Source organism: Amblyraja radiata, chromosome 24 (genome assembly GCF_010909765.2).
Source record: "Amblyraja radiata isolate CabotCenter1 chromosome 24, sAmbRad1.1.pri, whole genome shotgun sequence".
NCBI classification, from domain to species: Eukaryota; Metazoa; Chordata; class Chondrichthyes; order Rajiformes; family Rajidae; genus Amblyraja; species Amblyraja radiata.
The window spans coordinates 9208775-9351664 of NC_045979.1; the positions used below are offsets into that span (position 1 = coordinate 9208775).

The window sequence follows — 142890 nt, forward strand, 5'->3', positions numbered from 1 at the left end:
TGGTGTTGAGGGCCAGGTTATTGCGCTGGCACCATATGGACAGTTGCTCGATCTCTCTTCTGTACTCTGACTCATCCCCATCAGTGATACGCCCCACAATAGTGGTGTCGTCAGCGAACTTGATGATGGAGTTCGCACTGTGGTTCGCTACGCAGTCATGGGTATAGAGTGAGTACAGCAGGGGGCTGAGCACGCAGCCTTGAGGTGCTCCCGTGCTGATTGTTATTGAGGCTGACACATTTCCACCAATACGAACAGACTGTGGTCTGTGGACGAGGAAGTCAAGGATCCAGTTGCAGAGGGATGCGCAGAGACCCAGTTCTGCGAGTTTGGTAACCAGTTTGGAGGGGATGATTGTGTTAAATGCCGAGCTGTAATCAATGAATAACAGCCTGACATATGAGTTTTTGTTGTCCAAGTGGTCCAGTGCGGAGTGGAGGGCCAGCGAGATCGCATCCACCGTTGATCTGTTGTGGCGGTACGCGAACTGCAGTGGGTCCAGGTTTTTGTCGATGTAGGAGTTGATTTGCTCCATGATCAACCTCTCAAAGCACTTCATCACCACCGGCGTTAGTGCTACTGGTCGATAGTCATTGAGGCACGTCACCTTACTCTTCTTGGGCACCGGTATAATTGATGCCCTTTTAAAGCAGGTGGGGACCTCAGACCTCAGAAGTGAGAGGTTGAAAATGTCCGTAAAAACTCCCGCCAGTTGGTCCGCACAGGTTTTTAGAACACGGCCGGGTATACCATCAGGTCCAGGTGCTTTTCGGGGGTTCACCCCTCTGAAGGATTTCCTGACATCGACATTTGGAATCAAAACGGTAAGACCGTTATACTTGCTGTACAAAATTTAGATTTTGAATCATTTTAATATTGGATTTAGTTTATAATAACATTGTTTATACATTTGCACAAGAATCCTGCATTTGCAATTCCTTACATCTACCTTCTGCCGAATTGTTTGCTTCAAGTAAAATGCAAGAATGACTCTGGCTGAGTCTGACTTCCATATTCATACCATATAACCATATAACCATATAACAATTACAGCACGGAAACAGGCCATCTCGACCCCTCTAGTCCGTGCCGAACACATAATCTCCCCTAGTCCCATATACCTGCGCTCAGACCATAACCCTCCATTCCTTTCCCATCCATATAACTATCCAATTTATTTTTAAATGATAAAAACGAACCTGCCTCCACCACCTTCACTGGAAGCTCATTCCACACAGCTACCACTCTCTGAGTAAAGAAGTTCCCCCTCATGTTACCCCTAAACTTCAGTCCCTTAATTCTCAAGTCATGTCCCCTTGTTTGAATCTTCCCTACTCTCAGTGGGAAAAGCTTTTCCACGTCAACTCTGTCTATCCCTCTCATCATTTAAAAACCTCTATCAAGCCCCCCCTTATACTGGGAGATAAATCAGCACTCTCCTGGGACCAAGCCCATACCTCGAACATTGTCAGGGATGTCATGGGGAAGAGGCAGGAGAATGGGGTTGAGAGGGAAAGATAGCTCAGCCATGATTGTATGGCGGAGTAGACTTGATGGGCCAAATGGCCTCATTTTGCTCCTATAACTTATGAACTCATGAACCTTTGAAGACTATGCAAGACTCACTATGTCAACCACATGAGCAAAGATAATGGAACTCTCTTTTGATTAAATTAAACATATGTCCTGTTTCAGGTGAAAGAAAATACTTATACCAAATGAATGAAAAATGGTGATGTACTGTTACAGTTGCGTTGAGTAGCAGATGTAATGGGTTACTAGACTAACCACCTACCAGAAAGGTAGTAAAACCTGTTATTTCTAAGCAATTGTATTTGACTTTCTAGACGGTGTTTTCTTGAAAACTTCCTTGTGTTATGTGCACCTGTGTTTGTTTGTGACCTGGCTGACTTTCTACACAAAAGGACAATCTATTCACTGTGGACTAGAACACGAAGCTAACAGCTAAAATCAGCTCAAGCATAGCAAGTGCACCACTGATGCAATTGCACAGGTCAAATGGTTTCAAGACAGCTCTTAATAATGGGTTTGATCATGCTCGGCTGTGCCGTACCTCAACTTGCTCACACGCGTGTTCTCATGGATGCACTTACCTTTTGCAGTCACGGTTCACATTGACGTTGGCTGCCCTGGGAAACAATATACTTCATGAGTGTCAGCTAGGCCTCTGGTAGTGGAGACTCAAGATTCTGCAGATGCTGGTATCTTGAGCAGAGACAGTGTTGGAGGAACTCAGCGGGACAGGCAATTCCTGTAGATGGAATGGACAGATGAAACTTTGGGTTGGGATCCTTCTTCAGACATTAGAGTAAGGGAGAGAAAGCTGGATGAAAGAGGTGGGTCCAGACCCGCAATGTCTTGTCCATTCCCTCCACAGATGCTGCTGGACCTACTCAGTCCCTCCAGCACTTTGGGGTTTTTCCCGCAGAGATTGCACTAACTCTCCAATATCTGACTGCAACTAACTTGAATTGGGGGTAAGTCTGTCAGCATCTGGCACAACACCCCCTATAAACATTAGCGCTATTTAACACCTGTGGGAAACATTGCAGTCTTCTACAAATCTTGCGTCCACCAGTGGAAATCTGCAAATAATGGATGGTCATTTTAATGGCGTTGGGGGAAGGACATAAATACATCTGAATACCTGCTCAGCTGATGAAATAAGTAGAGGGATATTTGATGCCATATTCTCCTGCTCCAAATGATTCTCGTGGGTATTAGCTGAGCTGTTCTTTTGGAAACTATCACTGTCGCTCAAAAGCCAGTTTTGCTTTGCATGTTTTTCATCCATTATAATGGTTATTATTGACGCAAATCCACCAAATCCATCATATTTCAGCTATTATCATCACATTGGAGCGACCTACAACAAAGCTGGTTTACAACAAAGATAAACACAAAATGCTGGAGAAACTCAGCCGGACAGGCAGTATCTCTGTATAGAAATGGGCGACGATTCAGGTCAAGACCCTTCTTCAGACTGAGTCAGGGGAAAGGGAGGCAGAGATAAGGAAGGGTAAGGTGTGAAAACGAGAGAACAAAGGGACGAGGATAAAGGAAAACGTTGACTAGATCATTGTTAGCTATGGGAAGGAGACAACGAGAAATACAAAGATAAAATGTAATCAGGAGGTCCGAACTAACAATGATCTATTCTACATTTTTATTGAACGTCGTCCCCTTGGTTCTCTCGTTTTCACACCTTACTCTGCCATATCTCTGTGTCTCCCTCTTCCCTGACTCAGTCTGAAGAAGGGTCCCGACCCGTAACATCACCCATTCCTTCTATCCAGAGATGCTGCCTGTCCCACTGAGTTAAGGGCCTGTCCCACGAGCATGCGGCTCCATGCGGCAAGTGCGACCTAACGTGGTCGCTTGAGCCGTACGGCCTCGTGGGGCCGGTCCCACTTCGATCGCCGGAGCCGTATGGAGTTGTGCGGAGCTGGTCCCGACATCGCGCGGGGCACCGAAAAACTGACCGTGTTCAAAAATTCAGCGCGGCAACGGCCTGCCGGCCCACAGCCGCCTCGACGCCGTACGCACCGCAGACTTCGCTCGAACTTCACGTCACTCACTCGACCTCCTCGCGGCCCCCGCTTCTGGTTTGGTCGCGCTTGCCGCATGCAGGTCGCATGCTCATGGGACAGCCCTTTACTCCAACATTTTGTGTCTATCTTCTATACTATCATTGTATATTTGAGGTAAAAGACACAGGGTTTACATTTACTGTATATTGCATCTTAAATGAGCTCGGTACATTCCATGGGCAATTTAGAGGCAATCACATACTTCAGGAGCCAGTTTCCATGCAGAATGATCTCATTAGCAATGTGATGATGGACAACTATTACTGATTGAGGAAACAATTATTGGCCGGACACTCGGCAGAATCTCGCGTTTGAGCCGCAGGACAGGTTTTAACATCGCCCGGGGGGTATCGCCTCAGCGCAGAAGGAGAAGAGGAGGGAAGAGACTGCAGCCCTAAGACTTTTGCCTCCATCACAGTGAGGAGATGTTGGGTGGACTCACTGTGGTGGATGTTAATATGTGTTTATTGTTGTTTTTTATTGTATTGTATTATATGTAATGACTGCTTAAATTTCGTTCAGACTTCGGTCTGGATGACAAATAAAAGGCAATTCAATTCAATTCGATACATGCTTTGTGACAGGAGATATTTTACATCCATTTCATGTCCATCTCAGAAGGTAGAAGGGCACGTTCATTTAAAAGTGGAGCACTTATTCAGGCAATACATGAACACGGAAATAGATTTAGTGCAGCAAACTTGGCATTTAAACCAGCAATAACCTCCTGCGGGGGTAAGAGTACTGCTACCAAACAGTATAGGTTTTCCTCAATTTACAGTATGTTCATTCAATTTGCAAATGTTGGCGATAACACCATTGATTCTTTAGGGTAAATGCCTTACACCTACATTTTTGTTTCCATTGTAATGAATAGTATCCCATCGTCAACTGCAGAATGACATTGTCACAAAATACCCAGCATATATATCAACTAGCCTTTTCAAAATTTTGCTTAACATAATAATATCCAGAATACATCCCTTATCAAAATCAAAGAATAAGTTGAAGATAACACTCAAGCAGAGATCAAACCGTATGTAGCACAATGTACTGGAAATATAATAGCATGCCGGTAATGTCTTTTAGGCAATACATATTTAAGGAGTTCACAAGTGAATTAGTTATATTAGTGGATAACATCTACAGTACATTTATCTGTTTGAAAAAAGGGCTAATGAAGAAAATAAATGGTTGTAAACTACACTCTTATTATCTTATACTCAGTAATAGAAATGTTTTCTATTATTGAGAGTAAGATAGAAACATTGCAATTTATATTAATTTTATTTCTTCAATTGCCCTTTTTTTCAATTATAAAGTACACTGTTTCTAACTATCTCTCAATACTAGAGACATATTCTATTATTGAGAGTAGACACAAAATGCTGGAGTAACTCAGCGGGACAGGCAGCATCTCTGGAGAGAAGGAATGGTTGACGTTTCGGGTCAAGACCCTTCTGACTATTATTCAGAGTAAGATAGGAACAGTGTCGTTTGCAATCATTTTATTTCTTCATGTGGCCTTTTTTATCAGATAAATGTAAAATGGTAATATTTGGTAGTGTAAAATCAGGCATCCATGTTATTTTAAACTTAACATAAGAACAGAAAATATAATGCTGGTTTACTTTCCATTTGCTTTGCTTTTAGAACCTGGTGTGCTCACATCTACCAAATCCCCTTTGAAACCTCATGGCACATAAATAAGAACACAAATTTTTTTTTTCACACAAAAGATGGTCTATGTGTATGGAATAAGCTGCCAGAAGAGGTAGCTGAGGTAAAATCTATCCCAAAGATTAAGAAACAATTAGACAAGTACTGTACATGGATAGGACAAGTTTGGAGGGATATGGACCAAATGCTGGCAAGTGGGACTAGTGCAGTTGGGACATGTTGGCCAGTGTGGGCAAGTTGGGCCGAAGGGTCTGTTTCCACACTGTATCACTCTATTACTCTATTTCTATAAATACAAGAAACGAGAAATAAATCTGGCAACAGATGCTTAAGTCAAACACATACAGGAAAAGTTGTAAGGTTCAGGGCTTTGACCTGTTATAAACTGATCTTGTACATTTCAGGCCACACTAGTGTGAAGAAGGGTCTCGACCCGAAATATCACCCATTCCTTCTCTCCAGAGATGCTGCCTCACCCGCTGAGTTACTCCAGCATTTTGTGTCTATCTTTGATTTTAACCAGCATCTGCATTTCTATCCTACACACTAGTCCCCACCTGTTCAATCTTCATGACATCAATCACATAGACACAGGGTTTAGATTTAATATATTTCATGTTATCTGTTGTCTTTTAGATTGTTTCTCAGTCCAAAGCTTTAAAAAATTGAAGCTTCTAGCCTGAATTACATTGGAATGGGTTACATCAATTTGTATCGGAAACTAAAAGAGACGCAGACAATATAGGTTGGATAATATGAGTTAATTTATCCCGAGGTGTGCAATAACAACATAACTAACAGTCACTCAAAAGAAAACTGCAAATGCAGGAAATCTGAAATAAAAACAGAAAACACTGGAAAAGCTCAGCAGGTCGGGCAGCATCTGTGGCAAGAGAAGCAGTCAACATCTCAAGTCTGCGACACTTCATTGCAATTGTCAGAACTGACGAAAGGTCCCAAACCAGAAACAAGGTGACCATGTATTTTTCCACAGATGCCCCCTGACAAATGTTTCCAACATTTTCTGTTTTTACCACAAACAAGAGTGCGAGGGAAGACATTTAACTGTGTTTTCTTGTATCAACAGGCTGATATGTTATAATGGACATTTTAATATAACAAATAAAGGCACTTAATTGCATTGTGAATTCCCCATTGGGTAACTAGCTCTTTAACCCCATCCTCTGCAGATTGCCACCATACCACATCTTATTGTAGCAAGAGAATGGAGTGAGTAATGTTTAAAATCAGAAATATGTCCAACCTTACATTGTGGATCAACATTGAAATAGAGTTCTCAATCCACCCTGTCAAAAGTGTGTGATGTCACGTGTGTGATCTAAGGGACTACAGTAATTACCACACAAAAAACCAAACTGCTTTCATTACCTGAGAATAGAGCATAAATTAACCACAGTGGGAACATTCAATATTTGCTCTTCTCAAATGGGTAGGTGAAGTATATTTGGAAGTGGTCCCACATCAGCTTACACTTACATTGTCATTTTAAACCAACACTGCCAAATATTTTATTAATGTAATTGCAACCAAGGATATACAGCTGGAAGACTGCATTTCACTTTCAGAAGCCTTCCTTCTTATTCAAAACCGCTGCTAACTCCACCTTAAGAGCACAGTCTTTATCATTTCTTTGAGTGAAACTTATTTTCCCTCCCTTCAATTGTTTTTCCCATGACTACCATTACATGTTACAGTTGGACAAGTTGGTGAGGTTACACTTGGAGTACGATATTCAGTCTTGATCATCCTGCTACAGGAAAGGTGCCATTCAGCTGGAAAGAGTGTAGAGAAAATGTACGAGGGTGCTGCCAGGATTCGAGAGCCTGGACTGTCGGAAGAAGCTGGGCAGGCTAGAAAATTAAAGTGGGCAAGTGGTGAAAGGGGAAACACATTGGGAACAGCGGCTGTGATTCTGTAAGGTTTAGATGCATGGATCCATAATATCTTGGTCAGTTGGATTCAGACTCCAACTCATAGAAAACAGAGGGTTGTGTTGGAGGAGTGTTATTTTGGCTAGACGTATGTAACCCATGGTGTTTCTCAGGGATCTCTGTGATATATATGTATAAACGATTAAGACATAAATGTAGACGGTTGGTTAGTAAATTTATTGATAACACCAAGACTGGAAGGCTGTCAAAGTATTCAGGAGGATATACATTAGCTACAAAAATGGATGAAGAAGTGGCAGATGGAGAGTGTAACCCAAGCAAGTGTGAGGTGCTGCATTACGTGAGGTTGAATGTAAGGGGAAACGACGTAATTAATGGCAATATCCTTAGCAGCAATGGTGTACAAATGGATCTTGGGGTCCAGGTCCATAGCTCCCTGAAAGTGGCAACGCATGCAGATAAAATGGTAAAAAATATGATGGTGTGCTTGCCTTCATCGGTCAGGGCATTAAGAATAAGAGTCAGGAAGTCATGATGCAGCTTTATAGGACTTTAGTTAGATTCCTTTGGAATATTGTGTGCAGTTCTGTTTGTCTGTTTACGTGAAGGATGTGGGTGTTTTGGAGAGAGTACAAAAGAAAATTACCAGAATGCTGCCTGGATTAGAGGTTATACGGTGGGGTTCAACAAACTTTGATTGTTTTCTCTGGAATATTGGAGTCGGAGGGGAGACCTGATCGAAGTATATAAAATTATGAGAAGTACAGGCAGGGCAGACAATAAGAACCTTTTCCCAGGGTGGAAACATCAAAGACTAGAGGGCATAGCTTTAAGGTAAGAGGGCAACATTTTTTGGACATGTGTGAGACTGTTTTTTTTACATATAGAGTGGTGCGTGCCTGAAAACCTCGGCTATGGGTGGTGGTGAAGGCAGATACAATAGTGGCACTCAAAAGGCTTTTGGATAGGCACATAGTAATGCAAGAAATGGAAAGATATGAATCACATTTGGGTAAAATAAATTAGTTTAACCTGGCATAATGTTCGGCATGGACATTGAGGGCCAAAGGATCTGTTCTTGTGTTGTAGTGTTTTATGCTCAAATGCTTGCAAATAAAATAGCAGCTAATAAACAGGAGTCTATAACATGTGTGCTAGTAAATAGTCACTGTTCCAGCATCTGCAGTTCCTTCTTAAACATAGTAAATAATCAGTCAGAATGCTCCAGTAAGGATGAAAGGCCCCAATGCCAAGATTAGGGATTCTTGGATGATAGATGATTCTACAGGTTTGATCGGGGGGGGGGGGGGGGGGGGGGGGGGGGGGGGGGGAATGTATGGCAGGTGTAGGCAGCTGGGATTAACACGGAGAATCTTGATAAACATAGGAGATGAACTTAAGAAATAAATTAAGAGGGCAAAATGGGGTGTATGAAAAGTTATTTTCAAGTAAAATGATGAAGTATATCAGGAAGAAGAGAGTAGCAAGAGAGAGTGGGTCTCCTTGGGGACCAAGGTGTAATGAAAACATAGAAAATAGTTGCAGGAGTAGCACCGCCATTCAATATGATCATGGCTGATCATCCAAAATCAGTACCCCGTTCCAGCTTTCTCCCCATATCCCTTGATTCCGTTAGCCCTAAGAACTCTAACTAACTCTCTCTTGAATACAAAGTGGAGCCAGGCGATGCGGCACGGTTCTAAATGAATACTTCTCATCCCTAGTGGTTTCACTAAGGAGAAGGACATGGTGAGGTGTTATTGGTCATAAGGCATATTAGGGTTAATAAACGACCAGGAACAGATGTGATCTATCGCAGGTTGATAAGGGAAACAAAGAAATAGCCATAGGCCTGAAAGAGACTTTTGCATTGTCATTAGCACATGTGAAGTGCCAAAAGTCCTGAGGACAGAAAATGTTCTTTTATTAAAGAATGGCAGAAGGGTCAGGGGCTAATCACAGGTAGTCAGTCTGGCTTTGTGTGTGGGGGAAATCCTGCCCCAACAATTTGGTTGAGCCTTTTGAGGAGGTAACTAAGAAGATTGCTGAAGGTAAGGTAGCAGATGTTGTCTGTATGGACCTTAGTAGGGCATTTCACGGGGCTCCAGATAGCAGGTTAGTCGAGAGGTTAAGTCGATGGCAACCAGGACAAGCTGGCCAGTCTGAAGAAGGGCCTCAACCCGAAACGTCACCTATTCCTTTTCTCCAGAGATGCTGCCTGACCCGCTGAGTTACTCCAGCATTTTGTATCTATAATTGGATCCAATTTTGACTTGGTAATAGGAGGCATGAGGTAATGATGGAAGGATGTCTTCTGATTAGAAACCAGTGGTGCTGGGACCATTGTTGTTTGTGATATATACCTGTGTGTGATGAAGGAGTAATGGTTAATAAATTCATGGATGACATGATATTTGGTGGAGTTATATTTAGCAAGAAAGGTCATCTAAAGCTCCAGCTGGATGTGGATCAGATGAAAAGTTGGACAGAGCATTGACATGTGGAATTGAATCCTGACAAGTGTGAGGAAGTATTTTGGGAGGTTCAATAAAGGTCAGACATATATAGTAAATGATAGGGTGCTAATGGAATGTCAATGAACACAGGGATCTGTGGTTCAAGTCCATGGTTCTCTGAAAGTGGTAACACGGATAGATGGGAAGGTGAAGAAGGCATATGCAACCTTGGAAAGGCAGCACCTGGAGTATCATGTGCAATTTTGGTCAGCACACTATAGGAAGGAAGTGGTCACACTTAGGAGACCACTGAGGAGATTCACCAGGAAGTTGCTTGTATTGGAGAACTTTAGTTATGGAGCTTGCTTTCCCTGGAGCAAAGGAGGCTAAGGGGTGACCTGATAGAGATAGATACAATTTTGAGAGACATAAATAAGGCACAATTAGACAAGAGGACACAAGTTTAAGTGAGAAGCAGGACAATTAATGGGGATCTGAATGGAAAGTGTTTCAAACAGAGAGTGCTAGAAAGAGGGCAGAGAGGATTTTCGAGGATGTTACCAGGACCCGAGGCCTTGAGCTAAAGGGAGAGGTTGGGCAGACGAGGACTTTGTTCCTTGGAGTGCAAGAGGATGAGGGGTGATCTTATAGAGTTGTATAAGGCCATGAGGGGAATCGATAGGTTAGATGCACAGACTCAGAGATGGGGAATCAAGAACTAGAGAATATAGGTTTAAGGTGAGAGGGGAATGATTTTATAGGATCCTGAGGGGCAACGTTTTCACACAGAGGGTGGTTGGTATATGGAGCAAGCTGACTGAGGAGGTAGTTGAGGCAGGTACTATAACATTTAAAAGACATTTGGACAGGTACACGGATAGGTAAGCTTTAGAGAGATTTGTGCCAAAATAGGCCTGTTGGTGCGGCATCTTGGTCAGCATGGGTAAGTTGGGCCAAAGGGCCTGTTTCCATTCCAGAGAGTAGTTGATGACTGGAACTCACTGCCAGAGAAGGTGAAGGAATCAGATACAATTACTGCATTTAAGAAACATTTAGACAGGCACTTAAATAGACAAGGCAGAGAAGGATTCAGGCCTAATGGGGGCGTGGAATCATTGTAGATGGGCAAAAATGTCGGCATGAATATGGTGGATTGATCGGCCTGCTTCTCTGCCGTATTACTCTCTGACTATCTGTACAAATAAACAGACTGTTAGAACTATTCAAATTTGCCAAGTTGGTAAATTTACATACAATATATAACAATTGTTAATGCAAGCTTACTGTATGACCTTTCAGAATCAAATAAATGTTAATCCTACAAGCAGCATCATATTGCATGTTTTATTTAATCTTGTGCCAGAAGCTGTGACAGCTATAGTAGACAAGTGAGAACGACAATCTATATAATTTCAGAGAATTCTGCTCTGGAACAGCTCCAAGTTCTGCTTGTGTACTTACACAACATTAAGCTCTGCTTAATCTTCTGTGGGCGGCACGGTGGTGCAGTGGTAGAGTTGCTGCCTTACAGCGGCACAGACCTGGCTTCAGTCCTGACCACGGGTGCTATCTGTACGGAGTTTGTACATTCTCCCCGTGACTGCATGGATTTTCTCCGGGTGCTCCAGTTTCTTCCCACTTTCCAAAGACGTACAGAATTGTAGGTCAATTAGCTTTGGTAAAATTGTCCCTAGTGTGTATGGGGATCGCTGGTCGGTGGGCCTGTTTCCACGCTGTCTCTAAACGAAACGGAACTAAACTGCAAACATCATGACACATTAGATCAGGCAAAATTATTAGAACGTTGTTACACATTTGTGGTGGACATAATCTAAGTAGTTTGAGTTTATAGAACTAGTTGAATGCAGCAAATGGTAAATCCTATTCAGAAAGGCAGGGAAAAGATAATACACTATTAGTGCTAGAAATCTAAAAGCATCGCAAAAAATAGTCAGCAGACCAGGCAACATCAAAGGAGTGAATATTTCAGCCTGACGATGTTTTCTCAGAACTGGAAACATTACTGAACAGAAATTGCAATGCACACTACAGCGTGTGCTGGAATGATGCAGGTGAGGTGGGACAACAATAATTGTAATCATTGTCGCACTGCATCAACATTTAGCTGTGCTCGGGGCATGATTGCAAGAGGAATGGCACCACACGTTTTCACTTTTGAAACATATCGCATAACACTCTGCTTCCAAGAGCAGGTTCAGGAAGACAGCCACAAGCCCGTTCACAGCCGTGGTGTTTTGGAGGGTGGGAGGGGGAAAGTTAGGGATGTTTTCATCAGGGACGTACTGTCATTGACAACACTTTGCACACATCAGTTCAGTTCAGTTTAGTTTATTGTCACGTGTACTGAGGTACAATGCTGACAATGGCTCAGGGTATGTGTGTCCCTATTAGAGTGAAGGGCAAGGCAGGCAAACGTAAGGAAGCTTGGCTGACGAGAGAAAATGAGGAATTGGTCAAGAATAAGAACAATACATGGGACACATATAGGCAGCTGGGATCAAGTCCATCCCTGGAGGAGTTTCGGGAACTAAGGAGCAAAGTAAAAAAGGAAATCAGAAGAGCAAAAAGGGTCAGGAGATAGCTCTGGCAGATAACATTAAGGGCAATCTCAAAAGATTTTATAAATACAAAAGGGGGATGAGGGTAACTAGAGAGAGAGTGGGCCCCTCAGGAATCAAAGCGGTCAGCTCTGTGTGGAGCCGCAGGAGATGGGCAAGGTTCTCAATGAGTATTTCTCCTGTATTTACCGAGGAGAAAGACAGGAGGATGGAGGAATGTTATGGTCGAAGAAGTACTGAGGGTACTATCATGTATGAAGGTAGACAAATCTCCAGGGCCTGATCAGATATATCTGAGGACATTGTGGGATACCAGAGAAGAAATTGGGGGAGCCTTGCATTGAAATTTACGTCATATTTAAATACAGGAGACATCTGGAAGGCTGGAGGGAGGCAAATGTTGTGGCTCTATTCAAGAAGGGCTGCAGGGAAAATGCTGGGAACTAGAGGCCAGTGAGCTTAACATCTTCAGTTTAAAAGTTACTCGGGAGTATTCTGAGGGATAGGATATACAGGTACTTAAACTGACAAGGGCTGATTAGGGATAGACAGCATGGGTTTGTACATGGGAGTTTAAAAACTTGAGTTTTTTGAAGACGTGACCAAAAAGGTTGATGAGTGCAGAGCTGTAGATGTTTGTATACATGGACTTCAGCAAAGCATTCGACAAGGTTCCACCTGGTAGGCTGCTCTGCAAAGGTAAATCGCATGGGATCCAGGGAGAGATGGCTGAATGGCTAGAACATTGGCTTCATGGAAGGAAGCAGAGGGTGAAGGTGGAAGGTTGCATCTCAGACTGGAGGCCTGTGACTAGTGGTGTGCCTCTGGGTTCGGTGCTGGGCCTGTTACCGTTTGTCATCAATATCAATGATTTGGATGAGAACATACAGGACAAGATTAGTAAGTTTGCTAATGATACAAAATTGGGTGGTTTTGCAGATAGTGAAGATGGTTGTGAAAAATTGCAGCAGGATCTGGATCGATTGGCCAGGTGCGCTGAGGAATGGTTGATGGAATTTAATACAGAGGTTGCATATGAGGTTGCATTTAAGGAAGTCTAACATGGGCAGGACCAACACTGTGAATGGTAGGGCTCTGGGGAATGTTGTAGAGCAGAGGGATCTAGGAGTGCAGGTGCATGGTACTTTGGAGGTGGAGTCGCAGATACCTAGGGTGGTCAAAAAGGCATTTGGCATTTTGCCTTTTATCAGTCCGTGTATTGAGTATAGAAGTTGAGAGGTTGTGTTGCAGTTGTCTAAAACGTTGGTTTGGCCACATTTAGAGTATTGTGTTCAGTTCTGGGCACCATGTTATAGGAAAGATGTTGTCAAGCTGGAAAGGGTACAGAGAAGATTTACAAGGATGTTGCCAGGGTTAGAGGGTCTGAGCTATAGGGAGAGGTTGTGTTGGCTGGGACTCTATTCCTTGGAGCGCAGGAGGATGAGGGTTGATCTGATTGATAAAATCATGAGAGTAATAAATCCGGTAGATGCCCAGTGTAAGTGAATCTAGGACCAGCGGACAAAGGTTTAAGGTGAAGGGGAAAAAAATTAATAGGAATCTGAGTGATAACCATTTCACACAAAGGGTGGTGGGTGTATGAAACAAGCTGCCAGAGGAGGTAGTTGAGGCTGGGACTATCCCAACATTTACGAAAAAGTTAGACGGGTAAATGGATAGAGCAGGTTTGGAGGGATATGGACCAAACGCGGGCAGGTGGGACTAGTGTAGCTGGGACATGTTGGCCAGTGTGGGCAACTTGGTGCCCGTTTCCACACTGTATCACTCTATGACTCTATAAAAAGCTTTTGCTGCAAGCTAACCAGTCAACATAAAGACAATACATGATTACAATCGAGCCATTCACAGTTAACAGATACATAAGGGAAAACGTTTAGTGCAAGATAAAGCAAGATCAGATCAAAATAATCCAAGAGTCACCAAAGAGGTAGATAGTAGTTCGGGATTGCTCTCTAATTGTGGTAGGATGGTTCAGTTGCCTGATAACAGCTGGGAAGAAACTGGCCCTGAATCTGGAGGTGTGCGTTTTCACGCTTCTGTAACTTTTGCCCGATGGGAGAAGGGTCACTAGCGTAGGGCAGAGGAGGAAAATATCAGCCTAGCACCTGCGTTTTTGGTGGGAGTTGTCACTGAGGAGATGAACATGACGTCGATGTCAGGATGTGGAAGCCATATTGTGGCAAAGGGGATAGTTCAGAGACCGGCCACTCTACAGATGGGGGAAGAGGTCATGGGTGCTGGGGAATATGTGTGCCCAAGGTGTGGGTAGATGCTTTCCTTCTCCTTCAGCTCCCTCTGTGGGCGCTGTGAGAATGTCAAGCAAATATTGACATCAAGCCAATGTGCTCCAAGTTCCCCAGCAAAGTTCTAAAAGGAACATTGAATGAGGAATGAAGTTATTGCATTTGCGCCCGATGTGGAAATCACATCAATGTTAAAAAAAAGAGAGGCATGGTCGAAACAACTAGGAAATGGTCATTATTCATGAGAAAAAAATTCCTTTATGTAATACTAAAAACAGACTTTGTAATGCAACTGAATTTTTGGGCACAGCTGTTTCTCGCTCCACAACTAGTGCCTACATTCTTGTTTTTTCTTCCCCAACATTTCTGCTGCTTCATGGATATACAAGAAATGGGGGAATATGGATCACGTGCCTGAAGATAGGATTTGTTTTTTTTGTATCATGTTTGATGTGGGCCGAAGATTCCTGTTCCTGTGCTGTACTCTGCTCCATGTTCTATGTTCTATGTCTACTATAGTCAAATAAACATCACAACAGTACACTTTGAACACAACCCATTATGGAAGTGCTAACAAGTAACATACTTGGCCTTCGCTCCATCGATGCTGCCTCACCTGCTGAGTTTCTCCAGCATTTTTGTCTACCTTCAAGTAACATACAACATTGGTTTGTAAAGCTCAGGTCATTAAAGTAATTATTATTTTGTTAACATGACTACATGCACACACAGTGGAAATAATGTGTTTCCAAAATGTTTGATAAACTCCCATGGAATAATAACAATGAAATGGTGGCATGGAGAGTCGGTGAAGAGAAATATGAAGCAGAGTACTGTGCAGGTGTAAGCAACTGTTTCTTAACTTGTTCTGGCACGGCCACTGACATACTAGGGGTTAATTTGATTCTTCTTCTTATCATAAATCATTTGGCATGTAAGGTCACTTTTAGCGTCTCAACATCAGATGATTCCTTGCTGGCAAACCGATGACCAATTCTGTAAGTACACCCCACCAGCCTCATGATCATTCATGCTGCCTGTCCCACTGAGTTACTCCAGCATTTTCTGCCTATCATTCAGAATGTATGTTGGATGCCCAGAGTTTGGATGGGTGTCAGCTGAAGCGCTTCAACATGAATCCATGATTGCATGCCGGATGGACTATTGCTACTTTTTAAAATTCAATTCCATTTGTTTCAATAAAACGAACTGCGACAAAATATAAAGCATTTTAATTCTTCAACAACTTTATCCAGCATTTCTAACCGTTACTGTGATTTCTACTGCCACTGCTATTTGAAAACCCTCTCCGTTAAATAACGATATTTAACCTTACTCTTCATTCTTTTAGATAATGTTCATTTCTGTCTCAAGCAGCTTATCAGACCAGTGGAAATATTTTTTTTATTCTTTTTCAACTTCTCCTTTATCTAAAGATAACTTATTCAATCTTTCTAAACTAAAATCTCTTATGAGAAGGGTCCCGAACCAAAGTGTGTAGGAAAGAACTGCAGCTGCTGGTTTAAATCGAAGATTGACACAAAATGCTGGAGTAACTCAGCGGGCCAGGCAGCATTTCTGGAGAGAAGGAATGGGTGACATTTTGAGTCGAGACCCTTCTTCAGACTGAAGAAGGATCTCGACCCGAAACGTCACCCATTCCTTCTCTCCAGAAATGCTGCCTGTCTCGCTGAGTTACTCCAGTATTTTGTGTCTATTCCCAACCCGAAATGTTGCCTGTCCTTTCCCTCCACAGATGCTGCCTGACAGATATTGTTCCCTCGACACTTGTGATATTATTCCAGCATCGGCAGTTTCTTATGTCTCCATTAAATTCCTCAATCCTGGTAACAAATTACTGAATCTCTTCTACAACCTCCCCATTGCTTTGACATTCTATTTAGGATTAGATCCCTTATATTATATATATCGCAACCAATGATTTGCAAGGAAAAAAACTCAGCATCCAATTCTCTTCATTTTTAAGAAGGCTCAGGTATCTTTTTTGTTAACACCTTTTGGTCTATCCTCCTATTTTAAATCTCTAGCATCTTTAATTTCACCGCTTGTGAATTAACCATAACCCATGAATTTCATCTTCTAAATATTATCCAATTCCCTGACATAAAATGCAGAAGTCAGAATTTTCCAACACAAAGTGCATAATATCGCCATTATCCAGATGAGACATGAATGGGCCTGTTCTCCTTGATATGTTTGCATGTTGTTGCTTTGTGGGATTAATATAAAGTCTGTGCCCAATTAGCTGATCTTTGAAAGTGGCTCTCTGCAGTCTCAGGGACACGGAAATAAACCAATGGAAAGCAAAACATTGCAGACACCGGCAATATAGATTAAAAAGCTGCAAATGCTGTAGATACTCTGTATCATACTCTGCATATGCTGCATGAATACGGAACATCACCAACGTTTGTCTATCTTCACAAGAGGAATTGATATGTCCCTTTTCCTGATTGTTATTTGAAATCATGCTGAACAGTCTGACTTTGGTTTGTGTCAGGCGCGAAGGAATCCGACTTTTCTGTGATTTCCCTCTGCACTGGTTGAATGATGCCATGATGCTTTAGGATTAGGAACCCAGACAGTGATCTACTCCCTGATTAAAGCCTCCAAGCACTATAAAACACATACAACTCTTCTTTGAGCATATCATCATTATCAGTAGAGAAGGGGAGGTGGAAGGAAAACAAGTGCCTTGCAAGAAGTTAAATGCATTAAATTCTGTTTGTGAATATAAGAACATGACAAGTTTAAGCTGTATGGAGAGTTCAGTCTAATATTTACATTGCACACTGTCAGAGATGAACAAATACAATGTTGTTTGTGTGGTGAAGGCAGGACTGGCAAAAACAAGCCTTCCACTTGAAAAGGGACCACACAATTGCATGCTCAAGAGAAATTAATAGGAAAATATTTTGGCTTAACAAATCAAAATAAGCATCTGTGCAGTGGATGGAATTACATATAAAAGCATTATTAACACAATACCCTTAAAGTCACGTCATGGCTGTTTCTCTAAGAGACACTTGAGTTCCAACCCAAGGAAAACAATGGAGCTCATGTAGAACAGCAGAAACATTGACTGTACTGCCTGGTCAATATGACTTTTATCTGAGGCGCAGTGCTCCAGTAATCTCTAACACAAAGCTCATGGGAAAGAACAACCAGAGCATTAAGCATCATTGGTTTAATTTTATTTGTGATAGAGCTTGCTGTGTTTGTCACCACAAACTAACCACGCAGCTAATTCTCCCTGCGCCAATTCCTAAGGACAAGTATCCAGCCTAAACTCATTGACCAGTATTGATATCACATTAAAAGAGGGAACCTGACCTTATATTGCAGCTTTCATATCATGCGTCTGTTATCACACACATGTGCCTTTCCCACCCTGTTTCTTTTAAATACATATCTGATGGTCAGTACCCCTGCTTCTCAGAACATCGATCAACGAACATAGAACGTACAGCATAGGAATAGGCCCTTCAGCCTACAATCTCCATGTCGAACACGATCCCAAGTTAAACTAATCTTCTCTGCCGACATGCGAGTCATATCTCTCCATTCCCTGTATATCCATGTGCCTTTCTAAAAGCCTTTGAAATGCCACAATCTAAATGCCTTTGAATCTGCCTCCAATGCTACCCTTAACAACAAGGCACCTACCACACTCTGTGTAAAAAAATACATGCCCCACGCACCCATTAAACTTTGCTCCTCTCACCTTAAAACTAAGCTCTCTAATCCTTGACATTTCCACCCTGGGAAAAAGGTTTTGATTGTCTACCATATCTATGCCTCTCATAATTGTATATACTATCAAGTCCTACCCCAACCTCTGACGATGCAGAGATAACTATCAAAGTTTGTGCAATCTCTGCATATTCCTAATACTCTTTAATCAATGCAGCATCGTGGTAAATCTCTTCTGCATTCTCTCTAAACCCTCCACATCCTTCCTGTGTTAGGGCGATCAAAACTGCATGCAATACTCCAAATGTTGCCGAACCAAAGCTGTTTCATGACTCTTATACTCAATGCTCCAACCAATGAAGGCAAGAATACAATACATCTTCTTTACCACTCTATCTACCTGTGTTGCCACTTTCAAGGAGCTTTGGACTTGTACCCCAAGATTCCTCTGAAAATCAATGCTCTTTAAGGGTCTTGCCATTAACTTCCCCCTTACCTCCAATCCTCTAAAGTGCAATACCTCTTGCTTGCTCCGATTAAACTTTATATTTCACAATGACCCTATCTAGCTTCATCATTCTAAACCAAACGTGCTTCTTTTTTAATTTCCCCCAAATTTACAACCTCATGTCACACGATTCCCAACCATTCCCCTGGGAGTGAGATGTTCTTCGAGGTGGGGGGGGGGCGAGTTGTGCGGCAGCAGCCACTCCACGATCCCCTCCCCCCCACTTCAAAAACGCACTTCGCGATTACACCAGCACTCTTGTGTCTTTTTATTCTGTAAACCAGCGTCTGCAGTTCCTCGGTTCCCATCTCCCACCGTAGCCGTGGTGATCATAGATCGGCTCGAGGAGGGCGGCACAGTGGTGCAGCGGTAGAGTTGCTGCCTCGCAGCACCAGAGACCCGGGTTTGATCCCGACTATGGATGCTGTCTGTACGGAGTCTTTATATTCTCCCCGTGACCGCGTGGGTTTTCTCCAAGATCTTCAGTTTCCTCCCACACTCCAAAGACGTACAGGTTTGTAGGTTAATTGGTTAGGTATAAATGTAAATTGTCCCTAGTGTGTGTAGGATTGTGTTAATGTGGGGATCGCTGTTCCTTGTGGACTTAACGGGCTGAAGGGCTTGTTTCCGTCCTGTGCCTCTAAACTAAAATAAACTAAAAGTTTAAAGCTATAACCCTGTAATACTATATCCTGCACTCGACATTGTTCTATTTACATTACCTGTTGTACATGTGTGTGGCTTGATAATACTCATGTCCAGCGTGGCAATAATAAACCAATAACAATGCTAACACCAATAAGCAAAACAATTTGCTGGAGGAACTCACCGGGTCAGTCAGCATCTGTGGAGGGAATGGATAGATTATGTTTCAACCAGGGACTCTTCTTCACTCTGAAGTAAAATGTTGCCTATCCATTCCTTCGTGGATGCTGCCTGACCCACTGAGTTTCTCCAGCAATTTGTGTTTTAGTCCAGCATCTGCAGTTCCTTGTGTGTCCAATAATTACAAGTTTTGTCGGAGAGATTCACTGAAAGAGTACTTACCGTTTCAGTGTTCCAAGTGTGAAAGCTGCAGACAGGACCAAAATTCAGGTCAGATTTAGCAGGGGATCATGCCATAGGCTCTTGCCTGGAGAGCCTATCCTCCGAGGAGCCACCTTCCTTCCTTCAGCTCTGCTCTGTGCAACATATCCAGAAGACAATCAGGCAATTTTGACAGCCTGGCTTCAGCTGGACAACATGTTTGGTCTGCTCTTCCAATAGAGATGTCACTGACCTCCTCCCTCTGCAGCTTAGGTCATGAGGCAGGAGGAAGGAATGAAACCTCAGCCGTATCTTCACAAACATGGGTGGGCAATGTAGGTGCTACCCTGCTCACATTGGACAAATCACACCGTGCTTCTATTTGGTGCTGCTCTTCCTTTGCCCTACTTTGCCAACCCATCAAACATACAATCCCAATCTCAACCCCCAAGTGCGGCCACAGCTTTAGTACAAGTGTACGAAAGGGTGGCACGGTGGCACAGAGGTAGAGTTGCTGCCTTACAGCGCTTGAAGCGCCGGAGACCCGGGTTCGATCCCGACTACGGGTGCTGTCAGTACGGACTTTGTACGTTCTCCCCAAGATCGCGTGGGTTTCCTCCAAGATCTTCAATCTCCTCCCACACTCCAAAGACATACAGATATATATAGTAGGTTAATTGGCTTAGTGTATGTGTAAAGTGTCCCTAGTGTGTGTAAGATAGTGTTAATGTGCGGGAATCGCTGGTTAGTGCGGACCCGGTGGGCCGAAGGGCCTGTTTCCATGCTGTATCTCTAAACTAAACTAAAACTACAGGTAGGTACATGATAGCCAGCATGGATCCAGTGGGCCAAAGGGCCTGTTTCAATGCTAGTTGGCTCTAATGAAAACAAAGAGCTGGAAAGAACTTTCTTTGTCAGGCAGGGAACCGGGTGAACTGTGGTGAATTACAAGGTCAACTATGTTGATGTCTTCAGATTGGGGTGTGTGAGGAACCCCACTGACCAGAAGGCTCTGATCATTTAATTTGTGCACAGATGTTACCCATAATGACGATTGAACCCAGGACACTGCCACATTATCAGCTGGGAAAATTAGAGAGTAACATGTTTTAAGATGCAGAGAAAGGGAACAGAGAAGAAATGAACAAAAGGTAAGGTCTGATAGAAAGGAGAGCAATGTGCAAGGTGAAAGGGTGTGGTAATGGAATAATACAGAGGGTGAATTTGGAGGAGATGCATGATCTGAATTCATTATCTGGAATTACTCATAAGATAATATTATGAATGGCAGATATCCAACATCAAAATATTAGGAAAACTGGTTATCAAAATTTAGTGTACTGCATTCAGTGCTCACAATGAGAGCTCCTGTAATTGGAGAAGCCAAACAATGATCTAGGTAGACAAAAATGCTGGAGAAACTCAGCAAGTGAGGCAGCATCTATGGAGCGAAGGAAATAGGTGATGTTTCGGGCCGAGACCCTTCCTCAGTCTAAAGAAGGGTCTCGACCTGAAACGTTGCCTATTCCTTCGCTCCATAGATGCTGCCTCACCCGCTGAGTTTCTCCAACATTTTTGTCTACCTTCGATTTTTCCAGCATCTGCAGTTCTTTCTTAAACAATGATCTAGTGCTGGTTTTGCATTTAATTTGCAGGAGTGAGTCCGAGCCTGTTGCCTACCATTTTAATTCACCACCCAACTTCCCCTCTGATCTTTCTTGTCTCCGGCACTGTTTTTATGAGGACTGACACAAGCTTGACGGCAATACTTTATCTTCTGTCTGGGTATCTTGTAGTCTACAGGATTCAGTAATTAATTCTCCAACTTCAGGTAACTCATTCTTTCTTTCTCTTTGTTTCAGAACTGGGCATTTTTTTGGCTGCCATTCTTATGGCCCATCTTTTTCCTTTGTATTTCTTTTTGTATATAATGTATTGCCTCCAATAACATGTCCCACAGCCATACTATTAATCACACATTACATGCAAAAAGAAACTTTCTCTGAATTTAACTGCACCTTGTCTGCCACATAAGGTCATCCAATCTCAACCTATCAAAGACATTTTCGTGGAGACACAAGGAACTGCAGATGCTGGAATCTTGAGCAAAACACAAAGTGCTTGAGTAACTCAGCAGATCAGACAGCATCTTTGGAGGGGATGGACATGTGACAGCTTTGTGTTGAGACACTTCTTTCAACTCTAATTTTCTTGTTGCACCCATTCCCCTCCTTCACTTTCCCTGCTTTCTGTTCTCATTTGTGTGTCTATTTCCCAGTATTGTTGACGTATCCCACACCTGAATCATTCATTGTTTTTCTCACTCCACAGATGCTGCCTGGCCAGCTGATTGTTTTCAGTGCTTCAGTTTCTATTTCACATTTCCTGCATCTGTGATGATTGAAGTATAAAATGCAAAGACATATCTTGGTCGTCCTGTTTAGGGGAAAGATGTTGTTAAGATGGAAAGGGTACAGAGAAGATTTCTGAGGATGTGCCAGAACTTGAGGGCCTGAGCTATAGGGCGAGGTTGAGCAGGCTAGGACTTTACTCCCTGGAGCGCAGGAGAATAAGGGGTGGTTTTATAGAGGTACATAAGATCATGAGAGGAATCGATAGGGTTAATGCACAGATTATTTTACCCAGAGTAGGGGAATCAAGAACAAGAGAACACAGATTTAAGTTGAGGGGGGAAATATTTAATAGGACCTCGAGGGGCGCCAAAGGGTGGTAGGTATATGGAACGAGTTGCGTCGGGTACTATCACAACATTTAAATAACATTTAGACAGGTACATCGATAGGAGATATTTAGAGGGATATGGGCCAAGCACAGGCAGGTGGAACTAGTGTAGATGGGGCATGTTGGTCAGGGTGGGCAAGTTGGGCCGAAGGGCCTTTATCCACACTGTATGACACTATAGCCCTATCTTGTGAAAATATGAAATGAAATTAAAAGTAGATATATAAATCACTTAATTCATGAAAAAGTATCTAAAATAAATGATTGAAGAATTATTGTGAATGCATTCCAGAAGCTGCCCTGCAGAAGAAATGACACAAGATTTTGTTGAACTGTGTCAAAAAGTGATCACCTTATCAAGCCAAGAAAAGGATACAATGCTAAACACACAAACTCCTGAAAAATGTTTAAAGGCAAAATCTGAGAGTTTAGCGATGATGTACACATGGTCAAAAAGGGAGAAACTGAATAAAGCATTGCCATGTTTTCTAACAACTCTCTATATCTCTCCATCTCTCTCCACATTCCTGCAGTGCCCACAGTTGGAATGGGAATGTGTATGTATTCATATACAATTGTGGTTATTATATAGGAGGATGCTTTAACTCAGGAATAACTCTCAGTCTCCTGGAGAATGCAGAGAATTCATGACGTCTAAAGAAGGGTCCTGACCCAAAACGCCATCTGGCCATTTCCCTCCACACATACTACCCAGCATTTTGTATTTTGTTCACGCCACCCTGACTTGGCACGGACATCAGTTTTTGATTAAGGTCTCTAGTTAATGCCACAAAGCTAAGTGGCCATTCAGCAGCAAGAAAATCACCAAAGATCAGCCACCCACCACCACCCATTGGTACTTAAAAGGATAAAATACATTTTAAGATTTGTTTATTGGATGATTTTTTTTCTGGCTCTGCAAGTGTTTGATGTTTTTCACTATAATTTCACGATGCTAAAATCTGCAGGGATTGGACTCGAGTGGCAGAGGTGAATCTTGTCATGATTTCGGGGCCTCTGCAAAAACCAATTGCTCCATCAACGCAAGTACACAAGACACAAGAGAACCAGAGGACATAGGTTTAAGGTGAGGGGGGGAAAAGATTTAATAGGAAACCGAGGTGTAACTTTTTCACACAATGGTTGGTGGGTGTATGGAACAAGCTGCTGGATGAGGTAGTTGGGCCAGGTACTATTGCTACGCTTAAGAAACATTTTGACAGGTACTTGGATAGGACAGGTTTAGAGGGTATGGGCCAAATGCAGGCAGGTGGGACCTGTGTAGAAACATAGAAACATAGAAATTAGGTGCAGGAGTAGGCCATTCGGCCCTTCGAGCCTGCACAGCCATTCAATATGATCATGGCTGATCATACAACTCGGTATCCCGTACCTGCCTTCTCTCCATACCCTCTGATCCCCTTAGCCACATCTAACTCCCTCTTAAATATAGCCAATGAACTGGCCTCGACTACCCTCTGTGGCAGAGAGTTCCAGAGATTCACCACTCTCTGTGTGAAAAAAGTTCTTCTCATCTCGGTTTTAAAGGATTTCCCCCTTATCCTTAAGCTGTGACCCCTTGTCCTGGACTTCCCCAACATCGGGAGCAATCTTCCTGCATCTAGCCTGTCCAACCCCTTAAGAATTTTATAAGTTTCTATAAGATCCCCTCTCAATCTCCTAAATTCTAGAGAGTATAAACCAAGTCTATCCAGTCTTTCTTCATAAGACAGTCCTGACATCCCAGGAATCAGTCTGGTGAACCTTCTCTGCACTCCCTCTATGGCAATAATGTCCTTCCTCAGATTTGGAGACCAAAACTGTACGCAATACTCCAGGTGTGGTCTCACCAAGACCCTGTACAACTGCAGTAGAACCTCCCTGCTCCTATACTCAAATCCTTTTGCTATGAAAGCTAACATACTATTTGCTTTCTTCACTGCCTGCTGCACCTGCATGCCTACTTTCAATGTCTGGTGTACCATGACACCCAGGTCTCGCTGCATCTCCCCTTTTCCTAGTCGGCCACCATTTAGATAATATGGTGTAGATGGAACATGTTGGCCAGATTGGGCAAGTTGGACTGAAAGCCCTGTTTCCGCACTGTATGACTCTATATTAGCAACTATAATAGTCTCCAGATCTTATCCCTGGTAATCTCAAAGGATCCAGCCTTGGATTCCTCTTACACTGTCTCGTGCACTCTTCGTCAGCAAGTTACAGTTTTGGCTACAGTTTTCCCACCATCTCCCCAAGCTCCTGCACTCTCTCTCAATTTTCCACAAATGGAAAAATACTCCAAATTAACCACTGGGAAAACTGAACCCACAGTCTTCAGCACATTCCCTCACAAAAACTTTCTTAAACATCAACTCCAGACCGCTCCTCGGTTTCCTAAGATCCTCTCACTTTAATTGGTTGTCTTCTTCTGCTGAATGCCTATTTTGCAGTATGGGATTAAGTGCGATCGAGACAATTAGCCAGTGTATTGAGCTCCAAAATTATCATTAATTATTCAGAACCTTCATTTACCCAGCCCCTAAACTCTATAACCTCCTCCATCTCACATTCATACTTTAGGACAATTCTTAAAACTACTCTAACAAATTTTTAGCCATCATTCTTAATATTTCATTCTGTGGCACTCTATCATATTTCATGCCTATAAAAGGCCACTAACGACTTTGAGGTGCTGAGAAAATGCAAGTCTTTGCTACTGTTGTTGTTGAAGTTGAGGCAGTATATACAGTGAAGCAGGGCTTTCAGCAGCGGGCAATATTGTCTAAGATGATACTGGAGCAATTATCTCAGCAAAAATTATAATGCAGCTTTATAGGACTTTGGTTAGGCCACATTTGGAGTATTACTGGCCACCCCATTACAAGAAGAATGCACTGTAAAGGGTGCAGAGGAGGTTTACCAGAATATTGCCTGGATTAGGAGTTATTAGCTACACACAGAGATTGGACAGACTTGGAATGCTTTCTCTGGAATGCCAGACATAATGGAGAGATCTAATAGAAGTATAGAATATTATGAGAGGCAGTCAGAACCCCTTTCCCAGGGTTGAAATATCAAATACTAGAGGCCATAGCATTAAGATGATAGGGGCAACGTATAGAGCTACACAGAGGATGGTGAGTAGCTGGAACACACTGCCAGAGGTGGTGGTGCAGGTGGATACAATAGAGGCCTTTAAGAGACTTTTGGATAGCCATAGGCATATGCAGGGAATGGAGGGATGAGGATTATGTAGATAAGAGTTGGTTCTTGACATCATGTTTGGCACAGACATTGTGGGCCAAATGACCTGTTCCTGGGCTGCACTGTTTTATGTTCTATCTTCAAAAAGTTTCATGAAGAATTTGCCTTTCCAATATTCATAGTAAAATAGTTATATTCGTGGAATATAAATTGAATGCTGGAAATATTCACAAGTGGGCAAGATGTATGGAGAGATAAACACAGTAAATGTTTCAGAAAAGTTATGTTCTCATCTTTACTACTCTATGCATAGCAAATAATGTTGCCGCCAATTGTACAAAACCAGAGGGATTGTGAACTCACCATCCAATTAGTCAAGTTACAGTCTTTTGGCAAGTCATCTGATCAACACAAAATCCTGAGTGCCTACCGCGACAAGTAAGCTTCTTGCTTTATTATTATTTTTGAACTTATCTTTAAAGATAACATAATTGTAGAACACATGTGGACTTTCCCAAAATAGATTCAGACTAATGAACTGCGTATCTCCTGAGAAATGTTGTCCCACTACATGAAAGGCAGTCGTAAATGGCTCAAAATTCTAACGGCCACAGCAGTTGAGTAGCAAATGCCTCCAATAGTCCAATTAATTTAACTATGTCAACATCATAAAATTATAAATATTATAGAACTGCATGTGTAACATTACCTATAAAAGACAAGAATTATTGTACCATAAATGTTGAAAAAAATTGGAGAATAACTGGCTTCTGGAAAATTAATAGAAAGTAGACAAAAATGCAGTGTGCATGGCATTGATATAATAATAGAAACCCTTTAATTTTGTTGTGTGATCTTTTGGTTGTAGATTTCACCCAGAAACTCTGATTTCAGTCAGCAGTGGATGGGACATGTGCCACACAACCACTGTTGTGATACTATTAGCTGCACAATGACCCTCATTTTCAGTGATGCCAATATGATAGGGAGCACTGAATGCCATGCACTAAATTAATTGCTGCAATGAGGTAGTTGTCATTTGAGGAGAGCTTGAGTAATATTTGCCCATTTTTATTGGAAAATCAGAAGATCAAGAGATGATTTCATTATGAGATGCAAGATCTTGACAGAAAATGTCAGACTGGATGTGGAGAGAATGTTTTACCTGGCTGACGTGTTTAGAACCAGGGATCACAGTCACAGACATCAAGGATTGATTGGAGGATAATTTTCTTCACCCAGAGTGTGGTGAACATGCAGAGTTCTCTACCACAGGTGCTGGTGAAGGCCAAGTTACTGAATATATTTAAGAATGAGGGTGATTTCTAGACACAAATACATCAGTGGGAATGGATAGATAATGTGAATACAGCATTAAAACAAAGGATAAGACCTGGTCGGGTTGAATAACGGAGCAGGCTAGCAGAATTGATTTGCCTACTCCTGCTCCTACTTGCTATGTTTCCATTTAACAAAATAGAATATACAATAGAAATAATGTTTATTAATAACAACTACTTTGCCAGAATTATAACCAAGGAATTACAGATATCAGTCTGCTTCATATCTACTCCGTCACTTTGCAATATGATTGATGGGTTCAATGGAATTGGAGAATGGTTATGAATGAACAGGACTGTTTACTGTTGTGTTGCAATATGTGTGCATATTGATAAATGCATTTCCACTTGACGTCAGTGGTAAACTTGCAGCTGCTGGTGTAATTGAGGAAATGGGCTTAGGCAAGCAGCAACCTTTATTGTCCATTAAAAATACATTCTGAGAAGATTAGATAATGTTCAAACATTTTATCATGAGATTTCATTTTGCCTTGCACAGAATCTATTGGCTGTTCATAATGACATACAGTTTGTTTTGTAGCTATGTCTGTCATAATTACAATTTGATATAGATCTTTGAAATGTTTCTCACCCAGTGTGTTCATCAAAAGCATTGCATCAGGAAACAAATCTACAGATAGACTGTGCTCCTCACTTCAAACCAAGATGGTCTGTTGAGGACACTCATTAGATTTTGCTATCTTTGAACACGAAAGACATGAAGAAAGATGAACCAGTGTTCATCTTGCTGCTTTAAGATGAAAAAGTGAGCTTAAGTGTGCAGGAAATGGTATATTAGACCAAATGAGAGACAGTGCTCTAATGCTAGAACAATTGAAACCAATTGGTAGCCAAGTCTGAAGAAGGGTTCTAACCTGAAACATTGCTGATCTATGTCCTCCAGAGATCTGCCTGGCCTGCTGAGTTTTCCAACACATTGAGTTTTACACAAGATAGTGTAGTTACTTGTGTCCCTGGTAGCCTAATTTGTTTGACTCTCATTTTCAGTTTTAGTTGCGTGGAAGATAAAGTTCATCCTCTTTTGGTGTGTTAAACCTTGCTGTCTACAGAGTTAATCACTTCTCTGACCTTCTGGAAAGATTTGGTCTAGTTTAATTTTGTTTATTATTGTCATGTGTACCGTGCCATCCAGACAACGAATTGACTATACATGAGTAAAATCAAAGATAGACACAACAAGCTGGAGTAACTCAACGGGTCAGACAGCATCTCCCTGACCCGCTGAAATACTCCAGCTTTTTGTGTCTATCTTCAGTTTAAACTAGCACCTACAATTCCTTCCTACACATACTAGTGATTACAATCAGGCCGCCCACAGTGTACAGATACAGGATAAAGGGTATAAATTGCAAAATTGGTCAAAAACACATTAAAAATAGCATCAAAGCATTTAGCATGTAGATTCATGCACCAAAACAGACCATAGTATTTCCTAAGATAGACAAAGCTGGAGTAACTCAGCGGGACAGGCAGCATCTCTGGAGAGAAGGAACGGGTGACATTTCGGGTTGACATCCTTCTTCAGACAACACAAAAACGACCATGGTAATGAGGAGTTGGTGGTATCCAGTGAACCCACATAATGAACGGGATCAATTAGCTCACATATCACTAGTGGTCCCAAGCCACTGCCAGCTGTGGCCAGTACGCACAGCATTGCGGTTCAGCATTGATGTTTGAAAAAATACATGCTCAGTCGAGGCAGATCTAATGTTTGACACAGAAAAAGAGATGCTGTGGGCATGGCATTGATATAATAATATAAATCTTTTAATTGTTGTCTTACTCCTGAGCCCTTTGTTATGTGATCTTTTGGTTGTAGATTTCACCCAGAAACTCTGATTTCAGTCAGCAGTGGATGGAACATGTGCCACGCAACCACAGTTGTGATACTATTAGCTGCACAATGACCTTCATTTTCAGTGATGCCAATGTGATAGGGAGCACTGAATGCCAACTCAATTGCCCCCAGGCTGCTAGTTGACCCAGAAATTACTGCTACCATGATTAAATATGCGTAGAACAGTTTTAGCACACAAATTGTAAAAAAAGGCATAAATGCATTAATTTGTTAGGCAAGCATCATGGATTAATAACAGGCTGAAAGAGCTTTTCAACTTTAGTTTAGTTTATTTTAGTTTAGAGATACAGCGCGGAAACCGGCCCTTCGGCCCACTGAGTCTGCACAAACCCAAACAGAAATAACAAGTTAACAAAAGAAGCCAGGATAATCACGCACCACATACACTCTGGTCATCTCTGTTCTTCCGTTCGGCAGAAGATAGAAATGTTTGAAAGCACCTGCCACCAGACTCGAGAACAGCTTCTTCACTGCTATTATTAAACTCTCTCATATGCTAAGGTTGGATTCCCAATCTTCCTATCTACCTCATTGCAGCTCTTGCAGTTTTCTTTCTTTGCACTTTGTTGCTGTAACATTCTATTCTGCAATCAGTGTTATTTTTTTAATGTACTCATGCAGGGTATGGTTTACCTGAATAGCACCTAAAATATTTTTTTTCACTTTATCTCATTACATGTGACAATAATAAACTAATACCAATAATATTTGAAGGCAAGACCTCTGCACCCTCGGCTTAAAATCCATTACAGATCACACCCAGCAATGCTGGGGTAAAAAGACATTGATGTTATCAGATGCATATACAGTGCCTGAAATGGCTCATTAAGCAAAGTGCCCAGACTACTTTCCAGTAAATAACCTGAAAACGGTCATTATCAAGTTTCATTCCAGGAAAAGTCAATTTCCAATTGCATTATGCTAAAATAGTTATGCCATTGGAAGTCTAATATTCTGCAATACAAGCATTGTCAAATTTTTGCTGGTGCCTAAAAATGGAGAGTGTAAATTAATGAAGTGTGAGATTGAATTAAATTAATAATTATGTTGTTTTTGTTCAGATAGAATTAGGGAGAGGAAGTAAATTCATTAAAAAGGATATATTGTAATAAATAAAAGTATTAGAGGAATTAAAGGGCAAAATATCAGGACCGTCTCATGTGATATATTAAATATTCCTGAGGAGAATGGGTGAACATATTTTAGGGGCCCCAACAAATGACTCATGGGGAGAGCTTGTTAATGTTGTGTGTTTGGACCTCCAGAAGGTATTTGACAAAGTGCCACAAAAAGGCACCAACAAATAATAAAGGCACAAGATGAGAGGTATGTGTGTTGAAGGAATTCGGCTGACGTGGATTTCAGTCTGATTATCACAGTCTTTGACATTCTGTAAGTTGTAACTAATGGAGTGCCCATAGGAAGAGTTCTTAGCCCTTGACAGACACAAAATGCTGGAGTAACTCAGTGGGACAGGCAGCATCTCTGGAGAGAAGGATTGGGTAACATTTTGGGTTGAGACCCTTCTTCAGATGGGTCACGACCCGAAACGTCACCCATTCCTTCTCTCCAGAGATGCTGCCTGTCCCGTGAGTTAATCCAGCATTTTGTGTCTATCTTTAGTTTAAACCAGCATCTGGAATTCCTTCCTATACATTTCTTAGCTCTTGCTCTTTTGTTATCTGGAATAATGACTTGGAGGAGGAGGCAGGCTACAAAATCGGTGGGAGGGCAGATTGCGATGAGGATACTTGAACTCACCAACAAATTATAAGTAGGTTGAATGAGCGAGGGGAAAATGTGGCTGGTGGAGTTTAATGTGGGCAAGTGCAAGGTCCTGCACATGGGTAGAGAAATCTAAAGACAGATTATTATCCAAATGGAAAGAAACCACAGAGGAGCAGATGGATCAAGGAATTGCTGTGCATGTAACACAAATAATTAGCAGATGCTGTTTTAAACCGAAGATAGACACAACATGCTGGAGTAACTCAGCGGGACAGGCAGCAGCAACAGTTTCCCGTCACCCATTCCTTCTCTCCAGAGATGCTGCCTGTCCTGCTGAGTTACTCCAGCTTTTTGTGTCTACAAACAATTAGCAGGCAGATGCAGCAATTAAATAGGAATGTAAATGCATATTGCCCCTTTGAAGTTTGGAAATGGAGAAGTATTGGTATATTACATTGACTTTGGTAAATTCACACCTAGAGTAGTTTGCAGACTTGGTCCCTTTAGTTACGAAAAGATTTAGGAGAGAGAGACCCCTGAAGAGATTTACTAGGCTACTTCCTTGGATGTAAGGCTTGTCTTTACTTTTAGACTTTAGAGATACAGTGTAGAAACCGGCCCTTCTGCCCAACGAGTTCCCGCCAACTGGCGATCACCCCATAAGCTAACACTATCCTACACAATTTACAATTTGGAGAATTTAGAATTTGGAGAAACCAATTAACCTACAAACCTGTACATCTTTGGAGTGGGAGGAAACCTGAGCACCCGGAGAAAACCCCCACAGTCACAGGGAGATTTGCTAGATCTACTTGAATAGTGTGTCAGCAGGGTGAGATACAGAGTAGCAGTGTAATGAAAGAGGAAGATGAGGTTTCGGCAAGCAAAACCAGTAGGCAGGGCAGGGAGGGGCAGGATAGTGAGTGAAGCAGGTCCAATAGGCTAACTGAATGTCACACTCGTACCATGAACATATGAAACATGGAATTTAGAAAAATTAGGGATGTTCACATTAAAACACATAAGATCCTAAGCGAACATGTGATTGGAAATGTAAAGTCTCCCCAGTGCAAAGTCTTGAACAAAGGGGCAGAGTCACGAGGGGACAGTAATTTTCAATAGAGGTGTAGAGGAATTTATTCATCACAGATAGTGGTGAATTTCTGAAATTCTGTGGGGAAGAATGCTTAATTTTAGATTAAATTTGAGAGTAATTTAGCCCAGTCTGAAAATGCGTGCAATACAAACAAATCAAACTATTTAAATGGCTACGGTTGATTGAGAAATTAAAAAAGAGTGGCTATAAAATACAATGTGTTCAGATTAGTTGAAAATGAAGGAATAAAAAATAAAAAGGAAGAGCAGTCCATCCCTTCGGAACAGGAATAACAAGGGTAACAGCACGATGGGAGCAAGAAACTATAGGCCAGGATGTTTATCATCTGTCACTGAGAAATACTTAATCCCATTATCAAGGAAAATTAGAAAATCAAACTGATAAGCTAGACCAACATTGTTTTATTAAAAGGGAAAATTTCAAACTGGTTGGATTGTTTTCGAGGATGTTACAAACAAGATAGATAAAGGGAAACAAGGTCTGGTGTGTTTTGGATTTCCAGAAAGCATTCAATAAGATGCCACAAGGAAGGTGACCACACAGATCTAAAGGTAGTTGTGTGTAATACATTGCCATCAGCAGAGGAGTGGCTAACAGAAAACAGAAGACGGACCTTAGCGTACCCCTAGTTCCTAAAACCCATTTCCATCACTGATTGCAATATATATGTAACACCACATTGCAGGTTCTACAGAGGCTCTGGGGAGAGGGTGCCTTTCTGGTCGAGCCCTTCTTCAGACAATCACAAGTACTCTCACCGACGAGAGTTCAGTTCAGTCTGAAGAAGGGTTTTCTTTCCAGAGTCGCAGTGCTGCCCGCCCTGCTGAGTTACTCCAGCTTTTGTCTATCCTCAATTTCTGAGTTAAATAAAATTTCTCATGGGGGGCTTATAGAGTCAACACCCCCACCCCCACCCCCTTCCTTCCAAACCTCAGCCTCACGGACCCTAGCGTACCCCTAGTTCCTAAAACCCATTTCCATCACTGATCTGGCATATAAATTCATGACAATGAGATTTTAAAATCATGTAATATTCTTGTGTGAATGGGATTAGTTTGTTATTTGGATACTTAGGCTATTTTTAAAAATTATCCTTTTCTTAAGAAATTGAATCTACAGGACATTCTTAATGGGAGTGGGCAGAAATGCATGTCATGCGTGGTTTGAAGAGCAAAAACTTGTAGTTTACAATGGCAAAATTGAAAAGTTGAGGATAAACAAGGTGTACAGAGTTGTTTATTGGTTACAATCTGAGGAGTATGATGATGCTACTGATTATGGTATGCCAATGTACCAACTAGCAACTGATCTTCTCCACAAAGACCTGGTCTATCGCTAGAAATTGTAACTTATTTACCTATCTGTTACGGACTTACAGCATATAATATATTAAAGTTCTGATCTTGAGAATATCGCATTTTTGAATTTTCAATGCAGTCTGGGTGTGTATTACTATTTCCGTCACAATGGTCAATTTTGTAATTAGCTACAATTAGGTAATTAACTAATTATATGCTTTAATTTCAGGTCATCCAAGTAAGATGTTTTATATTTGTTTCAGAATGCTTCAATCTATAATAACTGAAAATTTCATTCAGTTCTCTTAATTTTTAAGAAAGTTATGGGCTTTTGACTGTCCTCGATCACAGCTTTTGTGTTAAGTCAATGGAAAAGCAATAGGGAACAAGATGCTAATTTCCGAGTATGAAAATGGCCATAACTTTTTTTAATACTGGAGATATGAAAGTGAATTAGGTGTCAAATGAAACTTCTTTTTATGCTTTATCTGATGGGATAAATTGCAGACTTGATTTTTAAAATCTCAAAATTTTGTAACATTGCTAGAAAATGTACCTGCATCTTGGAGGCCGAAGGTTAGGTTGTTACCAAGAAAGATAGACTTTGTTATCCCTCAGTACAGCAACATCAAGAACGATGTTGCTGTACTGAGGGATAGCCAAGTCTATCCCTCATTGCTAGCAGCTGAAAAGTGGGAAGCGGCTGTAAAAGGACAGCGCCACTGGGGGGGGGGGGGATAGAGTTCCTTTCACAGCGTGTGGGTAGTCTGGCCAGAGATAAAGTTGCGGGGAGGGCAGGAGCATTGAGAAGGAGCGGGTTGGGGATCATGCCAGCATCCAGCTCAAGAATGGGTCAACGGGTGATGGATAAAAGGACAGCGGGCGGTGGAGCTTACTCCATATGTACTGGACACAGGAGTAAGCTCCACTGCCTGCTGTGATGTTATCCATCACCCGCTGACCCACTCCATTCTATGATCTTTGCTCTTAAGCTGGTCCCCTCACTGTTCAGACGGAGAGCACTGCCAGAGGTGAGCGGGCCGGCAGAAGGCGCTGAGATGGCAGTCGGTTCCACTGTCCGGAGGACGTCGCTCGTAGCTACGCAAGCTGCTTTCCTCCCCGGCCACAATCGGGTGGCTCCGCGCCCGGAGCGCCGCGGCAGCGGTGAGTGAGTGGGTTACTGGCATGGACCCTGACCCCCTCCTTCTCAACGCTCCTGCCCTCCCCGCAACTTTACCCCTGGCAAGACTCCCCACACGCTGTGAAAGGAACTTTCCCCCCCAATTGGTCCCTTGAATTAGTATCGTCATTCAATAAGATGACAACAGATTAAACTTGTCCCGGTGTGCTCCCGCTTTTCCCCACCATCTTTCCACCTGCCATCACCCTCCAACCCCCACCCATTCAGTAATTCAGAAAGAAGGAGATTTGGAAGCCTTGGGCAAATTGAATTGTTACTTCATTTATTTCTAATTTTTATTTTTACGGAGAGAACAATCTGCGCATGCGCGGCTTAAGATTTTTTAAAAGCCGACTGACTGTCATATTATTCACGACACGTGCCTGAATACGACTCATTTATAATTATATATTTATATTTCTATGAAAATTGTTCCCAATTGGGCCCCGCACCTCCTAAGGCTGGCGCCGGTCAAATGTTAGTATTTATAGGGACATAACATGCCTATTTACATATCACAAAGTTAACAAGAACAGCAAACAATTAAGAAAGGAGATATCTTATTCTTTATTATAAAATGATTGGGACACACATTTTACAGCAATTATATAGGATAATGGAGACACCACACCTATAATATAGTGCATAGTTTAGTCTGTTAACTTAAGGCAGGATATTCTTGACTTAGACGATGTGCAAAGGTTCATTGGACTGACTCTTCAGAGAGGAGAATTGTTCTAGCAATTGAAACTGCATTGACTAAGTCAATATTTGGATTTTGGATGAGAAACCACCTCAGTGGAAAATATGCCTAGAAATTCATTTCCCAGGCAGTAATATTAAACTATCGAACAGCATTGGTGTACGCACACTGCCTTCCAAATTCATTCTACTGAAGATATTGGATTTCTTGTCATCTTTTGCATCTTTCATTTCAGTGCTCTCCCCATCTTCATTTATTTTTCCTTCAGTTCTCCACTACTCTCATCCTACTTCTTCCTGTTTGTCTTTCACTATTCCAATTTTTTCTCTACTCTCAATTCCCACCGGTTACCCTTCCTCATCTCACTGTTCAAATCTTACCCTTATCTTCTACTCCTTTCCACCCTCAATTGACTTTTTTCTTCTTCGAGTTCTTAGACCACTATAATTTGATGTAGAACAAAATTGATACACCATGGGTTTTTTTATTCTATGCTTTATGTTCTTGAAGTGTTCTTCCAGCTTACTATACAGAAATGAGAAAGACAAGGGTGGTTGATGCCTCTTTAATCCTAAAACATTTTGCTAAGTAGATGTAGGTCCATGGTTAGGCCTGAGAGACACATTCAACCATGCTAGTGGGTTAAATGCTCTGTGCTTCCAAAGGGCAGTTGAGATTTGCCTTCTCCATTACTTGGTCTATTTTCGTTCTCCTCCTCTGGAACAGCATTAGTGCCATGAGAATAGGTCACATCCAGAATCTTTGAGCAGGGCTGGATCTATATTTGAAGAAAAGTAAATAAATTATCATTAGATTTCTTCTAGATGCAGAAAAATCTACATGAAGGAAACCTTTTGGTTTATACCTCAAACAGAAACTCCCATTGTTTCCTGCTGCCCAAAAAATACGAGTAGTCGCAAGCAGTGTGCTTTCCTAACAATTGTGTCAGAGAAATATCTGAGCATCCAAAGAGGAGGTTCAGCACATGTTTATTCCTATTCAGTTACTTTACATTAAGAAAGAAATAGGCAGTTATGTCCAAGAATTCAAAGTGAAAAAGTCAGAACAGTCTCAAAAGAAATACACAGTGCTGGAATAGCGCAGCGGGTCAGGCAGCATTTCTGGGGAACGTGGATAGGAGACTTTTCAGGTTAACTGAAACATCACCCATCCATGTTCTTCAGGGATGATGCCGAACTCACCAAGTTATTCCAGCACTTCGTGTCCTTTTTATTGTTATGAGGCAGGACAAAGCCTGGCAAGTCATAGGTGGATGATACAGGGGGGGGGGGGGGGGGCGTGTCCCAAACTCTACAGCATTTCACTTTCAATCTTTGCAAATCAATACAAATTTAAATAATTGTTAATAGTGACAGGACACTTGCAAATTCCTAAATCACTTTACAATGTCATCTTACTTGAAAAGGTGTTCGCTTTGCAATTCTGAAAAGGTACTTCCATCAGACCTAAATTTTTAGCAATATTCAGACTTTTACTGAGTGTCCTGGGCTTCTCTTTCACCTAAATATTTATGAGTTTCCCCTACAGTTCCAAAGGACTGCATAATTATACTAACAGACAAACTTATACTGACCTACCGATAAAATTGGAAATGATGATAGCAATCATGCTAAAGAAATGCAATTTACAGCAGAGAATATAAACACATCTGGGGAGGATTCCAGGAAGTTAGTATCTACACATTTGAAAGCTGCAAATGAAGAGTCAAAGGCTTTAGCCTACACAAATGGTGATGGGTGGGGAAAACACACAATGCTTCCATAACTGGAGTTGTTCCGAAAGTGATTGATGTGAAATGACCGGGAGAACCAAGCTAGCAAAGAGATTGCAACACAGGAATGGGAATCTTAGACAAGGCGCTGGAAGATTTGGAGCCAACACAGATCAACAAGAGTAAGCAGTAGATATACTTGGTTCAGGCTCGGATACAGGCAACAGTGTTTTGGATGAATTCATGGTGTGCAATAATTAGCTTATGAACTACAGGAATAGTGGAGGAGACTGGAATAATTGAGTCAGGAGGTAGCAAAGGCGTGGATTTAGTTGTAAAATATGAATTTTTACTGCACATTAGCAAATCCTGAGGTCTCCTAAATGCATTTTTATAATTACTGGTTACATAAAATAAAAGGATTTCTAGATACATTTTTCCAGAGCAGATAATGCACTCACCATCACAAACACGTTGACATTTTGCTCATAAAGCACACCAATATCTCCACTTTCTCAGAAGGCTAAGGAAATTCGGCATGTCTCAAATGACTCTTGCCAATTTCAATAGATGCACCACAGAAAGCATCCGACCAGGATAAATCAGAGTAGATAGACACAAAATGCTGGAGTAACTCAGAGGGTCAGGCAGAATCACTGGAGAAAAGGAATGGGTGACGTTTCGGGTTGAAAACCTTCATCAGCCTCCTTACACAGCTCGGTTTGGCAAGTGTTGTGCCCTGACCTGAAGAAATTGCAGAAGACATAGCCTAGTCCATCATGCACACCAGACCCTCCCCCACTGACCCCCTATTCTTCACTTTAAGCTGCCTTGGGAAAGTAGACAACATAATGAAAGACTACTCACACCCTGGTCATTCCCTCTTTTCTCCTCTATCATCAGGCAGAAGATATAACAGCTTGAAAGAATGTACCACCAGATTCAAGAACAGCTTCGTCCCTACTGCTATCAAACTGTTGAACAAACCTTCCCAGACCTAAGGGATGTATTCCCGATCCCTCAATCTCAGATCCTTTACAGACTTAATCATTTTTGCAATGAGCAATTTTACAGTAAGTGTGAATACAGTTCATGTCTAGTCCCACAATTATAAATAGGAAAAAAGATACAATAACATCAATGCTCAAAGTCATGCAATCAATAATTAAGATTTCACCTATTAGATGGTAAATAAACTTTTTTCTGCATTTGAATATACAAGGAACTGCAGATGCTGGTCTAGAAAAAAAAGACAAGGTGCTGGAGTAACTCAGTGGGTCAGGCAGCATCTCTGGAGGGCATATCTAGGTGGTATTTTGTGTTGGCACCCTTCTTCAGACTGTAGGGGGGGGGAGAGAAAACCAGAGAGCGGTGGGATGGGACAAAACCAGGCGATAGTTGGATGTAGGTGAGGTGGGGTTGATTGGCAGAAGGATGGACAAAGGCCAGAGATGAAAAGGGCTGTGAGATAAGCAGACGATGCAAGAAACGTGAAGCCAGAGGAAGGGATTCAGGTGGAAGGAATGGGGGTTAAAATACTGGGAGAAATGGGTGCGCATCCAGGAAAGAGAGCGGTGAAACCCCCTCTTTTCCCCCACTCTTCTCTATGCCCCATTTGATGCACATCAATTATCCCCTTTGTCATTCCACTTAAATCCCTTCCTCTGGCTTCACAAATCATGCGTCTTCTCTCCTTAACTCACAGCTTTTGTTTCATCTAACCTTTGCCCAGCCATCTCCCAATCAAAAACCTCCCTCACCCTCATTCACCTATCATGTGCCTGGCTTTGTCCAGCACCCCACCTCTCTTCCAGCTTTGCCCCCTCCACTACAATTAGTCTGAAGAGTCCTGACAAAACATTGCCAACCCGTGTCCTCCAGAGATGCTGCTTGACCCTCATGGTTACTTTAGCATCTTGTCTTCCGTTTTTTTCTGCAACTCCTCAGTGCTAAAAATAAATTCACGTTGTCTTTAGGTGATCAAAATAAAATGTGTTTTCAAGCTCCCCAAATATCCACCCCAATTTGATTTGGAAGCAGAATGAGAAATAAGAAAAACATGTTAGAATTGATCATTTGGCTACTGGTGCTTACTCTGACATTTAATGAGATTATTTCTAATCTTTTACTTCTATACAAGTTTCTTGTCTGTATCTTTGGATCCCCCTAACAATCAAAAACTATCAATATATTTTGAATATATCATACGTCAATTGAGCTTACACAGCCTACTTGGGGTAGTAGATTTTAAAGATTTACCCGCCTCCGAACAAAGATATTTATCTTATCCCTGTATTTATTAGTCAATCAACTGATTCTAATTATTATGCCTGGAGAAATATCAAGTCCAAACCTACCATATCATGCTCCTTAAGAATATTCCATTATATATTGTTATAGCTTAGAAAGTACAAGCCTACCACTTAGACTCTCTTCATCCTAAAGATTTTCCTTCCCAGGAATCCAACATAAGAGAAAATTGCAACCAAACCAGAAAGATATTGCAGTTCATCGACCCACTTTCTTTCTCTTCCATTAACTATTTACAATTACTGATCAGGTTTTGTGTTGGCACCACCAAAACTCAAATTGAATACAATATGGTCCCATGACAAAATGTAATTGGAAAGGTTCCAAGCACAGTAAATCAATAAGATTTGTGTATGAATTATATATCATCAATAGAAATTAATTAGATGTTAACAATCTTTGTTCAGTGCTGCATTGTTACATGTGGAACTTGGGAAGAGTTGCATTTTCAAGAAACTGTCAATGTGAGAAACTGCTAGTGATGTTTAAATAAATTGTGACTTCATTCAGTACAAAGCTTACACTAATTTAGCTATTCTTCAGTAAATGGCAAGTACATAAAAAAATGTGGGTGATGCTTTCCAATTGGAAAAGACAAAAAAGCAAGGTCAATATTTGAGGTTACATTCTGAAGTCATGACATTTTTGTTCCCAAACACATTCAGTGATGCGATTCACTTAACTCCACCTAACGAAAAATAAACATCCATAACCAGCCATGGACCATGAAAATTTGCACTCAGTACTAGTTTAGCATTGCCTCATATTGTTAGCTTGGCATTTTAAATTAGCTGTGCTGTGCCATATGTGCCTCCAAGGCAGTTTACTTCAACTCTAATAAATCAAAGATATATTGGCCACAACAGTACAATTTCTGCTAGATTCCTATTTAAAAAAAAGAAAAAATTGGTAACTACTTCTCTGTTGGTTTGTGGTGTCCAAAACTCCCAAAATGTACACAAACACCCATTAAATACACATTCAATGTACTATCGTAGAATGAATATTGAGTGGGTTTGTCGCACAGAATGGCAACATCAATTTTAGATGCTGATTTCATAACTGTGTAGTTGCTCAATAGGTGAGAACTGTCAAGGCCATCCAGGAAATTACTAGTCTTGCAGCATACCCAATACCCATTGTGAGCCTTTTGTGTGAAAGTCTTGATTAGACCATGTTTAGGGAGCTGTGCTTAGTTCTGTTCTTCATATTTCAAAAGACACAGAGGTAATAGCAATGGGTTGAAGCAAAGAATTACCAGGATATAGCCAAAACGGAGGAGTTAATTATCACCAGGGAAACCAGAGCTCTTCCTCCTGAAGAAGGTGATTTCAGAGGTTTTCAAATGTGGAGTTTGATTGTATAGATCATGACATCTCCACTTCTGAACATTCAATGGAAGCAATGAATACAACAGTCACCAATAAATCCAATCATAAATTGATGAAAATAATTTTCACTGAGAATGTGGCTGGAAAACCGAATGCTACTGCACAGGAAAGTGTAGATGAATATTAATATATTTATGGGAAAGCAAGATGATCAGACAGAAACCCAACTTCATTGTTACTCTCTCCACAGATCTTGACTGATCTGTTGAGTATGTTCAGCATTTTATTCCCATTTCAGATTTTTAGCATCTTAGTTGTTTTGCTTTATAATTCTGCTTCCAGTTAGTACCCAACTTGCCGACACCTGTCACAACTGCAATAAAGTGATAAATGCATATGTGCCAGTCCCATAAACATTTACCAACATGAAAAGAAATGTTCTGTTCCTCAAAATATTTTGAGACACAATGTAAGAGGCAGGGAAGTTTACTGCCTATGCATTTGCATCAGGCACCAATAATGTTGTGACACTAACTTACATACATGCTATATCACAGTCAAGTAAGCTGCATTCTTTGAAAGCTCTATGGCTGTAGATTGAGGGAACCGTTTCAGATTTATTCAGTATATGTAAAATGGCTTTTGTTTCTTGCCTCTTAATAGGAGAACTACTGATCGGAGTTTTGGGAAGAACAAATCTTATGAGACTTCACTTTTAGATCAGAAAGCAACAAAATCCTACAATTGTCTTACTGCTAATGTCACCTGTTACATTAAATTCCAGGGCTACTGTCAGTGAGGTTTGCCTGTTTTTTAATATCAGTTTTGTTCATCTCATATTTTAAATACAATGCTTCTTCATCGAATACTTCTTTTAAGTAATTTGCTTTATTAAATCAAAATCAAATTCCTAAAATATAGGAGTTAAGAAGTTGTGCATCTAAGTCCAATTAAAGCACATATGAGAGAGAGAATATTTGAGGAAATTATTTAAATACAAATTATTGGAAATTTAAAGTTATGCATCTGCTGTAGTGACCATATAAAACTAAAAATATTGGTCATATTATTCCAAACCAAAATAATTTACATTTAAATAAAATAGATGTCATGAACTTGTAATACTGTTCAATTGTATTTTAACTTGGCAACAAAATGTCTTATTACATTGACCAAATGTCTTGTTATTGTTGCAAATGCAATACCTTTGAATGGTGTCTCGCTTCCTAATCCCCTCACCTTCATGCAAGTTCAGTGCTCTGATGCAGGTTCCAAACATTGAAGGTGGAAAAAAACCATAAAACTTAATTCCACGGAGTTATTAGCGTCAAGAAATACAGACAAGGTTGAGTGTTGCTATAGAATGGAAAACCTGAACAGCATTTGAATTGCACATTGTCTACACTCTAGGATTTTTAACGCAGCTTGAAGAGAATGTTTGTGATTTGGGAGTGGCACAGCAGGTCTTGGTAAAGGTGATGTAGAGATGAGTAATATCCACCGAACACAAGCTCAGAAGGTAGCAGCTGTAGGTAACAAGGAGACAAATTGGCTAAAATTACAACCAAGAACCTGGATACAGATGCAAAGAGTTAGAATATTAGAGGTACACAGAACAAAGACAGGCCCCTCAGTCTAATTCATCCATGCCAACCAAGATGCCCCGTTTAATCTAACCTTACTTGTCCGGACTTGGCTCACATCCCTTGAAACCTCTCCAATCAATGTATCTGACCAGGTTTCTTTTATATGTTGTTATTGTACCTGTCTCACCTACTTCAGCTCACTCCTTATACCCACCACACTCAGCATAATAAGTTGCTCCTAGGATTTCCATTAAAACATCCCTTCTCACCTCAAACTTCTAGTTATTGATCCCCCTACCATGGGAAAATATTCTGTGCATTCTCGCACTTTATTCTCTTCATGATTTTAAACACCTCGATAAAATCATTCCTCACCTCTTGCACTCCAAGGAATAGAGTCTTATCCTGCCCAAGGCTCTCAAGACCTGGTAACATCCTTGTAAATCTTCTCTGTACCCATTCATGCTTAATATCATGTTGTCCCACCAATGTCTTGTATATCTGTAACATAACATGCCACCTGAAGTCCAATGTTCCAAAAGCTTTCTTCACCACGCTATCTTCTTTTGACACTACTTTTAGGGAACTATGAATGCACTCCAAGATCTCTCTACTCTACAAAGCTCCCCAGGGCCCTACCGTTCACAATCAAGATCCTACCCGGGTTTGACTTCCCAAAAAGCAACACTTCATATTTATCTGAATTAAATTCCAATAGCCATTCCTCAGCCCACTTGCCCAACCGATCAAGATCACAAAGTAATTCTTGATAACCATCTTAATTGTCTACACCACCTATTTTGCTGTCATCTGCAAATTTACTAATCATGTGTAGAAAGGAACTGCAGATGCTGTTTTAAACCAAAGATAGACACAAAATGCTGGAGTAACTCAACGGCGCGGGCAGCTTCTCTGGAGAGAAGGAATAGGTGACATTTCGGGTCTGAAGAGGGGACCGAAACGTCACCCATTCCTTCTCTAGAGATGCTGCCTGCCCTGCTGAGGTATTCTAGCATTTTGCGTCTATCTTCAATTTACTAATCATGCCTATTACAGTCTCGTCCAAATCATTGATATAGATAACAAAACAGCAATAGGCCCAGCACCTATCCAAGAAGCACACCACTTGTCACAGACCTCCAGACAGAAAAACAATCTTCAACCACCATTCTCTGCTTCCTACCATTAAGTCAATTATTTACTCAATTAGCTTGTTCTCTTCCTACCATTGCCAAATATATATGCAGTTGGCTAGTTCTCTGTGAATTCCATGCAAATTGATCTTCCATAGCAGCCTTCCATGTGGAACTTTAATGTCCACAAAGTCTACAACTATGATCCTGCCCGCGTCAACCTTTTTTTGGTTATTTCTTCAAAAATATTCAAATTCATGAGACACAATCACCACATCCAAAATCACGCTCTTCCAAATCCATTCCTGACTATTGAAATGCATGTATATCTTATCTTTAGAATGCTCTGCAGTAACTTTCCTATCACAGATGTTAGGTTTACAGGTCAAGTTCCCAGGCTTTTCTTTTCAGACACAATAGTTGCTACCCTTCAATCTTCCAGCACCTCACCCTTCTAACAATGACCTAAATATGACGGTCAGAACTTCTGCAATTTCTTCACGGGCTTCCCAGTGTCCTTGGATATATTTGATTAAACACGGGAAATGTATCTATCTTCATACATCTTAGAACATGCAGCACCTCATCGACAGTAATGCAGACTCTTCCCTGGACATCCATTAACTGTCCCACATTCCCTTGTCTTTGTTTCTTTCTCCGCAAGAAGAAAATATTAATGAAGGGCCTTGCCCATCTCGAGTAGCTCCACATAGATTACCACTTTGGTTACTGAGAGGCCCTAATCTCTCTCCAGTTACCCTTTCTCCCAATATTTTTTCATGAAATCTCTGGCATTCTCCTTAATCTTATCTGCCAGAGCAATTTCATGCCCCTTTTTGCCCTTTTGATTTCCCTAAGTATGCTCCTAAATTCCCCTATAATCTTCCAATGATCCATTTGATGCCAGCTGTCCACACTTGACCCATGACTTCCGTTTCCTGACCAGAGCCTTAGTTTCTCATCATCCAGCTATCCATACTCCCACCTTTCTTCACTTTCATTTTAACTGGAACATGCATACTTTGAGCTCTCTCTATGACCCTTTCAAAAGCATTCCACTTTCTAGATTTCAGGAGTTCTAGAGTTTATTGTCATGTGTCCCTGATAGGACAATGAAATTCTTGCTTTGCTTCAGCACAACAGAACATAGTAGGCATTGTCTACAAAACAGATCAGTGTGTCCATATACAATTATATATGTATATACACACATGCTAAACAAATGAACAAACCTACTCCAATCAACTTAAGCAAATTCCTGTCAAATGTCAAAGTTGGCCTTGCTCCAATTTAGAAATTAAGCAGAGTAGAGAGGCTATCATTTCCAGTTTTAAAGTGGTGGTCATCTACATTCAGATACATGGAGCCAGCCAGAATAAAGCAATTGACTGCCAGCGTCAGATGTTCCATCGCACCACAAGTAACAGTCACTCAACATATGTTTTAAAGGTGAATTATACATTGGCCTTCATTACAGGAGGATGCAAGTTTAGGAGCAAGGGGTGCCTTGTTCATAAGCTCATAAGTGATAGGAGCAGAATTAGGCCATTCAGCCCATCATGTCTACTCTGACATTCAATCATGGCTGATCTATCTCTCCCTCCTAACCCCATTCTCCTGCCTTCTCCCCATAACCCAACACCCATAATTATCAAGAATCTATCTTTGCCTTAAATATATTCATTGACTTCGCCTCCACAGACTTCTGTGGCAAAGAATTCCACAGATTCTCCACCCTCTGACTAAAGAAATTCATCCTCTCCTTCCTAAAGGAACATCCTTTAATTCTGAGGCTATGACCTCTAGTGCCAGACTCTCCCATAAGTGGCAACAACCTCTCCACATCCACTCTCCACATCAAACCCTTTCACTATTCGGTAAGTTGCAACTGTACTTGGCTGTGATGAGACTGCACCTTAAATTTTCTGTACAATTTTGATCTCCTTATTGGAGAAAGAACATTCCTGCCAGGGAGAATGTACAGAGGAGGCTCACTAAATGGATTCAGGCCTGATATGGGTGCAGATCGCATTGACGACTGTTAGAAGGAGACTTCAAAAGAAACATAAAATTCTATGACCAGATAGACTAGATCGAGAAAATGGTCCTAGGCTGGAAACAGGATTCACAGCTCTAGGAATATGCCATTTTGCATCAAGATCAGGCAACATCTCTTCATCCAGACCATAGTGAACCTGTGGAATTCCGTATCATGAAAGACAGTAAGAACCAACTCACTAAATATATTATAACAGGAAGTAAATAGGATGCTTAAGGCCAAATAGATCAAGTAATAAGGCAGAAGCAGGGTACCAAAATGGATGATCAGCCATGATCATAATGAATGGTGAAACGGGACCAAGATCCTCCCACTTTCCATGATTTTCTGATGGGTGGCACCTACACATGTCCAATGTGCAAATTTTTATAGCTGTGTAGCAGAATTATCTCGTCGCTTGATTTTCTTCACCACTGGATCAAGACCTTGCTCGGTGAAGTCTGTGTGGCAGCTGACATGCTATGGCTGCCTCATGATAAAAGGAATCAACCTCAGGCAACTTCATCCATACATCGTTTGGGAGCTGGAATAACAGGATCCAACAGCAACAGGTCTGAGAGCTATGTTGCTGTCATGGTAGAGGATTAGCCTCATTAGCAGTCTCAGAACTCACAAAAGCAGTGGAAGCAAGAATTTTCAATCACAGGGAGGGAGACAAGAGTTGTGACTCTGTAGACCTTTGCTGATTACAGTTGATGATTAAAAAGCATGTCAATATTTAAGAGTAGAATTACATAAATTAGATAAAAGTTGGCATAACTGTATGAGGAGAAATAATAGCATAGGATTAGGCGGATTTGAGCTCCAGTGAGTGCACAATGAAACAAATTAGTCTAGTCAAAACTCCTAATTCCCATGTGGTAATCTCTTTTTAATTCTGTGCCAATTTACCCAGTTATCCTCTTGGATAAGTTATTGTCTGAGAGAACCATTTCACAAAGATAAAGTCTTGGAAATTTAACAGTGAGATCAATAAGAGTGATCCTTAATTCTATGACTTTAACAAAAATACTATCTGTAAACAATGCTACAGATTGCAAACACAAGCAGTCTGCAAATTGTCTGATGGAAAGTCATAGTAACTAAACCTAAGCTCCTTAAGGGCAGTTCTTCAGAGAACTTCATCCAAATTTGCATTGAAAAATTGAAGGGAAAATCAAATCAAAATGAAAAAAAAAAAGCTTTTTTGTCACCATCTTTATTTGTCTGAATTAAGATAATGAATCTAATACAAGCTGGCCAACATTGTGCAGAAAGCAAATGGTCGGAGGAACTCAGCGGTAACAGCTGTGAAGGAAGATGGACAATGTTTCGAGCTAGGGCCCTTCTTCAGACCGATGGAGTGAAGATAGCTGAACGTGAGGGGAGGGGGTAGTGCAAGAGCTGGCAAGTTACAGGTGGACCCAGAGGTCAATTGGTAGATAAGTCAGAAGTAGAAGGGTGGAAATAGTAAAGGGGCTGCCCAGAAGAGTGTCTTCGACCTTCAAGCTCGCCTGGAAAGCCTTGAGCTGGGTCGACCGTCCGCGTTGAAACTGCGAGCTGGATCGACCGACCGCACACACACATACAAACACATCGCAAAGGCGGAGGCTAGGAAAGCAGGGGTGCATTGTCTGTAATTCACATCCGCGATGAAGAGGAAGGTAAAACGGCTGCACAGTGTACGGAGAGCGCGGAGGGAAGAAGGGGAGAGAGGGGGAATGAAGGAGAGAGAAGGGGGGGAAGAGGAGAGAATGGGGGAAGGGGAGAGAATGGGGGAAGGGGAGATAGGGGGGGAAGGGGAGAGAAGGGGGGGGGAGGGAAAGAAGGAGTGGAGACACTTTTAAGAAGTATAATAAAGTTTAGCGGGCATTTTACCTGCCGGTAGGTCTTCCTTTGTCCTGAAAACTCCAATGAACCAATCAAAATGCCCGTTCAGCGAAGATTTCCTACGGCTGCCTCGACTGCCTGTAAGTAAATAGCGACCCCACTCCACTACACTACGAGTTAAAGACCCATGCCGACCAAATTTTAATCGCGGATTTTCTGCGACCTAGCATGAAGGAGAGTTCCAGCGGCCTCATAGGACCTCCTAGGACCACATGTTAACCATGCTGCGAGTTTGAAGATCAAAGACACTCTTCTAAACTCGCAGATTAGGTCGCCCAAGTGGGACAGCCCCTTAACGAAGGCTGGAGGTGATATGCAGAAGATAACTGGGTGTAAGTGATGGAATCTGGTAAGGGAGTTGCAGTGAAATGTTGCACCAGGAAGGATGATGAATAGATGGGAACAGTGGAGGGGGCAAGACGACAAATAGGGGAAGGGTGGGCGATAAGCAGATAGAAGGGAAAAGAACTGCATGATAGGGCAGGGAGAGGGGAAACAAAGGTGTGCGTAGTGGGAGGGGGAAGAGCTGATATTTAAAGAGCTTCAAATTAGAGATTTCTATGTAGGCTCATCAAGTGGAATACAGGGTGCATTTTTTCCAGTTTGCATGTGGCAGAGTGCAAGTGTTCAGCGAAGCAGTCGCCTAGTATACGCTTGATCTCTGATGGAGTGGAGGCTGCATTGAGAGGACTGAATGCAAAAGACAAGGTTGGAGGAGGTGCATGTCAAACTTTGTCTCGCCTGGAAGGGCATTCTGGGTCCCTGAATGGACGTGAGGGAGGTGGTGTAGTGATGGGTGTTATACCTCCTGCACTGGCAGGGAAATTGTCAGTATCATGGCGGATATTGTAATGTCTGTTTTGCTCTAAAAACTAATACAAATTCATAGGCTTTATTCGATCTTTTCTGGAGGTTATAATTCCAAAAAATGTATCCAAACATTAAAAATATGGTACAAGGTCCAAAAATTGTTTTATGAAAACAAAAATATAAGCATACAAGTACAGGACATAAATATTCTGGAAATTCAAAAGATCACACATTTATGGCAGCAGCTCTAAAATGCAGTAATTGTTCAGGACTGACTTCGCATTTTCTCCACAATAACCTAAAATACAGATATTAAAACTACAAGCTACATTAAGTTTCATTATGCAATTGTTACACAATTGTAGAATCAGCTCTGAAGCAAAATATTTTTATTTTTGAGGGAAGTTTATCTGTAATTGGCCATCTTGCTATTTCAAATGTACTCAGTTTATCCGAAATGAAGTTGTTGTTTTTGTTATAATTAAGATGACATCGTTGCACATTGTACAAATCAATAAGTTATCACTTGGAAAGACAAATCGATTTCCTTGAGTCCGAATAGAAACAGATCAATAGCATTTCATACACTGTTAGGCCAACTCCATGTATCAATTCCAAGAGCCATTATAACATAAATCAAAAAGAAAAAAACGTCTTACTGTTTCATAACATAACCTTTGGAACATGTTGCTTTTCTCCTCATTCTCGTCTTCAGGTTCTGAGGACTGGTTTGGCACGATAACAATAGAACTAGCTTTCATGGCTTCATCAGTCTAACTTCGTTTGAACAGAAACAAAGTATCTTCACACGCAAGACATTAGTTTTTAAAAATCATATTGATTCAATGAATTACTTTAAATTAAAAGCATTAAATGTTACTGCTGCTAATTTGAATTGTATTAAGAGTCAACATCAATAGCTTATTTCCCTTCCTGTTGAAGAAGAAATAATATTCAATACTTTGACTACTTTTTGCCTTCCTAATATGATTTCTATAACTAACATGTGAAAGTATTACCCCAAATTAAGTAGTTACTTTGATTTTCTTTGAAAACTATAAATATCAATAAACATTGCCAGCTCTCAGCTTAATTTAATCAGGTCATTTGGAAAATACTTTGTCCTCTTAACAGGCTTTTTAATCATTATAAAAAGTTTTCTTTCTTTGAAGATGACACAGGTGACTTCCACTTAAGAAATATTCTAGTATGCTTCACAGAGAACATGGAGAGTTGGAAGACAATGAGGGAATGTGGGGATTGACTTCAGCTGAGAGCGGTAGTAGGGGAAGGGACAAGACTCAATAGGTGTGGGTATCAGAACAGAGTTTGCCTGGGGAGGCAATGGGTTTTGTGTCATGGAGACGATTTTGCAGGAAACTTTCTCCCGAAACAGACAGAGCTTGAGTTTTCTGCATCTCAGAATTGCTTTCTGTACAATATTATTGTTTAAGTTGAACGGTGTGTTTATTTCTGTGTATTCATTTCTTTCATCGTTTGAAATAACATTTTAGACCAGCTTCATATACAGTGCCCTCCATGTTTGGGAAAAAGACCCATCATTTATTTGCCTCTGTACTCTACAATTTGAGATTTGTAATAGAAAAAAAAATCACATGTGGTTAAAGTGCACTTTGTCAGATTTTAATAAAGGCCATTTTTATGCATTTTGGTTTCACAATGTAGAAATTACAGCAGTGTTTATACATAGTTCCCCCATTTCAGGGCACCATAATATTTGGGACACAGCAATGTCATGTAAATGAAAGTATTCATGTTTAGTATTTTGTTGCATATCCTTTGCATGCAATGACTGCTTGAAGTCTGCGATTCATGGACATCACCAGTTGCTGGTGATGTCCATGAATCGGGTGATTGACTTGGCCACTCAAGAATGGTTCAGATCGGGTGATTGACTTGGCCACTCAAGAATTGACCATTTTTTAGCTTTGGAAAAACTCCTTTGATGCTTCAGCAGTATGTTTGGGATCATTGTCTTGCTGTAGAATGAACCGCCGGTCAATGAGTTTAGAGACATTTGTTTGAACTTGATCAGATAGGATGTGTCTATACACTTCAGAATTCATTATGCTACTACCATCAGCAGTTGTATCATCAATGAAGATAAGTGAGCCAGTTCCTTCAGCAGCCATACATGCCCATGCCGTAACACCCCCACCACCGTGTTTCACAGATGAGGTGGTATGCTTTGGATCTTGGGCAGTTCCTTCTCTCCTCCATACTTTGCTCTTGCCATCACTCTGATATGTTAATCTTTGTCTCATTTGTCCACACGACCTTTTTCCAGAACTGTGGTTGCTCTTTTACTTTATGAGAGAATTCTTCTGTCATCAACTGTAGAGGTCTTCCTTGGCCTGCCAATCCCTTTGCAATTAGTAAGCTCACCAGTGCTTTCTTTCTTCTTAATGATGTTCCAAACAGTTGATTTTGGTATGCCTATGGCCAGGCTGATGTCTCTAACAGTTTTATTCTTGTTTCGCCCTCTCATAGGCTTCTTTGACTTTTATTGGCACAACTTTGGTCCTCATGTTGCTAAACAGCAATAAAAGTTTCCAAAGGTGATGCAAAGACTGGAGGAAAGACTAAGTGCTGAGCTATCTTATACCTGCATTAAGGAGACAACTAAAAACACACCTGAGCAATTACAAACACCTGTAAAGCCATGTGTCCCAAACATTATGGTGCCCTGAAATGGGGGGGACTATGTATAAACACAGCTGTAATTTCTACATGGCGAAACCAAAATGTATAAAAATGGCCATTAATAAAATCTGACAATGTGCACTTTAACCACATGTGATTTTTTTAATCACAAATCTCAAGTTGTGGAGTACAGAGGCAAATAAATAAATGATGGGTCTGTGTCCTAAACATTATGGAGGGCACTGAATGCCTTTGGACACTAGTTCACTTCAGAAATTTAACTTTATTACAATAATTTTGTTTTACATGTAAATCACAGTATGTTAGATTTCCGCAAAATAGCATTCTGGAAGCCAACAAAGACAGCAAAAAAAATCTTTATTGGTGGAACAAAAATTAATATGGAGGTAGCACCTGACGTTTAGGCAAAATACGCATCATAATACTGTTAAGTTGCAACACTGCACTTGGAACTGAAATATACACCTCGAGACCAAAACCTTTGAAATTGAATAAATCAGAGTAGCAGAGATACCGATTGCAATCAATCTTCTGGAGCAATGCGTCTTGATGCAAGGATTTAACCTGAAGTGTTGAATATTCTTTTCCGCCCACAGATACAGCCATCCGACCCACTGCGTCTATTCAACAGATTGCTTGATTTCCAGATTCCCGCACCTGCAGTCATTTGTATCTCCAGGTTATAATGAAATTTTACTCTATATCAGATAATGCCAAGGGGTGGAGATCGAAGCATTTATTGTTGGTACAGGGGTATGGTCTCAAATACATCTCTGGGTTAAAGATTGCCAACACTTTAGCACAGTTATAGACGACCCAGACATGGATAGTTAATGGCCTGGAAATGGAATTGTGATCGAGACCAAACTAAAGTTATTTGCTCTTCCCAATTATTTAACTAAGAATGTTTTGTTGCTGATCACGTGCTGGACGTTGAACTAGGATCGGACAAGGGGCAAGGTAAATGCTTGCGATGAATTTGGGTGTTGTCAACAATGTGGAAACTACAACTGAAAATGCAAATGAGAAGTAGGAGGGAACCTAAGAACGACTGTTGGCTTACATCAGGCATAAAGAGCAGGAATGGAAAGAGAACCATTGCAAGCAAATAGCCAGCAAAAGCAAGTAAATAGCCAGCATAACATAAGCATAAAATAAAAATAAGGAAACCAATCTATTTATATGAAAGCATATGTGAATTGATTCAAATCATAGCAATATATGTCTGACACTTATTGTTATAATTAAAATAGTAAGCAATTCAGAAAATAAACCACCCGAAATAAAACCAAATCCACTAAATTGATGTACCATGTAGAATTTGATGCCATTGCATAAAATTTGGCATTAAACAGCATATTCAATGTTGGTACAAAATATCTATTCTGCTGAAGGGTCATTGGTCCGAACTGTTGAATTTCCTTTCTTCACAGATTCCACCTAACATTCAGCATTTCTAGCAATTTTTTTCTTCAAAAACTAAATTATCAGCAAACCAGATTATTAAATTAACACATAAAAAGAGGTAGCTGGTAGAACAATGGAGTTGGCAACACAAATTCAAACATGGATTGAGATATTGTTGTTTCACGAATTAAACTGGGTACAGGAAATATGAGCCTCTCCATATCCCCACAATGCAGACAGAAGTTGAAATGAGAGAATATTAAACTTGATTGAATTGGGATTTCGAGGTTTGAGACATACCAATGTAAAATCAAAAACATCACCAAAAATCCATCAACTATAGCCATAAACATAATCATGAAAAAATGCCCTTGGTAACTTACCATAGTTTGTACAAAGGCCATTCATAAGGATTTTTTTAAACGAAATTGTAAGAAAATGTCTATAATCCAGCACAATTTAGAGATTTCTTCTGTTCCATTTTCCTGGCACTTTTGAACACTTTTAATCAGATGTTTCTACATGTCAGCCTTTTTTTTAAGTGCAATACAAGGAACATTCACTTGAATTAAGCTTGAGTCGAAAAGTTCAAGATTACTGAAGGAACTGCTGTCAGGAGAAATGTAATGAGTCAATAAAAAGTTTGATTACATAGGCCAAAAGGTATCAGAAATATTGAAGTTCTGCCCAAGTACAATTAGAAATCAGTTTTAACCCCAAATTCACACTGCAAGAGAGAGCAGAATGGACAGTGTCAATAATCCATTTTTTTCCAATCCCAACGGTATGCAACCCTCCCTTCCGAATAAGACTGGCCCAGATCCTTTCACTGACCCACAAGATAAACAATGTTAACCAGGATACCAAGTATTATAACACAGCCAAATATGAAGGCAAGTCCAGCTCTTCTATTGAAACATTTAGTCTAGAAATTGTATCAGGTGTTGCCAGGGATACGTGACCAGAGATACTATGATTATTTTAATGGAGAGAAAAAAGTGAAAAGGAGAGTAATGTCAATTTTAAAACTCATTACCAAAGAGTAACTAAAAAGTTTTCTGTGAAATAAATAAGCATAGAAGGCTTTGGCACATTTAATGGTCGGGAAAAACACCATTGAAATTTTTTTCAAAATGGCTTCTTTGTGCTTTAAATTTCTTCCGTTTTACAATCTTAGTGTGCATAAGAGCGTGTAGTTATCCAATGATGGAAAATATAATTAGTGATCTATAAAGAATTAAAATATGTCTAGAATGATCTAGAACTTCCATTTGTCTAGAATTTTCATTTTCTTGCTAACCAATATATCTGATCATGATTTTATATGAACAGTTCACATGTTTGTTTCATTGAACCATATCAAACAAGACTGTCATGTATGGTGTGGATGGGGCACATGTTGGCCGGTGTGGACAAGTTTGGCTGAAGGACCAGTTTCCACGCTCCAAGACTGTATATACTTCAATATATCGAGTCTTCGGAAATATTCTACAGGGAGAAATATCTCAGCCATTTGGTAGACAATTGTTTAAGTAGTACCATTCTTTTAGATACAGTAATGCACATGCAAGCTCTATTATTAGTTGGAAGGGAATACTGAATGTTGGAGCATTTAGATTCACAAACAGCTTGTGATCAATCATGGATAATGATTTAATACAAAAAATAACTTTTGCATTAAAAAAGTTTCTGTACAATTGTACATCAAATATTGAATGACAATGGCCTAACCGTGAACTTTGTTCAGTCCATTCAAAATTCAATTCCTTTTATAAATCAGCATTGACATTTTCAATATTAGGAAAAACAAAACAGTTTGCATCTGTAACCATCTTGAGTTCGTAAAATTATTCACACAAGTTATAAATTGACATATCTTTAATTTCAACCATTCCCAAGTGTTTGTTTGAATCAGTTCAGTGCAGCAGTTCGCCATGTACATACATACTTCCATTGTCTAATATTTTTCAAAAGTCCGGCAATACATACAAATTCAAAGATTTACACTCGTTCCTTTTGATAACAACCAAGAATTAATATCAAGCAGTTGAAAGAATGCATAGATATTAAAACTAGGCATCAACAGAAAGCACACAACCATGTATTCAAATATAAATTCCATTCCATTTTCAACATTTACTAGAGATAGTATTGTCTTTATATGTCTGTTGTTTATCTTCAGGTATGCAGCATCTTGCCAATATGGTTCAACAATAGATGAAGGGATAGGAAGACTGAATTTGCAATATATTATTCATTTCCTACATTGTTTTACAACAATATTTGGAACTCAGCTTGTCCTTCAAAATTTGCTGACTTAATTGTACAACATAAATGGTGCAATGATCAACACAGAAAGAATTCACTAATCTCTGGCTTTGGCTATTTTATACTAAACACTTATACATGGAACTGTTAAATGCTGAGCCAATTTGTGAACTTTCCTGCAAATAAAGGGACTGCATGAAAGCTGAACAACATAGGAAGATACACAAAAGCCACTGCATTTTGATAAACTGGTAAAAATATTACAATGTTACTTATTATCACTTACAAATTCATGTCAGAACCTTTTGCAAAGTCTTGAAACATGCAAAAGCAGAAACCCCCACTTGTCATCACTTTCACCTAACATCTAGCACTTGAAATCATATAGTTTTCAAAAGTATCCATCAAATCATTAATAAGTGAGTATTGTGGACATAGCTTTACCCCTAAAAGGGATAGAGATCAAATTAGCACACAAGATGTACTTGGCAACATCATCATTAAAATATGCCATCATGGGCCAAGAAACATTCACCACACAGAAATCAATTTGATAAACCTTCCCAGTATCAATTAGGAAAAAAAGACAACTTATTTAACTTGATGTTCCCCAGTACAGTGCTCATAGTGATAACTTTACAAAGTAGGAGCAAAGACCCAATTACATACATTAGCAAGAATTGAAATTAAAATATCCTCAGGAACAGTAATTAGTTCACAGCAAAAAATGTTTCACCTTTACATTTCAATTCTAACCTCTCGTTACTTAGTTTAAATGCTGTTATCTTGGCCACGATCACCCCCTGCAGCACCGGCAACTCCCCATGTTCTTTATTCCATGCAAACTCACTCAGAAGTATTCATGTTTAGCAATACTGTGCAAAAACTTGCTTAACCCCAGAAGGTAATGCAGATGGTAATGCAGATGGCAAGTATTAGGAGCTGCTTACTGTTACATACACATTTTAGAAGGCATATGAGAATTTTTGAAATCTCAAGGTTACTATAGTCATGTAAAACATTCACGATTTTTACATACATTTTCACCTCATGAACATTCTTCTTAAACCAAAGCAAGTCTGGATAGGTGACCTATTCCTGCATCTCAGTAATTTTGTAGTCAACCTGCTTCAGGCGAAAATAGTCCACGTATATAATTTTCTTAATTTTTGGAGGAAAGCCCTTAAATTCACTTGATACCTTTAATAGTCTGGAAAGGAACAGATTATGCAAAATGGGAATATCCAGGCACAAAAATACCCTGCTCCTTTTCAACATAGGAAGAACCAATTTTAAATGCTCACTTTGCAAATTCTTATGATCTATCTGCAGTAGGTGCAAACATGACTGGTTAGGTACCGATTGCAAGTGAATGTCATTGTACAGCCAATTCAGTGACATAGAAATGCTTAAAAGTCGTACACTATTGGGATCCAGTTTCAAGGTAACATTAAAAATTGTATTGCTTGTACAAGGATGGAAATATTTGAATAGCTAACTTTACAAGAAAATATATTTGAGAACATTTTTCAGGTTAAAGAATGTAGCCGACTAAATGGTAATGGACATTTAACCAGGTCAAACAAGATGAACGAGCCATCAGTTGCTTCAGCATAACAATGAGTAGCTGACATGCTTGTGGATGTTTGAGGACCCCAAATTATCTGCTTTAACAAATCATCCACACAGCCAAACCCATCAGCACACATTAATACAAATTAAATCAACTGATGCTTGGAATAAAACATTCCCAACAAGTTGGAAGTTTGTCATTTGCTGGCATCAATTGTCATTGAGAATGTAACTTCTAAAATTAGACACAAGCTTGATTAGAGACTTTTCAGTGTTAATTTAATAAACTTCATTTATACAGTATGGAAAAGTCTCCAATTGATTGTGCTGTCATAGACTGCTCCCATTCTACAGTGAGTTACACTCACCTTTTCACACAATCCTACTCCACTCATGCCCTCTCCATATGATACTCCGCAGGTTACAGAACAAACTCACTCGCACAGGAAAAATTCCAACAGTTAAGATGCTTTGAACAAACGAATACAAAATAATTTTTTTTATCTTTTGCTTAAACTACAGTCGCTCAGTAGGCAAAATAATTTGAACATGGCTTTGTGTTTAACTACATAATTATTCTGACAATGTCATCTAAAAAATCCATTGTGTTTTCTTAAACAATTACAGCACTCTTTAATTTAGCATTCACACATGCATACATTGTTTTGAAACAAACAGCCATCATTTTTCAGTGTTGTGTCAAAGGAGGGAAATGGGGCCACAGCAAAATTGCAGAGTGACACCAAGACCCCAGAGGCTGCTGGATAATGGCAATACCCGTTTTAAGACTGACCAAAAGGATAAGGGCCATGGAAACCCTGAAAAGAAGAAAAAAAAGAGTGAAAATGTTTTTCTTAGCAACAGGAACAGAACTGCATGGGGAGTAGTGTGTTAGTATCAATAACCAGTTTATAGTAGGGCTGTAACGAAGCCTCAAGTATTCGCATGATCTTTGGTTGCTTTGAAGGCAAAATATTAATCTACATTATTTTTGTGCCAATTTCCACTTCACTGATTCCACCCAAACCCCTTTTCATATTTCACCAGAATAAAACCCAAGAAACGTTAAACATTGACAACGATCCAACTAAAACAATACTGAACCGTGATTTCAGAAATTTCAGTTCTCATCCTTGGTTCAAGCAACTTCACTTATTTGTAAGGATAATTTTGATAGGTTTATTCACATGCTTGAAAGATACTGAGAATTACTCCATTGGCTGTTGAATGGCAACTCAGTCAAATAAATTAAAATAAATGAATTAATCAAAATTATTTAATTAAAATCCTATTTATCAACTCAAATGAAATGCTTAAAACTATCATAAAAAGGCTTCGTTACTGCTCTAGCCTTCGATGATTACCAAATATCCACGCACCTTCGCAAGTTATTCACCTATAGAGTCTACAAAGGTGATTCAGATAAAATAACAAAAGTCTATCATTCTTTTTCCATCATCACAACAGGAAGTTAGAACAGCCTCCTGGGCAAATGCATACCAAAATGGTTGTAGTTGAGTGCAAGCTTCTGGAAGTTCCAATGCAATGTAGACCCAAATCATTTTTCTATAAAGTGAAATTCTATTCTCAACTGTTCTATGCTCCATGAAAGATAGAGGCTAAAGTACTTTCTCCAAATGAGGCCTAAAAATGAAATCAACTTCAGGTGCTTGGTGTGCGATCTAGTAAGCAAGTAGAAATCAAGGCGAGCCACGGCCAGGAAATAGGGAAGAGACGGCAGAGGCAGGGCAGGGGATGCAGAGAAGAGGGTAAATGGTGGTGAAGAAACAGGGCATATAATTAATGATCTATTGCATATTCTATCTTAGAACACACATGCATCTGTCCTGAATTAGGAAAAAAGTATTAACTCTATACCAGCACAATGACTTGGATTATTCTGGTCCAAAGTCAACGTCACATACATATCTCTCTATATTTCTATTTGGTCTTTACAACCTAATCAGCTCAATGACCAAACAATTAACACACTAGCTAGCACTAAAAAAGGACATTTATCTGCTAAAAAAGGTACTTAAAACCATTAAGAAAATATGACTGGCAGAGATACAAGGCAGCAATTTATGAATTACTCTGAAAATGGCTGAAGCTTCACTCACTTATGATATTAGAAACCCTCCATTTGATTTCTGCCTTGTATCTTGTTGCCAGTCATCCATCACCCCACAGAACTGAGGCCATTCCAACTTCCTATTTGGATGTGGTGGCATACGTGTAATCAACATTTCTCTGTGACATTCTGTAAAGTCAAGCACACACAAAATTATGGTTCAAAGTTACAAATAAAATTAAAAATTAAAAAAAATCACCTCAAAATACACAGAAATGAGTGCTGGACTAGAACTTTCACAATATCCAGAGAGGTTTTAGTATACTTGAGCTGCAAAGGTTTCTTGACAAATTAGTTGTATTGACAGTTCCTACAGTGAATCTAACCATCATAATTAACTCCATAATATTCCCAACGTGCATCATATTTCCAATCCAAATAGAATTGGCATCCTGTTGGAGATCAGGAAGGAATTCTCTCAGCAATAGCTATTACGATTATTTTTTTCAGAAGGCATTGGTTTTTCCCAATGTTTTAAGTATGAGATGGGGAAAAACTAAAAAGTTAATCCTTGTGACATAAATGTGAAACATATAATTATCTTTATTGCCTGAAACTCTAAAAATGTTTTAAAATTTCAGACTTGACGGGTACCGGATAACACGGAGAACGTGGCTTGTGTATTACTGTGTGCTCTACTATCTTACACACCTATACTTAGTATGACTGTGCCTGATGTATAACAAGATTATCACTGAACTGTATGCAAAGAAATTTCACTGTACTCATGTACACGTGAAACTAAAATATCATTGAACCAATTAAATTTCCCACTGAAGATACACACAAAAAGCTAGAGTAACTCAGCAGGCCAGGCAGCATCTCTGGAGAAAAGAAATAGGTGATCTTTTGGGTTGAGACCCTTCTTCAGACTGAGAATTATGTGGGAGTAAAGAGGGAAGAATAGCATTGGCAAAACTTGTATACTTCTTACATAGTCTACATTTTGTCAGCTTTCTTGGAACAATTCAAAATATCAAGTGTTATGCTGCTTGTAATGCATGCAGACCATTCAAAAAACAGCTAAGTAATTAAATAGATATCATAAATTTCATCTTTATGACATCAACTCTGAAGATGTTATATTTCTTCCTGTTCCCAGCATTCAGGGAAATGAAATCCTCGCCACTTCTTAGTTGATTCTTAATCAACATCATTTAGGTACAACAACCAAACAACCCAACCACCTGAGGGATACACCATTGATTCACATCAGCTTTTAATGGAGCAATTATTCATGTATTATCTTGAAAAAAACTCATTAACATATGAAATTCCTTCAAATTAGTTGCACAAAAGTGTTCAGTTTGCAGATTATAAAATTATTTCAAAATCAGCATATTAGTTATTTTTAAAGAAAGCTCACTTTAATTTAATTGATTCAGGTTGTGTGCAACTCTGTCTACAGATGAGACAGAAAAGTAGAAGTTTGATTCCTGACGTATACAGAATGGCGATCTTAGTCTCGATGTCAACAGGATATACCAGGAGACTTTATTTGGGAAGGAGCTCCTATGTTTATATGCATTAAGATCCAATGGTCTTTATGAAATTTAGTTAAACTACAATGTCAACAGCGTGCCAACAATAACAGTCAGCGTTTATACAGAGGGATAGTCACTTCGGTAAAATATAAAGGACATAATTGGTACCACAAAATTGTACTACAATAGCAGTCAAACTTCAAAGGGATGACAAATTTGGCAGTAAGCTGAGAAAACACTTGAAAGCAATGAAGCTAAAAAAAAAAACACCACTGTGCAACAATTCGTGCTATCAAACTAGTTCAAACCATTCAGGATATCAGAAGGAGATAAGAAACGCAGAAGCTGAAGAGAGTTTAGAAGACAAAGGGAACACATTTAAATGGGGTAAACAACAGCTTCTATAGGTCAAGTCTGCAGTTAGTTTTAATTGAGATGTTTATGAATTGCTAAAACCAGCTAAAACATTGTGGACCACTGAAGTATATATTGCTAGGCGCACAGTCTAATTTTGCTAAGTATGGAGGAAGATACCATTTCTCTGTGTTCAGAGCAAATTTATAAAAAATATATGGATAGCAATAACTACTTGTTTCTTCATATCAGAACTGATTGAGCAGCATCACTGTGAGCTTATTATATCATGTAAACATTACACCAGGCTTTTGCAGCCAATGAAACATCTTTATATAATGGTTAAAAGCATTTTTTTAATTTGAATTTAAGATGAAAATGCAATAAAGCTTGGCACTGACTGGTGCATTAAACATAATCTATACACTGTGTGTGTGTGTGTGTGTATATATATATTTATATACACACACACACACACACACACATATATATATATACATATACATACACAACAATTATGGATAAATATAATAGCTTAAAACTATATATATATATATATATATATATATATATAATGGACATGCTTTCAAAGTCAGATTTTGCAACATGATGGAAAAGAAATAAGTGAAGAATTGTAGGAGTGGCAAAAGGAAATGCAGATGGCATTTTACAAATAATGTACTGAGTAACATAGCAGGTCAGGCAGCATCTCTGGAGAACATGAATAGGTGAAATTTTGGGTCAGGGACCCTTCTTCAGACTTTGTAGTCAATCCTTGCTATCAAAATGTGGGAATTTTAGTTTCTGCTCTGCTTGTGTGAAAATGCCATATAATCTTCAGTTTAAAATGTCAATGTGTTACGGTCATTGTCTGAGCTGTGCTACTGTGTTAATGGCTTCATTAAAAGCAATGCTATCTGCTTGTGTTTAAGAAGGAACTGCAGATGCTGGAAAATCGAAGGTACACAAAAATGCTGGAGAAACTCAGCGGGTGCAGCAGCATCTATGGAGCGAAGGAAATAGGCAACGTTTCAGGCCGAAACTCTTCTTCAGACTATCTGCTTCCCCATTACAATGCAGTGGATGTTACGAGGTTACCCTAATTACACAGAGTATGAAGTAACCTCAAAAGAAAATAAATACATTATTTCTAGCTGAAATATACTTAATATGGCCATCGTTAATAATTACCAGGAAATATTAGAAACAAAGGCATTGTGTGTGAATCTCACTCCTTCAAAGTTTCAAAGTTAAAATCAAAAACACAATCGTTCTCTGCTCAATCCTAATTTGCTTTCTGTCACAACTTTCTTAATTAGATTGAAACCAAATTCAACCACAACTTTCTTAATTAGATTGAAACCAAATTCAACCACTAATCCTTTGCATCATTTAAGGTGATTCTCAATCCTTTAATGTGAGGTTGAGAAATACAGAGCTGCCCATTCTGACCCCAAAGGTTCTGCTTTGCTCTCTCTACCATCAGTTCACATTTGGAGATGCAGGGGACAATGTTGATTAAGTTTAACCAATTAACCAAAAGTTGATATCTTGGATACCATGAATCAGCAGCGAGGATGAAAGAAATTAAAAAACACAATTGTTCAACAAAATTTGCATCTGGTACATCCCTTAAATTGAACAATAATTTGCATTTATTTAGTACTGCTATGTTTTAAGAGCCCGAATGAATTTTAGAGATTCATCAATAAAAACAATATCAATATTTGGAAGAATAAAATACTTGGCCAGAGTATAGTTTTTATGCAAGCATCAACAATTCCCATTTTCTGGCCTAAATGGTTAGTCAAGCAATGTCCACATGGCAGTTGTTAACACAGGAAAATGTGTCTAATCCAGGACTTTGTCAACCTAAAGATAGAGGCAGAGGCAAGAAACATGTCAGAACACTGTGTTTTTAGCAAGAACAGTTTGTGGAAAGTAACACTGTGCCTACAGATGTTACTGACAGACAGCAGGTATATCAGAAATAAAAAGGGCTTCTAAAAAAAACACTGCATTGTCTTTTCTGGCAATTTGAAAATAGATAGTGGAACCAAGTGAATGAAGTCATATTTGACAAGACAGAGGAGTAGGTTGTAGATAATCACAAATGCTGTAAAGTGGTCAAAATATGGAAGGAGAAAAAGTTTTTCAGAATCAGCTAAATTTGTGACCTTCATCTGTTCCTGTTTCAGTATTATAGTATGGTTGGAAACTTGTTAATCAAGATCCTACCCCAAAAGTACCACAATTACATGTTTTAGGACATGAGAGCCATGCAAGGGTGAAGACAACACATTCGTTTTCAAAAACAAAGGAGTTGTGGGGCTGTTTTCTTTTTAAAAAGAGAGCAATTTTACAAGTACACAAGGGCAACTATTCTTTGGGGCCAGATAGGGCAATTGAGTGCTCAGTGGCAATAAATCTGTGACCAAAAATAAACAATAGAATCAATATGTAGAGAAATATTAAAGTAAAATTGTCAGTCAGTTCAAAAAGGGAGTCAAAGCTGAGATAGAGGATGAAATAAAGGATAAAGATGTATTCAATGTTGAAGCTGAGAAGGGGAAAAAATTGAGGAATCAAGCAGGAAGTATGCAAATGAAGATGCCAGGCTAGGAGTAAATATGGTGCCAGATCATCATTGTGGCAGTTCAAGTAAATTTGTTGTAATACTTACAGGCAAATTTTGAGGGAAGGCAAAGAGAGATCAAAGAGAGCGCCCATAAATCAGTTTCCATCAATTACATGATTTCAAAACAATCATCATTCAATAAGATTTAAGACTCAAAATGCAGAAATAACTCAGAAGGGTGAAGGTTCCTGACCCGAAACATTGCCTATCCACATTTTCCAGCGAAGTCGCCTGACCAGCTATTCCAGTACTTTTTGTCTTTTTTTTGTCAACCAGCTTCTGCAGTTCCTGTTGCTTGCAATACAATTTAGATTGGCAAGAATTTTATATGCAATGAACAAATGTTTTGGAGAATAGATGTTCACAGCATGACATGGTTTAAAGAGTCAATGCCAAATACAATAGTTCAAGATAATTGTGAAGATCATATCACAGAAAAATGAATAAATTGGAGATTGTTGGGCTGAGGGAAATAGTGATAAATATCACCATTGGAGAATGCAGGGACAAATACGCTTATCCGGGTGGTATACAGCCTGGAAAAATGGACAGAGGGTAGAGGACCATAAATCATTTGGTGCAGGAATTGTGGCTGCGATAATGTCAAATTAGGTAAAATGAAATGCGGTGTTGGGATAGTTAGAGTGGGTGCAGGACAAACAGGATGAGTCCAAGAAAGGAATGGGGGTAGAAATGGAAGATGACACGATCTGCTCAGATCTGAAAAGTAGCCAAAATTCCCATGGGCACAGCAATTGGAAGCTTTTAAAGTTAGCATGATAATAGTTTCCTCAAATAAAGCGCCAATAAATTCCTTCAGTGCAGATGTCGGGATGCCCCACTTAGAGATACTGGCCTCAAGTCAATTCTTTATGGAATTATAGTCTTAAGAACTTTAGAAACTTTATTGTGATCAATTAGGCGAAGCTTTATGAATGGCTTGCTGCTCTATGATTTACCATCATCCATTCCCAAAATCTCAACTGGTTTGATGCACTCCACAATCTCTTACTATCTATTCCACCTCTCCAAACTACACCCGAAAAACATTTAATTAAAAGTGACATGCACAACTTTACCCATCATTACGCCATGGGTACAGCAAAAATAACTCAGACCATAATACCATTCACAATTATAAATCTACTCAGCAATCTATAACACACATCAGAATTACACATTCAAATCAGAACTGTGAATTATTACAATTCATTATGTACAACTTGGTTGGTATTTCACTGACCTACTTTAACAGATCCTTTTAACGGTTTGGTTCTTAAGTTTATGAAAGTCGCTCAAGACCCCAGAATTGCCATAGATAGAAACGTAGAAAATAGATGCAGGGGTAGGCCTTCGAGCGAGCACCGCCATTCAATATGATCATGGCTGATCATCCAAAATCAGTACCCCGTTCCGGCTTTTTCCCCATATCCCTTGATTCCCTTAGCCCTAAGAGCTAAATTTAACTCTCTCTTGATATGAATGCAAAAAGAAAAAAAGAGATCTAAGAAAGTTTCCACTGCAGTTACTGCCAATCTCAAGATGTTAAACTAACTCTTCTTCTCTGCCTGCAATCATTTGGAGAATCCATTTTGTTACATGCTAATGTTTGAAGACCTTCATGGAGGATTACTTATCACTCCAGATCTGCTGTTCCTGCTATCATAGAGACAAAAAATTATCATATTCTTACCAATGCAAGTTAAATCATTAAATGAAAAATAAATTGTTCAAAATACCCAAACCATGTTAATTTCACTATAGCTGATCAGTGCACTGTTTTTATAGCATCCAATGAAAATTCTACTTACAATGAGTAACAGAATCAATGACGTTGGCTGAAGATTAAAACAAACAGCTATATTCAGAATACCCTCAAACTCAGAAAAGCCTTCAATCAAGGGGACACAAGAAACCTTCAAATGGCTTCCTTCAGTGCCTTGAATCTCCATGATTCTAACTAGCAACGGGAAAAGTACAAAAAGCATTGAGACCTTTGATTCAGGAGTATGGTAATCAGGATATTTTCCAACAGGAAATGTTTAAATGCCTTAAATAAATGAAAAAAAGGATTTTACAATTAGCTGACAAAGCAAAGCAATGAAGGAATTGAAGGACACATTCTTGTGGAAAATTTAATCTTGCACTTTATTTTTGGTTTTGTTGGGTTAGAGAAGGAACATTTACATCAGAAAAGCTGGAATCCTCGAATTAACTCGCCCAAGATAAACAACCAACTAGGCATGTTAGCTTAAAAACTTTCTTGCAAAGGAATCAAAATTGACAGTCAGATACTAGGCAGACATTTAATATACTAAATAGATATATTTTAAAATTTGCATGTAATTTAAGCATTACACCAATACACACCATCATGCTATCTACAGAATGAAATCAAGAGCTACAATATTTCATCCAGTAGTGAGCAGCAAATTTAAAATAATTTCATGTTCTCTTCCTTATGTGGCAGTGGTAGTATTACTGCTCAAAAAATCTTTAGCAAAATGTTTCCAATTAAATCAAATAATATTTGGAGTTTCAGCATATACTGATTTAAATTCCATTAATCCGTTCCCAAAAGTTTTCTGTACCGTATTATTACAATATGACAGCCAGCTTTCAAATTTATCATAATATGGGCCTCTTAGAAATCGTTTTTTTAAGCCTTGTTGTGTTTCCTGACTTTGCCAAGATGTCACAGCAGATGTGTACAATAAGCTAATAAAACTAACAAATTTTAACATAGTTATAATATATCTGAAGGAAAAATCTACCCAATAATCTTGCAAAACATAAATATCAGCTGACGCTCAAGACTCATCTCGATGAAATATCCTCAATTTGCATAATCCACATGTTCTTATTCTGGATAAAATAGACAAAAAGGTTTGGCTTCCTTTTTGATTTTTTGAAAAGCTTCAAAACCAAAAGCTTCATTGAATGGTTTGCTTCTTCACCTGCCTCTCCCACAATTTATGCTGCCCTTCCCCACCACACACCTCCTTATAACAAGCTCACTTTAACTAGCAATATAAATAAAGTTGTCTTGCCTTGCCTAGCAATAATTTATAATGGATATGGCTCATGGTCATCCCATCTCCTAAATTGAATCAGTAGCTGTATTCGCACGCAACCCTATTCATCTGAAAGAACCTTGGGAGAAGAAAGGACCCCTGCTCCTGTTCACTTTCTTGCAGTAGGGCGTCTAGATAATGCTTGGAAACAGGAATTCAAAGAATTTTCTATTCTTCATTCCACCAAGAATGAAGCTAACAATCGTGCCTCCTCAACTAATATTGACACAGCTGAAGCCAAGAGCGCAGACAAGAAATTTGAGAGCCTGATTGTTTGATTTTTCTCTGCTTCCAAGCATTAAAGAATACAAGAGGGGAAAATAGCGCTTAAGTACTCTACGTAAATTTTCCGAATATTTGCTGTGACAAATAGCAAACAGTCCAAATATCAGAATTTGTGAAAGTTGCATTGAGATTTTATCATTTATATTCACCAAACTTTAGTGCAGCAAAACAAAAAGACCCACAACAATTTCATGTGGTCAACAATTGAAATTATAGCTTATGGATCACAGGCAAATTCTCTTGCGTCAGTTCTGAACCACAACATGATCTACCTTGCGTTAACGAAAAGGCCTGGCCTTGGGCGAGTTGCGTGAAAGTGAACCAGAATTAATATCAGTGGAGGAAGATTTTTTTAGAAAGCACATCCCATTCCTGGCTGACAGAAAGCTCTTGGAAAGGGGCAGCACGAGAAAGAAAATAGACAAGATATAAAACCAGAAAAAAAGACAATAAGGAATTAAAACATTGAAGCTTAAATTATAAAACAAATTTCTTTTTTTTTTAAATTTTATTCAAAGAACACTATTAACATACATTTGTGTTCTTCAACCTCTGATAAGCATTCAAACTTTCCAAAGTAATGAATGCAGAACATGGTTCACCTCTGACTATCAAGAAATCTGTACCCAAAGAATCTTGTCAAATTTCAGGTCACAAAAACATGAAATAAGTTGTCATCCAGAAGAATATGAGGGGTGTATGGAGCGGTGATGGAAAGAATTGAGAAAGTTTACTGATAACGCATCATTACAGTCCAAGAGAGGAGATTACGTTTTTTTTTACTCTCAGAAGTGGAGACAATACTCCGAATAGCTAAAATTTGTTGCAATGAGTTTACAATACAAGATGATAAAGGCAACCCAATTTGAATGAAACCCCACTAATCCAGCAATCGCTTCTGCAGTTAAGCTTTACTTTCATCATAGGTTAAGAGATAGTCAGGCTTCTGGTACAGCCAGCCTACAGAATGACTTAAAACAGGGATCTTCAATGGCTCTTTACAATATAAAAAAGGGACTCACTCCTCACACCATTTCTCAATTTCTTAAGTCACTCACACATGCATATAAAAATAGAAATGGGGCAAACAAAATAAATCAATCATTCTGTATTTACCTGACTGTAAGTCACCACTGATAAGTTGCTAGAGTGACTGTTAGGGGAGATATTTACAGAGTTCTGCGACAGTCCATTTTGCTCTTGTTCATTTTGGTCTTCAGTTGGGCCCCATGCATTTTTACTAATGACATTTGTACTTTGGCCCCCAGGGTCCTTCACACTGTTGTCTTCAGACTGCCGGTTTTTCTGTGGTGAAGCGAAAGGGTTAAAATTGCCTTCAATCTTGCGACAGGGTTGTGAAGAAAATTCTGTTTCAAATGAAGAAAGCTGCTGTGTAACTCCTAAAAGGCCTCCGATTTCAACACTCAGTATCACCCAAATCACATCTGAGAGTGGTACAAAACATGGAATTATGATTAGCATGGCAATTAATATTTTTGCTGCTGAAGTTGTCTTTGAACGAGAGTAACTTCACAGAATTAAATCACACTGTAAAAAAAATGTATTCCATTTTTTTTTTTTTAAATTTAAAGCAATATACAGCATCCAGCTTACACAAGCAAATTCTGATCAGAAGCAACAGGAGTGAATGTTAAATCACCACCCATTCATTCTTCAAATACCAAAACAATACAATTAATTGTTAATAATCAAGTTCGCCAGTGAAATAAAAAAACATATTGGTAATTTTTCAAAAATCTCAGACTTCCAGGTAGCCTCAAAATTTAGGGACCTGGTGTGCGGGGGAGAAAAAATAGTGAACATTCAACCGTAAATATTAATTTTATTGTCTCTCTTTACCTCCAAAATAAAGGCCAGTAGCTGTACACATGCGCCACTGCCCCTGGTACATTGCTGGCGTAGTTGGACTTCGCATCTGAACACTGACGTCGGTAACTTCCTGAGGCTCCAGTGACCGGACCATCACCATGTTAACATGTCCAAATTGGTCCCCTCCCACATATTTCAGGGACACGCCAGGAGGCCATTGCTCTGCGCCTAGGAAGAAAAAGATGGAGGAAATGGAGTTGCAGTTATATCAAATGTAATACAAAGGTATAGCAGGCACTGATGTTTACCAAAGATATGCACAAAATGCTGGAGTAACGCAGTGGGTCAGGCAGCATCTCTGGATAAATTGGATAAGTTTTGTTTTGGATATGAAGAAGGGTCCTGACCCGAAACGCCACTTACCCATTTTCTCCATAGATGCTGCCTGACCCGCTGAGTTACTCCAGCATTTTGTGTCTCTCTGCAGTTACAGTGCCCTCCATAATGTTTGGGACAAAGACTCATCATTTATTTATTTGCCTCCGTACTCCACGATTTGGCGAGCACATTGTCAGATTTTAATAAAGGCAATTTTTATTGCATTTTGGTTTCACCATGTAGAAATTACAGATGTTTACACATAGACCTCCATTTCAGGGCACCATGTTTGGTACACGTGGCTTCACAGGTGTTTAGAATTGCTCAGGTGTGTTTAATTGCCTCCTTTCTGCAGGTATAAGAGAGCTTTCAGCACCCAATCTTTCCGCCAGTCTTTCCATCACCTTTGGAAACATTTATTGCTGTTTATCAACATGAGGATCAAAGTTGTGCCAATGAAAGCCAAAGAAGCCTATGAGACTGCGAAACAAGAATAAAAGTGTTAGAGACATCAGCCAAACCTTTGGCTTACCAAAATCAACTGTTTGGAACATCATTAAGAAAGAGAGCACTGGTGAGCTTACTAATCGCAAAGGGACTGGTAGGCCAAGGAAGACCTCCACATCTGATGACAGAATTTTCTCCATAATAAAGAAAAATCTCCAAGCACCTGTCCGACAGATCAGAAACACTCTTCAGGAGTCAGGTGTGGATTTGTCAATGACCACTGTCTGCAGAAGACTTCATAAACAGAAATGCAGAGGCTACACTGCAAGATGCAAACCACTGGTTAGCTGCAAAAATAGGACATCCGGTGGCGTTGTTGCTAGTTGCCTCCGCCTCCGACGGTATCTTTTTTTTTTTTTTTTGTTATGTTTGAAGGGAATTTTTTGTGGTTTTTTTTTGTCTTTATGTGGTGGAAGAGGGTACGGTAAGGGGGATACCGTCCTTCAGTTGCTTCCTGGAGAGGATGCGACTGTTATTCGACCCCCCCCCAACGCGGCCTACCTACTGGATTGGCGCGGCGTTTCCTGCCGGGACCGACCAGAGCTCCGGGAGCAGTGGCGCAGCGCTGGATACATCGCGGGTCGGGCAATGCCTTACTGGTGATCGCAGTTTAGAGCTCCGGAGTGCTAGGCCTGCTGCACCGACATCGCGGAGCTGTGGTTCGTGGAGCTCCCAACGCGGGCAGCGCTGACCAACATCGCGGAGTCCTGCGACTCCGCCCGGCTCGGCCTGTGGACTTCGGGAGCAGCGGACTCTGGTGGGAGGTGGCTGATTTGGAGGTCTGGGCCGCTGAGGATGTTCTCCGTCGGGGTTCCATCGTTCCCGGTGAGAGGGCCTGAGCATCGGGCCGCCCATGGCGGCGACTGCGGGTGCTCGTGAGGCCCCGACCATGGGTGAACATCTGGGAAGATCGGCGGGGAGGCTGGCTGGACTATGGTACCTTCCTTAACTTTGGTGCCACTGTGGGGTTATGTTGTGTCGTGGACTTCTGTGTTTGTGCTTTTTTAAATTATTTTTTATTTATTATTAAAAGAGCAACCACAGTTCTGGAAAAAGGTCTTGTGGACAGATGTGACGAAGATTAACATATCCAACAACAGCAAGACAATAATCTCAAGCATACCTCTAAAGCAACAAAGGAGTTTTTCAAAGCTATAAAATTGTCAATTCTTGAATGGCCAAGTCAATCACCCGATCTTAACCTAATTGAGCATGCCTTTTATCAGGGCTGCCAACATTGGGTGAGAGTTGGGAGTGAGAAATTGCGAGAGACCAAGCCCGAGGGTGTATAGCGACCGGGGGGGGGGGGGGGGGCTGGAGGAGGGTGTCCCCCTCCCATTGGTACGATGGCACATGGGCTAAGTGTTCGGCTGGCAACCGGAAGGTAGCCGGTTCGAATCCCGCTTGGAGTGCATACTGTCGTTGTGTCCTTGGGCAAGACACTTCACCCACCTTTGCCTGTGTGTGAATGTGTGTGAATGTGTGTGAGTGATTGGTGGTGGTCGGAGGGGCCGTAGGCGCAGATTGGCAGCCACGCTTCCGTCAGTCTGCCCCAGGGCAGCTGTGGCTACAGAAGTAGCTTACCACCACCGAGTGTGACTGAGGAGTGAATGAATAATGCGATGTAAAGCGCCTTGAGTATTAGAAAGCCGCTATATAAATCCCATCCATTATTATTATTATTAACATTCGCATTTTTCAGCTTGAAATTGTGCAATATGGTGCATTCTGTAGCGAGTCTTTTAACTTACACTTGAATGCAATATATATGCTTTAAATTGGATTGGAGTGTTTTTGAAAGTGGGGAGGCTGTGCGATCACTGATCACTGGCCTTGGGGGTACCCGGTGAGGGAGTGGAGCAACCGAGTGGGGAGAGGGTGTGGAAGAAGGGTGTCCCCCCTCCCAGGTTAGGAACTTTTTGAAATTTGATGTATTAAAATCATGTTTTAGTGCACTGTGGAAGTATGATTTCAATGTTTTTTGTATGAAGTATTTTTAAGAGGTAACTTTTTAAGGGGTAACTTTATCCACACAAAGGGTGATGGGTGTATGGAACAAGCTGCCAGAGGAGGTAGTTGAGGCAGGGACCATCCCAACATTTAAGAAAAAGTTAGACTGATACATGGATAGGACAGGTTTGGAGGTATGGACCAAAAGCAGGTGGCGTAGCTGGGACATGTTGGCGGGTGTGGGCAAGTTGCACCGAAGCACCTGTTTTCACACTGTATCACTCTATGACTACATTATACCTCCACCATGCATGAATGCTTCAAAATCAAGTGATCGAGTTCTATTGCCATATACTCAAGCATAGAAACATAGAAAATAGGTGCAGGAATAGGCCATTGGCCCTTCGAGCCAGCACTGCCATTCAATATGATCATGGCTATTCATCTAAAATCAGTACCTCTTTCCTGTTTTTTCCCCATATCCCTTGATGTCATTAGCCCCAAGAACTAAATGTAACTCTCTCTTGAAAACATCCAGTGAATTGGCCTGCACTGCCTCCTGTGGCAGAGAATTCCACAGATTCACAACTCTCTGCGTGAAGAAAGTTTGTTCTCATCTCAGTCCTAACTTTATTCTTAAACTGTGACCCATGGTTCTGAGCCCCCCCAACATCGGGAACATTTTTCCTGCAGTTACAGTAAGTGAAAATCCAGCAGGCAAGCAGGATGCTTTCACCAACCACCCCCATTTGAAGTCCACTATCTTCCACCGTATCTACCCAGTGCTTGGTACTTACTTCCAGCAACCACTGGTTGTCCTCCAGGATGCACCGAGCCGCAGCCTGCTCCATGCCGGTCACCTGGGCGAATTCGGCGCAGAGACTCTCACGGCAGCGGCGCAACGCTTCGACGCCTCCGACGGCCCGGGACTCTTGCACTGAGGCTGCTCCATGGCCGGAGCTGCAGTGAGCGACTCATCAGCCCGGCAAACACTCTCCAGCCCCGCTCCCCGTCCGCATCTGTCCCCGCCGCTGCTTCCGCTTCCAACACCCGCGGCCCATGCAGTTGATATGAGTTTTGAAATTTTCGTTGATCACAGAATTTCTCACAACAGAGCGAGAGAAATTTGTGATCAGCGTGAGAATTTGGTGAAATGCGTGATTCTCACGCTCAATGCATGGGAGTTGGCAGCCCTGCCTCTCTATCCCCCTCGCTCTCCACCTCTCTTTCTCTCCCCTCTCTCTCTCCCCCTCCCACCTCACTCTCATCCCTCTCTCTCTCCCCTCTCTCTCTTCCGCTCTCTCCCCTCCCTCCTCCTCTTTCCCGTCTCACCCCTCTCACTCTCTCCCCTTCCCTCTCTCTTCTCTCTCCCCCCCCTCTATCTCCTCTCTTCCCCTCTCTCCCTCCCACCTCACTCTCCCCCTCTCGTCCCCTCTCTCTCTCTCCCCTCTTTCCCCTAACTCTCTCTCCCCCTCTCTCTCTCCTCTCTTCCCCTCTCTCTCCCCTCCCCCCTCTCTCTCCCCCCCCTCTCGCTCCCACCTCACTCTCCCCCTCTCTCCTCTCTCCCCCCCCTCCTCTCTCCCCCCCCCCTCTCTCTCTCTCCCCCATTTCTCCCTCCCACCTCACTCTCCCCCTGGCTCTCTCTCCCCTCTCTCTTTCTCCTCTGTCTCTATCTCCTCTTTCGCTTTGCCCCCCCATCTCTCTTTCCTCCTCTCCCTCTCTCTTTTACCACCCCTCTCTCCCATTCTCTCCTACCCTCTCCTTCCCCTCCTCCCTCTCCACCCCCTCTCTCTCTTCCCTCTCTCTTCCCCCCCTCTCCCTCCCCCCTCTCTCCATTCACGCCCCCTCTGTCTCTCCCCTCTCTCTCCTCTCCCCCCCCTCTCTCTCCCCCCTCTCTCTCCCCCCACTGTCTCCCTGTCTCCTTCCCCTCTCTCTCTCCACCTCCCTTTGAGAGTCTGTCCCTTCGGCACGGAGACTCTCGCGGCAGCGGCACAACGCTTCCGACGGCTCCGCGGCCCAGGACACTCGCACTGTCCGGAGTGCTCCATGGCCGGAGCTGCAGCGTCAGCCCCGCAAACACTCGACAGCGCCGCAAACACTCGCAAGTCTCGGCTCCCCGCATCTGTTCCCGCTGCTGGTTCTGCTCCCATCCCTCCCGCAGCCCCTGCTCTCCAACACCCGCGGACCATGCAGTTTATCCGAGTTTTGAAATTTTCGTTGAGCACAAAATTTCTCACCACTGAGCGTGAGAAATTTCTGATCAGCGTGAGGGCGTGAGAGTTTGCTTGAGGGCGTGAGTCTCACGCTCAAAGCGTGAGAGTTGGCACCCCTGCTTTTATATGCTGAAGCGAAAACTGAAGGGGACTAGCCCCCAAAAGAAGCATAAACTAAAGATGGGTGCAATACAGGTCTGGTAGAGCATCACCAGAGAAGACACCCAGCAACTGTTGATGTCCATGAATCGCAAACTTCAAGCAGTCATTGCATGCAAAGCATATGCAGCAAAGTACTAAACATGACTACCTTCATTTACATGACATTGCTGTGTCCCAAGCAATATGGTGCCCTGAAATGAGGGGACTAGGTATAAACACTGCTGTAATTTCTACATGGTGAAACCAAAACGTATAAAAATTACCTTTATTAAAATCTGGCAATGTGCACTTTAACCACATGTGATTTTTTTCTATTACAAATCTCAAATTGTGGAGTACAGAGGCAAATAAATAAATGACGGGTCTTTGTCCCAAACATTATGGAGGACACTATATGAAGCTGGTCAAAAAATGTTATTTCAAACGATGAAGGAAATGAATACACAGAAATAAATGCAACGTTCAAATTAAACAATAATTTTGTAAAGAAAGCAATTCTTATACTTATACGCATAGGTATAATGCAAATACTTATACAAATACTTATACGCATAAAGGCTATTAATAGATTACAACTTCATCCAGACCTGCGCATTTATTTTTAAATGCAGTTTTTTCCTCTCCCCAAAGTTTCAAAAAGAAAACGAAAGCATTAGTTACAGGTACGAGTTATTGCAAACTATCAACAATAAACTGCACTCTCACAGGTACAAAATTAGCACATGCAGTCACTGGTATACGCGAGTTCAGTATTACAACTGCGCATGCGTGAGTTTGCCCCGGTCATGGGTCATTCGGGATAAACATTCTCGCCAGCTGAGCTACTGTGTGTATACATTACGATCGATAATTGTTTTGACCTGCGTTTCATATGTATTTTCCAGTTTGGCTTTTACGAGGTAAGAAAATACTGCTTTCAAAACTATTAACTAGGTTTATTTATGGTTCATCGTACAAAACTACGATGATTTTGGTGGTTTTATCGGCTTTTCCTGGTCGCTTGCTGGCCCGCTTCGGTGAGTGAGCGAGATCGTGACGACGAATAACAACCATTTTTGATTGTTTTTGTAATGAAATGAAAGATTTCTATAACTATCAATAGATAATATGAAAAGTATTTGTGGGGTTTTCACCTCTTACTGTACTAGTCCACGGCCACGGGCTGTATGCACGTTTGTTGACTTCTGAATGAGCTCTGCATGTCCATATGTTAGTAAAGTTGTGTAGTACAAAACTTAGTCACGAGTCTCTTGACTAATCAGTTGATTTGCAACAATTAGCTTTGGGCTAGTCAAGTCGTGGAAGCATATTAGTTGAGCTAATCACACAAGACGTTTGATTAATACCTAATGACCGGTAGCTGCTGCAGCAGAGTAAATATTTAACCATGAAGGCAAGCAATCAGTAGGAGCTCACAAAGATGGAGAATGAGCTCAGCTCCCAGAGACTTAACTGCTACATAAACTTACTATTTTCTTCCGCTTTTCCACTCTCATGGGAGCCACTTAGACTAAACATAATAGTTATCCCAACATAGAGTATATTTCAGCATCGGCATGTTGGCACAGGCAAAATTTGCATTGTGGGAAACCCACCCCAATGGGCACATCAAAATGTCCTGCATATTGCTGTTTTGCCCAAGTCACAGGTAGACACAAAATGCTGGAATAACTCAGCGGGTGAGGCAGCTGAGTTACTCCAGCATTTTGTGTCTACCTTCGATTACCAGCATCTGCAGTTCTTTCTTAAACATTTCGCCCAAGTCACAGGTCTCCCCGCTTTGCCTCGATGACTTTGGACCTAGTGACTTGTGTGCGGAGATGAATAGGGTGCTGCATCCCTCCCTCGCCCCACAGAGAGCTGTTCACGTTTGCACATGGTTGCGGGGGGGTGGTGTTCGCAGCCTCTCCAGTGGGGACAGTTGCTGCCTGACTTTGGCCGCGGTGGGGTTAGTTGCTGCTGGAGCCAGGAAGTCAGGTGGTTACTCAGACACCTGCAGTGATTTGGCAGGTGATGCGGACTCGACCCGATTCCCTTCACCTGGGCCATCGTCTTGAAACCAGACCAGACCGATGGGGACAATAACAGCAGCAGTTTCTGGCGAGTGAGTGAGTGCGCAGGTCCACTTCATTGCAGGGCGTGCTAACCATGTTGAATGTTCACACCTTGCTACAATTAGCTTAGGCTAGTCAGCGGAGAATGATGTCCTGCCCTCACGCCTCCGCTGTCTAAAGGGGCCCTCTCTACAACCGTATCCTTTTTAAAATCTTTACTGAGAACTTCAATGTCACAATAAATGACTTTCACAGTCAACATTGCTATGTAATCTCCCATCTGAACCAAAAGTATATGATTTAATGCAAAGGCAGGCTCCAAGTTTATTTTACTTTATTTGAACGATGAATTTAGACTTGCAGTTGTTACAAAATACACCACGAAAATAACTTTTCCTGCTCAAAACCCACCATTTTCCATTACCAAGTTTAAGCATACCGCAGCATTTTGACATCACAACGTCACAACAAAGTGTTCACAATTTACTTAAAGCTCCTGCTCTGTTGCACAAACTAATCAGGATTGTGTTTGGGCGCCCCAAACTGCAATCCCCAAATTCACCAGTCCTTGCCCCAGGAGCAGGTGTGAACAAGGAATAAGAACATAATATGGTTCAGTACGATACCCCTCATGGCCAAAGGCTTGCTGAATATATATTCCACCTCAAGCACGAGCTATTCACACACTAAGCATCAGCTTGAGGTCAAATTATTTCAGCAGTCAGATAGACTGATAGTGAAACAATGAACGTGAATGTGACACAAGCCTGTTATCAACGTTGTGGTCAAATTCAACTTGTAGTTGGCTGATCGGGAAAGATCTTGCTGTCCCCGCAAATGCCAAGGACTCCGGCAGAATTATATTTGTGCCGGGAGGGCTTCCAAAGGCACAATGAAGAAACCCACTCATCACATCCCTTCAAAACCACTCTCAGCCAACAACATTTTGTCAAAGCTACATTTTTTTTTTTTTTAATGTCTTTTTCATTTGGAAGACATTAATAATTGCAAATATAAAACAAAACCTAAATGATGAACAAAAAAAAAAAAGAGCTTTAAATGTAGGCCTCAGGTCCATACAATGATCAGCAGATCAAACTGGCACATTCAGCATTCCAAATTTGCAAGTTCAGGACATGTGAATTTGTCTACACAAAATACAGTAAACCCTTGACATTAACGGACCACTTTATAGCAGATATTCATTATAGCGGACCGAGGCTCCCGTTGCATTACACCTCCAGCCCCCTCACATCCGGCAGTTATCCAATGCTTCCAGTTGCGGGAGCAGAGAGCAGCGTAAAGGCGGAGCGAGAACCAGACCCGTCCCTGGCGAGGGTGTGCAGGGGGCTCTGCGGCTCTCCGGCCTGTGAATTCACGCTTGTGAGAGACAGCGGCCAGGGACTGGTAGGTGAGGTCGGGATTATGGGGAGATGGTGGCAGATGGGGGTAGGGGAGGAACAGGTTTTGAGACTGGCGAGCGATAGGTGAAAACACAAGGGGATAGACTGAGCTAGGTTGTGGAAGGGTGGGGAAAGGTGCAGATAGAGGGTGGAAAATGGGGAACCGGGGGAGGGGATATGAAACGTCGACTGCGGGAGAAGAAACTTGGCTGGAGAGATATGTGGAGGATGGATAGACCGGTAATATCTATCCATATACCCCGGGGGGGGGGGGGGGGGGGGGGGGGGGGGGGGGGGAAGCAGAAAAAGAGGATGTGGTTTACCTTAATTTTTATTTTGGTCATATATTGATTTCTTTTTAAACTTCAGGTAGTCTGTTCTTTCCCAGCTTCTGCAGTTTCATCAAGATTCTCTCTCCTTTAGTTCATCTTTCCCATTTCCCCATTACCTAGATTTGTATCTTCCATCACCTGGTTCTATCTACTCATCACACGCACCTAAACACTTGGGTATTTTCTCTTTTTCCTATTCCCTGTCCAGTTCCTTCTGCCCATCATTCACTTCAACTTCTTTTTCCAGGCTCTGTTTCCACCGTCGCTTTCCCTCCAGTTGTTCCATCTGCCATTTTGTTTCCTATCTGTTTTCAGCTATCACACAGCCACTGACGCAAAACTCACCCCTCGGGCCTCATCTGCCCATCATCCCCCCCACCTCAGGTGGTTCCACACATAACCTAATAGTCCCCAACTAACCTTCCTCTCACCTCTACATTAGCTACCTTCTCTCTTCATACTCAGTCCTGATACAATGCCTCGACCCAAAATGTCAACCAACCGTTTTGTCTTCACAGGCTGGAGTTCCTCCAGCAGATTTTCGTTAAATTTAAATTAGTTTATTAAAAATAAATACTTAATTTGCAGATGGTAAAGATAGGTCAAATGGATCAGCCACAAGCACTGGATTATGGCAATCACGTACTCATCCACACATCAAACTGGATTGCAGCTCCTTTCAAGCCAGACAGCTACAAAGCAAATCAATATGACAAATTCCCAGCCCATTGGTGTACAGTGCTCTTCATTACAATGCAGTCATATACATAAATTATACATGTTCATACACTAGTACATTGCTCCTATTTATTATGTTCCTATTCATGTCAAACTTATCAAAAAACAAAATCCAAAATGTCTTAATTGAACAACTGTTTTTCGACCTTGGTGTCTCACTTCGATACTGGGTTGAGTTAAGCATTACTAAAGACTCATCTAAAACATTATTTTGCTACTGATTGCATCTAGTTACATAGTGCAAGAATAATACAGCCTATATAATTAGACATAATAATCTGAACGTGAAACTTGTAAAGCTGTTTATTTGGAGTCTAGAACTGATACTTCCACATTATGAATGTTATTCCATCAACATCAAGATACTAACATGAAGATTCTGCCTAATTACCACGTACAGATGTTAAAGGGCCTGTCCCACTTAGGCGATTATTTTGCGGACAGCCTGCGACTGCCAAGTTCGCGGCACTTGCCTGAAAACCGGGAACTGGAACGGCGACTGAAAGAGTGGAACACACACACACACACACACACACAAATACATCGCAAAGGCGGGGGCCAGGGAAAGCGGGCGAGCGCTGTCTGAAATTCACACAGTGCAAAGCCAAGGTGATAGACACACACAGCGATGAACAGGAAGGTTAAGACAGCAAGCAGTGTACAGTAAGCCCTTTTAAAGAGGGGGGAGTGAGGGGTGGGAGAAGGAGTGGAGACACTGTTAAGAAGCCAGATAACTTTTAATAAGCTGTGAAGTTTGGCGGGCATTTAACATTACCGGTCGGTTATTCTTGGTTCTGAAAACTCGTGCTTACAACTCGTTTTTTTCCCCCAATGAGCCAATGAAAATGCCCGGTCAGCAAAGGTGATTAACTAAAACTACCTACGACTACCTCGACTACCCATAACTACATGGCGACCCCACTACAACTGCACCTACGACTACAGGATTATCGATTTTCTCCGTGGCGACTCACCAGAGAACATGTGGCTATCATGAGGCGAGCGCAGTCTCCTGCACTCGCCTAAGTGGGACAGGCCCTTAAGCATCTCAAACTGCTGACAAATTCAAAATAAAAACTGAAGCCAGCCTAAAACTAACCACTGAAGCCATGCTAAGGTTGACTCCTGTCACGCAGAAGCCTTTCACCCACAATCAAACACTTTGCTGGAGAATGGGGTTCAAGACAGTTTTCATTGGGGAGCAAATTAAATGGGGGTCACGGAAAGAGACGCACATATGGAGAGAGGGGCACGGGTGGAAATCCCGGGGGGGACGGGGGAGGGGCGCGCGTCCCCCCCCATGTTTTGTCATCCAGATTTTGAAATTCGGTGAAAAAAAATGTATTAAAATCTCTGCTTTCCGTGAGACAGTGGGGGTGTCACTGTTCAGCGCTTGTTAAATGTCTCCATTAACATCGTATTAACACGATGTGTCACCAATTGTGTTTTGACCTTCTAGTATTACTGAAGGTATTCACGGAGAATTTCTTAAAGATGTCTGATGTGGGTACAATTGCCATTTGAACTAATTGGATGTATTGGTGGATGGGAAAGATTTAAACGAGTATTGGATTTAAACGGGTCAGGTCATTAGACTCCGGTCGAACGGGTTTCCTGGCTGGATTGCAGGCAAGTCCCTCATTCAGGTCACACGTTATTTAGTATGTTTTTCCCATCTCTCTCTCCCCCCCCCCCCCTCCAAGGTTGGTTCTTCTGTTTGCCTTTATTTGTTTGTTTTATTTGTTAGTGTTATTTATCACATTCTAGCTTTTGAAAGATTCAAGCGGGTATCAGACGCCTTCTAAGGGATGAATTGGCCCGTTCGAGGGGCCTTTCATCGCCCGGCGCGGCTTAAAATCAGTTGCATCGAGGCGATCGAGGCACCTGTAGATTGGTTACTTCACACTAACCAATTGTAGTGCTTTATTAGTAGAAGCTCTGCCCACTATGTAGTTTATATTATCAGAACTCAGCTCATGCTGGCAGTCGAATAGTCGCCACACTTGCTATAACAACATGCACTGTAAGTGATTAATAAATGTTGTACCATGTTGTGCGAATGACCGGGTCATTTACAGCTCCCGATGTTGAAGCCCCCACCGGCCGATTTTAAGCTGTGCCGGGCAATGAAAGGCCCCGCGAGCGGGCCAATTCAAGCCCCACGATTCGGGGCGGACGAAGCTGCTATTGCTGGAGTTCGGAGTCGGTCACCAACCAGGTCAGCTCAGCTCCAGCAGGAAGACCAAAATGCTGGAGAAACTCAGCGGGTGAGGCAGCATCTATGGAGCGAAGGAATAGGTGGCGTTTCGGGTCGAGACCCTTCTTCAGATCTGGTCTTTTGCCACTAGGATGTTAGTGGTCGTCTTAAAGCAGACGAGGACTTCACAAAGCAGTAGCTTAAAGATTGCCTGGAATAACTCTGTCAGCTGGACCGCACAGGTCCCAAGGACACAGTTGGGGACTCCATCCAGGCCAGTTGCTTTCCACGGAATCAATCCCAGGAAGGTCGATCTTATGTCTTTCACATTGACTGCTGATGCAGGCTCACCCAAGAATGATGGGGAGGTGTCAGTTCACCATGGGGAGGCAGCAATCAGAGAAAATCACCTGAAGGACTAAGTAGGTTCTTACTTATTAAATAAAATTCGGCAGTTCAACAAAACACGCTGGTCGGTGTCAGTTCACCATTTAAGGTTGGGTCCTTGACAGAGAGCGACCTTTACTGATACTTGCAGTCTCTTGTACAGGTCAGGCATTATGCCTGGTGGCTTTATTTTTTTTAATTCAGTTAATCTGATTAATTTTAAATCGTTTAACTGAATGTAATTGACACAACCTCCAAATGAGCACAAAGATAAAATATAATATTTAATTCAGTCAAGAAACTGCAGAGGAAATTTAGAATTAACTCTATTATTGAGAAGTTATTGACACAAGATCAACAGATAAATTCACATGGGTAAAACACAGTACACAAATTGCCAAGATAAAGCTATTAATCTAACCAAAGCTACTTTTTATTCTAATGAGAACATTTTCTTTTTGTCCTAAAACTTGGTAAACTAAAACCATGACACATGGCACAAGCAAAAACAGCTCCTCATGTGAAACTCCTATACTATAGCCCCACAGTATGTCTTTAACTGGTACTGCATGTGGAAAGCTCAAACCAGTGACACTGCTAGAAATTCCACAATATAATGGCACATAGCTTTCTATTTTAAATTGATGTAGTTTTATTAATTTCTAAATAATGGCAGGTCATCGGCGTCAACCTTATTCTGCATAGGGGGTGGGACGCATGTCTGTGAGCGGATGGCGGGCCACATCTATCACGTGTACACATGGATCCAGCCCGATGGCAGGAATCAAATCACGTGTTCACAAAAGGTAGACAAAAGGCATGCCTCACCTGCTGAGTGTCTCCAGCATTTTTGTCTACCTTCGATTTTTCCAGCATCTGTAGTTCTTTCTTAAACGTGTTCACAGAAAGTGCGCGGCCGTGCCGACGGCTTTGCGCAGGATGCGGTACAGCCAGCGCTCGGCCGCGTTCGGGGCACCCGGCCTCTGCTCTGGGCGCTCGGCTCCTGCTCAGGGCGTCGCTGCTCGGGGCGTTTGGCGGGCCTGATGATTACGGGGGGAAAAATCCGCTTGCGGGCCAGATGATTTCGGGTTACGGGCCTCATTTGGCCCGGGGGCCTTAGGCTGCCGGCCCCTGGTTTAGGCGAAAATCAAAAAATTCTCTTCCAGGCAAAATACTTTGGGTCTTTGATTTGCTCGTCATGATAGTTCAATTTTTGTCTCCAAATCAGAACATTGGCAAGCCATAGAGTAAGTAATACAGCGTGGAAACAGGCCCTTCAGCTCAACTTGCCAACACCGTAAACATGACCCAGCTACATTATTCACACCTGACTGTGTTTGGCCCATACCTCTCAAACCCGGTTTTATCCATGCACATGTCCAACTGCAGTCTTCAGCATTTCAAATCATTTTTGAAAACAATAAGATTTTTTGTTCCATGTCATGAAAACAAATTATTCAAAAGCACTCTAATGCTTTTAGTAATTTCATACCTGTAATTTGTAGTTTTAGGCTACAACATACCTTTCAAAATAATTTCTATGATTTTTCATCCTTTGACGCATCAAGATTTCTCACAACCCCATCTCATCCCTTCTGATTTAGCATGGCATAGCTACTGTTTTATTATAAAATCTCTTATTCGACCACCAGGTGCGCCGCCGAACAGTCTATCTGTTTTTTCGTCTTTTTTTAATTGTTAGTCTGTTAAAAGTTTGTGTAAACGTTCTCTGGTTTGTTTTATGTGGACGAGGGGGTCATGGGAAACTTTTCTTCAGTTTCTTACCTTGCTGATGATGTGATTGTTTTTCAGGTCACATCTCCGGTCGCTCAGCGGCCTAACATCTTGGAGCTGGAGGCCTCCTCGGACTGACTTTGGGCCCCACCGCGGGGCGTGGACTTAACATCGGAGCAGATCCGTTGCCTGGGATCGCGGCCTGCAGACTTACCATCAAGAGCTCGCAGTCTCAGGAGAGGCCGAGTGGGAAGTTCCAACGACGCAGAGGCTCGACCAGCCCCGACCCGGGGTCTGACCGCCCGGCGCGGGAAGCTGAAATCCGCCCGATGTAGGAGCTGATCGCCCCGATGCGGAGGGCACAAACGCCACCGGCTACGGGAGTCAAGATCGCCCCGTCAACGGAGGGCTCGAGATCCCCGACCGCGGGAGAGCATAGAAGGGAAGAGATTAACTTTTTTTCGCCTTCCATCACAGTGAGGAATGTGGAGGAGTTACTGAGGTGGATGTTTATGTTAAAATGTATTATGTGTATTCCGTTGCTTTTTATTTGTATGACTGACTTGGCAAATGAAATTCCTCGTATGTTACGAAACATACTTGGCTAATAAAGTATTATTGTGATTGTGATTATTGAGTTTTGGAGATGCAGATGCTGGTATCTGGAGCAAAAAACAAAGTAGCTTGGTTGTTTTCATTTATTCTTTTCATCTGATTACCTGCAGGCAAAACACTAAATACTTCCAGCATAGAATTCAGAATGGATCTTCAAAAGGGACATTAACTCACACTCATCTTATCAAGATTAATGCCTTTGCTCATTCACATGGAAGCTCAAAATTTGCATTCACAAACTAACTCTTGGTTCCATAAACGTGTTAGAACAAAAAAATACACAAGCCACCTAATTATATTCTAAACAAGATTTAGGTGCAGTGAAGAAAGGAAATGTCAAAAATTGACAAAAATCCATTTAAAGGAGCATATAAAGTTCAGACACATCAGCATTTTCACATTTTTCACCATGTTAGATTGTCTAATATTAATGATACTGATCACTCCCACTCAAGGACTTATCCACAAATGATCAGATTGTCACAGAGTACCTTTTACCCATGTATTGCTGTATCATGCAATTCCCCTCTCCTGGACACAGTCCCACACAAAAGGCTGATTATCAAAATTGAGAGCCATGGAGTTATAGTGTCAGCATTGAAAGAAAATGGGCTATTGACAGAATGAGACCCATAGCAAATAGTTGAATGCAGACTGGTAGTTGGTAGCAGATGTACAGTGCATTCAGAAAGTATTCCGAAAGAGTCGGTATGTCAAGGAGGACTCTTTCTAACTTCTACAGGTGCACATTAGAGAGCATGCTGACCGGTTGCATCATGGCTTGGTTTGGCACCCTGAACGCCCAGGAGCGGAAAAGACTACAAAAAGTAGTTAACACTGCCTAGTCCATCATCGGCTGACCTCCCTACCATCGAGGGGATCTATCGCAGTCGCTGCCTTAAAAAGGCTGGCAGTATCATCAAAGACCCACACCATCCTGGCCACACACTCATCTCCCTGCTACCTTCAGGTAGACGGTTCAGGAGCCTGAAGACTGCAGCGACCAGGTTCAGAAACAGCTACTTCCCCACAGCCATCAGGCTATTGAACTCAACTCAAACAAAACTCTGAACATTAATAGCTCATTATCTGTTTATTTGCACTTTATCTGTTTTATTTATTCATGTGTGTATATATTTATACAATGGTATATGGACACACTGATCTGTTCCATATTCATGCCTTCTATAATTCTGTTGTGCTGAAGCAAAGCAAGAATTTCATTGTCCTATCTGGGACACATGACAATAAACTCCCTTGAATCTTGAAGTATTCAGACCCCTTCACTTTTTCCACATTTTGTTACATTGCAGCCTTATTTTAAAATGATTTAAATTCTTGAATCCTCAATCTACACACAATACCCCACAATGAAGAAGCAACATTTTTGCAAAGTAATTAAAAGGAAATAACTGAAATATCACATTTACATAAGTATTCAGACCCTTAGCTATGACTCTCAAAACTGAGCTTAGGTTCATCCTGTTTCCATTGATTATCCTTGAGATGTTTCAACAACTTCATTGGAGTCCACCAGTGGTAAATTAAATTGATTGAACATGATTTGGAAAGGCACACAGCTGTCCATAGTTGACAGTGCATGTCAGAGCAAAAACCAAGCAATGAAGACGAAGTAAATTTTTCGTAGACCTCCGAGACAGGATTCTGTCTCGAGACACAGATCTGGGGAAGGGTATAAAACAATTTCTGCAGCATTGCAGGTCCCGAAGAGCACAGTGACCTCCGCCATCTTAAATGGAAGAACTTTGGAACCACCAGGACTCCTCATAGAGCTGGCCGACCGACCAAACTGAGCAATTGGGGGAGAAGGGCCTTGGTCAGGGAGGTGACCAAGAACCCGATGTTCATTTTGACAGAGCTCCAGAGTTCCTCTGTGGAGATAGGAGAACCTTCCAGAAGGACAACTATATCTGCAGCATTCCACCAATCAGGCCTTTATGGTAGAGTGGCCAGAAGGCAGCCACTCCTCAAAGGCACATGACTGCCCGCTTGGAGTTTGCCAAAGGGTATGAGAAACAAGATTCTCTGATCTGATTAAGCCAAGATTGAACTCTTTGGCCTGAATGCCAAGCGTCAAGTCTGGAGGAAACCAGGCATCGCTCATCACCTGGCCAATACCATACCTACGGTGAAGCATGGTGGTGGCAACATCATGCTGTGGGGATGTTTTTCAGCAGCAGGAACTGGGAGACTAGTCAGGATCACGTGAAAGATGAACGGAGCAAAGTACAGAGAGATCCTTGATGAAAACCTGCTCCAGAGCATTCTGGACCTCAGACTGGGGCAGAGGTTCATCTTCCAACAGGACAACGGCTCTAAGCACACAGCCAAGACCGCAGGAGTGGCTTCATGACAAGTCTGTGAATGTCCTTGAATGGCCCAGCCAGAACCCGGACTTGAACCTGATCAAATATCTCTGGAGAGACCTGAAAATAGCTGTGCATCGACGCTCCCCATCCAACCTGACAGAGCTTGAGAGAATCTGCAGAGAAGAATGGGAGAAATTACCCAAATACAAGTTTGCCAAGCTTGCAGCGTCATACCCAAGAAGACTTGAGGCTGTAATCGTTGCCAAAGGTGCCTCAAAGTACTGAGTAAAGGTTCTGAATACTAATGTAAATGTGATATTTCAGTTATTTCTTTTTAATTACTTTGCAAACATTTCTAACACCTGTTTTCATTTTTTTATTATGGGGTATTGTGTGTAGATTGATGATTTAAAAAAATGAATTTAATCCATTTTAGAATAAGCCTGTAATGTAACAAAATGTGGAAAAAGTGAAGGAGTCTGAATACTTTCTGAAGGCACTGTATTCTGCAGGGTTCAGGGTATTTAATGCAATGTTTATCTACGATTTGGAGATGGGTGGCAGTGTCAAGACTCGCTATCTGCATATAATACTTAATATACATAGGATAATTAGGATCATAACAAATCCCATACAACTGACAAATAAAATTTAATACAACAAAGCTTTCGCAGAAAATAACAGACTAAAAGGAAAGTTCATAAATAGAACCATATACACAAATGCAGTGAAATTGGGATGTTGAACCTTCACACAACATTGGCAAGACCACACACCAGAAAATTACTTCCAATTCTGGTCACACTTGTGGAAATACGTGAACATCCTAGAAGATGCAGAAACGATTTACTCGAATGGCTCAAAAGATGACGACTGTCATCTTCACATTAGACTCGCGAAGATGAGGTTGAAAAGAAAAGATGTGATTCGACATAAAAGATCAATATGCATTACAAAATAAAAAAAGAGAATGCTTTTATTACAACATGGCCCAAGAACCAGCAAACAAGAGATAAAGGGAGATCTGCAGATTTTAGTTTTGAAAAGAAAAGGGAACTGTGCTTTTTAACAGAAACTCTGCCCTTTGGGATAATAGAAATTAAGTCCGTTAATGCTTCCAAAAGGTTGATCAGTTAATCAAATAATTTGCAAGGTTGTGGGTAAAGACCAAGACTGGATTATTCGATGGAGACAATATTGTTATGAAATGAACAATATACATTACATAAACTGAACCATATTTATTATTGGTAGATTTTATCAAACGAAAAAACTTACTTCCCTGATAATACTTAAAATTAAAAAGTTTCCTCAACCTTAAACTGGTCTGTTTAAAAATAAGAGCTATCCTGATTTTGATTGAAATACTAAAATTCATTCCCTGTGGGAGAATATTTCAGTTATTTTTCTAATTATGAATACAGAAAAATCAAACTAAGAATTACATCATAACAATTTGTTATCTCCAAGCAAAGATTGCATTTCCAATTGCAGAGAAAGCTGTGAGAAACTAACCATTAAAGTACCCAGCAGAAAATAAGTTTGGCAATTCATGAGTATTGTTGCAGCAAACCTGAAATAAATCTTCAGCAACACAAAAATTAACAATAAGAATTTTAATTCAATAGTCCAAGAATTGGGAAATGTGAGATATCTTAAAAACCTCAATTTGTGGCTGAATTGCCTCATGTGTCCAATCAATTTCTAGTAAAATTATTTGTGCTTGTGTCAAAGCTAATTTTACTGATTTGATTAAGTTCTTCTCTGATATACTGAAATAGGTTGCAGTCAATGAACGAATTAGTGTAGCACTCTGTGCTGTGTGTCATGTTTCTTAAGTGCTATTTCAAATAGTAACCTTCTGACCCAGAAGACGAATCCTGCCAATAGTCACAACTGACATTTTCAATCCCGGGGATATACACACAAACTCTGATAATGACCCGATAAATTATAAACATATTGGATCCTTAGCCGCAACAGAAATATAAATGCAGAATGAGTGTTATATTTCTCTGGCTAAGTTCCAACCAGTGATTTGTGGAGTCTAATTTGGGGTAACACACATTTAGAAAAGAATAAGGAGGGGGTGGAGAAAGAAAGTGGAGCAGTGAGAGAGGGTCTCACAGAACGCCCGAAGAGAGGAGGAAAACTACTTCAAAGTAGGCATATCCTGAAGAGACCTCAGTGGAGCAGTCAAAACACAATAAAAAGGAACTGCAGATGCCAGTTTATACCAAAGATAGATATAAAATGCTGGAGTAACTCAGCTAGAATCTTTTGTTACTCTACGAGGGACAAATATGATTAAAGAGATGTTTTAACAGTGTGGCTTCAGGCAAGGGAACAAATTGGCATTTACTAAAAATCAGGTGAACAAAGGCACAATGGCCAATGAAATGTAAATTTTACTTTTTTGGCACAATTGCCTAGGTTACCTTTGATCTCTCATGTGCATGTACACATGCTCTCCAGGACTTTTCCAATCCAATAATATTTTCATACATTATTTTACTGAATTACAAAATAGCAGTTTTGAATAGCATAATCCCAACCAAGCACATCTCCAATCTCATATAACTTGGAGGCAGCACTGCTCTTTGGAACTGGACCCTTGATTTCCTGACCCACAGACAACAATCAGATAGGTGACAAATTATCCTCCATGATAATTCTCAACATTGCAGCCTCGCAAGGATGCGTTCTCAGCCGTCGACTATGCTGCCGATAGACCCACGAATGTGCAGCCAAATGCCAGTTCAACTGAATCTGCAGGTTTACAGATGACATGACCTTAGTGGGCTGGATATTGAACAATGACACAAAGGAGTGCAGAAAGGAGGTAGAGAACCTTGTAAGTTGGTGCCAAGACAGCAATGTCTGCCTCAAATTCAACAAGATAAAGGTACTAGTTGTTGACTTCAGGAAACAAAGCAAGTCTACATTGATGGTGCCAAAGTAGAAATAGTTGAAAGCTTCGTTTCATAGAATAAATATCACCAGCAATTTTCCTGGAGTAGCCACATCAAAGCTATGGCCAAGCAAGCACACCAACACTTCTACATCCTTAAAGGGCTTAGGAAGTTTGCATGTCCCCAACAACCTTCACCCACTCCTACAGATGCGTCGTAGAAAACGTTTTATTGGGATGCATCCACCCCCTTGTTTTGGAATTGCTCCATCCAAGACAGGAAGAAATTGCAGAGAATTGTGGATGTAGCCCAGACCATCACACAACACCAGCCTCCCTTCCATCTACACTTCACGCTGCACTGGTAAGGCTGCCCAGCATAATCAAAGACCGGTCTCACCTCGGTCACTCCCTCTTCCCATCGAGCAGGAGGTACAGATGTTTGAAAACGTACACGTCCAGATTTGGGAACACTTTCTTTCCAACTGTTATCAGGCAAATGAATGGTCCTCTCATCAGCTCAAGTGCAGTTCTGACCTCCCATCCACCTCATTGGAGACCTTTGAGGCATCTTAAATAGCTTTTTCAGACTTCAAAGTAATGTCTTGCAATAAATGTTGTTCCCTTTATCCTTTATCTGTCCACTGCGGATGGCTTGATTGTATTCATGCATAGCATTTTCTTTGACTTGATCGCACGCAAAACAAAAGTTCTTCACTACAATAATAAACTAAACTAAACCAAACTATACTCAGCATCTGAGCCTCCATGGCATCTTGCACAATTCCAATTACTCTGTGCTTAGATGACATTTCTCACCTGCCTCAAATGGCCATTGCCTTATTTTAAGTCTTTAACCCCTTATTCTATACGCCATTTCAACTCCACATCTATACTGTCATGCCTTCCCCAAAATATTGCATGTTTTATAAGGTCATAAGTGATAGGAGCAGTTAGGCCAGTCGGCCCATCAAGTCTACTCCACCAATCAATCATGGCTGATCTATCTCTCCCTCCTAACCCCATTCTCCTGCCTTCTCCCCATAACCCCTGACACCTGTACTAATCAAGAATCTATCTATCTCTACCTTAAAAATATCCATTGATGACCTCCACATCCTTCTGTGGCAAATAGTTCCACAGATTCACCACCCTCTGACTGAAGAAATTCCTCCTCATCTCCTTCCTAAAGGAACATCCTTTAATTCTGAGGCTATAACTTCAAGTCCAAGACTCTCCCACTACTGGAAACATCCTCTCCACATCCACTCTATCCAAGCCTTTCACTATACGCATCCTTGTGAGGCACCAATGTTGAGAATGATCATGGGCGATAATTTCAATGAGATTATCTCTCATTCTCCCAAATTCCAGAGTACTGACCAATTCCATTTAACCATTCCGCACATCAAAACCCAGCATCCAGAAATCAACCCCATGATCCTTTGCTACACCCCCTCTAATCACATCCACCCTTCTTTATGATGGAAACAAGAGCTTCACAACATATTCCAGATGCAATCTCATCAAATGAAGGCCATTTACCTGCCAAATTGACTTCAAAATCTACATTAATTTTCATCAATTTGTGTACAACGACACACAGGTTGCTCTAAACACCAACATCTTTCATGCTTGCACCTTCCAATGAAAACACAACCTTTTGATTATATCTACCAAAGATGAGAATCTTATAACCTTGAGTACGGGTGAACTCCCAATCTTTCAATATACCTCACTGTGGACCTTGCATTTTTTTTAGTCTGCACTTTCTCTGTGATTGTTAGGTTATCGCACTAACACTGCATTCTGGTATTTTTCTCTTTGCACCACCTGTTGCAGTTGTGTATAGTTTGTTTGTACTCATGTGTAGAATGATTTGACTACAGTACATAAAGCTTTCACTGCATCTCAGTACATATAACAAGAGACTAATACCAATCTTGTGCTATGCAGTTGCCTGGTCAATTCACCAACCAATACCTTGCTGAAGATTCAATTAATTCCCAAAATGTTTTGTATTGACAGTAAATTTGGATGTATTAGACGATCTCCTTCGCCACATCTTTAACAGAGATTGTTAACAGCAGAGGCCCCAGCATTGATCCCTGCAGCATCCCACTTGTCAAAACCTGCCACCCTGAAAATGACCTCCTTATTTCAATTTTATTTGCTGTCTATTAACCAATTTTGAATCCACATCTGTACCCATAATGTGTACTAACGAAGATGAAGGTCGAGGATCAACAAACCTGTCATCATCGACGGGAAGGTGGTGGGGTGTCTCAAAAACTTCAAATTACTGGGCGTGCACATCTCTGAAGATGTGTCCTTGACCCAGCACATTGATGCAGTCACAAAATAAAGTCCTTCTATCCTTGAGCTTTCTTGGGATTGGGATTTGGGAAGATTGGGGAGATTTGGTATGTCGACGAATACTCACGAATTTCTGCACGTGTACAGTAGAGAGCATCATGACCTGGTTCGGCACCTCGAACCCCCAGGAGCAAAGAAGACTTCTAAAAGTGGTGACCACTGCCCAGTCCATCAAGGGTACTGACTTTACCACCATCGAAGGATCAACAGAAGGTGCTGCATCATCAGAGACCTACACCATCCTAGCCATTCTCATTTCACTCCTGCCATTGTGAAGGTACAAGAGCCTGAAAAGTGTAACGTCCAGGCTCAGCAGCAGCTGAACACACTGCCAATATTTCATTTTACTGTGTTACTGTGCCACGGTTGTATTTGTGAACTCCTACCCCTAGAGAAACATTCGTGCTCACATTTTTTGAAAGTGCAATTATGAAATGTCAAATTTACATGCATACACTTTACCATTATGTATATAAAATGCAAATATTATAATGGCAATGCCCATGTAAAAAAATAAGAGCAATAAAATAGAAATTCATACAGGGCCTCGCAGCATCTGCAGAAAGAGCAACGGAATGAATGTTTCAGGTTAAATATCCTTTGAGAATTGAATGTACCCAATGTTTTGATTTTAATTCAGGTTTCCAGTACTGACTTTTCTTTTCATTCATGACAGTTTAATATTGTTGGTGGGTCCTGGTACAATCAGCATCCAACTCTGCTTTGTTTTTACTCCAACTGGTCGGAATATATTAAGTTTGGACTCTTGCCCACCCATATCCGAGGCACAAATTTCTTAACTGACTTTTCAACTTCTAAACCTAGACAGAGCCCCTATTTCACTAAACTTTAACTAATCCAATGCAGCATCTTAATCCTATTTTTACTCTGGAAGCTCATAATAAAGCGATAACTTTATCACAACTCACTTTGGCGGAACTAAAATCAGAATGATCTTTTCTTATATAAAGAGAAATTCACTTTCTTATTGAAGAGATATTGGAACAGATTATTCCACCACCATGCTTTGTTTCAATGTCTTAACTATCACATGCTATGAAACACTTGTCCCATGAGTAAAACTAAATCGTCACATCCACTGCGATCTGCTTTCTCCATTTCTTCCTTTCTTGCCGACTATCTCCACAATCTACTGCATATCTTATCTTACAAAGGCCTTCCTACTAACAATCTACATTAAATCATCTATCCTACATTACACCATCTTTGCTGACCTGCACTGACTCCCAGTATCTTATTTCAGTCCTGCAATTTGTTCACAGCACCATGTTCTGCAGACAGTGACCTTTTGCACATCCACCTGGCCTTCACCCAACCACAGCAAGATATGCCAATACTAAATTGGCCCTAACTAAAATAGAGCCATGGCTCTGGTGATATTATATCCTTTCTGTGATAAATAGGACTCGAGGGGGGAATATATTAAACCTAAAAGTGTGCAGCTAGGGCTGAAGCATTTTAGTTATGAAGAAAGGTTTTCATGTTATTGTTTCATTTGTAACAGAATTAGGAGAGATTTTATTGAGTTGTGTAAAATAATGTGGAGGAAATTTCCATATGGTAGAAGGTGAATAATAAAAAATAAATAATAATAATAATAACAATATGGCAAAGATTTAACCCATATGGTAGAAGGATCTGAGGGATTTATTCCCCTATCCAGAGAATGGTGAAGATCTGGAAATCTGTCTAAACGTTTTGTCTGGAATGAATCATAGAAACAATTTTTTTTAAAATGAATAAGCATCATCGACAAGACTGCAAGTCAAGAAGTGGGAACAGGAGCAATGTGCCTTGAAGACAATGACCAAGGAGTCATGGACCTGTCCCACGATGCGAGTTCATTCCAAGAGCTCTCCCGAGTTTAAAAAAAATCAAACTCGAGGTAAGCTCGGAGAATGAACGTATTGGGTACGTCGGAGCTCGGGGACGTCTCTTAGCAGCTCATAACGCTAACGGCAGGTACTCGGGAAGACTCGCTAACGGCAGGTAAGTTCGGGAAGACTCGTGAAGATTTTACAACATGTTGAAAAATGTCCACGAGAGCCCCGAGTACCGATGAGCGACCATTACCGAGTTCGAATCAGGGCAAACTCGGGAGAGCTCTTGGAATGAACTCATACCGTGGGACAGGGCCATCATAATCAACAACTTTTTGATAGGTGAATTAATAGATTATGTTAAAGGCTATTCAAAGAATTAAAGACGAGTCAATATTCTAGTACAGCATGGAGATCTAAAAAAGTATTAACAGAAGACATTCAGACATCAGATACAAAAGCAACATCATCCTCATCCGTGACCACCAAACAATTCCCATGAATAAACCCAATTGTCCCCATCTAACCCGATGAAACCTTCATGACTTCAAGATTAGGGTTTCATGGTGAATGATTCTCATGGCAATCATTCTCCTTACAATTGTGCTAAATCATGCAAGTAGTAAAAGATAACAATATATTTGGATTATTGGTCCATCTTGAAAGAGAAGTCTGTGTTCAATCAGTGACTAGCAACAGTTTTTCTCCTCCCCCAAATTTTCATTGCTTAATATTCTAAAATCAATCTTAATAAAGAAATCATCTTAAACCCATTTCATCATTGCACATTAGAGATGTAATGCTGAGGTTCTAAGGCACAGGTCAGGACGCATTTGAAGCACTGGGAGCAAATTTGGGCCTCCTATCTGATGAAGGATGTGCTGGCTCTAGAGAAGGATTCCAGGAATTAGTGGGTTAGCATATGATAAGAATTTGCCAGCACTGGGCCTCCACTCCCTGGAGTTTAGACGGTTGAGGGGGGACAGCATTGAAACTTACAGAATAATGAAAGGCATAGATAGAAGTGGATGTGGAAAAGATATAGTTCTGAGGACATAGCATCAGAATTAATAGGCACTCTTTTAGAAAGGAGGTGAGGAGGAACTTATTTAGTCAGTGAGTTAATCTGTGGAACTCATTGCCAGAGGGCTACAATGCATTCAGAAAGTATTCAGACCCCTTCACTTTTTCCACATTTTGTTACATTACAGCCTTATTGTAAAATTGATTAAATTCATTTTTTTAAATCATCAATCCACACACAATACCCCAGAATGAAGAAGCGAAAACAGGTGTTTAGAAATGTTTGCATTAAAAAGAAATAACTGAAATATCACATTTACATAGTATTCAGATGTTTGCTATGACATTCAAAATTGAGCTCAGGTTCATCCTGTTTCCAATGATTATCCTCGAGATGTTTCTACAACTTGATTAAGGGCCTGTCCCACGGGCATGCGACCTGCATGCGGCAAGCGCGACCTAAAGGGCCGGTCCCACCAGCATGCGCCTGCATGCGGCAAGCGCGACCTAACGTGGTCGCTTGAGCCGTATGGCCTCGTGGGGCCGGTCCCACTTCGATTGCCGGAGCCGTATGGAGTTGTGCGGAGCTGGTCCCGACATCGCGCGGGGCTCCGAAAAACTGACCGTGTTTAAAAATTCCACGCGGCAAAGGCCGCGTGGAATTGAGAGTGTCACTCACTCGACCTCCGCGAGGCTCCCGCTTATGGTTTGGTCGCGCTTGCCGCATGCCGTACGGCTCAAGCGACCACGTTAGGTTGCGCTTGCCGCATGCAGGGTGGACCGGCCCTTTAGGTCGCGCTTGCCGCATGCAGGTCGCATGCCCATGGGACAGGCCCTTTTGAGTCCACCAGTGGTAAATTAAATTGATTGGACATGATTTGGAAAGGCATACACCTGCCAATAAAAGGTCCCATTATATAAGTTGACATTGCATGTCAGAGCAAAAACCAAGCCATGAAGACAAATGAATTGTCCGTAGACCTCCGAGATAGGATTGTGTCGAGACACAGATCTGGGGAAGGGTATTAAACAATTTCTGCAGCATTGCAGGTCCCAAAGAGCACAGTGGCCTCTGTCATTCTTAAATGGAAGAACTTTGGAACCATGAGGACTCTTCATAGAGCTGGCCGCCCAACCAAACTGAGTAATCAGGGGAGAAGGGCGGTGACCAAGAACCCAATGGGCACACTGACAGAGCTCCAGAGTTCCTCTGTGGAGATGGGAGAACCTTCCAGGACAACTATATCTGTAGCACTCCACCAATCAGGCCTTTATGGTAGAGTGGCCAGACGGAAGCCACTCCTCAGTAAAAGGAACATGACAGCCCGCTTGGAGTTTGCCAAAAGACATGAGAAACAAGATTCTCTGGTCTGATTAAACCAAGATTGAACTCTTTGGCCTGAATGCCAATCCTCACGTCTGGAGGAAACCAGGCACTGCTCATCACCTGGTCAATACCATACGTAAGGTAAGGCATGGTGGTGGCAGCATCATGCCGTGGGGATGTTTTTCAGCGGCAGGAACTGGGAGACTAGTCAGGATCGAGGGAAAGATGAATGGAGCAAAGTACAGAGAGATCGTTGATGAAAACCTGCTCTAGAGCATTCTGGACCTCAGACTGGGGCAGAGGTTCACCTTCCAACAGGACAACGACCCTAAGCACACAGCCAAGACACCGCAGGAGTGGCTTCGTGACAAGTCTGTGAATGTCCTTGAGTGGCCCAGCCAGAGCCCGGACTTGCACCCGATCGAACATCTCTGGAGGGACCTGAAAATAGCTGTGCATCGACGCTCCCCATCCAACCTGACAGAGCTTGAGAGGACCTGCAGAGAAGAATGGGAGAAATTACCCAGCTACAGGTGTGCCAAGCTTGTAGTATCATACCCAAGAAATCTTGAGGCTGTAATCACTGCCAAAGGTGCCTCAACAAAGTACTGAGTAAAGGGTCCGAATACTTCTGTAAATGCGATATGTCAGTTATTTATTTTTAATTACTTTGCAAACATTCCTAAACACCTGTTTTCACTTTTTTATTATGGAGTATTGTGTGTAGATTGATGATAACAAAAAGAAGAATTTAATCCATTTTAGAATAAGGCTGTAACTTAACAAAATGTGGAAAAAGTGAAGGGGTCTGAATATTTTCCAAATGCACTGTATGGAGGACAAGTCAGTGAATATTTTTAAAGGCAGAGTTAGACAAATTCTTGAAGAACAGGTATCAAGGGTTATGAGGAGCAAGTAGGAAAATGGGATTAGGAGGCAGAGAACTGCCGATTGAATGGCGGATTGGACTCGATGAGCCAAATGGCCTAATTCTACTCCTATAACTTGTGAACCTGACACACCATTCACCACTTCAACAGTTTCCAGTTACCTGCCATTTTATTTCACTCTGCTCTCTGTTTGTGGTCCCATGTATTGTTACAGGACCAAATGCAAGCTTCAGAAAGAACACCTCATTTCCATCTGGGCCCACTGCCACCTTACAGACTTCATATCAAATTCTCTAACTTTAGATAACATAACATAAATGGTACAATGCATTTCTGATCGCCATTCTTTTTTATTTTTCCTCTCAGTGCATAATATGACCTACTGAGCACGTTAAGTTTCTCTTGCTACCTATATTGCTAGACCTGCAGAGATTTTCCTGCAATTTATATCATGTTGACTCTGTTTTGCTAAACCTACATGTATGAGACTGACATGTCAGGCCAGACCCTCCATTGTACCATGAACAACTCATTACATAGATCAAGAATCTTAATATGCAGATTACAATTCCGGTTTTCATTTTGTTCTACACATCCCTCCCCATACTCCGTCTGCTTGAAAACAAATTTGCATCTCTCTTTCACTGTTCTGATCTAGGGGTAACAGGCCTAAAACAGTAGATACAGGAACCGCAGATGCAGGGTTACAAAAAGAGACAAAGCGTTAAAGCAACTGAGCGGGTCAGGCAAAATAATTGGAGAACATGGATGGGTGACTTTTCGGGTTGGGTGAGGAGGGGGGGGATTTGTTAGGTGGATGGCTGGACAAATGCCAGAGAATAAAAGGTAAAGGTTGTAAGTGCACATTGTGAAGTTAGAGGAAGGAATATAGGTGGATGAAGAAGAAGAGAAAGGGGAGAAATGGTTGCAGGTACAGGTGGGGCATGAGGGAAAGAGGGGGTGGAAATAGGGGGGGGGGGGGGGTTGTTTGTAGATTAATTTCCTGACATTAGAGAATTCAATGTTCACACTGTTAGGGAGTGAGCTACCCACGCAGAATAAGCGAGTTCGGTATTCCGAAAAAAGCAAAGCATGGGATTTGTCAAAGGTCACTCGTGATAAACACCCCCGGCAACCATGACCGCACACAGACCCGCGCCCCATCCACAGCCAGGATCGAACCCAGGCCTCCGTCCCAGGCCCACAGCCAGCGCGGAGAAGTAGAGCCAACACCAGCTCAACTCTGCCTGTCCCGCCAGGTTAACCGACAGCCCTGGACTGACCCTCCACCGGCCCGGAGCAGTGGAGTTAGCGCTTCTTCTCCGCGCAGGCTGCAAGTCAGGGCCTGCCAGTCGAGGGCCGCCGATCATCCCGGCAGGACAGGCAGAGACGACCCGGAGCCAGTGCCTCACCTCCGCACCGGCTGCAAGCCCGGACCGCCACTGCTACAGGTCGGCGCCCCGCCAGTCCAGGGCCGCCGGTCAACCTGGCGGGACAGGCAGAGACGATCCGGAGCCAGCGCCTCCCCTCCGCGCAGGTTGCAAGCCCAGACCCCCACTGCAACAGGCGGGCGCCCCGCCAGCCCAGGGCCACCCTGGATATTCCCACTCCCCCACCGACAAGGACGGGACAACTGGGAGGGGACAGCGATGACTCAGCAGCAACTCAACAGCGCCTGCAGCGCCAGAGACCCGGGCCCAATCCCGACCACGGACAAAACGCAGGTCTGCACCCACGCAGCAGCACAGCCACCGCAAATGTTTATCATGAGTGACCCATGACCTGGGCATGCGCAGTAGGAATACCGAACTCACTTATAGGAGGTCCTGTTTCTCCAGTTAGCGTGTGGCCTCACTCTGGCAATGAAGAAGGCCCAGAACAGTAAGGTCAGTATGGGAATGAGAAGTGGAATTAAAAATAGTTAACAACCGGAGGATCTAGTAGACCTTGGTGGACATGACACACTGTTTACAACCTGACAGAATGAACATTGAGTTCCCCAGTTTTGGGGAACTAACCTAGAAACAACCCCTCCCCCTTCTCTCCACCACCAACCCCCTCTTTCCCTGTGCCCCATGTGGACTTGCACCCATTTTTGCCCTTCTCCCTCCCTATCCACCTATTTTCATTTGCCTTCACGATTCGCTCATCTTCTATCCTTATCTCTCACCTTTTGCATTTTTATCTCTGGCATTTGTACAACAATCTGCCCATCAACCCCCCCCCCCCCCCCCTTCAACTGTATCATCTATCATTCACCAGTCTTTGTCCCGCCTCTCCTCCCTCCCAGCTTTCTTCACCCTTAAACCCCCCCCCCCCGCCACCCGTCACAATCAGTATGAAGGTGATTCCCAACCCAAAATGACACCTATCCATGCTCTCCAGAGATGCTGCCTGACCTGCTAAGTTACTCCAGCACTTTGAGTCCTTGAAACAAAGACTTCCACTCTTGCTGCCTGATATGCCGTTTTTCCCCAATAATGTTTTTTTCCCCAACATCTGCATTCTTTCTTGCCAATTCTCATAAATTGATCACATTATAAATATTGTAAGAGCCAGATTAGTTAATATATGACTAATTTCTGAAACAATAAACTATCGAACCAAATTACCAACTCAGATCTCCGGTATTTAATAAATGGCAATCTCCAAAAAAGCTTAGTGAGAATGTGATGCATAGTTAAGGCATGATAATCCCACATAGAAGTATTTAACACTTGGCACTTGAACCTAACCCCACTGTTACATTAGTTCTAAGTGGAGACTACCATTGCAACAAACACACCTTGACAAAGGCACCATTTCACCTGTACTGCTAAATTAAATAACAAAAAGGATATGAACCCAAAATCATATAACTGACTACGTGCGAAAGTACCTGCATATAACTATATGGGAATGCTTAACATCTTTTGAATAAGCAAAGCATTCCTTGTAGTAAATCAAACAATATGTTTCTAACAACAGGCATTTATCAGCGTTTCTTCAAGTTAGTGTTGGAGTAAACCAACACTAGTATGTCATATTGTGTCCTTGATCTTTGGGTACTGGAGAGACTTATTGGATAAGTTCAATGCTGTAATTCGCAGAAGTGTCCTAATATACATCTATTTTATCTTTTGTCTATTTTATCTATTTATCAAATTCAGGGGACAGATCTGTCACATTCCCCCCAGACTCGATAAAGAACATTACAATATAAAGCATGCATACACAATTAATGAAATGCTCTGGTGGGATATGTTTTTATTTATCCCACATTTTATGTGGTAAAATCAATAAACTTGGTAGAATTACAACACTCAACATTACCTGTGCTAGGTGAATAATTACCTGTATTCTGTATCCTCCATGTTTTGGTGAACTGAGTGTCAGGTGGTACAGACTCCCCTTCTCCTATTGTAACATCTTCTACAAATGACATAGAAGGTGCATTTATATTTGGGCTCTCAAAGTCATAGTAAGCACCAATGGCGGCCTGCAAATTCCTGAAAGACAAAACGGAATTCAATTATCTGATTAAAAAAATGTAGGCAATTTGTCGAGGACAGGCTTATAAATTCACAGAAAAATAACTTTAAATGCCATCATGAGAATGGAAAGTAGAATAGGAATTACACTGTAAAAGAGATGAAAATGGTAGATCAAAAGTCGTAGAAAAGAAGAATGGCATGCAAAAGTCTGATAACCATACAGTGCCCTCCATAATGTTTGGGACAAAGACCCATCATTTATTTATTTGCCTCTGTACTTCACATACTGCTAAAGCATCAAAGGAGTTTTTCAAAGCTAAAAAATGGCCAATTCTTGAGTGGCCGTCAATCACATGATCTGAACCCAATTGAGCATGCCTTTTATATGCTGAAGAGTAAACTGAAGGGGACTAGTCCCCAAAACAAGCAGAAGCTGAAGATGGCTGCAATACAGGCCTGGCAGAGCATCACCAGAGAAGACACCCAGCAACTTGTGATGTCTATGAATCATAGACTTCAAGCAGTCATTGCATGCAAAGGATATGCTACAAAATACGAAACATGACTACTTTCATTTAAATGACATTGCTGTGTCTCAAATATTATGGTGCCCTGAAATGGGGGGACTATGTATAAACACTGCTGTAATTTCTACATGGTGAAACCAAAATGTATAAAAATGGCCTTTATTAAAATCCGGCAATGTGCACTTTAACCACATGTGCTTTTTTTTTTTTACAAATCTCAAATCATGGAATACAGAGGCAACTAAATAAATGATAGGTCTTAGTCCCAAACATTATGGAGGACACTGTACATATTCAAGCTGCCGAGTTGTTCTGCTGCTCGTTGGACCCAGCGGACTGTGGCCGGGAGGTCGTCGAGCTGGCCCCAACTCGTCCCCCAAAGGCCGGGAGGAGAAGCTGTTAATGACATCAGACACAACAGGCAAGGAGCAAGGAGGTAGGAGAGGAGGGGGATCCGGGGTCTGGCCGGTCGCAACCTCGTGGTCGGCTGCTGGAGGCACCCCCCGTGGAATAAAGATGGACATGCGAGAGGGATGTTGCATCCAAGAAAGGCGATGAATGGAGGCGTGCAACATCCTGGGACTTGCCTGGATCGGGCACCGCTCATAAGATCTAGAGCGTGGACTTGTAAAATGGCGGCAGAAGATGAAACCTCCTGCATGCGGGCTCAGTAGACTAAAGAAGAGTCTCGACCCGAAACGTCACCCATACCTTCCATCCAGAAATGCTGCCAGGCCCACTGAGTTACTCCAGCATTTTGTGTTTATCTTAGGAGCAGTAGACTATTTGTATACACTTGCTAAACGGGGATCAGGGGTATGGCAATACTCTACTGGACTATTTGCAAGAAATATAATTTTACTGTGTGTTAGCACTTTGCACGTGATAACATTGGTGCAAGTGTGCTTTCATGGTTGTGGCTTTGAGGTGTAATGTTCAGTTACATTTTCGTACAACACCAAAAGCATTGGATGTATGGCTCAGCATGAGGAGATATCTTCCTCGTTTACTCAAAATGCTGGAGTAACTCAGTGGGTGAGGCAGCAGCTCTGGAGAGATGGAATGGGCGACGTTTCGGGTCGATACCCTTCTTCAGACTGATGTCACGGGAGGGGGCGGGACAAAGATAGAATGTAGTCTAGTGGGAGAATTGGGAAGGGAAAGGGAATGGAGAGAGAAAGCAAGGGCTATGTGAATTTAGAGAACTCAATGTCCACATCACTGGGGCGTAAACTACCCAAGCAAAATATGAGGTGCTATTCCTCCAATTTGCGTTGGGCCTCACTCTGACAATGGAGGAGGCCCAGGACAGAAAGGTCAGATTGGGAATGGGAGGGGGAGTTGAAGAGCTGAGCCACCGGGAGATCAGGTAGGTTAAGACGGACTGTGCGGAGGTGTTCAGTGAAACAATCGCCGAGCCTGCGCTTGGTCTTGCCGATGTAGAGCTGGAACAGCAGATACAGTAGATGAGGTGCAAGAGAACCTCTGCCTCACCTGGAAAGACTGTTTGGGTCCTTGGATAGAGTCGAGGGGGGAGGTAAAGGGACAGGTGTTGCATCTCCTGCGGTTGCAGTAGAAAGTTCCTGGGGACGGGTTGGTTTGGCGGAAGAGAGTATTGGTAGACGGAAATTGGCTGGTTCTGCGGTCGAGGAAGAAATGGAGGGCTTTAAGACCCTCCTGGTGGGCGATGGAAGTGTAGAGTGACTGGGCATCCACAGTGAAGATGAGGGAGTGGGGGGCCTGGAAAACAGAAGTCACTGAGGAGACGAAGAACGTGCAAGGTGTCTTGGACATAGGTAGGGAAGGATTGGACCGGGGGGGGATAGCATGGAGTCGAGGTATGTGGAAATTAATTCTGTGTGACATGAACAAGCAGGAACAATGGATCTGCCAGGACAGTTCTGTTTGTGGATTTTGGGGAGATGATAAAATCGGGCCGTGCGGGACTGCAGAACTATAAGGCTGGAGGCTTTAGAGGGTTGAGAGCCGGAAGTGATGAAATCAGTAATGGTGCTTGAGATTAAGGCCTGGTGCTCGTCTGTGGGGTCATGGTCCAAGGATAAGTAGGAGGAGGTGTCTGAGATTTGTCGCCGGGCCTCAATCCGGTAGAGGTTGGCGTGCAAAACTACCACAGCACCTCCCTTGTCGGCGAGTTTGATTATCCAGTCGGGGTTGCTGCAGAGTGAGCGGAGGGCTGTACGTTCAGGTGGGGAGAGGTTAGAGCGAGCAAGGGGAGTGGAAAATTTTGAGGCGGTTGATGTCCCGCGGATAGTTGGAAATGAAAAGGTCTAAAGAAGGTAGAGGGCCATTCGGGGTAGTCCAAGAGGAGGGGGTCCATTGGAGACGGGAGAAGGGGTCATCACTGGGTTGCGAAGACTTCTTCCCATAGAAAAAGGCCCGGAGGAGGTGGTGACGGAAGAAGAGCTCCACATCGTGGTGGACCTGGACAATGTTGTGGTGGGGGCAGAGGGGAACAAAGGTGAGGCCTCTGCTGAGGACAGACCGTTCTGTATCAGAAAGGGGGAGCTCAGGGGGGAATGGTGAACACATGGCAACGTTGGGGGTTGGGGTCGGATGAGGGCAGGTGAGTAGATGGAGACCGAGCCAATGTCTGGTGGGGGGGACGGTGAGTGGCATGGGGAGGAGGGGGGGCATGGGGATTATTGTATGGGTGGGGGGGTAGCTGGGGTCACCTGGCTAAAAGGGGAAGGGGAAGACCCAGTGAAACCCCCACTGAGGTTCCTTGTAGGAATGGGGAGGAGTAGGACCCAGCATAGCCAGGCCCCGTGGTGTGGGAGTCTGCATCGTGGAGACTGTGGGCCCGGTGTTGAGCCTGGGATTCGAATAAGGCGACGGCTGCGGCTCGCTGGTGGGTGGTGGAGTGGCGAGGGTCGGCAGACGAAGCGGCAGTAGTTCTGGTCAGCGGATGGCCGGGGAGACAGAAAGGGTCGGCGGTGAAGGTCGGCGGCAGCAGCAGTTGTGGCCCCTGGGAAACGGTGAAGGTCGGCGGCAACAGCCCCGGAGAGACTGTGAAGGGTGACGACGGCGGCATCTTCGGTGATCCGGGCCTGAGATCTGCCGGGAAGGCGGTGAGTGTTGGTGCTGCTCCTCGAGGTAGCAATGGCATCGCGAGTCTCGGCCTCGTGGTGTTCGGGCAGGCAGCGCGGGCCAGCGGTTGAGCCCTGCGTCTGCGGGCTGTCGAGTCGAGGAGTGTAAGTGGAAGGACCGGTCTGGAGGCGGGCAAGTTTGCGATCCTTGAACATGATACCCAGACCAATTCTTATCTACCTGCACATAATCCATATCCCCCAATTCGCTGCATATCCATGTGCCTATCCAAAAGTCTCTTAAATATCATATCTGCCTCCCATTCCAGGCCTTCACCACCCTCTGAAAAATACTTGCCCCGCACATCTCCTTTAAACTTGAACCACCGGGTGGCGCAAGCAATGGCTGCCTCGCCAACAGCCCGCCTGTTCCTTCCTTCTTTGTGTATTAATAGTATGTGTTAAATGTATGTTTTTAGTGTTCTTTAGATTGTTTTATGTGGGGGGGTTGGGGAAACTTTTTCTAATTTCTTACCTCGACGGAGATGCGATTTTGTTCCGTATTTTATCTCAGTCCACACTGTGGCCTAACATCGAGGAGTTGGCAGCCTTTGCTGGAGACCGACTTTTGAGAGCTCCACCGTGGGTGCCTGCGGAATTACCATCACAGAGCTCACAATCCCTTTGCCAGGGATCGGAGTTCCAATCGTGGGTGCTTGCATACTTAACCTCATGGAGCTCGCGGTCTCTGGTCAGAGGCCGACTTCGGGAACTCCCAGCCGCAGGAGCTTCGACCGCCCCGACGTGGGGGTTTCCAATCGCCCCGACTCGGGAGCTTCGACCTCCAGCTGCGGGAGTTTCGATCGCCCCGACTGCAGATGGTTCGACTGCCCCGACCGCGGGAGAATAAAGAGGTCAAAGATTGGACTGTTTTGCCTTCCATCAGAGTGAGGAATCCGCTGCGGTGGATGTTTATGTTAACTTTTATGTAGTTATGTGTCTTGTCTAATTCACAGTAGGCAGGAAATGCTGTTGGGTGGACTGAAGCCTGATAAATCCCCAGGGCTAGATGGTCTGCATCCCAGGGTACTTAAGGATGTGGCTCTAGAAATCGTGGACGCATTGGTGATCATTTTCCAATGTTCTGTAGATTCAGGATCAGTTCCTCTGAATTGGAAGGTAGCTAATGTTATCCCATGTTTTAAGAAAGGCGGGAGAGAGAAAACAGGGAATTATAGACCAGTTAGCCTGACATTGGTGATGGGGAAGATGCTGGAGTCAATTATAAAAGATGAAATAGCAGCACATTTGGATAGCAGTCACAGGATCGATCCGAGTCAGCATGGATTTACGAAGGGGAAATCATGCTTGACTAATCTTCTGGAATTTTTTGAGGATGTAACTAGGAAAATGGACAAGGGAGAGCCAGTGGATGTAGTGTACCTGAACTTTCAGAAAACCTTTGATAAGGTTCCACATAGGAGATTAGTGGGCAAAATTAGAGCACATGGTATTGGGGTAGGGTACTGACATGGATAGAAAATTGGTTGGCAGACATGAAACAAAGAGTAGAGATTAACAGGTCCTTTTCCGAATGGCAGACAGCGACTAATGGGGTACCGCAGGGCTCGGTGCTGAGACCGCAGCTATTTACAATATATATTAATGATTTAGATGAGGGGATTAAAAGTGACATTAGCAAATTTGCAGATGACACAAAGCTGGGTGGTAGTGTGAACTGTGAGGAGGATGCAATGAGGATGCAGGGTGATTTGGATAGGTTGGTTGAGTGGACAGATGCATGGCAAATGCAGTTTAATGCGGATAAATGTGAGGTTATCCACTTTGGTGGCAAAACAGGAAGGCAGATTATTAACTGAATGGTGAAGTTAGGAAAAGGGGAAGTACAACAAGATCTGGGTGTCCTTGTTCATAAGTCACTGAAAGTAAGCATGCAGGTGAGACCAAGCGTAGGCTTGGTGATCTTTTCGCCGAACACCTCCGCTCGGTCCGCATTAACCAACCTGATCTCCCGGTGGCTCAGCACTTCAACTTCCCCCCACCATTCTGAATCCGACCTCTCTGTCCTGGGCCTCCTCCATGGCCAGAGTGAGCACCACCGGAAATTGGAGGAGCAGCACTTCATATTCCGCTTGGGCAGTCTGCACCCTAGCGGCATAAACATTGAATGCTCCAATTTCCGGTAGCCCTTGCTGTCTCCTCCCCTTCTCAGCTCTCCCTCAGCCCTCTGGCTCCTCCTCTCCCTTTTTCCTTTCTTCTCCCCACCCTACATCAGTCTGAAGAAGGGTTTCGGACCGAAACGTTGCCTATTTCCTTCGCTCCATAGATGCTGCTGCACCCGCTGAGTTTCTCCAGCATTTTTGTCTACCTTCAATTTTCCAGCATTTGTAGTTCCTTCTTAAACAGCATGCAGGTACAGCAGAGAAGTGATGAAAGCTAATGGCATTTTGGCCTTCATAACAAGAGGAGTTGAGTATAGGAGCAAAGAGGTTGTTCTGCAGTTGTACCAGGGCTCTGGTGAGACATCTGTAGTATTATGTGCAGTTGCCATATGCAAATTACCATACAGCCATACGGAAAAAAAAAAGCAACAATAAATTCCTCCAAATTTGAGGAAGGACATTCTTGCTATTAATTCCTGGGATGGTGGGACTGTCTTATGTTGAAAGAATGGAGCAACTGGGCTTGTGTACACTGGAATTTAGAAGGATGAGAAGAATCTTATTGAAACATCAAAGATTATTAAGGGATTGGACACGCTAGAGGCAGGAAATGTTCCCGAGTTGGGGGAGTCCAGAACCGGGGGCCACAGTTTAAGAATAAGGGGTTGGCCATTTAGAACGGAGACGAGGAAAAATGTTTTCACCCAGAGAGTTGTGAATCTGTGGAATTCTCTGCCTCAGAAGGCATTGGAGGCCTATTCTCTGGATGCTTTCAAGAGAGAGATAGACCTCTTAAAGATAGCGGAGTCGAGGGATATGGGGAAAAGACAGGAACTGAAAAGGCTGATTGTGGATGATCAGCCATGATCACAGTGAATGGTGGTGCTGGCTCGAAGGGCCGAATGGCCTACTCCTGCACATATTGTCAGTTGTTGCTTTTTTTTCCGTATGTAAATTCGCATATCGCTATCTTAATTGGTACTTGACAATAAAAGACCTTTGAAACCTTTGAATTTTGATATTCCCACGCTGAAAAAAGCCTCAGACTGCTACAATAATTGTTTACTTCTCTCAGAGAAAACAGTCCAAGTCTGCCCAACATCTCTTACAACTAATACCCTTATCCAGGGATAAAAGGGTCTCGACCCGAAACGCCTGACCCGCTGAGTTACTCCAGCCTTGTGTCCATCATTCTGCTCAACCTCCTCTGCAACCTTTCCAAAGCCTCCTTATCTTTCCTGTATTGGGATGACAAGTACTGCACCCAATACACCAAATGCAGCCAAACCAAAGTCTTAAAAAGCTGCATCATGACGTAATGGCTCTTGTACATTAGTATTCTCCAAACTGATCTCACTAGCCTTCATGTCCTTCTCATTGGTAAAAACAGATGCAAAGTACTAATTTACTAAAAGTGTGATCTCCCACAGCTGAACAACTGTATTCCAAGTGGGACAAAGCAAAGTTCTACAAAACATCTTTATTCAAGATAAAGATCATAAAATGTACTTTAAAACCAACCAGTTGCCTCACACAATGATCTTTGGATACAGATTAACTTGCCACATCTCTATTCCCTCACCATTAAATAAATATTTGGCATTCCCTGGATCTAAAAATCAATATCTCAACCCACACGTTGAATAAAATCTGCCATTATTTTGCTGTTCACTGAATCTGTCAATGTCAATTTTCAATGTTTTGCTTGTTTACATAGAACAGTAACAGGCCTTTCCATCCACGGTGTCTGTGCTGACCATAATAATAATAATAATAATAATAATAATAGTAATAATAATAATAATATATTTTATTGTCATTGCGCATGAGTGCAACGAGATTTGGTATGTAGCTTCTATCCGATGTCATAACTTAAATAACTAATAAAATTTAGATTTTATTATGACCATGACGCCAATTTAACCTCCACATCTGCCTGCAGAAAAGTTGCTATACCACTGTTATAAGGGAGGACAGTGAACACCAGGTAAATGTCTAAAAATGACAGAATTATATTGTATTGTAATTATTTATTTGCCAAGTATGTAAAAACATACAACGAATGAGGTCATTGAGTCTATCAAATCCATGCCATGTCCTGGAGAGCAATCCCTTTTCTTCCTTATGTTCCTACAAATAATTCGCTCATACGTACTAATCAACTGCCATTGAAACTTTTTTGCTAATAACCTTCACGCAGGAACAATTATATGGTCACACTAATAACAAATGATCATCACTGGGCCAAAGTGTAGTATGGTATGGCCTTACAACACAAGAGGCCATTTTACACCGAGTCATTACCAACTCTGGGTTATCGCAATATTTCAATTCCCTACTCAACCCATTCTCAAACTCCCCACTGATTCTTTCACCACCTAACCGCAACAAGGATAAGTTTAATAGGACAAAAGAAACCTATCAAATATCATATCTTAGGAATACGAGAAAACCAGAGTCCCATGACAGCATCACAGAGAGAATGTTCAAACACCAGACAGTAACAAAGATCAGGATCAAAAGCCAGGTTACTGGAGCAGTGAAGCATAGGCACAACCTGTGGAGCCATTAGGCTGCCATTCCCCCACAAACATAATCACCAGATAATAATTGGGAGCAAGAGCTTCCATCCACTTCTATCGCATTAAGTTAGAAGTCCCATGACTATGTCACAGACCATGAACTCCAGTCATTAAATATTCTATGTTGATCAGGCACCAACAGGATCACATAGCAGAGGCAGTCAACAAAAGAAATACTCTTGAAGTTGCAAGGTTCCTATTAACTGGTTCATCTTCAACCAGTTAATGGGAATCGTGTTACAGTACGAGCAAGTCCTGTTTACCTGCTCTTTGTCCAGTAGATCAAGATCAGAGCACTAGGATGGAAGTGGAGCAGATACCCTCATATCTGTGAACAATATTAATTATGGTGATTTGTGAAGTACCACAATTGATGCTACTGCTTCATGTAACAATCCTCATTCCAATATTTCTGCTCTACAAAGGAAGATCAATACATATCAAAAGCCTTCCTCGAGAAATACACTTATGGTAGATGACAAGATTGAACATCAGGATCTGTATAGCAGAAAATGAGACAAAAAAAGTTGCAAAATGAACTGCAATCCGGCAAGATGACCAAATCTAGAACTATTAATTTTTCAATTTCCGTGGAAGAAGAAAATGAAGAAGCGCAATGTTGGCCCCAAAAAATGAATCACAAGTTATTGCATATCAAATTAAGAGAAATGGCATATGTGTTGAATGATGCACTTATTAGACCAATGCTTACAGTAAAGAAAAGGCAAGTTTGTCAAGAAACCTATATCGAAACCCAGGGAGACTCAAGAATCTGCCGATGCTGGAATCTTGAGCAAAAAAATCCCAATGAAACCAGGGATAAAGCATGTCAAAAATAATGTAAGCAAAATTAATTAATATAATTAAATAATGCAACAAATACCCAGATTACATTCATCGCAAGATTTTGATAATAAATAATATTTTGGATGCCCTGAAAAGAATCCTTCAACAGTTTTGTCATCTATTCCAAAACTGTTCCTTCAGATTAGAAATCTGCTTGTCATTCTGTTGTTTAAGCAAGGCCTACAGAGAGAATTAGAGACCTGCTGGTCAAACATCTGCTGTCAAGGAATTATAAAAAAGAAGCTTGAATAAAGCATGGAGTAACAACACACTTGAAAATGTTTCAACTGATTAGAATCAGCCAACATCGATCGGTTGATGCATGTCAGGTGATGCCCGACAAACATAAGTTGATATTTTGCGAAATGACGTAAAGGGAGGTGACTTTGGATGTTATTTATATGCATTGCCAGAAGCCATCTGACTGTCCACCCTAAGAATCTTAGCCAAAATTTCAGCTTGTGGAATTGAAGGCAAATTATTGATCTGGCAAGATAATTTACAATTGGAGCCAGACATTTCAAAGAGTAAAGTTGTAAACAGTTCCACAATTAGAGCCCAATAGAAATGTTGAACTCTTGTGCAAATAGCAATTGGTGCAAAGTCAATCATTAATATTAAAATCTGAGATTAATAAATGCTTAGTAACAAGATAAATTTATTGAAATGGTGAAGAAAGGCAAGTGTACCGATACCATTCACAGATCAGCCATATTTTCACTGCACAATACAAAGGCTTTCAACACTTCCTCAATCCTATTCCCCTAAAATCACACAACCCCACTCTTCAATTTCTTCCTAAATCAATTTATTTAAGAATGAGAATTATTCCACCAATTTTTATAGTTAGTATATCTCCCCCCAGACTCCAACTCCACCATCTTTATCATCGTCAAAACTACACTGGACTATGCTTCCAAATTCCCAGGCATTGAAGTTTCATGCAAGTCATCCAACATACATGCTCCTTATGCTTTCAATCATCCCTGCATTTCTTACTCACAGCATAAGCTTTTACTAGTTAATTAAAAAATTACTTTATGAAAAACACATTTAACTCTCAAATAATACAGTGCAACCCATGTAGGGAGGTTTGAATACAATATGTATACTATTTATTGAGATTTATAAATAAATCATCCAGAAGGAACACTAACAAAGGAATAATGTTCCAAACAAAACACTACAACTGGTCCCAAGAAAATACCACAAAGCCCCAGAGGCACTGGGCAGCCTTTTGCTTATACCAGATTGGCCAAATGAATAAGTTTCCACCTGCCCATCACTGAATAAATCCATCCTCAGGCAATTGCAGACATGAAAGCCAATCCATGGACAGTGGACAAAAACCTTTGCCAAAGTTGGAAATCTGACTGAAGTTTTCTAAATAGATAGTGGCACCTGAGCCAATAATCCTGCTTCAAAATCTGCATATACCATTTTAACACTGTGGATCTGAATGTCTTCTTGACTAAAAATTTATACCATCGTTTAAGAGTTTTGGGTAAATAAAATTAAGACTACAGCATATATTTACTTAACATGAATTCTCTTTCTTCCGGATAACACCATCAAACAATTTTAGGCTAAGCTAAAAGTCCGATTAAAAAGAAACATAGGATCGAATTATAATAGGAACCGTTACATACAGTTTCCAAGTTACACAAGTTATTACTGAGAACAGCCCATTTTTCATGTCATAAATGTCCATTTTTATTAGCTACCTATTATTGCTCTGCGCACATTTTCTGTAATTCTTTCATTTAATTGAATATTCATACCAACACTACCCATTATTTACCTCATAAAATACATACTGTATCCAGTCATTAATGATCATCACATAACGTTGATATAATAAAAGATTCTTTAAAAATTCTATGGGAGGATTTGCATTGTCGTATTTACACAAGTTACATCCTCTGTGACTTGGGGAGCCTTTAGAAACATAGAAAATAGGTGCAGGAGTAGGCCATTTGGCCCTTCGAGCCTGCACCGCCATTCAATATGATCATGGCTGTTCATCCAACTCAGTATCCTGTACCTGCCTTCTCTCCATACCCGCTGATCCCTTTAGCCACAAGAGCCACATCTAACTCCCTCTTAAATATAGCCCATGAACTGGCCTCAACTACCTTCTGTGGCAGAGAATTCCAGAGATTCACCACTCTCTGTGTGAAAAATGTTTTTCTCATCTCGGTCCTAAATAATTTCCCCTTTATCCTTCAACTGTGACCCCTTGTTCTGGACTTCCCCAACATCGGGAACAATCTTCCTGCATCTAGCCTGTCCAACACCTTAAGAATTTTGTAAGTTTCTATAAGATCCCCCCTCAATCTTCTAAATTCTAGCGAGTACAAGCCGAGTCTATCCAGTCTTTCTTCATATGAAAGTCCTGACATCCCAGGAATCAGTCTGGTGAACCTTCACTGTACTCCCTCTATGGCAAGAATGTCTTTCCTCAGATTTGGAGACCAAAACTGTACGCAATACTCCCAGACCTTGTACAACTGCAGTAGAACCTCCCTGCTCCTATACTCAAATCCTTTTGCTATGAATGCTAACATACCATTCGCTTTCTTCACTGCCTGCTGCACCTGCATGCCCACTTTCAATGACTGGTGTACCATGACACCCACGTCTCGTTGCATCTCCCCTTTTCCTAATCGGCCACCATTCAGATAATAGTCTACTTTCCTGTTTTTGCCACCAAAGTGGATAACCTCACATTTATCCACATTATACTGCATCTGCCATGCATTTGCCCACTCACCCAGCCTATCCAAGTCACCTTGCAGCCTCCTAGCATCCTCCTCACAGCTAACACTGCCCCCCAGCTTCGTGTCATCCGCAAACTTGGAGATGTTGCATTCAATTCCCTCGTCCAAATCATTAATATATATTGTAAATAGCTGGGGTCCCAGCATTGAGCCTTGCGGTACCCCACTAGTCACTGCCTGCCATTCTGAAAATGACCCGTTTACTCCTACTCTTTGCTTCTTGTTTGCCAGCCAGTCCTCTATCCACATCAATACTGAACCCCCAATACCGTGTGCTTTAAGTTTGTATACTAATCTCTTATGTGGGACCTTGTTGAAAGCCTTCTGAAAGTCCAGCTCTAACACATCCACTGGTTCTCCCTTATCCACTCTACTAGTTACATCCTCGAAAAATTCTATAAGATTCGTCAGACATGATTTACCTTTCGTAAATCCATGCTGACTTTGTCCAATGATTTCACCACTTTCCAAATGTGCTGCTATCCCATCTTTAATAACTGACTCTAGCAGTTTCCCCACTACCGATGTTAGACTAACTGGTCTGTAATTCCCCGTTTTCTCCCTCCCTCCCTTTTTTAAAAGTGTGGTTACATTAGCTACCCTCCAATCCTCAGGAACTACTCCAGAATCTAAGCAGTTTTGAAAAATTATCACTAATGCAGCCACTATTTGTAACACATATTTCAAACAGAACTGTAAAAGCAGCTTCAGATTCTTAAGTCATAATCCAACTTGGATATTTAATTTATTTCATCTCAACCCAAGTTGTTCACTCACTCCAAAAATCACTGATGCATTAGAACTACACTGCATCATCTCCAAAATGTATTGTATTGTATTGTATTAGTTCAAAATGTCTTATTTAACAGCACCGTCAATTTCCACAGATTTTACCAGGTTGAAGGAAAAATTCAACAAACACATAGGATCAGGTCGGTTGTAAGACCAGCCTAACACAAGTCAGATACACCTGGCGACACAACCAGGTGCTGAGGTGTTTGGCAGCTGAACTCGAGTGCAAGAGAGTTACCACCAACGCCATGCCTATCAATGCCCAGATAACATTCCCGCAAATACCATCCTTCATCCGGAAAGGAGAGAAACCAAGGACTAACCGCTCGCCTCTCAACTCATACCCACTGATCGCAGCCAGGGACTGGGAAATGCGTGTCAGAGGCCAGAGGCTTTCGTTCTCAGTTGAAATCGCAGTTACCAACCTGCGACCAGACCTCGTTCTCTGGTCCAACTCCTGTCGGCGTGTTTTCATCATTGAGCTGACGGTCCCATGGGAGGAGGCTGTGGACGAGGCTTATGAAAGGAAAAAGCTTTGATATTCAAACCTTGCAGCAGAGGCAGAGGAGAGAGGTTGGAGTGTAAGGTGTGTCCAGTGGAGGTGGGGTGCAGGGGCTTTGTAGCCAGTTCCACCACAAGGCTCCTGAGGGAAGTAGGAGTCAAAGAGCAGGCACAAAGGAGGGCAATAAAAGAACTTGCCAATGCCACCGAACGGAGCAGTCACTGACCGTGGCTGAAGAGGAAAGATGCTGTCTGGGCTGCCACGTGACCATCTAGAGGCTAACAATAAGACACACACCCAGGTCTGGTAAACCTGCGGTGGGCCTGCCTCGACTGAGGGTGTCTTGTGATAAAAGGCCGAAACATCCAGTGACATTGAGGTACACAACTGAAGATGTGTTTGATTGTTAGCAAATTCATCTAGTGGTCATACCCAAGAATATAAATTGTAGTGAAATCTTAGGGATTGTAACATCCTGTCCTACTAATCAACCAAGCAACACCTGCAAGTTCTTTCCAAGATCACTTTGATTTGGAAATATGTCAATCCTCCAATGTTACAATTGAATAAATCCTGGAACTCCATCTTCAGTGCCCTCCATAATGTTTGGGATTAACACATAATTTATTTATTTGCCTCTGTACTCCACAATTTGAGATTTGTAATAGAAAAAAAAATCACGTAGTTAAAGTGCACATTGTCAGATTTTAATAAAGGCCATTTTTATACATTTTGATTTCATCATTGTGCCTCACAGATGGCACAATGGGCTAAGTGTTCGGCTGGCAACCGGAAGGTAGCTGGTTCGAATCCCGCTTGGAGTGCATACTGTCGTTTTTTTGTCTAGTTTAGTAATTTTTTTGGTTATTAGGTGGTGTTATGTGTGTGGGGGGAGGGTGAAACAGAGCTTTCTGTCTCTCCCTTCGGGGGAATGCGACTTTTTGGCGTATCCCCCTTCTCTTCCCCCGTCTGCGCTGAGGCCTAATGGCGGAGCTGGCGGCCTCCAACCTGCGACCGACCTCGAGGGTCCGGAGGTAGAGCCAGCCAGGACTCACCAACGCGAGGCTGGCCGTCTTCGAGCTGTGGCGACGTCCGGGTAGCAGCACGACTCGGCGCTCCGGTGAGGGCGAACGGTGCGGAGCTGAGACACTCCTGTGCGGCCGGCACGGCTACTGGCTGGAAGGCGCTCCCGTGTGAGCAGCCCGGTGCGGGTCTGAGACGCTGCCTTGTGGGCGGCCCGGTGCGGAGCGGAGACGGTGCTACGGCGGCTGAGGCGGCGTTCTGGTGGCGGCAACCTGGATCCGGGGCTTGGCCGCGGGCCAATGGAGGACAATGTCGGGAGCTCGCAGGTCACAGGCTGGTGCCTGTTTTCCGGAGCACCCGTTGCAACAGCTGCGGGCAGCTTCGACCACCCCCCGGGCCGCGGAGCTTGAACCGTGGGACTGATGCCATCGCCCGGTGGGGTATCGCCTCGGCGCAGAGGGAGAAGAGGAGGGAAGAGACAGTAACTCTAAGACTTTTGCCTCCATCACAGTGAGGAGGTGTTTGGTGAACTCACTGTGGTGGATGTTAATTTGTGTTTATTGTGTTTTGTTATTATTACATGTATGGCTGCAGGCAACAGCATTTCGTTCAGACCGAAAGGTCTGAATGACAAATAAAGGATTCAATTCAATTCAATTCAATTCAATTCAATTCAGTTCAATTCAGTTGTGTCCTTGGGCAAGACACTTCACCCACCTTTGTCTGTGTGTGTCCTTGGGCAAGACACTTCACCCATCTTTGCCTGTGTGTGTGAATGTAATTATGTGAAGCACTTTGGGGTCAATGCAAGTTGACTAAAAATGTGCTATATAAATAAAGAAATTTAGAAATTTAATCATGTAGAAATTACAGCAATGTGTATACATAATCCCCCATTTCATGGCACCATAATATTTGGGACACAGCAATGTCGTGTAAATGAAAGTAGTCATGTTTAGTATTTTGTTGCATATCCTTTGCATGCAATGACTGCTTGAAGTCTGCAATTCATGGACATCACCAGTTGCTGGGTGTCTTCTCTGGTGTTGCTCTGCCAGGCCTGTATTGCAGCCATCTTTAGCTTATGCTTGTTTTGGGGGCTAGTAGCCTTCAATTTTCTCTTCAGCATATAAAAGGCATGCTCAATAGGGTTCAGATCGGGTGATGACATCTCAAGAAAAAAACATTTTTTAGTTTTTCAAACTCCTTTGTTGCTTTAGCAGTATGTTTGGGATCATTGTCCCAAACATACTTATGTTTGGGATCATTGTCCCAAACATACTGCTAAAGCAACAAAGGAGTTTGAAAAACTAAAAAATGTTTTTTTCTTGAGATGTCATCACCCGATCTGAACCCAATTGAGCATGAACCGCCAGCCAATGAGTCTTGAGGCATTTGTTTGAACTTGTGCAGATAGGATGTGTCTATACACTTCAGAATTCATTATGCTACTACCTTCAGCAGCCATACATACCAGGCCATAACACCCCACCACTGTGTTTCACAGATGAGGTGGTATGCTTTGGATCTTGGGCAGTTCCTTCTCTCCTCCATACTTTGCTCCTGCCATCACTCTGATATGTTAATCTTCGTCTCATCTGCCCACAAGACCTTTTTCCAGAACTGTGGTTGCTCTTTTAAGTACATCTTGGCAAACTGTAACCCGGCCGTCCTATTTTTGCGGCTAACCAGTGGTTTGCATCTTGCAGTGTAGCCTCTGTATTTCTGTTCATGAAGTCTTCTGCGGACAGTGGTCATTGACAAATCCACACATGACTCCTGAAGAGTGTATCTGATCTGTTGGACAGGTGTTTGGGCATTTTTCTTTATTATAGAGAGAATTCTTCTGTCATCAGCTGTGGAAGTCTTCCTTGGCCTGCCAGTCCCTTTGCGATTAGTAAGCTCACCAGTGCTCTCTTTCTTCTTAATGATGTTCCACACAGTTGATTTTGGGTAAGCCCGTTTGGCTGATGCCTCCAACAGTTTTATTCTTGTTTCCCAGTCTCATAATGGCTTCTTTGACTTTCATTGGCACAACTTTGGTCCTCATGTTGATACACAGCAATACAAGTGTCCAAAGATGATGGAAAGACTGGAGGAAAGACTAGGTGCTGTGAGCTCTCCAATACCTGCATTAAGGATTAAACATACCTGAGCAATTACAAATTACGAAGCCATGTGTCCCAAACATTATGGTGCCCTGGAATGGGGCGACTATGTATAAACACAACTGTAATTTCTACATATCTACAGTTCCGTCTTCACTAAGGAAGACATAAATAATCTGCCGGAAATAGCAGGGGACCGCGGGTCAAAGGAGTTGGAGGAATTGAGTGAAATCCAGGTTAGCCGGGAAGTGGTGTTGGGTAAATTAAATGGATTAAAGGCCGATAAATCCCCAGGGCCAGATAGGCTGCATCCCAGAGTACTTAAGGAAGTAGCTCCAGAAATAGTGGATGCATTAGTAATAATCTTTCAAAACTCTTTAGATTCTGGAGTAGTTCCTGAGGATTGGCGGGTAGCAAACGTAACCCCACTTTTTAAGAAGGGAGGGAGAGAGAAAACGGGGAGTTACAGACCAGTTAGTCTAACATCGGTAGTGGGGAAACTGCTAGAGTCAGTTATTAAAGATGGGATAGCAGCACATTTGGAAAGTGGTGAAATCATTGGACAAAGTCAGCATGGATTTACAAAAGGTAAATCATGTCTGACGAATCTTATAGAATTTTTCGAGGATGTAACTAGTAGCGTGGATAGGGGAGAACCAGTGGATGTGGTGTATCTGGACTTCCAGAAGGCTTTCGACAAGGTCCCACATAAGAGATTAGTTTACAAACTTAAAGCACACGGCATTGGGGGTTCAGTATTGATGTGGATAGAGAACTGGCTGGCAAACAGGAAGCAAAGAGTAGGAGTAAACGGGTCCTTTTCACAATGGCAGGCAGTGACTAGTGGGGTACCGCAAGGCTCAGTGCTGGGACCCCAGCTATTTACAATATATATTAATGATCTGGATGAGGGAATTGAAGGCAATATCTCCAAGTTTGCGGATGACACTAAGCTGGGGGGCAGTGTTAGCTGTGAGGAGGATGCTAGGAGACTGCAAGGTGACTTGGATAGGCTGGGTGAGTGGGCAAATGTTTGGCAGATGCAGTATAATGTGGATAAATGTGAGGTTATCCATTTTGGTGGCAAAAACAGGAAAGCAGACTATTATCTAAATGGTGGCCGACTAGGAAAAGGGGAGATGCAGCGAGACCTGGGTGTCATGGTACACCAGTCATTGAAAGTGGGCATGCAGGTGCAGCAGGCAGTGAAGAAAGCGAATGGTATGTTAGCATTCATAGCAAAAGGATTTGAGTATAGGAGCAGGGAGGTTCTACTGCAGTTGTACAGGGTCTTGGTGAGACCACACCTGGAGTATTGCGTACAGTTTTGGTCTCCAAATCTGAGGAAGGACATTATTGCCATAGAGGGAGTGCAGAGAAGGTTCACCAGACTGATTCCTGGGATGTCAGGACTGTCTTATGAAGAAAGACTGGATAGACTTGGTTTATACTCTCTAGAATTTAGGAGATTGAGAGGGGATCTTATAGAAACTTACAAAATTCTTAAGGGGTTGGACAGGCTAGATGCAGGAAGATTGCTCCCGATGTTGGGGAAGTCCAGGACAAGGGGTCACAGCTTAAGGATAAGGGGGAAATCCTTTAAAACCGAGATGAGAAGAACTTTTTTCACACAGAGAGTGGTGAATCTCTGGAACTCCCTGCCACAGAGGGTAGTCGAGGCCAGTTCATTGGCTATATTTAAGAGGGAGTTAGATGTGGCCCTTGTGGCTAAGGGGATCAGAGGGTATGGAGAGAAGGCAGGTACGGGATACTGAGTTGGATGATCAGCCATGATCATATTGAATGGCGGTGCAGGCTCGAAGGGCCGAATGGCCTACTCCTGCACCTAATTTCTATGTTTCTATGTTTCTACATGGTGAAACCAAAATGTATAAAAATGGCCTTAAATAAAATTTGACAATGTGCACTTTAACCACATGTGATATTTTCTATTACAAATCTCAAATTGTGGAGTACAGAGGCAAATAAATAAACGGTGGGTCTTTGTCCCAAACATTATGGAGGTCACTGTAAATTAAAGTGCTTTCTACAAATAACTAGATCACGAATGCTTTCTCAACAAGAAGGGAGTTGCAAATAAATGGTGTAAGTAAAATGGTAATAAACTTGGCAGTTACCTTTTCCCTGAGAAATAACAAAGATTGAAGTTTTTTATGCATCTGAGGAAAATTAATTCCCATTAATTCCTGCATTATTTCAATGGAAATAAATCTTTCCAAATACACTTTCAAACACCAGGCAATCTCAATTTCCAGTCACATTTTCCAGAGTTATTTTGCTTTTTCTTCCTCCAAATGCACAACCAAATAATCTTGGGTTGAACAGTTAAAGGCAAACCAAACTATGCTTTGATGCTACTTCTATCTTTTGTCTTCGACACACAACTAAATTCATGTGGCATGTTTTCCATGCAAATTACAATCAACATTCATTAATGGAAAACAATGCACTCTAACAAGTCAAAGCCATATGGAGCTATATACTAATGAAACAAAACAATGAAGAATAAAAAGAAATGGGTAAAATCTTTCTGCATGAACCTTATGATACGATACTCGTCTTTTACAGATTTGATGTTGGTTTTATTATTTCCGTTATCCATATGAATGGAATAATCTGCCAGCCATATTTACCTCTTGTCCAAATTACTAGCTATCAGGAACTATTTATGTTTGAGAAACACAAATTATCAGTGTGAGTTTATGGAGAACTTAGTATTCAAATGTAAAATAATTGAACGAGAGGCAAGAGACATAGGCTTCTCCTTAACCCAATCTGATGAGAACTGATGTATACGAGGGCAAACAATGAAAATCCATTCAGAAGACACCAATTCACCACAGTTAACAGAAGTTTTCTAATCTATTTATACTGCAAGCTGAAAACTTGTGAATAAATTGGGATTTTGGCATTGAGTGGATTATGAAGATTTATTTTGGTGGACAGCATACCAATTTACAGTTGAAGCTAAAGGGCTGGAAATGAACTGTCAAAGACTGAGCAAAAAATAAATTGTTGGAGGAAATCGGCAGGTCCGACAGAATCTGTGGAGGGAAATTGACAGATGACATTTTGGGTCAGGACTCTCCTTCAGACAGTTGAAACACAAGGGACTGTAGATGCCAGATTGTGCTGTGGACACAAGACTGCAGATGCTGGAATCCAGAGCATTTAAAAAAAACTGCTGGAAGAACTAGGTTGAGCAGAATCTGGGAGGGGAAGACATTGTTGGCATTTTGGGGTTACCCTGCATCAGGACCTACTGCTCAACTCGCTGAGATCCTCCATCGGTTTGAGTTTTCCTTCAGGTTGTTTTGCAATTCTCCAAGAATTTTTACAAGAAAATCATCTCTCCAATCGTAACTCCCGATCTGCTTTCCACAGAGACCGTTCCCTCCGTAACTCCCTTCCCACCCTTCCCACCCCCTCCCCTGGTACTTTCCCTTGCAACCGCAGGAAATGCTACACTTGTCGCTTTACCTCCCCCCTCGACTTCATCCAAGGACCCAAGCAGTCTTTCCAGGTGAGGCAGGGAATCACCTGCACCTCCTCCAACCACATCTACTGCATCTGCTGTTCCAGGTGTCAACTTCTCTACATCGGTGAGACCAACTTGGCGATCGCTTCGCCCAATACCTCCGCTCAGTTCGTAATAACCAACCAGATTTCCCGGTGTCTCAGCAGTTCAACTCCCCCTCCCATTCCAAATCCGACCTTTCTGTCCTGGGCCTCCGCCTTGCCAGAGTGAGGCCCAGCGCAAATTGGAGGAACAGCACCTCATATTTCGCTTGGGTAGTTTACACCCCAGCAGTATGAACATTGACTTCTCCAATTTCAGGTAGTCCTTGCTTTCTCCCTCCTTCCCCTCCCCAAGCCTACTGTCTCAGCCTCTTCCTTTCCTTCCTCCCCCCCCCCCCAAACATCAGTCTGAATGGTCACCTATTCCTTCTCTCCATTGATGCTGCCTCACCCGCTGAGTTTCTCCAGCATTTTTGTCTATCTTTGGTTTGCTGTGCATTCAGAATCTGTGTTCATTGGAGTGGGAATTATTTGTCTGAAGATTAGCAGTAAAAGGGTTAATTTATCCACTTGTTGGTCCTTGTCCTGTGGTATGTTTTAACTTATTTTATTTTTTTTTAGGTTGAATTATCTTATAAGTTTATAAATTGTTGAATGAACAAATTAATAAGAATTTCCCATTTTTGCGAGGAGGTTTAACTCTGCCAACGGCTGAGGTTGAAGCCTCACCTTTAACCATATACATCCTGCACAGGTAAATGTAGAAGAATTTTGCAGTGGGAGAAATAAGCTCCACATTTTCTGAATAGCAAAAGACTGGTGTCATGGAAATGCAGCAAGAATTTTTTGAGGACAACAAAATACTAAACCAGTCACTATTATATTATCCCATTGAAATATTGCTACAAACAAAAACATATTGGACAAGGAATCACAAGCCCATCTAATACCAAATGCCAAGCATTAAGCAGGTATTTCACATTGAAATAAAATTGTACGTGGGGAAACACACTGGGCTCCATGTATTTTTAAAGGACGTCTTTGCAAAAATATTTTAACATGATGATGTATATGAAGTAGAATGGTAATTTAAAGCAAGGCAGCTACTTTGTTAATGATGTACTGTACTTTGATGCAAAAAGCAATCTATTTTGGGTGCAAGTCCACCACCACCCACCCCGAGGCTAAGTGCACCCAAACACAAGATCACCTTGTCCTGGCTCAAGCTCACATGAGTTGTTTTATAACCTGCATTTTACAAATGCACGACTTTCAAAACTGGTGCAGTGAATCCCAAATATTAAAGCAATACAACAAAGCTAAAGTCCTATAGACTGCAAGGTTAAAACTGAGCTTGACATGTCAAGTTATAAATGTATACATCTCCACTGCCTCTGCGTTGCTCGGCCAGTCCACACTATTTAAGACCAAGCAGCCCACAGAATTAGAATCCCACCCACTATTTAAACTAAACTGGACAAGGTTTAAATTATGATCTTATACGTGGATACCTACAACTTATACGGGCACACCACCGCGAAGTGACCTCAATAGAATCACTTACCATACTGGATTAGGAAGAGAATGTTATTCCTTTTTCACCACTTAAAATCCTACAGCACCCCACCCTGGTACAATATTGGCATGTCTCCACCATATTTCAAGAGAAATCATCACCAACGCCACAAAGCAACTGTGGAAATCACCGTCCAGTCTGGCTAGTGACACCTACATACGAATCAACATTTCTACACAGACTGAATAACTCACCCCTAAAATGTAATAACAAGGAACTGCAAATGCTGGTGTATACAAAGATAGACACAAAATGCTAGAATAACTTAGCGGGTCAGGCAGCATCCCTGTAGGATATGGATAGGTGAAGTGTCTGAAAGTGGGTTCCGACCCAAAACATCACCTATCCATGTTCTGCAGCGATGCTGCCTGACCTGTTGAGTTACTCCATTGTGCATCTATCTTCACTCAAAATTATTGTTTCAGAGTTAAAAGTTGTGTGTATTCGTGTGCACAAGGATGTGCACTAAATAAACAAACGTAAAAGGGACTATGTATGAAACTATGTATAATTCAACTCTAATACCTGTAACAACGAATAGGGCAAAAGTGAGGAGGATGGTGTACTTAGCTTACCAGTTTAATAGTTTTATCATAGCTAAACAGATTTCTGGATTTTTTTAATTTAATCGATTAACAATTTAATTGGCAACATTTACAAGACCAGGACCATATTCAAAACCTTGTAATAAAAAGCTATTGAGAACTTCCGGAAAAAATGTTTCCACGTCTCCTTACAAGTGAATTGAGGGAAATATCCAGCCAATCCCCACCATGTCTTAACAACCATAGGGGCACAAGGAAAGGTAAATAATATGCAGGAACGTTGTTCAGAAACAGCAGGTAAATTGGTCGAGTGTTGTCGCATCACTAAACCATGTAACTTTTAAGTACAGCTGCAAAATGACGCGGCTAGAATAGATGGGACGGCCAATTTACCAAGCCTTTTGATGTGCAATTACAGAAGGTCGGGACAGAGGCTCCTCCTTAAATCTCCAGGAATCACCCCTTCGGTAACGGAGGTAGGAGTGAATGAGAGCGTCATCCCTCCTCCTGCTGCCGTTTATGTAATTCACGGGAAGACGCGCAACAACAAGGCCCGGAATCGGCGCTTTCGGCCTATCAAAGGGAGGGGGAGGAGGTAAGAAGGGCCTGGAGAGGCCTGCGACTTACCAATTGGTCATGTCCAGGAAGAACGCACAGCCGGCCGGGTTGAGCTGGAAGCCCAGCAGCCTCTGAAACTCGGAAATCAGCACATCCTTGTCTGTGGTTCCCATGCAGCTAAATTTCTGCATCAGGTCTTGATCTAAGTCCATGTCCACGTCCATGTCTTTTCTCTGTCGGTCTCTCTTTCTCTCGTCCCGTGAAGTGCCGCCGGGCCGCCTGGCGCTGGGGGGCCCCCGCTCAGCTGGCTGTAAACGGGCGCGCTGTGACGTGTGACTCTAGGCCCGGGCCTACCCCTTCAACATTGTCGCTGCTACCTCGTCTCGATGGCGTCCGCTTCAATAACACGGTCCCCTCTCTCGCAGGCCATGCGCATGCGCACCCTGCCCTCCCCGCGAGTCACACTCACTCGCCTCGCGTCACCCACCCGTGACGTCACACTCGCCCGTGGCGTCATTGAGCGGCTGAAGATGGCGGCCCCCAAATCAGTTGCAGTGACAAATAATGGTGTGGTGGGGATCAACACTGTCACCATTTGAAAGGACTGATCATTGTGAGGAGCTCTGAACCCCCCTAAAAGGGTCTTTTTTTTTTTTGGTAGATAAATAAGGTTTACTTAACAAATTAAGAGCAAAACAGAAATATCTGGAAACAAAGTGATGAAGCATTTGAGGAGAGAAGAGAAAAGTGAATGTTTTCGTTGCACTGTCACCATTTGAAATAGGTGAAAGGACTGACCATTCATTGAGAGGAGTTCTACAACTTCCAAGAAGGGTCTTTTTTCTGTTTGTAGATAAATAAGAATTGTATTACAAATTAAGAGCAAAACAGAAGTCCCTGGAAACTTAAAGTGGTGAAGCATCTGAGGAGAGATGAGAGAAGTTATGGTTTTGGAGCTATCTATTGAAACAAGGTGGATATAAAATTCAACAGGATTTTATAAAAATAATTAGATGGGAAAAGGAAATGCAAAAGAATATTAAGAGCAAAACAAATCCCTGGAAACCTAAAAAGTTGTGAAACATCTGTTAAGAGAATAATTAAGTTAATGTTTCAGAGTCTATTGGATATTGAACAGTGTATTTTGTAAAGAATTAAATGGGAACATGGAAATGCATAAGAAAATGTTAAAATGAAGTTACTGGAAATGTGAAAGAACAATAAAACAACAGAAAAACTAAGTACGTCTGCGAAAAGAGAAACAATCAATATTTCAGGCCTCCATCCCGACAAATGGTCATGTTTCCACAGAAACAACCTCACATGCTGAAGTTTTTTTCCCCCAACATTTTGAGTTTTTATTATACAGCATTTGAATGTGCTCCGTCAGTGTTGGCAAAAGAAAGAGATGGCTAGAATGATGATTGAAGGCTTGGATGCAGAGTGTTGCTAATGAGGGAATTAAATCAAGAGTACTTGGATGGAAAACAATATGATTAAATGACAAGATGAAACAACTAAATTTAAAAAATAGACCTATAAATAAAATACAAAATATATTGGTAGGGAGATGGAGAAAGCAGGAGCCGTAATATGTAGAAATGGAAACACAAAAATAATTCAGAGTAAAGGCACAGGGAAACAAGGACAGTGAAGTACCCAAGGTGCGAACAACCCTACCATCATTCTGTTCCAACAAATGATCCCAATTGGAAGAATCAACTGATTTCTTCTTGCCTCTGGAAAACCTGATCCACATTAATGATATTCATGCCCAAGAACAAGTGGGAATTTTGAAGATAAACACAAAATGCTGAAGTAACTCAGCGGGACAGGCAGCATCTCTGGAGAGAAGGAGTGGATGATGTTTAAGGTCGAGACCTGTATTATGGTTGAGATCTCAAGCCATTGAAGTGGTTTGGAAGATATAAAGTTTATCAGGTACTTCATGATAAAATAGAACATTTCAGGATTAAATACAACAGAGTGAAAAATTTTAAACATATAATATGTTCTGTCATTAAACTCTTTCTATTAGTTCCATCAGATGTTTTGTTGGAGTAACTACTGGGAGTTTTAAAAGTCACCAAAAAGTGAGTATTGTTAAGTGCTTTCTTCAGTTACTTGTGGCGTGAGGTGGTCCCTCAGCCTCAAAATAAATTAGCAAGTGTATTAATTAATATTAAATACATTTTTAGATGCCTGAATCAGAAGGTTCGCTGTAGAAGTTTGAAACTATAATTGTGAAATACAAGACTTTTATAGGAATGGTTTGTTAATCATAAAACATAGCAACAGCGTAAGACTGATGGCCTGACAAATAAATTGCCAGACTAGAAACTCAGAAGCCTGAATGGACGATCTCAAGATAATTGTTCATATCTGACCATAGCAATGCTGGAATTTTTAAAACGTTAATAATGTACAAGTTTTAAGAAGATTTTAATAATAACTTTTAACAACCCGAATTTTTGTTAAAAACCCATCTGGTTCACTAATAACCCTCATTAAATTCCTTCGCGGGAGGAAATTTGCTTTTGTTTGTACATGTGATCTGGCCATCCAGCAGTGTTGTTGAGTCTTAAATGTCCCAGCAGACCACTTAGTTTATAAAACTACCTTGGTAAAGCAGAAATAGAATGCCACAACATAAGCAGTGAATTCTGACACTACTCGTCACAATTAGCCTGGTTGATTTTGTAATGTCCCCACAAATGTGAGCAGTGGCTTCTAAACTGAGAGAGCTGTCCCACAGACTGATTATTTCTTTCCTTGCGCACAATGTGTCAGATTCACTTATCACAATTTCAGGATATGAATTGTCCCATGGTTAGTGCAGACTCACTAGAGGCATTCGAATAGTTGGATACAGGCAAGAGGGAGAGGCTTGGGAGTTCTCAACATTGACTCCAGGGCAGCACAGTGGCCCAGCTGGTAGAGCTGCTGCCTCACAGTGCAAGACAACTGTGTTCAATCCTGTCTTCGGGTGATGTCTGTGTGGGGTTTGCACTCTTTCGCTGTGACTGCATGGGTTTTCGCTGGTTTTCTCCCACACCCCAAAGACATGCAGGTTTGTGGGTTAATTGACCTCTGTAAAATTGCCCCTAATGTGCAGAGAATGGATGAGAAAGTGGGATAGCATAGCTATAGTGTGAAGGGGTGATCGATGGTCAGTGTGGACTCCATGGGCTGAAGAGCCTGTTTCTATGTTGTATTGCTAAACAAAATAAACGCATGGCATTCGTCAACAAGGGGCAAAGAGTTGGGATTTGTTTACTATTGTCATGTGAACTGAGGTACAGTGAAAAGTTTTTTTTGCACACTATCCAATTAAATCAGATCATACGATACATAAGTACAACAATCCACGACCAACTACAAAAAGTAGAACAAAGAGAAAAACACCTGAGTGCATTATATAGTTTACAACAATTCCAATTCCAGAGAAAAATATCCAATGTCCACCATGATATAGGTTGGAAGATCATGACCATACACCAGCTTATCAGTAGTCTGATAACAGGGGAAAAAGCTCTACCTGACTGGTTGTATGTGCTTTCATGCTTTTATATATTCTGCTCCATGAGAGGGGAGAAAGGGAATGACTGGAGTGAAAAGATCCTTGATTACGTTGCCTGTTTTTCTGCGGCAGCATGAAGTGTAGATGGAATCCATAGTGGAGTGTCTGGTCAGTGAGATAGCCTGTAAGACTTCCACAACTCTCTGCAATTTTTTGCGCTCTTGGGCAGAGCTGTTCCTAAGCCAAGCTGTGATGCAACCCGACAATATGATTTTTATGTATATCTGTAGAAGTTGGTTAAAGTCGCTGGAGACATGCTGAACTTCTTACGTCTTTTTTTACCATAGCTTCAATGTGGTTGGTGCAGGACAGATTGAAGGAGATATTTAGATACTTGAAATTCCCGATCATGTTCACTTCAGCACCGGGATATGTGCTCCACCATGCTTGATGAAGTCAATAACTATCTCCTTATCTTGCTGACATAGAGGGAGAGATTGTTGTCCTGTCACCATGTTACTAAGCTCTCTTTATCTCCTTCATTCCATCTCGTCATTGATCAAGATTCTGCTGACTACATTGATATTATTTGTAAAGGCGTTAGAGCAGAATTTGCACGCACAGTCATGAGTGTAGTAAGAGGCTGAGAATGTATCGTTGTGGAGCACCAGTGTTGAGAACGATTGTGGAGGATCTATTGTCACCTATCCTCTCTAATTGAAGTCAATGGATCAGAAAATCAAGGATCCAGACACAGAGGAAGGTGTTGATGCCCATGTTAATTTGGAGATTGATTTTGCATGGAATTATGGTGTTGAAGGCAGAGATATAGTTAATAAATAGTAGTCTGATGTAGGTGCTCTTGTTAGACATTCCAGAGATAAGTGTAGTACAAGGCGGATGACTTCTGCTGTGGAGCTATTTTGACAGTAAGCAAACTACAGTGGATCAAGTGCGTAGGAAGGAACTACAAAAGCTGGTTTACACCGAAGATGGACACAAAATGCTGGAGTATCTCAACGGGACAGGCAGCATCTCTGGATAGAAAGAATGGATGACCTTTTGGGTCGAGACCCTTCAGTGGATCAAGGCTTTCTTGGAGACTAGAGTTAATGCATTTCCTGATGGTGGATGACGGAGCCACTGGAGAGTAGACATTAAGGCACATTGCTTTTATTTAGGACTGGGATTATAATGATCTTCTTAAAGCAGGTGGCAACCTCGGAACCAGGAGAGATTAAAGAGAAAATAGAGAGAGGTCCATGAATACTCCTGCCAGTTGGTCCACACATTTCCTGAGGACGTGACTGGGGGCTCAATCCAGGCCAGTTTCTTTCCATGAATTCACTCTCAGGAAGGTTCATCTTGGATCCACTACAGTGACCAAGGTTACAGGCGTGTCCGAGACTTGTGGGGCAGGGTGATGTCCTTACACCGACCTTCTGTTTAAAGTGAACAAGTTCAAGTTCAAGAGAGTTTATTGTCATGTGTCCCAGATAGGACAATGAAATTCTTGCTTTGCTTCAGCACAACAGAATATAGAAGGCATAAATACAGAACAGATCAGTGTGTCCATATACCATTGTATAAATATATACACACATAGAAACATAGAAAATAGGTGCAGGAGGAGGCCATTCGGCCCTTCGAGCCAGTACCGCCATTCATTGTGATCATGGCTGATCGTCCCCTATCAATGACCCGTGCCTGCCTTCACCCAATATCCCTTGACTCCACTACCCCCTAGAGCTCTATCTAACTCTCTTAAATCCATCCAGTGACTTGGCTTCCACTGCCCTCTGTGGCAGGGAATTCCATAAATTCACAACTCTCTGGGTGAAAACGTTTTTTCTCACCTCAGTCTTAAATGACCTCCCCTTTATTCTAAGACTGTGGCCCCTGGTTCTGGACTCGCCCAACATTGGGAACATTTTTCCTGCATCTAGCTTGCCCAGTCCTTTTATAATTTTATATGTTTCTATAAGATCCTCCCTCACCTTCTAAACTCCAGTGAATACAAGCCTAGTCTTTTCAATCTTTCCTCATATGACAGTCCCGCCATCCCAGGGATCAATCCCGTGAACCTACGCTGCACTGCCTCAATCACAAGGATGTCCTTCCTCAAATTAGGAGACCGAAACTGTACACAATAGTCCAGATGTGGTCTCACCAGAGCCCTATACAACTGCAGAAGAACCTCTTTACTCCTATACTGAAATCCTCTTGTTATGAAGGCCAACATTCCATTAGCTTTCTTCACTGCCTGCTGTACCTGTCAATACATCAATAAATAAAACAGATAAAGTGCAAATAAACAGATAATGGGCTGTTAATGTTCAGAGTTTTGTTTGAGTTGAGTTCAATAGCCTGATGGCTGTGGGACATAGAATGAATTGAGTTTAATTTACAGAGTTTGATTTGGTTTATTGTCACGTGTACCAGGGTACAATGAAAAGCTTTTGTTGCATGCTAATCAGTCAGCAGAAAGACAATGCATGATTATAATCGAGCCAGTCACAGTGTACAGATACAATATAAAGGGATTAACGTGAATAATGTTTAGTGCTGCAAGATAAAGCCAGTAAAGTCTGATCATAGATAGTCTGAGGGTCTCCAATGAGGTAGATAGTAGTTCAGGGCTGCTCTCTAGTTGTTGGTAGGGTGGTTCAATTGCCTGATAACAACTGAGAAGAAACTACCCCTGAATCTGGTGTGTGTTTTCACACTTCTATACCTTTTGCCCAATGGGAAAGGGGAGAAGAGGGAATGGCCAGGATGCTACTCCTCCTTATGCTGGTGGCCTTGCCGAGGCAGCGTGAGGTGTAAATGGAGTTAATGGAAGGGAGTTTTGGTTTGTGTAATGGTCTGGGCTGTGTTCACAATTCTCTGCAATTTCTTGTGGCCTAGGATGGAGCTGTTCCCAAACTATTCGGTGGTGTATCCCGGTATTTCCTTTTCTTTCCTGCAATTAGACCCACAGTTGAACCTGAGTGGGTATTGGTATGCTAGCTGGCTTTCATAGCCCTATCATCACTCAGGGGTGCAACGGCTGTCAGTCTAGGTTCCCCTCCATCTCCTCATTGGGTGAAGTTGCATTTACCTCCAGCCTGACTGGCCATCTTTTCTAAACTTTGAGCCAGTCTCTCGGTCTGAAGAAGGGTCTTGACCCGAAACGTCACCCATTCCTTTTCTCCAGAGGTGCTGCCTGTTCCACTGAGTTACTCCAGCATTTTGTGTCTTATCTTCAGTTTAAATCAGCATCTGCAGTTCCTTCCTACACTGTTCTTGAGACTTGTCATTGCCGGCGTTCTTTGGCCATTACTATTTCTTGAAGCTTTGCAATTCTGAGCCGTCTGGCCAAATTTGCCAAAAGTCTATCACTCTATGCTTTAACATGATTTTATCTTCACCGACTCTACTGCCTTGTACCCTTCATTTCACCACTGCCTTCATATCACCACTGGTCATGCATACTGGTCGAGCCTAGAGTCCTGATTCAATTCCTGTACCTGTCCTCTCGTTCCTCCATCTATTCAAAATCTAACATGTTGCGCCTCATAAAATGTAATCAAACAATGTGACATTCAAACCCCTGTTATTACTAGATCCCCCAGATCAAATCCTGACAGGGCTACATTTGTAAAACGCTCTGTATGAACAAGCAGGACTCCTAACCATCTCTGTTGATTTTCTCCAGTCAACTGAAGTCGGGTCCAATGCTCCTTCCTATATTTCATTGTGAATAAGCCATAATCTAATACCAATGTTTCTTGGTGTTCATCCTATATCTGCATTGTTTGGACTATGATTTTCCTGTATCCACAAGTATCACTTAATATGCCTCAAATTATTTTGGGTCAACCTCACTCAGTGTCTTGCAGAAATCCAGCCTGACGTGCCCTACACACTAAAAACAAGGGTTTTCAGATGAGATCGAATGGGAAATTAAAAAGGATGTTGCCAGTACAGCTGTACAATGCGTAAATTATTGACTGTATGGATAAAATTTGGTACAATATAAATACATTTATCTTGCAAGAAAAAAACTGAATGATAGATTTGTTTTAACTGGCTAAAGATTTAGAAGGACTTGGTAGCCTTACGAATGGATCATGAAAATTAATATACGGTTCAGCAGGTAATCAGGAATGCAAACTACATGCCTGTCTGTAGACATCTAATTCTAGAGAAAAAACAATGTGCTGGAATAACACAGCAGGTCAGGCAGCATCTCAGGAGAACATGGATAGGTGACGTGTGTGTCAGAAGGAACTGCAGATGCTGGTTTATACTGAAATGGACACAAAATGCTCAGTGGGGCAGGCAGCATCTTTGGAACAAGGGAGCAGGTGACATTTTGGGTCAAAACCTTTCACAGCCTAAGTGGGACAGGTTGTCCTTATTAGATTAGACACAAAGTGCTGGAGTAACTCAGTGGGTCAGGCTGCATCTCTAGGGAAAAGGAATAAGTGAGATTTTGGGTCGAGACCCGTCATTTTCCTTATGAAGTTTTATCCAGATTTTATTCTCAGAGTTCAGCTTGAACCTCACCTTGTGGAGAAAAACAGAACAGTTAAAATCAGAGAAACATAACTCTTCAAACCCGAACCATGTAGTTAATCCAAAGCACAAAAGGTTGGAGGAACTCATTGGGTTAGGCAGCATCTGGAGGGAATGGTCAGCCTCACCATGTTCTGACCCATGTTTTTCCTCACCATGTTCTGACCCAGATTCACTACTACAGCCATGTGTCTTTATCTCATCAGATTATTCCCTCCATCGAGGTCCCTGCCTGACCTACAAAGTTCCTCCAGCCTTTTGTGTTTCGATCAACATTCCAGCAGTTCTTCTTCCATTGTTTCAGTTTCCAAAAAAATAAATATATAATCGACCCTATTGCTTCTCCCTCAGGAGCTGACCTTTAACTCAAAATATCACTCATTATCTATCTATATTACTAAATCTCTGATCTTGACCGCTTTTGGCCTACTTTGCTGCGATTTCTGACAGAACGCCGCCACCTACGGCCGTCATTTTTGGCCACCTCGCCCAGAGCCCCCCTCCACCTTACGGGTGCGGAGGATTTTTCCCATCGATGACAAATCAGAGAGATATTAATGTTTTTTTTTAAATCACCATTCTCTCTGCTGCCCCTGCTGGAGGGAGGGGGAGGGACTATAAAACCAGGAAGTGGTGTGCCTCACTCACTATCTGCAAGATGGATGAAGCCAAGGGTCACGCCTCTCTGAGCTCTGAATAACACAACACTGCCTACAAATGGTTGTTTGGATGCTTTGGCATGAAGTTGAAAGGCACTACTTACTGCAAATGGTGGCTTGGGTGCTTTGGCATGAAGTTGAAATGCACTATTTACTGCAAATGGTGGCTCGGGAGCTTTGGTTTAAAGTTCAAAATGCACTACTTACTGCAAATGGTGTTTAAGAAGGAACTGCAGATGCTGGAAAATCGAAGGTACACAAAAAAGCTGGAGAAACTCAGCGGGTGCAGCAGCATCTATGGAGCGAAGGAAATAGGCAACGTTTCGGGCCGAAACCCTTCTTCAGACCGATCGGGGTGGGGGGGCGGGGACAAGAAAGGAAAAAGGAGGCAGAGCCCGAAGGCTGGGGGATGGGAGGAGACAGCAGGGGGACTGAGGATGGGGAGGAGATTGTACTAACAAAATTGGGAGAATTCGATGTTCATGCCCCCAGGATGCAGACACCCCAAGCTGAATATGAAGTGCTGTTCCTCCAATTGGAAGGGTTTCGGCCCGAAACGTTGCCTATTTCCTTCGCTCCATAGATGCTGCTGCACCCGCTGAGTTTCTCCAGCTTTTTTGTGTACTGCAAATGGCTTGCGAGCTTTGGCTTGAAGTTTAAAAAAATCACCATTCTCTGCTGCACCTGCTGGAGGGAGGGGGAGGGACTATAAAACCAGGAAGTGGTGTGCCTCACTCACTCTCTGCAAGATGGATGAAGCCAAGGGTCACGTCTCTCTGAGCTCTGAATAACACTGAACAAATGTCTACACAACTGTGAGTACCCTTAATGTGGTTTGAAAATGAAAATATGGTTTGTTTGAAGTAAAAAGGCACTGCCTGCAAATGGTGGCTTGGGAGCTTTGGCTTGAAGTTGAAAGGCACTACTTACTGCAAATGGTGGCTTGGGTGCTTTGGCTTGAAGTTGAAAGGCACTACTTACTGCAAATGATGGCTTGGGTGATTTGGCTTGAAGTTGAAAGGCACTTCTTACTGCAAATGGTGGCTTGGGTGTTTTGGCTTGAAGTTGAAAGGCACTACTTACTGCAAATGGTGGCATGAAGTTGGAAGGCACTACTTACTGCAAATGGTGGCGGGTGCTTTGGCTTGAAGTTGAAATGCACTATTTACTGCAAATGGTGGCTTGAGAGCTTTGGTTTAAAGTTCAAAATGCACTACTTACTGCAAATGGTGGCTTGGGAGCTTTGGCTTGAAGTTTAAAAAAAAATCACCATTCTCTCTGCTGCACCTGCTGGAGGGAGGGGGAGGGACTATAAAACCAGGATGTGGTGTGCCTCACAGTCTCTGCAAGATGGATGAAGTCAAGGGTCACGTCTCTCTGAGCTCTGAATAACACTGAACAAATGTCAACACAACTGAGTACCCTTAATGCGGTTTGAAAAGGAAAATATGGTTTGTTTGAAGTAAAAAGGCACTGCCTGCAAATGGTTGTTTGGGTGCTTTGGCTTGACGTTGAAAGGCACTACTTACTGCACATGGTGGCTTGGGTGCTTTGGCTTGAAGTTGAAAGGCACTACTTACTGCAAATGGTGGCTTGGGTGTTTTGGCTTGAAGTTGAAAGGCGCTACTTACTGCAAATGGTGGCGTGTGATTTGGCTTGAAGTTGAAAGGCACTTCTTACTGCAATTGGTGGCTTGGGTGCTTTGGCTTGAGGTTGAAAGGCACTACTTACTGCAAATGGTGGCATGAAGTTGAAAGGCACTAACTGCAAATGGTGGCTTGGGTGCATTGCTTGAAGTTGAAAGGCTCTACTTACTGCAAATGGTGGCTTGGGTGCTTTGGCTTGAGGTTGAAAGGCACTACTTACAGCAAATGGTGGCTTGGGTGCTTTGCTTGAAGTTGAAAGGCACTACTTACTGCAAATGGAGGCGGGTGATTTGGCTTGAAGTAGAAAGGCACTACTGCAAATGCACTTACTTCCTGTTTGCACTGTATATTGATTTTAGATAAAACGCTACACTTACGGCTGTGATTTTTGGCCATCTTACTCGGTCCTCCCTCCGCTGAGCAGGTGCAGAGAATTCTTCCCATCAATGAAAAATAAAAGTGTTATTAGTGTTTTAAAAATGTTGAGAATCGCTCTCCTGTCAATCACGCCCTGAAAGCCACACCTTTTCCGGTGGGAGGGGTTATAAAACCCGGAAGTGTGGGTGTGGCTCAGTCTCTGCATGATGGGGGAGGGAGAAGTCATGACTGCTGAGCTGTGAATCAACTGAACACACTGAATGTCTACTGAACTGTGAGCTTGGTATTTTGTGTGGTTTTATGGTGGTTTCACCCTGCATGAAATGGTATGAAGCTGCATTTGAATTTGGTGGCTTTGGACCCTGCTTGAAGTGGAATAAAACTGCACTGAATTTGGTGGACTTGCACCCTGCTTGAAATGGTAGGAACATGGATTTGAATTTGGTGGACTTGCACCCTGCTTGAAATGGAATTTCAAGGAATAGTCATGAGTCAACTGCCAGCCCACCAGCCGTGAGTGAGCTGCCTGAGCTGCCACCCCAAGAACCCATACCAGCACTCCAGAAAGCCCCCCCACTGGCCACCAATATTGGAATTGGTGGAGAGGTGGAATATTGCGTCGGGGGACCAGCCCTCCCGTGTGAACATGGGACCCAACGGGTCCCACTTAGTCTAGTTTAACTCTAAATTATTTTTAACAGGATTTATCACGGTGCCAACTCAGGATGTCTTGCCTCTAAATCCTTGTAAGTATTCCTCTCCCTCTCTACTTATAATCCAAATAACATCTCCATGAGAATTTGATTAACACAACCCTAACTTTTGTTTGCAATATCTTCTTTGCATCCTGTTCAACCTAAAAATATTTGATGACCAATTATTTGCACAATTAAGGTGTTTTGATGGAGAAAAGTGTGAGTTTAATGCAGTGTAATAATTTGTTAACAACCATTTCTCCTGATATTCATACTTCACACTAATGACAGAATACGACTCGCCAAAGTTATCATGTTGTTTAGGCAAAGGCTTGTTCTTTTGGTGGACATTATCACAAAGTAGGGATTGTGAAGACAAGGTCACCATTGCATAAATGAGTTCCTCAGGATTTCCTTACCAGCTTGGACCCTATTGAGAAAGTTCAGCACTGACATTGAATTTTCTGGCAGACAATTTAGAAGTCAAATAGGTTTCAGAAATGATTGACAAACTTTAAATGCTACTCTCAAGTTACCTTCTCGGGCTTCTCTTATTAAGCAAAGATATTCAGCCGATTTATTCTTTCTTGATTGATATGATTATGTATTTCTGGTGCAGTATTTGTAAATCTATATTGCACCTGCCTCAGTGCCTCTCTTCCCCCCCCCCCCCCCCCCCCCCCCCACAATAAAAATAAAATTCTTAAATCACCGTTCAGTACTTTTTTAATACTCTATTAAATATTCAATTATTTTTGTATCAAAATTAACATCTACTAATTTAAGTATTATATGGCTTTATTAATTGGTGACATTGCATTGAATGTACTTCATGATCCCATTTTGTTCCTCTACCTAATTTTGATTCTTACATTATGACTGCCTTATTTGCCTTGCAAATGCAAAACTTTACACTTATCTGTGTTGGTCATCTCATAATTAAGTGCTCATTCTGCAAATTTATTAAAATCTCGTAATTTGTTGCAGTCCTCCTGAATACTAACAGTCCCTCTCCACCCCCTAATATTTGTTATCATCCGCAAATGTAGAAATGTCATATTCTAAACTTTGTATCCGGATATAAATTTTGAGCAACAGTAGTCCCTGTTGGGAATATCAGTGCCAATTTATTATTAGATCTGCCAATTCAGCACATTTAATATCAATTGCCTCAGCCAAATTCTTAGTGGTGCTCCACACCAACATGTCCCGGCTTGCTTTCTTTCACCTCTGGCCCAGTTCTGATCTTTGTAGAATTCCACTTTCCAAGTCCTGCCACTTAAATTCTTTATTCATACTCTGCTTTCTGTCTTGAAGTGTTTTCCTACTTTCCTATGACTGTGCATCTTCTCTTATCTTTAGGTCTTAATGTGCAACTTGCATTTTGGAAATCAAGTTAAATGACATGTGGCTCCCTTGTTTATATGGTCTGTTCTTCAAATAATTCAGAGATGTGTTGAACAGTACTTTGCCCTATCAAATTTGCTGCACTATTTAAACAAATAGAAGAAAATAAAAAAGATCAAGACTGTAATTTGGCCCTTTTGCAGATCTTCTACCTCAGGGCTATTTTCCTGACTGTCCTCCGATCTCTTGATTTCCTCAATGACCAGAATGCTATCAATCTCTGTTTTGAAAGAACTCAATAACTGAGCCTCCAGAGACCTTCAGGGTAGACAATTCATGATTATATCTTTGATTTATATATGTATTTCTATTTGCCTTTCTTGGCTTTGTGACCACAGTTGAAAGCTGGTTCGGTCATTATTTCCTAGCCATAGCAAAGTATCTTTGTTATTAAATATTCTAACCTTCTTAAAAAATGTGTCATTATGCCTTTATTACCTCTCCTTAACTCTTTTAAATCAAACAAATGTAATCCATCTGGACCAGTTTCATTTAATTTGTCTTACTTTAATTGGCTTACTTTTTCATCTCTTTTTATTTTTATTTTTATTTTTATATCATTTCTTATTCCAAATTTTGACGCCATATCTGCCTGAACCATCTCCTTGGTAATTGTTCAATATTTCAGCCACTTCATTATCATTACCTGCATTTATCCCATCCATTAATATATACTACATTATGCTTACCTTAATCGAGATGTTCCATCCTTAAACTGGTCTCAACGTATCTGGTTCATCCCCATTACTATCTCCCTAGTCTGGATTTTCGCATACTGGATTTTGAAAGGAAGTCCTATAAATGTTGCAGCAACTTCTTTGCATAATCCATTCGTCAAGTTGAGTTTATTGGCAAATGCACAAAAACAGTGAGGTACAGGTTCACAGAAAATCTTGCTTGCAGCAACATCCCAAGCACATTGACTCAGACAGCACACAAAAATGTACGGTACACATAAATTATCCAAATTATGCAAGATTGTGAAAAGAAATAGTGCCTATAATTAAACAAACTTTAGTTATGATGAAAAGAATGGATAGAGAAATATTTCAGCTTCCTTCTCATCCCAAGCATTACTCCCCTCACTAAGATTATGAAATCTGTCATTGCATTATCTATCAAGACCCCTTTTTATATTATCTGCTAGACTATCTATTTAACCATGTGCAACATCAGAGAGTCATAGAGATACAGTACATAATAAAGAAACGGGCTCTTTGGCCCAACTCGTCCATGCTGACTAAGTTATCTAACTGAGCTAGTCTCACTTGCCCGTGCCTGGCCCATGTCCTTGTCATCCATGATGTTATCGCGGTTTTTACTGCTGACAAAGGGAAATTGCATTGACGTCAATGTCATGGTCTTGGTTAAAGGTTGGCTAATAGGTGATGATATTTATTTCATTAAAGAAGCATCGCTATTTGGCTGTATCTTCTACCACTTTCCCCACCCAGTCGATGCAATGTTGAAGGTGTTATCTGTCATACATTAATCAAATGTTTCATATGTTTGTACAGGTAGACATATAAAGGTAGTTACAAACAAAAGGGCATTTATTAAAGTTCCAATTAAAATTACCATTTTACATAATTTTTATCTCCGAGCAGAGGTGATGCTGGAAAATGTATCCACTATTTTATTTTCTATTCAATTTCTCTTTCCTTTATTTGAAAAAATCATCTAATTCTTTAAATTTTGTGTCCTATATATTTATCTCATTTCTTACTGCCTTTAATTTTCTTGCTACCTTTTTAATCCTGAATGTCGATTTATTGAAAATTCTCTCCATGGATGTCCACCAATCTCTGGCTTTTATCTCTGCCTCAAATTTGAATTCTATTTCCTAGTATCCTGATCTGTCCATACCTAATTGTAAATTTAGAAGCTTAAAAGTTATTCTGCGCTTTCATGCATTCGTTTTCATGTATTTTTGCAAATAGATTGCTGTCTTTCCAAAAATAAATTCTAATATATTCCTGTAGAACAAACATTACTTGTTTTAAAGGAAAAATATGTGTCTTTGTGAGCACTGTGAAAAGTTCCATTACAGTGTACAACCTCTGCACAAAGAAGTAAACAAAAAATACAATCACACAACAGACAACATAATATATATATATTTAGATCATATTCGCTGACGCGGACATACGATATAGATATATTTATCACAACTTTCTATTTGAGCACAATGTACACGAGGCATCCTGAAATTTATGGTGCCTCGTTCCTGTCAAAAATTAGGTAAGCTCTACAACAATTAGTAATTCTACCACCCAACATGTCAATGATTTAATGACACTATATCGTCACATGTACCTAAATACAGTGAAATGCTCTGTTTTGCATACAACCCAGTAAAATCATACATTTGACCTCACCTAGGCAGTACTCAAGAGTTGCCACATTTCTGGTGCCGACAAAATTACAAAAAGTTAATTGAACAGTTTGGCTCAGCTCCATAGTGAAAGCACTGAGAAATCACACATCCTCTTCTGCAGAAATATTCGTAATTCCACAATAGAATATCACACGATCTTTCTGGCCAATGGAATGTTTTAAGTGGCATTTACTATTTTTAGTAATTCTGTTGAGTCACACATGTCAAATAATTGAATTTGATTGGTGAATGAATATTGACTCATCTCCAACTCTAGTTCGTAATCAGCTGTGGGATTTTTTTTAAATATCCACCTGAATTGGGTGAAGGTTTAATTTTTATCAAAAAACATCACACCTCAGCCCTCAGTATTCCACTTAAGGAGCAGCTGAGAATATTTGCTCATGTGTCTTGCTTGAAGCCATTATCTTCTTTCTCTGAGGTGAAAATGCAACTGCTGAGCCAAGCTATCATTTGATGCAAAATAGAGCTAACAAACATGCAGCAAACTGGTATCACTGTCAAGCAATAAACAAATTAACAGAGCAAGGAAATACATCAAATATCTTGAATTAACATGTTAACATTTCCAACATCCACATTTTAGAAGTTAACATGAAACAAAAATTGTGATGTACAAAAACATAAATCACAAATTTACTAAAATAGGATTAAAATAAACCGTTCAATTGGTAAAATAATCATCAGACGACCAAGACATTTAGTCATGCAAAGTATCTGCAGAAACAATGCCAGCTACACTCCAAATAAATTAATAGGCAGTGGGGAGCCGAGGGAATCTTACAATATAAAAGGCAGCATGTAAATCATGAGTTCATTTCTCTGAAGTAAGCATTACAGTGACGAAAACGGTAAAAAAAATAAGATTCAGTGCAAATGGAAAACTACAAGTGGCATTAAACAGGTCATTTATACTCACACACCTGTAAAAAGACTGCTACATTAATTAAACATATTCTTTTGAAGTTATTCTATTAAACTTTAATTTGGAGATTTAAATGGTAGGTAGACAAAAATGCTGGAGAAACTCAGCGGGTGAGGCAGCATCTATGGATCGAAGGAATAGGTGACATTTCGGGTCGAGATCCTTCTTCAGATGAGAATGTAATGATAAAATGTTCTCCCTGTGTTTATCCTCTCCCTCCTTTCCAACGTTTAGTTTATTATTGTCACATGTACCAAAAATCTATCTCTGCCTTAAATATATCCGCTGACTTTGCCTCCACAGCCTTCTGTGGCAAAGAATTCCACAGATTCACCACCCTCTAACCAAAGAAATCCCTCCTCATCTTCCTAAAAGATTGTCCTTTAATTCTGAGACTTTGACCTCTAGTCCCAGACTCTCCCACGAGTGGAAACATCCTCTCCACATCCACTCTATCCAAGCCTTTCACTATTCTGTACGTTTAAATGAGGTCCCCCCTCATTTTTCTAAACACCAGCGAATTTAGGCCCAGTGCCATCAAAAGCTCATCATATATTAACCTACACATTCCTGGGATCATTCTTGTAAACCTTCTCTGGACCCTCTCCAGAACCAGCACATCCTTCCTCAGATATGGTCCCCAAAATTGCTCACAATATGGCAAATGCGGCTGACCAATACCCTATAGACCAGTACCGACTTCAGAGCCTCGGAGGCTTCGTCCGCGGGCCCAGAGGACGACAACATCGGGAGCTCGCAGGTCCCAGGTTGGTGACCGATTCCCTGAGCTCCCGCAACAACAGCTTCGTCCGCTGGACTGGAGGGTGGTAGCTTCGTCCACCCCGGGCCGCCGAGTTTGAACCGGCCCATTCGCGGAGCTCTGATTCAGCCGTGGGACTTACCATCACCCGGCGGAGGGCCCAACATCGAACGCCTGGATCGCCTCAACGCAGAGGGAGAACAAGGAAGGAAGAGATAAGGACTTTAAGACTTTTGCCTTCCATCACAGTGAGGAGGTGCCTGGTAGATTCACTGTGGTGGATGTTAAACTGTGTTCATTGTGTGTTCTGTTATTTCATTTTCTGTCATGGCTGCAAGGTACGCAATTTCGTTCAAACTAAAAGTTTGAATGACAATAAAGGAAACTCCAACTAACTTATAGAGCCTCAGCATTACATCCCTGTTTTTGTTTGTAAGCCCTCTCGAAATAAATGGTAGCATTGCGTTTGTACCTCCAATTTCTGGATTCTCTCCTCATTTAGAAACATGCCTTTATTCCTACTCCCAAAATGCATGACTCCACACTTTGCTACACTATATTCCACCTGCCACTTCTCTGCCCACTCTCCCAACCTATCCAAGTCCTTCTGCAGAGTCCCTGCTTTCTCTACACTACCTGCCCCTCCACGTATTTTCGTATCATCCGCAAACCTAGCCACAAAGCCTTCAATCCCCTCACCCAAATCATGAATATACAACGTGAAGAGCAGCTGCCCCAGCGGAACTCCGCTAGTCACTGGCAGCCGACCAGAAAAAAAAACCTTTATTGCCACTCTTTGCCTATTGCCATCCAGCCAACCTGATATCCATGCTCATATCTGCCCTTTGATACCATGGGTCTTCCTTAGCATCTTCCTTAGCAGCCTCCCACGTGGCATCTTATTGAAAGATATTCTGAAAATCTAGGTATACAACATCTACTGATGTCCTTTCCTTTGTGTTTAAATAGCATGTGTTAAATATGTGTCTTTAGTGTTCTTTTGCCGTAGTCACTAATGCATCTGCCAAAATAAAAGTGAAGCTGCTTTACCCATTCACCGTCCATAATAGCCACCAGAGTTGACACCAGAGCGACAGAAAGACATTCAATATTTTATTTAATTAAGTTGCAGGTTGCCCAGCAGGAGATTCAGAGATCCACAGGTCTGCATTTTCAAGGCAACCAGAAACGCAGGCTCAGGCTAGAGGGATAAATCCACCACCAGGTATGTATTCCCATCCCTTTTCCTTTCAGCAGTTTGAAGGGATTGCTCTCTTCATGACTCTCTGGTCTGCTCTTCTATCCCTGCCTACCACTCCTTTTCATGTGGCACTTACCAATGGAACCACAGGAATGCGAAACCTGTTATTTTACCTCTTCCCTTCCCGTCATTCACAGACCAAGTCATTCCAGGCATGAAACAGTGATTCACATGTACTTTGTCCAATCTGTTGTACTCACAAAGTGGCCTATTCTGTATTGGAGAAGTCAAATGCAGATTGGGTGGTTGCTTTGTGGAGCCCCTGTACGCAGGTTTAACTCTGAGTTTCCAGTTACTTGTCACTTTAATTCAGCAACCCACTTCCACCCTGACTATTCTATCAATGGCCTCCTGCGCTGTTACAACAAGCTTCAATGCAAGCTTGAAGAAAAATGCCGTCATCTGTCTTGACACAATGCAGCCTCAAAGATTCCCTTTTCCTTTCTCTTTATGTCAGAACAGGCCACTCCTGTCCATTTTTCCTTCCTTTCATTTTGCATGGTTTACCCCTGCTGGCCTTGTCCCACATCCTTAACCATTAGCAACACATAGAAACATAGAAAATAGGTGCAGTAGGCCATTCGGCCCTTCGAGCCTGCACCGCCATTCAATATTATCATGGCTGGTCATCCAACTCCGTATCCTGTACCTGCCTTCTCTCCATACCCCCTGATCCCTTTAGCCACAAGGGCCACATCTAACTCCCTCTTAAATATAGCCAATGAACTGGCCTCAACTACATACTGTGGCAGAGAATTCCAGAGATTCACCACTCTCTGTGTGAAAAAAGTTTTTCTCATCTCAGTCCTAAAAGATTTCCCCTTTATCCTTAAACTGTGACCCCTTGATCTGGACTCATTATACAGACTAAGAAGCTTCATTTGATTTTAGCTGCTTCTCACATCAAGGCATCTGGTCTCATTCTATCAGAGATATCCCTTTCATTTTGCCAACCCTCTCCCCCCCTCTTTTCTGCTGCCTAAAAATAACCTGCTAAAAGTGTGAACACTACCCAATCCATCATGGGTGCTGCCCTCCCCACCATCAAAGGGATTTACAGGAGTTCTGCCTCAAAAAAGCAACCATCATCATCAGAGACCCACACCACCCTGGTCACACACTCGTTTCACCCCTGCCACCTGGAAGAAGATATAGGAGTCTGAAAACTGTAACGTCCATGTTCAGGAACAACTTCTTCCCTTTGGCCATCAGGCTATTAAACACTACAACACCACAAACACTACGACTTGGGTACATTGGTTTGTCTTTTTGTACTATTATTGTTTGTTTGTTTTATGTGTGTGTATGTATGATAGCTATATGTGTGTGTAAATATATAGTGCTTATTTTCATTTATTATGTTTACAGAGTACTATGCTGCTTACATATTCTGTTGTGCTGCTGCAAGTACGGATTTCATTGTTCTGTTTGAGACATATGTGAATAAAACACTCTTGACACTCTTTTGAACTTCTTTTCCGTTTTTCCTAGACATGATCCTGAAACATTCACATTTTCTGCTTTCTCAGAAGCTGCCTGATCTGTGAAGAGCTTCCAGCAATTTTTGTGTTTATTTCAGAATTCCAGCACCATTGGTTTCTTTGAATATCGAACGTATAGCAGTTGGAGAAAGATGGCAGCCAGCAGTGGTCAAAATGAATATGGAATAGTCAAGTCTGATCAGGAGGTGAGGTAAAACACAAAGTGCCGGAGTAACTCAGCAAGCCAGGCAACAACTGTGGAGGGAATGGATAGGCAATGTTTTGGGTTGAGACCCTTCTTCAGACATGGTGAAGTGTTTAGCAACAAATGTGTTAGATGTATTTGTTGCTTAACACTTATAAAACATTCAAAGATAGGTACAGTAGAGATGTTATGAACCATGATAAGGCCCACAGGCAGAATAAACACTGAAAGATTAAATTATTCCTCCTGTTCCCGTGTTACAGAATTGGAAAGAGGCAATCTTTATTCTGAGGTAGACAAAAATGCTGGAGAAACTCAGCGGGTGAGGCAGCATCTATGGAGCGAAGGAAATAGGCAACATTTCGGGTCGAAACCCTTCTTCAGTAGAATTGTTTAATTATATATTTGACAGCATGTTTCCTCTCTGATCAGTTTGAATAAATGGAATCAAACAATGGAAGAAAATCTTGAAGCAGTAATGCATCTGACAGTGCAGAAATGTGCCTGACATTCCCAAAATGGTTTACCGAAAAGAGTGCGGTATATTATATTTATCTTTAGAATGAATCCAGCGGTAAGTTGGCTAAATAAGAATAATCTACTTTAATTTGTATAGCAATGAATATTTCAAAATCATTGACAAGATGATGTTTGGATTAAAAATCCAGTCCAAAATTAACGCAGGTTGCAAAAAATATTTTCTTGTAATTTATGTTGTCTAATGTATAAATATGTCATTTATTGCATTTTAAAATAAATTAGCAGCTTGTTTGCTTGCAATCTGAACAGAAAGTAGTCTGAATAAACTCTGGCATGTGTCTCTTTATACACTTGACTAAAAATATCTGTATCGGGTTACATGTGGCTAAAATAAAATGTGTTTCACATGAGTCGCTTCAGGAATTATCAAAACATCAGCCTGGCCCTCCCAATCTTAATTCATTTGTTTAAATGTTGAAAATCCTTCTCCAGAAGATTTGCGCGAGTATCTTCAAACACATACTCAAGAAGTCACCATCATCAAGAGCTTTTAGCATTGCTGGCCTTGAGTGTGTTGCCCACATTAAAGAATAACAAACAAAGTCCCAAGAAGACTGGTGATATTGTTTCTTCCATTTTTTTTGTTTCACTCGTCCACGAGTTCCCAACTTTCCTCATTGTCATAATACACAGGTCATGAATGCAGCAGCAGGAAGAGTGAATGAAGTCAGTTGAATTCCATTCTGGTCTTTGATGAGTGCATTGCTTTTCTCAGCTACAGATCAGCCCTTGTTCCGGCTTCTGATCACTAATTCAAAGGTGCAGACTTGTGGTTAAGCTATGGTTAAACTTCATCTTTCAGACGGTTAAACAGGCTGCTGACAATGATGTCTAAGGTCACACATGAAAATGATTGCTTGATTGAGACACTTGGGGGAGCTGGTTCTGTAAAATATGTGCACTGCCAGTTTTCAATCTCTAGCAAAGCCGAATGCACAGACTAATAATACATGTGAGTCATACGGTGCTCTGTGTGCCTAGATTGTTGAAAGTTCTTTTGCAGAATGCAGCATGAACTTTCCACGTACATTGCTGCTGCCCACAGGATATAACCCTTCACTGGATGACAATCTGAAAGCAACAATTATTGTTCAATATCAATGGTACATATATGACAACTTCCTCTGAAAATAAATATGAACTGATTTAACGAAGTCGACAGTTTTGGAATTACTATTGTCACTTGAGTTGAAGTCATACATGATGGTATTATTGGAGTTTAGTCCACTCCTGGACTTAGCAATATTTTCTTGACTCATTGAAAAATTAGGTTGGTTATGCCTGAACATAACCAGTACAGTCAGTGTTATTGATGCATACAGCACTCGTCTTATTGAGTCCACATACAAGATTAGAAGTTGTTCAGCCAGAGCTGAACCTACTTCTCGGCATCTGCATACAATGGTGTCTGTCTTGCGCTTCTTGTGCGTGGTGGTGGAAAGATTGGTGAAAACAGGGCCACGACTTGAACGCTCTTTCCTTGACCCCCATACAGCACTGAA

General features: G+C 41.7%; 1 protein-coding gene and 1 long non-coding RNA gene across 4 annotated transcripts; one reads left to right on the forward strand and one right to left on the reverse strand.

The window, feature by feature from the left end:
- The first annotated feature begins 13806 nt into the window (after nt 1-13806).
- LOC116986599 lies at nt 13807-20615 on the forward strand. The gene is made up of 3 exons (XR_004415527.1): nt 13807-13987; nt 15606-15616; nt 20596-20615. It is a non-coding gene; the product is annotated as an uncharacterized LOC116986599 (long non-coding RNA).
- A 14213-nt stretch (nt 20616-34828) lies between these two features.
- Nucleotides 34829-121385, reverse strand: ilrun (inflammation and lipid regulator with UBA-like and NBR1-like domains). Of its 3 annotated transcripts, XR_004415565.1 has the most exons (6): nt 121023-121384; nt 98205-98359; nt 67534-67731; nt 66790-67118; nt 57828-57967; nt 53731-56525 (listed from the first exon to the last, which is right to left on the reverse strand). XR_004415565.1 is itself a non-coding variant. In XM_033042375.1 (5 exons), the coding sequence occupies exons 1-5, from the start codon at nt 121175-121177 to the stop codon at nt 35580-35582; spliced, it is 981 nt and encodes a 326-aa protein (XP_032898266.1). In that variant the 5' UTR covers nt 121178-121385; the 3' UTR covers nt 34829-35579. The 3 variants fall into 3 exon arrangements, 2 of the variants coding, with proteins under 2 accessions (XP_032898266.1, XP_032898267.1); XM_033042375.1 differs by lacking the exons at nt 53731-56525; nt 57828-57967 and adding an exon at nt 34829-35723 and having other exon boundaries at nt 121023-121385; XM_033042376.1 differs by lacking the exon at nt 57828-57967.
- Between the last annotated feature and the right edge of the window lie 21505 nt (nt 121386-142890).

Coding starts and splice junctions, on each gene's coding strand:
- ilrun (XM_033042375.1), bottom strand. CDS start 121,177: ATGGACGTGGACATGGACTTAGATCAAGACCTGATGCAGAAATTTAGC. Junction 98,360..121,022: donor TTCCTGGACATGACCAATTG/GTAAGTCGCAGG, acceptor TTTGTCTTTCAG/GAATTTGCAGGCCGCCATTG. Junction 67,119..67,533: donor TACTGGCCTTTATTTTGGAG/GTAAAGAGAGAC, acceptor TACCACTCTCAG/ATGTGATTTGGGTGATACTG.